Here is a 118,712-nt window from a genome sequence, read left to right as displayed (position 1 = left end):
CAAAGAGTAATTGGAATCCTTCTGCAAATACGTGACCTCCATATCACCAATGGAAAGACCCCAATAGTGATAATCCAAATCACAATGTTCATTTTCTTCAATTTCTACTTAAGATTGGCTGTCAAAATGCTAACATTCCAATTTTCAATAACAGTTAACAGCAAAACAATCTCACAATAACAGATAACAATAAAAATAATAGTCCTATAACAGATAACAAGGAATAAGACAAAAACAGCTAACAGTAAATATATTTTCAGAATAACAGATAACAAATAATTAAATTACCCCATAACAGCATAACAGTTAAACCCCTTGCCCCCTCTCATCTATATATAGAAAAGAGTAGTTAAAGAATCATGCTAGCTCCTTTACAAAAGGAGAATTACAGTTGCTTCCTATGGGAATTCTGACTGTTTGTTGAAAAAGTCTTAAAAACAAAACAAATTTTTTGTCAATCACTTGATAATGTCAGTTTCGGAGAATTGTTTGTGTGAATCAGAATGGTTTTGTACATATTTTGATTTGTCCTTCCCTAAGAAGAGATACTTGTATCTTCGTTAGGCAGACTTGGGGTAATTGTAATTGTAATCGTTAATCAGCTGTAATTGATTACAATTTTTCAAGTAATCATTGTAATCATTAATCAGCCACAAATCTGATTACATGTAATTTAATTTAATCAATTACTTTTCAAAATAACATGTAATCCTGATTACTTTTCGATTACATTCTGATTACAATGAAAAAAACTTGAAATGTGTTTATGGTCAATAAATGATCCTTTTTTTGTTATTCTTATTTAATAAATATTTAACATGTTAAAATAGTTTGGTTTTATTATAGCATAATACTTGATTGGTATACTTTAGTAAAAAAATAAACTGTTACAGTATTGAAAAGTCATCATTAATTAGCCTAAAGAAGACATAAAATACAATTTTATGTCTCTTGTCTTACTTAGTACATGTAGTAAAAGTTATTGTACATTTATTCATAATTTAAAGATGTTCATATGTATATTTGATAAAAATTGTTATATTTAAGTATTATTATACTTTTTTAACCCTGAAGTAAAATATTTTGTTTACATTGTGATTTTTGTCAACTTTGAATTGATAGGTAGGAAACCAATTAAGGTTTGTTTTTATTTCAATTTCTAATTGAGTATAGCTGTAGGACAATAGATATGATAAGAGATTAATCAGACATGAGAAAATTTATCTAATTAGCACAAACTTAATTAAAAGTTTGACAAATATCTTGTTTAGAAAAAGCAAATGTTTGTATGTACTTGGACTGGACATACATGCTTTGATTTATAGTACTTGTATTTTGTTTACAATTTGATAAAACAATTCTATCAAAATTTGACATAGTTGTCAACTGGTAACTTCATTTCATCCATTTTTAACTTCCAGAGGTCAGAAGACAAACAGCAAACTCTTTTTAAAGCTATATTCAATTGAAGTCTAAATAATTCAGAGATTAATGATGGTAAAGTGTAATGGGTCATGACCAGTGACACAATGTTCATGTATGTATGTAGTGAACTTTTGTGGTTTATTAAATAGATGAAGTTGTCATATATATATACCGGTATATATTTAACAAAATCCTTTCTAAAAAGTGCTATAGTTGTATTAAACGTTAATTCATTCACATCATTCAAATGGTTATATTTTTCAATTCATTGTAATCAGATGTAATCATGATTACTTTGGCAATGTAATCATTAATTTAATCAGACACTTTCAGAAATGATGTAATCATTAATTAAATTTAATCGTACAAATGACAAAGTAATTGTAATTTAATCAATTACATGGAAAGTAATCGGACCCATCTCTGTCGTTAGGTCATTCTTTTTCACAAAATAAAGCGGGACAAACTCTTTTAATTTGTCTGTTCGTTTAAAATGGGGAATTTTTGTGTAAAGTGTACAAAAGTCAAATTTTTTAAGACTATTGCAAGATTACAGAGTCTTAGATTGTATGTACTCTAATCAGCTGACTCTAATAGATCTTTGCAATTTTAAGTATTCACATCTGATCCATGCCCCCTCTAGAATATGTAGTTTCAAAATAACTTTGAAGCCCGTTTTTGATTGCTGATTGGTGTTAATAATTTCGAAAGATATTTTGTGGATCACTTGAAACGCTGTCTGTAAGGATACGCGTGTAACTGAGGTTTTCAATACAGTGAAAAACGATCCAGCTCTTCATCTTTGTTTGAAATTCTATTGGGACAGTGAACAGACCTATACATGATTATCCAGGATTTCCTCCTTGGTAAAGTGTCGTTGGGTTATATGTTGAGTTTCCAAGTCAATTGTCAATACTTAATGGGAAATTTATTTATCTAGTAGTTAATGTAATGCGGGTATAATAACATATTTGTCGTGGAGGAAGTACAGGTGCTTTGCAGCATTTCGGTCTTTTCAAGATTAATATAGCATGTGCATTTTTAGATCGACTTCGTCTTTTAACATTTGACTTTTCTACACTTTACACAATTATTCCACATTCCAAACTAAAAGACAAAATGTAAGAGTTGGTATTTCTTTGTTTCAATAAAAGAATGGCCAATGTAGATACAAGTATCTTGTCCTGGGGAGGGATTAATAGAATACTTTGTAAAGGATCACTCTAATCTAAACAAAAAATTCTCTGAAACTGACAGTATCAAGACGTTGATTTCTTGATTGACAACATATTTATTACGTTCGGAGAACGTGTTTTTCAACAGACTGTCGGCATTCCAATGGGAACCAATTGTGCCCCTCTTGTCAACTTGTTTCTTTATTATTATGAGGCTGACTTCATACAGGGACTTCTAAGGAAGAAAGATGAGAAGTTAGCAATATCCTTTAACTATACTTTCCGCTATATAGATGATGTTCTCTCGCTAAATAATTCAAAATTTGACTATGTTGAACGCATCTATCCCATCGAACTAGAGATAAAGGATGCAACAGATACAGTTAAGTCGGCTTCATATCTTGACTTATATCTAGAATTTGACAATAAGGGTCGGTTGAAAACAAAACTTTACGACAACAGAGATGATTTCAACTTTCCAATTGTGAACTTTTCATTTCTAAGTAGCAACATTCCAGCAGCACCTGCATACGAGGTATATATCTTTCAATTGATACGATATTACCGTGCTTGTATTTCCTTTCATGATTTTTTTGATAGAGGATTGCTGCTCACAAGGAAGCTTTTAAATAAAGAGTTCCAGATGGTGAAGTTGAAATCATCCCTTCGTAAATTTTCATCACGAGTTGGTTGCCCGTTATGAAATAACCGTTTCACAGATGATATCGGATATGTTCCTTACGTCGTAACGACAATCCCTTTTCCTTTCATGAATGTGACCTACCTAATTAGATTATTTACGGAGTTTTTTTTATAACATGAGCAACACGACGGGTGCCACATGTGGACTGTGGAGCATGTTATTACCCATGTGTTACCCTTCCGGAACACATGAGATCACCCCTTTTTTTGTTCGGGTTCGTGTTGCTTATTCTTTAGTTTTCTATGGTGTGTCATGTGTAATATTATTTGTCTGTTTGTCTTTTTCATTTTTAGCCATGGCGTTGTCAGTTTGTTTTCGATTTTGAGTTTGACTGTCCCTCTGGTATCTTTCGTCCCTCTTTAATTCTGATTTGTTTCAACGACCCCACATTCTTAACCATTGGAAAGACGATCTACGCCTCCGTTCTCGCGTGTTAGCCATTGCCTGACATGATCCTCGACTGAATCCACTAGCATTATGAAGTTTGTTACAGATCAACTTTTTTTTGTGTAAGATGTACATGTTTTTTTGGCTTCGAATATCTTACCTTGACCCCATTGGCATTGATCATTGATAATGTTAAGTTAATGTGATACTTATAGTCCAACTTAGTTTACTAGCATCAGTGAAGCATACAAAATATTTCAGCGTGAACACTATTGTATTGATGCCTTCTGACAACTCATTGTAAATAAGATGAAAAACCTTAAGGTGTCCTTTTTAGCCCATTAAAGCTACTGTGACCTTTAGGTTTTATAAGGTATTTAAAAAATCATACAAAGTTATACATGTCTCTGCAAAAAGTAAATTCACAAAAATACTGAACTCCAACGAAAATTCAAAGCGGAAGTCCTTAATCAAATGGCAAAATCAATAGCTCCAACACATCAAACGAATGGACTACACCTGGTTGTATAGCTAGCTGAACCTCTCACTTGTATGACCTTCGTATAAAATTCTTTTAGATTGATAACGATGTGTGAACATAACAAACAGACATAACAGGTAAAATGTCAATAAATAGGGGTACTGCAGTCAATTTCAATCACCATTAAGACACACATTTATCATGACACATAAACACAATTTGCCTTATGTTACGAAGACCATTGTCATTGACCTCATTTTCATGGTTCAGCGACTACTTGAAAAAAAAGTTGAGATTTTTTTTAATGTAAATTTCTCTCATTTTATGAGTGATATGATAACTATATTTGATATGTGCGTACCTTGCAAGGTCCTCATGCTCGTCAAACGGTTTTCACTTGACCTTGACCTCATTTCATGGATCAGTGAACAAGGTTAAGTTTTGGTGGTCAAGTCCATATCTCAGATACTATGAGCAATAGTTCTTGTATATATGGTGAATGAAAGGGTTATAAGGTGTACATGTCCAACTGGCAGGTGTCATCTGACCTGTACATCATTTTCATGGTTCAGTGGTTATAGTTAGGTTTTCGTGTTTTGGTCTAATTTTCTTATACTATAAGCAATGTGTCTTCTATATTTGGTGTATGGAATGATTGTAAGGTGTAAATGTCCAACTGACAGATGTCGTCTGACCTTGACTTCATTTTCATGGTTCAATGGTCAAAGTTAAGTTTTTGAGTTTTGGTCTTTTGTTCTAATACTTTATGCAATAGTTCTTGTATATTTGGTGAATGGAAGGATTATAAGGTGTACATGTCCAACTGGCAGGTGTCATCTGACCTGCACCTCATTTTCATGATTCAGTGGTTATAGTTAGGTTTTTGTGTTTTGGTCTGATTTTCTTATACTATAAGCAAAGTTTCTTCTATATTTGGTGTATGGAATGATTGTTAGGTGTAAATGTCCAACTGACAGATGTCGTCTGACCTTGACTTCATTTAGGTTCAATGGTCAAAGTTAAGTTTTTGAGTTTTGGTCTTTTGTTCTAATACTTTATGCAACAGTTCTTGTATATTTGGTGAATGGAAGGATAATAAGGTGTACATGTCCAACTAGCAGGTATCATCTGACCTGTACCTCATTTTCATGATTCAGTGGTTATAGTTAGGTTTTTGTGTTTTGGTCTGATTTTCTTATACTATAAGCAATGTGTCTTCTATATTTGGTGTATGGAATGATTGTAAGGTGTAAATGTCCAACTGACAGATGTCGTCTGACCTTGACTTCATTTTCATGGTTCAATGGTCTAAGTTAAGTTTTTGAGATTTGGTCTTTTGTTCTAATACTTTATGCAATAGGTCTAATTACTTGGTGTATGGAAATATTTTATGATGTACATGTCAGTCTCGCAGGTTTTATTTGACTTTGACCTCATTTTTACGGTTCATTGAGCAGTGTTAACTTTTTGTGCTTTGGTATCTTTTCCTGGAGTTTAAATTTAATATAAGTTGGTAAAAGATTGGACATATATGGTTTATTTGGGAACCAAAATCAGGACCAACTTTCTTCTATATCAATATCATTTATAGAGTTAAAACACTTATATATACGTCGTACATTTATCAAGTTGATATGAATAAGAGGCGAGTCAATGCAGGGTCATTTTGTATTCTTTTATCTCGACAACAGATATTATTAGTTATATATATAGTGTGCTAGTGACCTAATACGGTCCATATGGGGTCAGTAAATTCCATATGGGGTGAGAGCGAAGCTCGAGTCCCCATATGGAATTAACTGACCTAATATATACCGTATTACGTCACCAGCACACTATGTAACGAATTTATCTTACCGACTATCTTAACGTGTGAAATTTAGAATAGTGACCTATCAAAATGAGCAAGTCTACAATACACTTAGCATTAAGAAACTACTTTCATTGATCCTACAAAAACAGATGCCAGCAATAACAACTTGTTTGGTTTAAATGTGTTTTATGAATTTATTTCAATCTTAATCATCAATTTCTTCGTCTGTTGAAACCTTTAAGATTTTTCTCAGTACTATTTTGTTTTGATGAAGGGACGCAACACCACTACTAACCGTGTATGACATAAGCTCCGCCTTCTTTCTTACCTAATATGGAATATAAAGGGACGTAACTCCACTAATAACCGTGTATGAAATAAACCCCGCCTCCCTACTAACCTAATATGTAATATACACCGTCTCCACGCTGACGCTTTTAACCAATCATATTCCTAGAAATGTATAGGAGGTAAGATAAATCAAGTCATTTATTGTTCGATATACTTGACATATTTCACAATGACACCATTCATTACCCGTTTTTTTTTTAATTTCAACTTTTGAAGTTGATCTATAATTGGAAGTATTCAGATAATTTTTGGCTGTTCGTCTCCGAATAAGATTATCTTAAATCATATGCGGTTGAGTGTCTTTGATGTGAGTTTTGTTTCTGATAGTTTCTTCAAACAACATATTCGGATATATGCATTTCTAAACTGCAAATTCATCAATCCATATATGAGAGGGTTTATAGCGCTTCCTATACATACAGATAACTGGCAAAACATGTGAAATTGCTTCGATAAAATTGTATTCCAGTCCACAATACCAGTAATTGTACATGGAAAATAGGAAAGAGCAAACACTATAAAGATTATCAACATCATTCTAGTCATGCGCATTTCTAATCGCTGTTTATGAATACCAAGCGACGAAAGCTGTCGACTCTTTTGTTTTAAACGGTGATGACTTCTCAACGTGGTATGATATATTCTCACATAGTAATAGACAATAAGTACGCATGGAATCACCGCTCTGACAATCATAAGAAATATTTTAAAAAGTTGATTTTTGTGGTCCAGTAATAAATTACATGAGACCATCATGGCAACATAACCAAAATTCCCCCAAACGCCTGTGAGAGCTGGAACCAAACACAGGACTGGTACAAACCAAGATATTACTAACATTATAGTGATGTTCCGGTTGGTGTACAATGTCTTATAGCCACCTGGATCCAGTACAAGTTTACATCGATTGTATGCTATCAAGGTTATAGTTATAATTGTCGTTCCTAAAATATAGATAAATAATAAATTTATTAGTACAAACATAAAATTTATACTTTTATCTCAATTGTCTTCAATAATTACAGATCGTCTTAATCCTTAATCCATTTCAATAATGCAGCATCTACTTTGTTTTTATTACAGCTTACTATGACGTGCGAAACTACGTCATCTAGGAATACAAAATGACCCATTAGTCATGGAATTACTGTTTTTTCAATTATTTTGAGATATGAAACCATTACATGAAATTCTGCCAGGATAAATGTTTGTAGAAATGGATCTTAAGTAAAAAGTAACACCGTTAATATAGATTATGTAAAGAAAAAACATTCCGATAAGAAAAAAAAACATACGATTTAATCAAAATATATTGAACCAAAAATACGTTGACATCTATACATCACTTACATTAGGGAAAAAAACACTTTGGGAAATACTGTCTACATAGAATAATATAGTTTACACCAAAAATCAATTAAATTCTAAATCTACTGTTCTGTTTATCAAAGAAGTCCAAAAACACATTTAAGTCACATTTGTACGCCAGAATGGCATCACGTTAACATCAAACTCATCAGCGACGGCCGAATCAGTTAAATAGCCAAATCAACTATAAAGTGATGACATAAGCTATATAGAAGTTGGCATTTATATTTGAAACAAAAATAGATAGACTAATACTTTTTTCATACTGTTTAATATAAAGGTAATGAATAATGGGTCAGAAATCTGGAAATCATTTGATGTTTGCCATGGTGGAAATAACTGTACGTTAGATTATATTTAAGAAAAACACATATCAAAAGATTTCCTCTATTATAGCTGTGTGATAGCAAAATGTTACTTTTTTGATATTTTTTATTTTATTTAAGAAGTTCGTTTTGCCATTATAAATATTAAAAAAACGTTCTACGTCTTGTCTGTTTTCTGTTGTTTTATTGGTTGTCGCTTTTTGTTTTTTTATTTGGTGTTGGTTATTTCGTTATATTTTTTGTGTGTTTTTATTTATTTCGTGATATTTTAGTTAAATGCAACTAACCAGTTAATGTGTACCCTAGAAATCCTATAATTTTGCATAAAGACGTTGCTATAAACCATCCATCGGCTATGTATGTATATATATTGAAGGGTAGTACGCATAAAACACTGAGCAAATCACAGACCGACAGGTTCATCACAAACATATTTGACACTGTTTGTAGTTTCTTTACTTTCCTAACTGCTAACAAAACCATAACATTTCCTGAAATGTAAACATTAAAATCTGGATTTTTTTACAGGACTAACAACGTTTAAAAGATGACATTTTTATGAGAAGACCTGAAATTGACACAAGTATAAATAAGAATATACACACACTTACCAATCAAAAACAAATGCAATCTCTGACCAACAGTATAATATGTTTTGTGTCACCGTTAAGAAAAAAGGTAGATTTTTTCTAAAATAGTTTTGGTTCCGTACGAGAAGCGACTGTTGAAGTCAATTAAACTCGTTTGTGTCCTAAATATCCTTGCAGTTTGATGAGATACATGCAGTATATACGTTTTATAAATTATGGGCCATTACAATACACTAATCTGAACCTATTGTCGTTATAGATAAATCATTCTTCTCATGGCAATCGAATATGAATAAGAATCTGCGGACGTTTTACTTAAAATGTACATTAAGTCTGACTTATCTCTTTTTTGTCTTCTCTTGATAGGAACAATATTTATTATGCGTTATGAAATTGAACTCAAATATATGAATATTTTGTTGCTTATAATTTTTTTTTAAAGTATTATGATTTGTCAAACACATTAAATTTAGATCCAAATTAACATGATTAATACGATAACATCTTGCATGTAATTACATCAGACAATATTTTAACACGCGATAAAACTATTAAGTTTACTATGTCAACTGCTATGGGAGATGTTGCTATGTTTCATAATGCATTGAATCATTATTTGCAATTGTTATAGTGTCAATATCATTAAAAATGTCAGCACAAAATGAAGTATTCTTTTGCTTTTGGGTTTAGTAAGCATGGTAAGTATAGGGATGTTCTGTCATGGATTTATTCATCATATCCCTTATTCATTCCTCTAAATATACTATCCAAACATTGTCAATAGAACTACTAGTTCTGCTACCCACTTTGTCACGATGGAGCTTTCGGAAACCTTATATGTGTAACTGCTGACACAGCATTTTTGAATATACAAGTATGCAAATCTTCTTTCCTAGAGTCCTCCTCAGAAACCCCATTTCATAGAACCTAGAATTATGTCAAACTGGTATAACTACATCATATAACTAGTGTATAAAATAGGAGGTGGTTATCAGCAATATGGAAGTTGGCAGTTATATAGACAACTCATCGTATTAACCAGGATTACATTTTGCCTGACGCGCTTTTCGTCTATAAAAGACTCGTCGTCGACTTTTGAATAAAAACAGTTTAAAAGGTAAAATAAAGTAAAAGTGAGCGTTTAGTTTTATCGACTCGATTTAATTTGGAGGTAATTTGGGGGAATTAAACACCTTGCCATTAAGCCTGTTAAGATAACTAGTGGCATACTCATTCAAACCCTAGACCAACTAGAAATTGAAAGATACAAAAAGAACGATAACCTTCTGTGTTTGTCAAATAAAATTGTTCCGCCTAGTTCTCTTACTATCGTACTCCACATTGGCAATGCAAGATTGAAAAATAATTAGGTATTTGAAATAGACAAATAATGGATATTTAAAATGAGACAAGAATGATTGTATTTGTAAGTGTTTATTTAAACAAAATAGGATGTTTTATTAAAGAAAATTGATTGTGGCAAGATAACATCATACAAAGAATGGATATTTAAAATGAGACAAGAATGATTGTATTTGAAATTGTTTATTTAAACAAAATAGGATATGTTTTTATTTAAGATAACTTATTGTGGCACGATAAGATCATATGAAATCTTATTCAAGGAAGCGCAGCAGTTTATTCTAGGAAAATTGAGTCTGGTCATATGTAGATATAGAACTCGGTCATTTTCAAAGATATAATACAATTGAAGTACCCCATTTAAGGCGAGATAACCAAAAAGCTTTTCCAAAAGAGTTAGTATAATTTTTTCCTCTTGTTGTGATCTTAGTTGCTCAGGATAGATATGCAAAGTATCATAATTTCATTGTAAAATGCTACATAATAAAATAAACGGTATGTTTACGCCAGATGCGCATTTCGACAAGCAATATATCTTCAATGATGAACGGGGACAAAATATTCCGAGCTCCAAAAGCTAATTTAACCGTCGAAGAGCTTAGAAAATTAAATAGGAAAAAGTAGAGGCATACCCTGATAAGGAAGAAGGTCTATGCCGAAGGAAGATACATTTCTTAGCATTCGTGTTGCTATTGTAATTTATTTGTTTGTTGAGTACTGTTTGTCTTTTCTTCGTTGTCATTTTGTTGTTTTCACATTTTTTTTTTCGATATATGATATTGAATATTCCTTTGATATCCTCCCCTCTTTTTCAAATTATATAATTAAAGGCAACAATGTTAGATCTGTACCTTTATTCAAAAGTCATAAATCGATTAAGAGAAAACAAATCCAGTATACAAATTAAAACAAAAGGAAACAAATCAACTATAACAGGAAAACAGAAACAAACGCCAAGTTGAACAATACATAGAAACGGATAACAACTATAATTTTCCTGATTTGGTACATTACATTTATTATCGTGTATACGATTTCTGTTTTTAGGTCCAGTTAAAATTGTCAATCAATTTTGAATATAGACGATAACGGATACAAAATTTTTTAGACATTTTTCTAAAATTTGAATCTGCTGATTCTCATGCTAAACAACTGCTTAGTTGCTACAAAGATTAAAATGCTAATTTCTGAAAAAAGATGCTAGTTTTTAAAACATATGGCAAAGTTCACATACCTACACAACCAGCTGCGATGACAAGTGTGACTAGACCAACTGCAAGGTATACCCATTGATCCTCACGATTCAACAAGATCTCAGCTGTTTGTACGCCAATCTGGCCTCCATCTGACTCGTTCTTTACTGTCTCGTTCATCTTAGGTAAAGTTCATCTGTCATAAGCAAACAAAACAAACATACAAACATATAGAATTGGTTGTAATAAGAAAAACGTCATGACTCTTTAAATTTTAACTCAGTTGAATATCATACATTTAACAAAACTATTTATATTACGTTTTATGATCTTAGACTATAGTCTATAACTGGTTTTGGTAGGTTACGTGTTGCTTAGTCTTGATTTGAATGTAGTATTTTGTCTGTACTGTTAGTTGTCTCTTCGTCGTTTCCTCTTAACTGAAGAGTTTCTGGGTTTTTCTTATTATTTCATTGTATTTTGTCCATTTTTAACAAGCAATGAAGTTAAAGATATATCCATTACTATGTGATCCGGCGGTATCCACATTGAATTGTGATACTGGATAAACTTGTTGCTTGTCCATGATATATTCGACCAGGCTGAAAGGGATTGATACGTGCGAACATACTTCAAAATGTTTGTTTTACACTGGTGTTTTTTATAAACCCATTTATTTCTGGTTTACTACATTCCTAGAACTAGAAATTGACGTCATTATACCGTTGGAATAACAGTTAATAAAGAGATTAACATCAGGTTTTTTTCGATATAAATAACGTAACATTTACCGGCCAATCTATCAGAAAACTATTGTATCGTCCCTATGCCTCCAGTTTGAAGTAAAACGTGCAAAACGTCTTGGATGTACATTGGTGTTGTGACTCGTTTATGCAATTGTCTTGAGGATTACAAAGCGTTCAATCAAGAGACAAGAAATGGTTGTTGTTTTACGTTATGACGTGTATAGACTGTAATATATGATATCAAAATGAAGGGGAAAAAACACTTTATTGCGGGTTGATTGATTGTCAGTTTTATTCAAATCACATTTTCATAACATTTTTCTTGATGTTTCATTAACTACGTGTATGTTTTTGCTTACTTGTAATCACATGATGTCTCTGTATGTTAATATTTTGACAGTTGGTATAAATGATTTTTTCAACATGTGTGATAACTGAATTGTTCGGAGATATATATATATAACATCTTCCTATATCTATCTAATAACTGTATCATTGGATAAGACCATATATATGTAAAATATGTGAAAACATCAAATTGGAAAATAAGATCAATTTTGTCCTAAAAAAAATGTTTTTTTTTTTAAATCTCCAGCTTTTATAGTACATACAAGAAACACTTAAAAAGGACAGATAATACATACATTCAATAACATATTTCAAAAATATTGATATAAATAATTCATGTTAAACACTTGAACATCTACATTATTTGAGAATTTTCAAGAAATTTTTGTAGCGAGACGATATAAGTTTAGATTACTTTTATTTGATTATCTTATAAATTTTTAGAATGTAACAGAAGGTAATAAGGCATAACATCCTAAGATATTGATTGTTTCCTATTACCGAGTGTGACATCTTTAATGAGTTCTGCATTGAGGGTAATGTATGCATAGCAAGACAGGCTTACTCTTCAAAGAGGGGTGAAAGATACCAGAGGTACATTCAAACTTATAAATCTAAAATAGTCTGACAAATAATAGTACCGAGACACAACATTGAAAACTAAAAGACTAAGCTACAGGAACCTCACCATGCTTCGCATGTTGCATCCGTCGTGTTGCTTATATTATTACAAACCTAGTATATAGTCTAAGTCGGTATGTTAAATCGTGAAAAGGGAATGGGATTGTAGTTACGACATGAGGAACATATCCAAAATCATCTGTATAACGAATATTCCGTTACAGTCAACCAACTCGTGATGGCGTCCGTAAAATATTGGAACTCTTGGTTTAATAGCTTCCTTTAGAGCAGCAACTCTCTATCAAGGACATCATTATAGTAGTTATAAGCTCGGTAATATCGTATCAATTGGGAGATATATACTCCGTATGCAGGCGCTGTTGGAATGTTGCTACATAGAAATGGAAAGTTAACAATTGGGAAGCTGAAATCATCTCTTTTGTCGTAAAGTTTTCAAACGACCTATGTTGTCAATTTCTAGATGTAAGTCAAGATATTGCTACGGGACGGGGGTGTCCCAAAAGTAAAAGTATTTATATAAGGTTAACACCCTGGTTACTATACTCTTTGTAAATTCAAATATAGATCTGTCAACTCTGGTGTCGAGTTACAAACTAAGTAATACTGGTAGCGTAGCTGGCAAAATGGTTAATACTATGGTAGCTTAGCAGACAAAACAGTTAAGGCACTGGTCTAAATATGGTATCACAGAATCACATCAACATTGACTTACTTAATACATGTACAACAGATAACAAGATTAATTAAGCTTCACAATTTATTATATACAAAACATTCAATACTATTCCAAGTATAAATCACTTAAAAACCCAACAGAACACTTAATAAAATATACAGAGGCCCCCTTTTTTGGTATGTTAATCGTTTGTCAACATCGTAGTTAACGTAGTAAAACATCTAGGTCAATCATGGTTTGGTCCATCAATCCAACGGGGATGCATACAATCAAAGATACATGTCATTTACGGGTTGCGTCGACTGCAGCACTTTTGGTTTGCCTTGGTAAGTTTCCTTGGTATCAGGAGTGACTGCCCTGGTAGCGGGACGCAGTCTATCTGAAGACTGTTGTGCACTAGCTTTTATATCTCTGTCCCACCAACGTCTCGTGCCCCTATGGAGATGGTGGGCAAATTACGTTATGCTGATTGGATGCTGATCTCAGGTCATTAGGTCACCGACGTCAATAAACATAGTGATGCAAATGGCGGCGATCGGAATGTTGACATTCTGTCGAGTCGGGAAAAGGACAAACGGGACTTATCTAAGCTTACTCCTAGAATGTATGGGCCCCGGTTACAATATTCATGCCGTCATGGCCTTACGCTAATAAAATTACAAGGTAATAAAGCGGGAACGTTTGAAATAAGGGTAAACAGAAGGTGAGAACAGTCGTTCAGTCAGGGACCCCCCCCTCTCCCTCCATGGTCAAACAATGAAGACGAACTCTTATTATACTATTATTCCCAAAGACCTTACTAACAATATTTACATACAACAACAATACATAAGTATACACAATTTTCATCAAATGTTTTTGTATACGCGTTGGCTACCAGTAAACGACGAACGCGAAAATAGAATAGAGTGTTTACTGAGTAGCCTGAAACAGTCGTATATACAAACCTACAGCTTATACCCTAAACCGTAACAATATGAGGCAAACTTAACTGCATCTGTTGTATCCTTTAGCTCTAGTTCGATGTGATAGTTGCGTTCAACAAGTAACCAAATGTTGAATTATTAGTATCGACATCTGATTAACGCTACCTCTAGAATAGGCAGTTTCACAATAACTTTGAAGCCCGGTTTTGGTTGCTAATAAAATTGATGTTTAAAATTTAGAAAGTGGTTTCGTAGAGCACTTTGAATTTCCAGCCATATACCGTTGTTTGTAAGAACACTAATGTAGTTTAGTATCCAATACAGTGATGGCAGATCCAGTTCTTCACTTTGGTTGAAATTGCAAAGGAAAATAGAACAGACCTATCATTATCCCGGATTTCCTCTTTGGTAAGTGTTGTGAGGGTATATGTTGAGTTTCCTGTCAACTGTCAATACCTAATTCATTTATCAAGCAGTTTATGTAATGAGATTCCCAAAAACTATATTGTTTGGGGCTTTATCTGCGGGAACAACCACATATTTGTCTTGTCGTTTGTTGAAGTGTTTTGCAACATTTTGTATTTAACTATTGACATAACATGGGTCTATTTGTTACCTGGATTTGCTTCTCTTTTCTCGATTTATGTAATTTGAACACCATAATTAATGACTTTGTTTGGTTTTTTCCGCATTTCGTCGAGTTTGCCTTCTATTTATGAATTTGAATAAGCCTTTGGTATCTTCTGTCTCTCTTTTATTTTCGCGATATAAATTGTACCGAACGAATCAAATCATAAAACATTATTTAAAGTTTGAAAACATAAAAAAGACCAATTATGTTAAGTAAGACTGTACTTGTATATGATTTCTTGACTCGATGGAAAGACTAAACGACAGTAAACATTAAACTTCAAGCACATATGTGTTTGAGGTCAAATTAGACGAATGAATATGGATAAAATGCTAAGTTTAGAAATTTATAAACTAAATCCACACTGCTGAATACACGACACAACAAAAGTAAAAAAATAAAATGATGAACTATCACATACATATAGATTAATCACATAATGTGCTTTTGACATTTCAACAAATTTTCTCGGATAACTTAAAACTCTTGGTAATCTTTTTTACTGGCAATAATAATTTATTGTACTTTTGCAAAATAATATTCAGTTCACAACATGATTATAAACTTAATCTTAAAGTTTATACAGATCGTTATGTAAAAGATATACGTTGTAGACAGATGTAAAGCAGTGGGGATGTGAAATGAAGTGTACGATAAAAAGCAATATCATTATACGTAGTATGTGCGCTAGTCACGTCTGTTTCTGATCGACAATTAATTGAGTGTTGGTTGCTTAACTTCCAGTGACAAATATCTCATGCATGTTCAAGAAGAGCTCCTGATTTAGTTTCGTTTTCCTGACACTCAGAAGAAATTAGAATAATTAAATCATTATAGTGGAAATGCATGAGACGGCAACCCAACAGTATGTCAGACTCAACCACTTCGGTAATTGTACAGACACACAAACCTCGTAACAACAACAACAACACAACAACATTTTTTTATTTGTCAATCAAGACGCCCCGAGGAGCAGTACAATTACAGTTTAAATTAAAGTGTACACATAATTGTGGTCAATTTGTTTTCATTGAACTATTTGAAATTACAATATGACAAAGGCTATCAGTACCTGACACGAAACAGTCACATATAAATCATGTGGAATTGTGAGCATGTTTTGCCTCAAAAGTTTGAAACTAAGTTGAAATGGGAAATTAAAAAAATAATTGTCTCGGCCTTATTCATGTACAAAATTTAAAGAAAAATAAATATGTAACACAAATACAAACGACAACCACAGAGATAAATACTTGTCCTACGTGTAGGATCTGAAACACCCAATTAGGGTTTATGTTTGGGTGACCTTTTATGCATGCAAACGTAAATCCGTTAATCATTTCTAGTGACACGCTGATATTCTCATAACAAAGTTATTTGTTCTGTCTGCAAACGCTGATGAGTTTATTTGGATCATTTTTTCGCATTCATATTGATTAGATATTTCAAAGAAAAATACCGGACTCTACGGAAAATTCAAAACGGAAAGTCTTTTATCAAATAGCAAAATCAAAAGTTCAAACATATCAAACGAATGGGAAACAACTGTCATATTCCTGACTTGGAACAGGCATTTCTTAATGTAGACATTTGTGTGTTAGATCATCTTAAATTTATAACTAACATTGAGTTGAAAGTAGTGTATCGATGTTCAAATATCGCAAATCAATTAACAAAAGACAAATCAAGAAAACAAACAATAACTGGCGGAATCGTTGTAACTCTTAATTAAAGCGGCGATATTAAGTGCGTCGACAGAGTAACAACGCGTCACTTGCTATATAAACAGAAATGAAAATATTAACCTTCACAGTTTTGCTTTATTGATAAATATTTGCATATTGCATAAAATCGGAAACAGGTCAAGAAATTATTTAGTTATCCAAACACATTTGTTTCTTTATTGGCCTTTATTTTTCCATTGTTTGATATTAACCTTCACAGTTTTAATTAATTGATGAATATTTGCATATTGCATAAAATCGGAAACAGGTCAAGAAATTATTCAGTTATCCAAAGTTAACAGATTTGTTTCTTTATTGGCCTTTATTTTTCCATTGTTTGATATTAACCTTCACAGTTTTAATTAGTTGATGAATATTTGCATATTGCATAAAATCGGAAACAGGTCAAGAAATTTTTCAGTTATCCAAACACATTTGTTTCTTTATTGGCCTTTATTTTTCCATTGTTTGATATTAACCTTCACAGTTTTAATTAATTGATGAATATTTATATATTGCATAAAATCGGAAACAGGTCAAGAAATTATTCAGTTAGACCGTTTAATTTCAGAACTTTTTCATTTGTTGCTTACCTGATTTGTATTACAGTGTAATTATTTGGTTACCATGTTGTACGATAATTTATGATTGTTCTTTGATAATTTATGATTGTTCTTTTGAAATACAATACTCCTTAGGTAACTTATCAATTAATTCTTTTAGCTACTCGGTATTACAATGTTTTATTTTTGGTAACTGATTGGTACATATTCATTAACGATTCAAATTTTAATACACCATAACGATACATTTTGGAGACTTAAATAGTGTTATGAATTGTATAAAACTTTGAAGAACCGCTAAAACAGAAAACTCATAAAGAATATAAATAATCAATTAACATATCAGAAAAAGCAACTTAAATCTTCACATTTCTAGCTTACTGTAATAAGATTACATACCTTATGTTCGCTTTTTTATATATATTTTTTAATTAAAAGATCCAGGAATATACTCAGTGATGACACGTGCTTCTTAGAACTGAACAAAACCACCTTACATTTATCATCAGAATTTATATTTTTAAATTTCAGTAAAGAGTAAAATGTTGATTTTTATAAATATATTCCTTCTTCCATTAACACTTCTTAGCATGTGTATTTCTTTGTAGAGGAAATGGACAATAGTAGACTGTATCTAGAACTGAAATGTATAATATAAGACTGTAATCTAGAACTGAAATGTATAATGTATAATGACGTCAATTGCCGTCTTACATTGATTACACAACCCTCACAAGTTTATAATGTATCGGTATCCATTAACGATGTTCATGATGCTGAGAGAGTTGAAAAATGTTTACACTGTTAATGTACGACTTTTCAACAGGTTAAATAGATTTTTTTCTAAAGCCTTTTCTGTAATAGTTGGGTGGCTATAAAATCTGTTGAACCAAGTTTGAAAAAAAGGCTAATAACAAAAATAACGAACTCCAAGGGAAATTTAAACGGAAGTATTTTATAAGTACATGGTAAAATCAAAAGCTCACATGCATCAAACGAATGTAAACAAATGTCATATTCCTAAATTGGTACAGTCATGTCCGAAGGTAGACAATGGTGCATGTAACTGCATGGTTTCATGGCTAGGCAAACCTTTCACTTGTATGACAGTCGCATGAAATCCCATTATATTGACAACAGTGTGTGAGCAAAATAAACAGATAGTATAAGTTAACGTTTGAAAAAAATCAAGGTACAGCAGTCAACATTATTATATAATCTTAATCACTATAGGAAAATAACTATTTCAACATAGAAAAACAAAATTGGTTATATACACTCTATATACAAAGCACAAATTAAAAAACAAGTATACAAAATAATAACACAATGGTGGCATGTTTAAGTACTAATTTATCTACGCTAAAAGTGTATTTCTAAAAATGGATTAAACAGAAGGGTTTATAACAAAAACATCATTACATTTAATTAAAATGATAAACAATATCAGTATCTAGAATATATACTTTAAGTAAACTCATCATAGATACCAGGATTAAATTTTTTATTTACTGCAGACGCGCGTTTCGTCTACAAAAGAATGATCAGTGACTCTCGAATCAAAAAAAGTTTAAAAGTTCAAGTAAAGTACGAAGTTGAAGAGCACTGATGATCAAAATTCCTAATTGTTTTGCGAAATACAGCTAAGGGAGTTTATTTCTAAGGTAGAAAAGCCTTAGTAATTCGAAAAAAATCGAAAGTTTTGTAAACAGTTTATTTATAAAGATATCTGTACCAATTATAATTCATGTCAGCACATCAGTAATGACTACTGGGCTGGTGATACCCTCGGGGAATTAAAACTCCACACCAACATGATGTATTATTTGAAAAGTTTAAGATAATAACATTTCTGCAAAAAATCCGCATTTCAAGAATCATTGTCTCTTCAGTGATGCTCGAGGCCAAAATAGTTGAAAGTTCAAAGCTCATTGAAACTAGAGGCTACAAAGAACCTGTGTCGATCACCTTGGTCTATGTGCATATTAAACAAAAGACACACATGGATTCATGACAAAATTGTATTTTGGTCATGATGATGTGTATGTAGATCTTACTTCACTGAATATTTTTGCTGCTTACAATTATCTCTAACTATTATGAACTTGGCCCAGTAGTTTCGGAGGAAAATATTTTGTAAAAACTTACAAAATTTACTATAAAGGGCAATAACTCCTACACAGCTACTTTTGCATAGATACTATTTCTGTACTAAAAATTTGTAGTACTGGAAATTTACTTTTAAAATTCAGTACTATTTTGTTACTCTAAAATTATTGTAATATTTAGGTACCTGTATTTTACAGTACTTTATTTGTCTTGAAATTTAGGTACTACAGATTTTTGGTTACTACCGTTACATTTTCAGCATTTTGAAAGTTTTTCTATTTCAAATCTCTTAAAGTTATGATTTTCAAACATGGAATATTGTATTATTTCTGTAACAAAAAATTTAGTACAAATCAAGTACTGTAAATTACAAGTACCTAAATATTACAATAGTTTTAAAGTAAAGAAATAGTACTCAATATTAAAAGTAAATTTCTAGTACTGCAATTTTTTAGTACAGAAATAGTACCTATGGAAAAGTAGCTGTGTAAAGGGGTTTATTGACCATTTTGGTCATATTGGCTTATTTGTAGATCTTACTTTGCTGTACATTATTGCTGTTTGCAGGTTATCTCTATCTATAATAATATTGAAGATAACAACCAGAAACTGTAAAATTTTCTTAAAATTACCAATTTAGGGGTAGCGACCCAACAACAGGTTGCATCTTTGGTCTGAAAATTTCAGTGCAGACAGTTCTTGACCTATTATTTTTTTAACCTTCGTCAGATTTGCTCTAAATACTTTGGATTCAAAGATATGAGCCAAAACAAGCATTTTACCGCTATGTACTATTTTTAGCGATGTCGGCCATCTTGGTTGGCGGGTAGGGTCATCGGACACATTTTTTTAAACTAAATACCCTAATGATGATTGTGGTCAAGTTTGGTTTCATTTGGTCTAGAAGTTTCAGAGGAGAAGATTTTTGTAAAAGAGTACAAAACACTGTTAAAAATTGACTATAGAGGGCAATAACTCCTTAAGGGGTCATCTGACAATTTTGATTATGTTGACGTATTTGTAAATTTTACTTTCCTGAACATAATTACTGTTTACAGTTTATCTCTATCTATAATAATTCAAGATAATAACCTTAAACGGCAAATTTCCTTAAAAATACAAATTCAGGGGCAGCAATCAAACAACGAATTGCCCGATTCATCTGCAAATTTCAGGCCAGATAGATCTCAACCTGATCAACCTTTTAACCCAGTTAGGTTTACTCTAAATGCTTTGGTTTCAGAGATATAAGCCAATAAAATGCTCAACTAAGCGCAGCCTTATACGATCACAGAGGTTGAACCCTGAACAGTTTGGGCAAATTTGGACACAACATTCAAGCTTGATACTGTCTGATTTTTTATTGTGATCAAATTTTTAACATAAATTGGTAATACAGCTTTCTGACACAAAATGTGGTCAAGGATCTTAAAAATCTATAATACAGTGCAGTTTAATTGAAGATTTCACAGACGACAATGACATCATCATAGCATTATACGAACCCAAAATATGTGTTGGTCGTATAAAAATTGAGATAACAGCACTTTCCCTACATCTGAGGCCAATCATTTAACATCCACAATCAGATTTGGACTTGGCTGCATATTTAATTAATCCTGCACCGCCAACATACTCCAAACCTGGGCAAGAAAAGTTTAGGGAAGAAATTTTATTACAATAATGTAGTCGACCATTGGATATTATGAAATTGAAAGTAAATAAGAAGAAAAATTGTTATGTAGATACCTTTTAACTCTAACAAAATGATTTAGTTTGTAAAAACAATGTTACTTTCTATAATAAAGTACATGTTAAGATCAGAGCACTGTTTTTGGAATTCACCCAAGACATATAATTTATATGTTCATGGGCACAACTCCTGTAAAAATAATTGGTCAACTCTAATTTTTTTCAATTAAAAGTAATGCAAAACATCATGTCACAATTTTAAAGGCTAAATGTGTGTAAAAAAAGGCCTCCATGGCAGCTAGCTACAAAACAGCAGCCTATTAAACTTAATATGAAATCATTTATCAAAAACACTGAAGGACGGTAAATTAACATAAGTGTACATACAAAAGTGTTTTCAATATTTATCTATACTTTGAAACTTTGCCAAACTAGAAATGACTAAAACATTTAAACTTTTTTTTTAAATTAAAACTTATTTATAATAGAACATAAATTTAATTGAAAACAATAAGATATCAAATAATAAATGTTTCCCCTAATACAAACAATAATCAATTCTAACGAATTTTGAAAGTTATTTCATGTTTTTATGTCTACTATATGGGACTTCTGCACTCTTTGAAAGGTGAATGCAATATTTTTTTTAATTCTAATTCAACTTGAGTATTTAAACAAGCTACAAGGAAAACTATTGAGCTGTGTCGTTGGATGTCAACCCGTAAATGTTTTTAAAATGGATGACAATTTACACAAGAAATTTCAGATTATGTTGATTGTCTTTTAAAAAAGACTATTTTAAACATTCTACTGCTTTAAATACAAGTAAACGTTTATCTAGTTGTACTTATTATCTGTGCAAAAAAAGAAGGAAGTGAACTAAAGCATAAACCAAATATCCTTATTTCTAGAGCAGAGAGATATGAAACATATTACAAGTTCATTATATATCTGTAATTTCACCAAACATAAACTCAATCTTTTTCTCATTATACTAGTCTCACATACTAATAAACTGTTGACACAGAGATATGTCTTGCCTATTTGAATAAAATTCAGAACAAAGGCAATCAGATGGACAGAGACCATGACCAGGGCCTGAAAATGGTCAACAGAAATAGATGGTCAGAAAGTGTTACTCTATAGAAAATATTGTAAGTTCCTATCAATACAAACAGGAAAACTTGATATTGATAATTGCTTATTAATTCAAGGTCACTGAACCATGTCCTAGGAGTCAGGGCCTTAAAATAGTCTTCGAACTGATATGTACTGATACTAATACAACTTCATACAAAATAGCATTGATCTATCGAAAGTAGAATCTATCATGATAGTGATGATGATGAGGAAAACAACAATAAAAATGAGGAACGGAATATAGAGGAACAAGACCCTGTACAAAATGAAAATGATCATCAGCAAAATATACAGCTTCCTCAAAAAAAAATGATGAGAATGGACAAGTTAATCAAAATATTGCACCAGGAGCAGCATTTGATTACCATGAACAGCCTGTTCGGCCAAAAGAAACTTGAAATGTTAATGATCTATTCCATGTATTTAAAATATTTAAGAAAACAAAACAATTGCTAATTTTAACCTTGTCAACTATGATAAAAGTAAAATCACAAAACTACTGAACTCTCAGGAAAATTCAATCGGAGAGTTCCTAATCACATGACAAAATCAAATGACATAACACATCAAACGCATGGACAACAACTGTCATACTAGTATTCTTGACTTGGTACAGGCATTTGCAAATGTAGAAAATGGTGGATATTCCCTGGTTTTATAGCGCTAAACCTCTCACTTGTACAACAGTCTCATCAAATTCCATTATATTCACCGCGATGCGTGAACAAAACAGACATAATAAATAAAATAGTCAAAATATGGGTACAGCAGTCATCACTGTGTTACAATTTTAAAAGAAACAACTTTACAAAAAAGCACAAAAGCATCTATCAAACTAAAAACACAGTCATTGCTTCGCGTGTCTGACGTCAGAAACTTTATACGTCACATAGTACAGAACAAATTGATATTAAGTTCCATTCTATTGATTTTTGTCTAATCTTTGAAAATCTCTTGAAATTAACACTTAACTTCTACATGTTCACATATTGAGCTTAATTTTGTCTAGTCTGTGAAGAAGGCCTTGGTCAACAATTGTTAAGTTTTTTACTTGAAAGTTTTTTGATAGGATCTTCTTGTGATAGATCAATATTTTGTATAAAGTTGTATTACTATCAGTTCATATCAGTTTGGTTAAAATTTTGAAGTCATGTTCTAGTAACTTTGAATTAATTAGTATTTTTTTCTGATTAAGTCAGTTAGTTATAAGAACTACTTGTCATAGATCAATGATATTTTGTATGATGTTACATATTACTATCATATATACAGTCCGCCAAAAGTTAAGCACCACCGAAATATAACTGGCAATATTTTTTTAACTATTGCAAAAAAACTATTAATGTTTGGTGTTATGAATTACCTTTAACATACACTAAAAAAATTCATTACGACCAAAAAGATTGCACTCCGATAAAGCAGTCAACCAACCTTTTATCAAAGGTCATATGTGCGATTATAAATACACTGTTTCTCCAGGTGGTCGTGTAAGTGTTCGTACATTGGTCCGTCGACTTTATAGAGGCAAACGAAGAGCACGTCGTGGTGTATAACAGACCTATACCTTCAAGCAGGCACTCTACCGTCAGGTTTAAATGGGATAATGAACATCTATGCTTGAACATAAGAACCTGACAAAACACTCATTGGTCAGATGGGAGTCAGTTTCCTTTACTGCCAGAAGACGCCATAATACGAATTTCGCAGGGGGAAAAACGGCCTATGACCAAAAACAATATTTGCACAAGGACTGCATGCATTGCTGGTTGTGTTCCAGTACGGGGTTGCTTCTTATACCGTTATAAGCTGGGTATGCATATTCTGCAGGGTAACATAAACGGACAGACATACAGAGATTTGGTGCCTTAACATATTGTAGTCCGTCATTTTAGTAATCCCCCACTTGCGTCAACATTGTCAAGACACTTGTACCTGAATGACAACGCTATACCACGCAGGGCAAGAATTTTAACCGAGTCCAAAGAGCAACCAGCCATTTACACTAATTTCTGGCCTTCCTTGACTCCATGCATGAACCCTATCAAACATGTCTGAGATGCCATTGTCGGAAATCTCAATCGCAGAGATTCACCTTTACAAAAGTTTGTCGATTTAAAAGTGGCATTTGTTGTTTAATGCAACAGATTTCCTCAACTAAAGTTTTGAAGGCTTGTACCGAGAAAGATAGGTCGTGTTATGAAACTGTACCGGAAATGAGGTTGTTACACATGCTATTGACTCAAATATTGACATTAAATTTGCCAAACATACCAAAGATTATGTGTAGAAAATTTTAATGGTATTGGGTGATTAATTGTTGTAAAAAAATAAAATCACAGTGAAACTTAAATTCCATTTCTTAATTGTGTAATTTACACTATTTCTATGAACGAAAAACCTATATGCATAGAACCTTCATAAGTGACCAAAATTATATTTGTGGTTTGTTTATGGTATACATTAGCAAAATTGCTATATGATTGTTTTCTATTTTTCGAGGAACAATTGATTTTTTAAATTTGAAAAAAAATCGATGCAATAAAAGTAGGTGGTGCTTAACTTTTGGCGGACTGTATATATAAGAAGATATGGTATGAGCGCCAATGAGATAACTTTCCAATTTTCTGCTTAAAAGTTATTTTGATAGGATCTACTTGTGATTGATCAATGAAATTTTGTACGAAGCTACATATTACTATTATAGATATTTTGTTCCTCATTTGTATTGCTGTTTTCCTCATCATCATCACTATCATAGATTCCAGTTTGATGAATTTTCTGTCTTACGTGTTGTGCATTGTTTTTGTTTAGATTTAGTTGCCTATATATATATAACTTTTATATCATATTTTCAGATCATGGGATCGTCAACATCAATAGCCCAGTCTCAGGCTCAGATTCAAGCCCAGACTTGGTCACAGTGTTCAGTAGAGCCAGTTTAGCAAACACAAATTCCTATTGGCTGTAAGTATGGCAATCCTAAAGTAAATAGTTATCAAAGGTACCAGGAAGATAATTTAGTACGCCAGACGCACATTTCGTCTACATAAGATTCATCAGTGACGCTCATATCCAAATATTTATAAAGCCAAACAAGTACAAAGTTGAAGAGCATTGAGGATCCAAAATTCCAAAAAGTTGTGCCAAATACGGCTAAGGTAATCTATGCCTGGGATGAGAAAATCCTTAGTTTTTTTCGAAAATTCAAAGCTTTGTAAACAGGAAATTTAAAATGGAGGTGTGAAAACTGTGTGACCGATGTAAAGACAAAGATCATGCTGTGAAAAGACATCCTGTTATTGACATTACAACAATCCAAGTAAAGATTTAAGATGTAAAGGAATATCAGACTAATGATCATTACTACATGAATTTGACAGTAGCCACTAATAATTCTCTATGGATTGATGGAGAAGAGGTAAAAGGTTCCCATCCCTTTACATCACCACCAGCACAACATAATGTTAAACTCTCAAGAGATAAAGTAAAAGTCATATCAAGTTTTAACATCATTGTATTTTGTGTAGCTGTCACTCCTGGCAATGATATTCTACTGGCTACATTTGACCCAAGACTGAAGCAGATCAAGGCTGGATCTAATAAAGTGACTGATTATATATACTTCGGAGAAGCAAATGGTGTAGTCATAGTGCATGTGACAAAGGATGGCAGGGTGATAGTAGAAGCAGATTTTGTGGTCGTTGTTATGGATACAGATGGTACACATCTAACAAGGTATGAAAAGGATGAAGACAATGAACCTATATTCAGGCGTAGAATAACATACATTACCAGCACCAATAATGGGAATATATTTGTGGCAGGTGACAATAAAGTGATGGTGTTTGGGAAGACAGAAATCATCAATATCTATAGAGTAAATTCTACAGTTAACTAGTTGGAAAAGAAGATTCTCCCCAACGTCAGTAGTTACCACACCAATTGACAATGTAATTGTGGCTGACATGGAAATTCATACATTACACATACTGAATAACAGTGGTCATCTACTAACCACCTTCAATACCATGGACATAGAATTATACTTGCCAGAACAGCTAGCCATCACTACAGAAGGATCAGTCAATGTGTTATATATGCATTGCGTAAATAGCTCCACTAGCTTTTACAAGAAGGTCATTGCAAGGCATTAAAATATCATGTGTAATTCCTACAATAGTGTTTGACAATATTTTGTGAAGTAGACAAATACAGTTTCAAAGTGATCAAATTGACTTTTTTTAAATTTTGTTAAATAAGCAGCATTAGTTCATATTTTGATTGTCTGCAGACATTGTGTTTTCCATACAGCTGTATTAGGCTCAGTATTGCATGATGATTTGTATAATATCATGCTCTTCAAGAATTATAAATAATCATTATATGATACAATTTCTGTCTAACTTCATAAATGGGTTACACTTGAAACACAACAGATGCAATTTCTTTTTTATATATTATACTAAAGTTTTATAGTACAAACTAGTATCTGAGTACAATAGGAAGAAGATATTAACAGTATCTGGGGATAATTAGAAGATAACAGTATTGTATTTCATGCTTGGCCTACATGAAAATAAGGTTTTACTAAAAGTTGACAGGCTTAACCTACTATACATATCGGTACAGATTTCAAATAAAGAACCTTGCTCATTGAAATATCTGCTGTGTAAATTATCAGATTATATGTTCCAACCTTTTTTCTTTCCTATCACTGCTGACAAAAAACCCATGCATAACATCCATGTATATGTAAAACAATTATTAAACACAAGAATTTACTCCAGTTTTTATTTTTCTTTTCAAGCATGACTAAAGATGATGACATCTAACAAGATAAGATGAATATTTTCTTTTAAAAAGTCTTAATTATCAAATCTCATACATAATTTAAAGCTGTTATTTCACAATAAAATCTGATATTCACATTTAATACATTCTAATAATATGTAACTTTAAATGCAAACACAATATTGTCTACATTATCTACATTTTTTGTACACAGTAACAATTTCATTCAAGCATTATAAGTATAGGAGTCAAAAGAGAACAGTTTTTATTTATACAGAATACCAGGTTATCAATAACAAACATTTCAAACAAAAAACAACCTATATAAAATTGATGTATCCTATGCTTTATTAATGATGTCTTATCAATCATATATTGCCCTTTATTTAATTTTTTATACAACACTTCTTAAGGAATCTTTTTTTACAACTGACTTGAGAAATTGAAAAAAAAATATCATAATTAGTTCGATATAAAAAGATGTGACCCATTTAAAATCCTTTGAAAAGGACGAGGATGTTAATGTTGCCTATAACAATGTTTGAATGAGAGATGTATTAAAGCACCTATGCCCCAGGTATATATCATACAAAGCAGCCATGTATAACCATCACCAGATAGTCTGACAAAAATCTTTACCAAACTTTCCATCTTTTTCATGATGTGACGAGAATTACATTATAACTATGGCAAATTTACAAAAAAATCCAGTCAAAAACATTTACCTAAATAGAAATGGAGGAATATCATGCTTAATTATTTTTTTATGTTCAAGAGGTACATGGTAAAATATGTCAGTTGAATATTTATGAATAAACTTTTTAAAAAAAACCTCTAATAAACTGTCACCTTTTCAAAATCAAATTTTGCATCAAACTTGTCAAAAAAACATTTGAAATGAAATTCGAAATCATTGTTGTTCCATAAACTCTGAAATGGTTTAGGAGTCTGGATAAATGCCAAAACAAATCAAGTTAATTTAAATTTATAAATTTGTATACTAACAGAAAGGAGACCCGATGTAAATGTTAATGAGATAGCAACCCAGAAACAAAAATAGCAAAAATATTTAGAGGACAAAATGCAGCCTCTAACCATTTGCTAACAGCAGTGTCTTTACAGTTACAACATCTTAACCCTTAGTCCAAACTGAAAAATCATATGGCAATAACTGTTTCTTTACAAATCTGAGTTTTTTATTTTGTAAATTACAAAAAATGTTTTATGCAATTAGATTAGAAGCCCTATTTACCTTAAATAAAATGTTGACATATATATTAGGTCTCATTTCTGTTTAGTTTTGATACCATGCAAATGTTGAAATAAATTTGCATACATGTACTAAAAGATAATTAACAAAGTCAATGAAATGTGACTGAACATGCTGAAGTTTCAAGGCAATATATTCTCAATGGAAATGAGATGAGACAATGTCAATAAAGCTGCATACCCACCAACGTCATTGACTTATTATAAGTGTTTCCTCTTAAACTGATACATTGTTAACAACACATACTCAGATTAAATAATTCAAAGTTTCAGACCAAAACAAAAATCAACAAAAGTCAGCAGTAGTAAGTTGACAATTTTCTCGATTCAAAAAGATAATTTTGTACATGTATTTTCATTGATTTACTACAAAATAAACACATAAATGGAAAATTGCAATTTGTACATAGCTTTGAAGTATATACTGTTTGACACAAGTGGATAAAAAAGGAGGAGGATTAGTCTAAATTTAAGGACTGATTTTCAATGAATATATATGATGAATGATCACCTCTTTATGGCACAAATATTTAATGTTAATATAATAACTGTACATTTCATTGTGAAGTGGTATTAAACAATGGTCCGGTATTTTGTTTAGATTAAAAACCCAACCACTTAATCTAGTTTATACCATCTTGAATATCCATCAAAATCTTTGAAATGGCAATAAATAATTTGATTTGAATAGACTTTACAATGCAAATGATGATTCGTTTAAAAAAAATGTGAACAAACAGTCACATACCAACCACAACCTTGCAGCTGAGTAAAAGCACAGGGATACAGTCCAATATCAACTACAGCCATGCTGATGAGTGAGCTAACAGGGATAAATTGTCATTAGTTACTTGTACATGTTGTATATGAAAAATATAACCTCACACAAATTATGATACATGTGTTCACTAATTTTCTTTAATACAATCAAGTTAAATTTGATTTTTTACCTAAGCTTAAAATAATTGATATTTCTCAAGTCATGTTGCATGTTTAAGAAACATCAGAAGACTCAACCTTAACAACTTTGAGATTGACCCTAATTTCAAATTAAGATTTTCTTCAAAATGTGATATATTTTAAAACAGTTTCTGATCAAATTAAAATAGCAATGAACACTTGCAAGAAAGTTAGTAAATCATGTATGATTTCAGTTAAAATATCAAATATCAATTAAACGAATATACAATAATAATTGAACATTTATAATATTTAATGACTTCATATTCAACTGTGACAATGTTGTGATGTTTGCATGTAAAAAAAATAAATGATTACTTTCTGTATATAAAGTGAAAACCAATATAAAAAAATTCTTCCAACAAAACATTTGGTTTTAAGGCACTAACAATTTTAGAAACAAAATGCTGACTAAAATCATTTAAAATAATATAAAATGGCAACTGTTGACCTAATTTGGAATTTATCTCTTAAAACATCTGAATACAAATTGAATTTCTGTATATAAAAGTTATAAATTTTTCATTTACTGACATTTTCAGAAGAAGAAAAAAAAATTTGAGTAAAATATAATGAAATCATATAAAAGTGAAACTGCAAAAGTTAAACGACTCTCTCTGATATCTTAAATAATTGGCAAACAAAACAAAAAATATTATTAAAATTCTCCAACATCATGGAAAATCATAACCTTTAAATCGAGACATTTAAATCATTAAACAATGAGTTCTACACATATAAATCATAACCATAATTTGATGTCATGACACTGATAATGATTTATGTCTGTGGTTGATAAGTATGTTGTTGCTGTTGCTGTTGTTGCTGCTGTTGAATAATCTGTTGAGACACAGGTATCTGTATACGTTTTTGCATTTCATTTTGATGGCTCATATTAAGTGGGGCATTACCTGCATATGCTGATGACTGTATAGGAACCATTGTAGGAGGTCCCCCTTCTATCTGAGCTATAACACCACCTTGTGCAGTGGTCGGTAGATTCTCTAAAAATCTTAAAGTCTCCATGTATCCTAATAGTGTGGAAAATGTCTGAGACTGCTGTCTATTATCATTTGTCTGCACAACGGTTGGTCGATTGGTCTGGTCACGGTTCACTTGGTATTCAGCCGGTATGACACCATTTGTTCTTATCATATCTAAATTAACATCTTTGTTTATGATTTGTTGTTGTGCCGGTTGCTGTTGGTTTGTCAGATACATTGTGCCATGTGTCTGCACCTGATGTTGTCGGTACTCGTTAGTTTGAGCGTTAGGATCCATACCTTGCTGTTGGTGACGTATGGCACCCCCACTGACATCTATGTATCTCTGATCTGTTAGCTGCATCTGTGATCCAATTGAAGTAACCTGCATACTTTGCATTTGAGCAGGTATATGTTGTTGTTGATGAATATTCTGCATATTTGACATATTAATTACCGACTGAGCATTATTTTCATACAATTGAATGGGAACGGCTAATTCACGTCCGTCAGCTGTTTGCATGGTATGATAAATGCTGTTAATGTTTGGTTGTGATGTGACCAGCACTGTTGGATCTTCTCTAGGAATATTAAGAGCTTGAAACACTGCAGCACTAACTTTTTCATACTCCTTCAGTTTTTCTTTCCTCTCACCTCTAGGAGCTCTAGGAGGTTTATTAGCATTGTCACCGCTATGTGAGGATCTCAAATGACGAGTCAGGTGATCCTTACGTCCAAATCTTTGTGGACAGTATTGACATAAGAAGTCTTTTTTCTTTGTATGTGTAATCATGTGTCTTCTCACATCTTTCCTCGTATAAAACTTCTTTCCGCATTCGGGGCAAGCATGTATTTTTTCTGTACAGTTTTTCACTGAACGGGCACCACTGTGTACTTTCAAATGATACAATAGTTCTTCCCTAGTCTCGTGCTGCTTGTGACAGATTCCACACTCCGTAGACCTTCCTGCATCAGCATCGTGAAATGCCTTGTGAGTTCTGTAGGAAAAGTTGTAAGAATATTCCTTGCCACACTCTTCACACACCCATCTTTTCTTATTTGGGTCATGAGTAATCATGTGATTTTTCAGGTGATCTTTACGATTGAATGACTTGTCACAATAAGGACACTTGTGATGACGGGGACATGTATGAATCAAGCGATGTCTTTCTAATTTAAATTTAGACATAAATCCTTTAGAACATTCAGCTACTTCACAAATAAATGGTTTGACTCCAGTATGGTCGGACACATGAATTACAAACAAAGCTTCTTTTGTAAATGTTTCTGTGCAATGGGGACATTGCATTGGTTCCCGCCTAGATGCTCTTGGTCCACGGGGAATTCTTCCCTTTTTACGACCACGCCTTCGTGGCATAGGTTCAGGATAATCTTCGTCTGCTCCTAATATTTCATCTAACATTTCTGTAGTAGTCTTCTCCTCGTCTTCATCATCATCCATTACTTGTTCCATGTAGGCCTTATCTTCTGGTTCTCCATCTAGAACCTGATCATCAGGTGTCTCCTCCACTTGTAGGGGTGGGGGAATATCTAAGGCTGGTCGTTTGTTTTTAGGAGGTCTCCCTCTCCGTCTTGGTGGAAGAGGCTGAGACTGTGAAGGATCTACAACCTTAGCTTTTAACATTCTTGACTTTTCCAGTCTAGCTCTCCAAGTTTTGGACGGTTTGATATACTTTCTTGGCCTTCCTTTCCTGGGTCTCCCCCTCAATCTACGACTGTCGGGTGGAAGTCCTGGACACAAGTGGGCTTCTAAGTCAGCAAAAGCACTGAAACCATCATAGCAGACGGAACACACCCACTTCGCAGCTACACCTTTAATGTAAAAATGTTTTCTGTTAACAAAGATATCAATACTTTAACACATGTACCTTATTCATTTTAAACTATCTGAAGTATTTTGTGCCTTACTAAACAAATGTGGTCTAAATGTGATGCAACAACTGGAGTTAATCATTTTTCAAGGATGTATCTTGAGGTTTAATCTTTCATCTTTACTTTAAATTCATGTATGTTATATTTTGACGATGTTGACAAGTGTGTTTTTTTTTAGTTTACTAAGGAAGTATAGATATTCATGATCTTTTTCTGTGGTTCTTTTTATTTTGATTGCATATATAATTAAATATCCAAGTTAGGTTGCAATTCCAAATGAAATCTTTGATTTAATATCTGGCAACCTCTTTTCCACACAAATGTATAATGACTTTTGATGTGGTGACCTCAAAATCAATAGAAATTTGCATCTCATTATACGTGACCTTATGTTCAAGTAAACTTAAAATATCATCTGTAGCATTCTATTTTCAACCCAGAAATCACTGGTGATTTCAGTCTATTTTAGTAACTATGACCTTCACATTGAAAAAATTACCTCAAAATCAATATGAATCTTCTACTCATAATATGTGCATCAGGGATTTCCATGGATGAAAATTGAACCATGGAGGAACTTTAACCATTACAAACCGTGTCTACGCTGTACAGTGTAGCACGATCGGAAGTATTTTATCCCTCCATACAAGGAATGGTGAACATGCTAATTCATTGCTTATTTAAATTATATTTATTTGAATTTTCATTATAGAATTAGAAGTATCAGTATGTTCATTTATTGCCGTTTTTAACCATTCAAATGCCAAGTCTTCATGGTTCCCCCTTAATCGAGAATGACCAAAAGCTGTCATGAAGGTCCCCATGTAGATTCCTTGTATTTTTGGTAATTGTTATGGGGGTTAAAAATCATATGATGTGGAGATTATTTTTCATGGACACTGTCAAATTCAGAACCCATTACCGGTATGACTGATTTGCAGCAACAACAAAAAGATTCGTACGGGTTGTGTAAAAGGTTAAAGAGATTTGTAAAGCAAATGAAAAAGTTTTTAATGACTTTATCTGACAAATTGATGCTGTGCAACATGCATCTTTCGAGTCTGAATAGAAACCGGAAACGCGGATGTATCAATTTGATTGTAATATACGAAATGAATTCGAAATTACGATACGATATTTCTTTACAGGAAATATTTATAAGTTTTTACTTTTAAACTTTTAAAGTGATTCTAAATTATCGTTACAGCAGTACTCGAGTTATTTGCGATGAAATAATATTTACTGTTTTGCGTCTTATTTTGTACTTCTTAAAAAAGGGGGATGTTGATTGCGTAAGTCAAAATAAAGCACGTGTTCGACTTGTTAAACTGTTTTCTTTGTTACTTGATTATTAATTTATTTATTTAATCTCAATTATCATAATCATTTGCTGAAACTTAGTTGATTAATTCGACAAATGGATCGTCTATCCTTAGATAGTATTCTCCTGTCTGGTTTGTTGATCTACCTGTACAAGCTCAGGTACAAGTGATTAGCGATCTTAATCCGGATATCCCTCAGGCGTTAGAACTGTGTTGGATTATAACATAAAAAGCCTAAGGGTTATGCAATTACATGCATTTGATTATAATTGATTAAAAAAATGGCGTCGGGCTACAAAAAAAGATGAAGTTTTGAAAGATGGCGGAAGACAATTTAACGATGGCGCAAGACAATTTAACGATGGGGCGAGTCATTTGACGATGGCGCAAGACATTTGAACGATGGCGCCCCATGGCGGGGCGCCATCGTTAAACAGGCCATGGAGATCCCTGGTGCATTCCCTTTTGTAGTGTTTGATTAATAGTTGTAATCCAATATAAAGTATTGAAGCATAAACTAACAGACTAGTTCTTCAGGACTGATTGATTATAAACTACATACCAAGAACTACTATCTAGTAACTAGGTAGAGATTACTATTGGCCAACTTTACCTGTAGCTTCCTGGTCAGGTGTCTCTGTGACGATAGGTTCTGGATCAGGCAAAAGTGGTTTGTCCATCATCTCAGCATATTCCGCAGAATACCAAACTTTTATCTCAGTGTTAGAAGGAATTGGCTGTGTCAAAGAAAAATTCAATATTTAGAACTTAAAATACTGAAATTTTATTTCACATATCTATTAAATCACAGAGAAATATTCCCAAAAGTTCAAATATATACCATACTCCTTGTGCCCTGGAACATCATGATGTACTGCTTTTTTCAAAATTTTAATTTGTTTAACACCTGTGTATGAAAAAGACACCTGTATGTACATGTAGTATGAATGTTTGTTGCAAAATGCAATGACACAAGCTTAACTTACATGTATGATGTAGTCAATTAGTGGCACTTAAATTAATTAAGACAAACAAAACAAGTTGAGTGAGTGGTTTTTCCCTTGAAAGTTTCTCTACCATTGTATATTACAACCCTCTGTTGCAGGATGCATGTAGTCACGATGTAAAATCTGTGAATGGCCATAGTTTTGTTTTCATTGTTAAATATTCTGCATAGATATGGGAGAGTTGGTGGAGTTTTTGGTATGCATGTTGAGAATAAGAACTTTAGGTGTGTACTGTAATCTCAAATAGCCCTTCAGGGACAGGAAAACTAAAAATATTTTTATATATATATTTGAATTCAGTAAAAAAATTTGCATGTACCAACCTTTATAGAAACAAAGAAGATATGCTCATCTTGTTGATAGACAACAACATTTTGTTCTGCTGTATTTCTGGCTGGTCTAACAAACATCATCCAGTTACATTTATCTTCATCAGAGATATCAATATTGTCAACATAGCCATCATCCTTAAATATCTGTAATTGATAGGAAATTTGGTTAATTTCAACTGAAAAACTTATGTTGCTCAACAACATTAACAAAACTTTTATCACTACAAATTCCTGCATGTCATCATCATGATGATATAATTAAATCATATTTGTTAATCAACTTAACACTTTATAAAAATTTTTGAAGCTCTTTTTCTGGATTAACATTACAATTTAAGGTGGCTCGTGGGTACAAAAATTTTAGCAAAAAATTAAACCTCTATTTTTTCATTACAAATTTTATTTATTACACTATTAGTTGTTACTTTATGATATGGTACAAAAAACAACCCAAAAAAATGATTTGGTTTGGCCCCAGATGACTTTAAAAATTGAAAAAGCTCCAAATTATCTCCCTTTGGTGCAAAAATGCCATTTTTTGGCCTTAAATTTGAAATATCTTTTTTAACTCATCGGTGACCTATATTTTTTATTATTGTTTTCAAATAAGCTGTACATAAACTAAATAATTGTAAAATTTAAGCGATTTCTTATATTAGGTTATTTTTTTATTTCGATATTTCCTCTTTTTCTTCTATTAGTTCAACAGAAAAAAAGGACATTAACAAAAATGTATGCTTCTTCCAGAGGCAGATTTTAGCTTATATGAACGGTGACCCCATTTTTTTATTTCATTTTTCTTTTAAGTATATGATAAAGTTCATTCATGAAAAAATATAGCGAAATCCTATATTAGAAAAAAAAAATTATTTATACCCAGGAGCCCCCTTAATATTTAATTGATGATGAGTGGTTGTCGTTTGCTGCTGTTTAACATATTAGTTTTTGTAAACTGTTACACATTTTTTTCTTATGTTTTTCTATATGGCCTCATTCCTAGTTTAAGATGTACATAAATTTGTAGTAGACAGCACAATTTTAATATATAAATCTAAACAAAAGAGAGTCTAAGCACCATTGTTTCATCAGTGATGATTCATAATTGTTTACAAAGAAAAATGCAAGTTTTAAAATCCAACCTTAATCTCATAGGTATAATCTAGTTCTTTTTCTTCTGTTTCTTTTTCCTTTTCACTTGTCTGTTCTGTAACTTCTGTGGCAACTGGCTCATCAGTGGCATTAGTTTGTGGCCGTTGTTCTGCTTCACTAGTCAGTTCTGTAGGCAAAGGTTCAGTTGAGGCAAGCACAGCATTTTGTTGTAACGACTCAGTAGTATTATGTTGCATGTGATCAGTTGAAGGTAGAGTAGTATTCTCCAGTGAAGAGAGAGACATACTACTTGGTGGTAAGGTAGGTTGATCAGAAGTCATATTCTGAAGTTCCTGTGTGGCTACAGCTATCTGATGCTCTAAGAGCTGTGTTTCTGTTAATCCCTCATTGACGTAACTATCAGCTGGTGTTATTCCAGCCTCAATAGAAGCTTGTAATGTAAGGTCTTGTGACAGTTGTGGCTGTTCAAACTGACTGGCAGCTGTATCTCCAGACAACGTTGTCACTATGTCTAACGCCTGCTGTGGAGTATAGCCACCAGCTAGATGTTGTAGTCCGGCATCACCGTAAGGACCAGCATGTAAACAGTTCTGGATATTCATTATCTGTGTAGCCTTATCAATGTTCGGATGTTGAAGTGTAAAAGTATTGTTGTTTTGTTGTGAATATTGCTGAGATACTAACTGTTGTTGCATATTACCAGTATCAAACCCATCAATGTTTTGTAACAGTAAATGTCCATCGTCATTGTGTGGGATCATTTCAGAACTGTTAATATGTTGTTGTTGTTGTTGCTGGGTTTCAATGCTTAATTGTCTTTGAATGTCAGCTTCATGTTGCTGAGAATTTGGAGGAATATTTTGTGGAATTTGGTTAGTTATTGCCGGCTCAATAAGTTGAACACTAGGTGCTCCTTCCTCAGTGGTTTCCTTTGGTGGTTTTTCATCTCCACTAACATCTGTAGTCTCTTCCTTTGGAGAATGTTTTTCTGTAGATTTAACTTGTCCATAAAGAGGTCCAAACTGGGATCTGCATTGTATTATTCTTTTAGCAAAGATACCATAAGCTGTAAAACAAAAGTATTGAAATGAAAAATTAATCAAAACAAAAGTTCATCAATATGTATCAATGCAGTCAAATCTATGTATGAACTTTTTTTATTTACCAGATGTTCCCCGTATTAGCAACAAAAACCACAAACAATTTACAGAACTACTTTCAGACAGTGACCTGTATCTGCTAGTGTCTTTTCATTGTTTAGTCTCTGGTTGACAGCTCTTTTCTCATTGGCAATCCTACCACAACATTAAAATTTATAAAGGTGACAAATTTATTCAATTTCCTGTCGGTTCCTTGTAACTGTAAATACAAAACAAAATTTTCACTGAATTGTGTTATTAATTTAATAGTTACGATGGTTACTTTTAGGTGTATCTTTTCACGCACAATAACAATGATATACTTACATGTTTTACCATCTTCTGTCTTAACCTGCTTAATAACAAGACCAGCTGGGCATGTTAGTCTTGCCCTTGAGGGTATGGCATTATCAAAAACTTGTGTAAAACCACCATGTTTCTTACATATACCTGGTACACTCTTCCCACAGTCATGGCACCCTGTTCAAAAAAGGAAATAAGTATAAACAACTTCTCTTTACCTTGTCTTATTGTAACTGCATTAGTCCTTAAACATATAATGCATGGATATTTTAATGAATAGAGAAACTTTCAGATTGATCATATACTAGTCATACATGTATACTGGACTATTGTTGATTATTTTTGTTATTCTCTTATAATAATTAATGTCTTATTTTGTACTATATGCTCCATGTGATAAAACCTCTTCTTCTAAAGGTGTATTACTATAGTCATGATAGTGTAATGTTTAGATAAGTATTTTTCTAAATCATGAAATATTTAAAAAAAAAAAAATGTCATACTCAAGTCATTGTACATGATAGAATAGCTGAATAAAAATCTATATCAGTAGATTAATCAATACCTATATTGTACCTAGCTTCTCAAAATAGATTTTTTTAAATAAAATTTGAAAATTGTTGGCAAGTTGTGGGATGATTGTATCATGATAAAAAAAATATCTGTTTTAGGGTTGGGCTGTTTTTTTTTATTTAGATATATTCTACTTCTCAACTCTCAAGTCCATTTCATGTACAAATGTACATGTGCTGCTTCATATTTTTTTTTTACTTACACAACTCATCTTGTTTGTGGGATGACATGGCTAATTAGCCAATCCTATTTGTATGTTTTACTTACACAACTCATCTTGTTTGTGGGATGACATGGCTAGTTAGCCAATCCTATTTGTAGACACTAAAATGAAAGAAAAAAACAATATGATATGTACATATATATATAAGGATTTCCAGCCAACACAATGTGCTTATTAATATACAGGACATGTGTATGCATGTACAACAACAATGTGATCATATGATATAGAACTGTATATATATATATATGGTCGTGTGGTCTAGCGGGACGGCTGCAGTGCAGGCGATTTGGTGTCACGATATCACAGTAGCATGGGTTCGAATCCCGGCGAGGGAAGAACCAAAAATTTGCGAAAGCAAATTTACAGATCTAACATTGTTGGGTTGATGTTTAGACGAGTTGTATATATATATATATATATATATAACCTAGCTACTGATTAATATTTACCATGTGTACTGTATTAAAGCAGAAAAACTGATCATGTAATTGTCAAATTAAAACAATAAAGCAATAAAATTCACTTCTGCAACTACTGCTTGTTTATTTTAAGTTCCCTAGATATCTATTATCAAAAACTAACAACAATTTATTGTTAATTCTACTGAGAACCCAGTGTACATTGAACATGTATAAATAAGCATAATTTTTCGTAATCATGTTAATAACATGTGTATCTTATCTAAACCAAGTTCATGCATCATTGTTGCATAAACCTGCTGTATTAGGTTGAATGCAATAAGACTATTTCTGAAAAAGAGGGCAAAAAATTGGAAATTTTCACATTCAAGGGCAATAACTCTTATAAAGAGAGACTGACCATCTTGTCATTTTGATTTCTAGTTGCTTTGCCCTATCTTATGAAGTTTTCACTTTATCTATTATTTAAAAATGAAAAATAAATTGTGTAAAAATAGACCACAAAAATCAGCATGATCAGTATAGTCATGTTTAATAGTGTAAAAATAATTTTTTTTAGTAAAATTTCATTAAATTCTATAAAATATGAGATTTTTGTACTTTTCAAAAAAAAAATTGAGATACGGATTAAGGAAGATACGTAAATTACATTTTACTGTGGCAAAAATTTTGAGTTGAAAAAATACCAAAGTTGTACATATGCATATAATCTTCAGATATATGATGTAAAACTTCTTACTGTTTTTTTTTAATTTCTAAATTCATATCAGAGGTATGAATTTCCCTTAATGTTTAACGAATTAGCTCCATCATTTAATCTGTTACTTTGTTATAATTTGAAATATATAGTTGAATAAGTAACGGTACGTAAAATTTCTTTTGTTCACTTCACTTCAGCTATACTGTATACATCGTGTCGGAATCAGTGAATAAAAAAAAAATGAAGAGTGTTTTAACATAAACTTCTTTTATTCTATGTATGATTTATATCACAAGCAAATTAAGCATTTATTTTTTTTGGAATTTGTTTACAATGAAAGAATTTCAGTCTGTTCAAGAAATTGAAACCAGCATGACCAAGTACTGGTAAAAAATCATCTTCTTCCAAATACTGCCCACATTCTACAAATGAATATTCTGGCAAATACTTAATTTGCACATTATTAAAAACAAATTGTTCATTTGATTTAGTTTGTACATTTGTACATGGTGTATGTTAATTCCAATTCATGAAAAAAATCATTAAATATTCCCTACATGTATTCCAATACCCCATTTCTACCCTCTAAGTTTATTAAAACTATTTAACTTTTATTTTCATAATTTTGAATAATTGCATTATATATTTATGCATTATAAGTCTTTTTTTTTTTCTTTTTATACATATGCTTTCTCTTTTATGATCAGTTGCATTCATTGGTTTTATGTTATCTTGAGCAATCATTTAAACTTTTATTTGAAAGTTATCCATTTACATTAAATGTGTGTTCCCTTTAAATAATCATGATTATTAGGGGCCATAAGACCACACAGCATATTGATTGATATGTTCTAATGACCAATATGCTGACAAAGCCCAATTTCATCAAAGAAAATTCCATAACAGCTGTAGACTGAAATATACAAAACAAGACAAACGTTAATCCAATGATTATGGGAAATAATTTGTTGTTAATTCAAAGTATTTTATTCAGAATAATTTAGAAACCTTGAATCCACTCTCGAGCAACACAGTCGGTGGAGGTACCAGGGAGGGGTCAACCATTCAGAGGCATTTTCGGGTGCACGGGTTATTAGTTTCATTATTATCCGTTCCTTCAAAGCTGTTAAGCTTCAAGGAACCAAAGGACAGACTTTTTAATATGATTCTTACCCTTATTAACCAAAGCTTTGACGTTCTATTTTTGTTTTGTAGACAAAGAAGGGTTTTGTCCCAATGATGGCCATTATCGCATTGCATTATGGGATCGCCAACACAAAATTACGTCACTTTTCCAAGATGGCAGCGCCCATGTAGAATGTAAACAAACAACCGAATGAAGGACATTTACATAAGCAGTAGTAAAGATAACTAAAAATATGCCAGAAACGTCCTCAGATGATTTTGACCAAAAACATAAGAGTGCGAACGAGATAGTTGAAGAACGACGAAAAAAAACAATCGAAGAAAAGAGGAAGAGGGTGAATGAGATTGTAGAAGAAAATAGAAAGAGAGTGGTTAAAGAAAAATTAGAAGCTGTACAAAGACATCCATGCAATCGTGTAAGACAACTAACTAATTGCCCTTTCAGTAGTTGAGCACTCACATGGATAACAGAGGCCAAGACATTTTGTGTCTGGAACCTGTATTTAAGAGGTAGTAAAACACCTTATCGCTATTTGTCCCCCATGACTGGATATCATACATGTATATGTTCCTGTAAAAATTTTAAAGTCATAAAACAAAATATCTGACACCACAACAGAAAAGTGATTGTTGTATGCGTCAAAAGTTCAAGCGGCCGAGTCAACTGGGATTAGCGATAATGTGTATGCCTTTACCATCAGCCATTAATTGATCGTTAGCGTCAAATCAGTTAAAATTCACTGTAATTCGTCCAAATATCCTTATCATGAATCATTATATGTCTCAAATAATTATCCTTACCATCATCATGATCATTATTGGAAAAAAAATAATGTGATTCGTCAAACTCAGTCGATTTTTTTTATCATCTAAAAGAAAGTGCACTTTTTATCGTCATGCACCTAAAATTATTGTTAAAGTCATTTCATTTGGCATTTTTTTTTTTAACTTTTATTCGTCATGAAGGTCTCTGACATTACCACTCTCATTTATGGAATTCAAGTAAAAAAAAGCCCAAAAAAATAAGGGGTTTGTAAACATGGTCAAGAAATATTTACTTAAATGTATATAATGTAGTTTACATTTTTGGGGATTTCTGTATGATTTTTTTGGGGGAATGAATTGGGTATTTTTTATGCATATATTTTAACCAGTTGAGCATTTTTGCATTATTTTTGGTTTAATGCTTTTTAAACTTTTTCGAAATACCACTGTAATAACCCTTTTGCTGCCAATAATTTTTAAAGGTTGCATTTTGTGGGCCAAAAAATACAACAGCTAGACATCTATAATGTTACATGCCCAACATGCCCAATAATGACTATATACATTTGATATATGACCATTTGATGACATCACACCATAATAATTGTTACCTTTGGGACCCATTGAAGAAGGATATTACACTGTTTAATTCTGGGTCTTTTAATACACCTTATCGCTAATCCCGGCTGACCCGGCCGCTTGAACTTTTGATGCATACAACAATCACTTTTCCATTGTGGCGTCAGATATTTAGTTTTATGACGTCAAAATTTTACGGGAACCTGTATGATATCTACTAATTAATGGCGGACAAATAGCGATAAGGTGTATTTAAAGAGATACAGTAATGTAAGAAGCTTGCATAAGTTAAACCATGGATGTTTCCCGACGGCACAGCCAGTGTGGACACATGTGTCCCGCAGCAAGAGGGTTAACTGTTTAATTTGCATTCAAGTTTGATTAGTGAAAGTGATGAAAGTTTTTCATTACTTTGCTTTTAATTTTCTCTCAATTAAAAAATATCTTGAGTAATGGCTTCAAGATTTTGAATTGTATCATTTTATAGGGAGGGATAAATCCTACTTTGTAAAGGATCACTCTGATTCGAACAAAAAATTCTCTGAAACTGATATTATCAAGATGCTTGATTTCTTGATTGACAACATATTATTTGTTACGTTTGGAGGACATGTTTTTCAACAGACTGTCGGCATTCCAATGGGAACAAACTGTGCCCCTCTACTTGCCGACTTGTTTCTTTATTATTATGAGGCTGACTTCATGCAGGAACTTCTTAGGAAGAAAGATAAGAAGTTAGCACTATCCTTTAACTCTACTTTTCGCTATATAGATGATGTTCTTTCACTAAATAATTCAAAATTTGGTGACTATGTGTAACGCATCTATCCAATCGAGCTAGAGATAAAGGATACTACAGATACAGTTAAGTCAGCCTCATATCTTGATTTACATGTACATCTAGAAATTGACAATGAGGGTCGGTTGAAAACAAAACTTTACGACAAAAGAGATGATTTCAGCTTTCCAATTGTGAACTTTCCATTTCTAAGTACCGGTAGCAACATTCCAGCAGCACCTGCATACGGGGTATATATCTCCTAATTGATACGATATTCCCGTGCTTGCATTTCCTATCATGATTTTCTTGATAGAGGGTTGCTGCTCTCAAGGAAGCTATTAAACCAAGAGTTCCAAATGGTGAAGTTGAAATCATCCCTTCGTAAATTTTACAGACGCCATCACGAGTTGGTTGACCGTTATGGAATAACCGTATCACAAATGATATCGGATATGTTCCTTACGTCGTAACTACAATCCCCTTCCCTCATGAATGTGACCTACCAAATTAGACTTTTTACCGGATTTGTTATCATATAAGCAACACGACGGGTGCCGCATGTGGAGCAGGATCCGCTTACCCTTCCGGAGCACCTGAGATCACCCCTAGTTTTTTGGTGGGGTTTATTCTTCAGTTTTCTATGTTGTGTCGTGTGTGCTGTTGTTTGTTTGTCTTTTTCATTTTTAACCATGGCGTTGTCAGTTTGTTTTAGATTTATGAGTTTGACTGTCCCTTTGGTATCTTTCGTCCCTCTTTTTTAATCTTCACCTGTAAAGTTGTATTCTTTGATTGCGCTAGGGACACACATCCTTTGTTAGCAGTCTGTGATAGGATCTTATATGAAAATGTCCCTTCTTAGATCAAGACGAGTATGTCGAAAATTTCTCAAGCAATTTAAAGAATAATTTCAAACTTGGAACTACAAAAAAAATTGATGATAAGATAAAGTCTAAGATGCTTGAAATTCTAACAATAAAGGCATTATGCTGGTTACATGTACATGTATGACTTTAAAAATGTAGTTTGAAGAGGTTTTCTGAAATCCTTTGCACATCCTATAAAATAAAATACTGATTAGGACACTTTATGTTCATTTTAAATATGCTGCAGTCAAAGAGGTATATGACTATGAATACCATGTTGAATGACTGATTTAGAACTTGCTTGTCAGATGGGTCTTAGACTCTTTGCATATTAGTGATGTATATGCAGATGTCACATGTCACTTCTACTGTCTGTTTAGCTGTCAGAAAGAAGTCACACCTAATTAAAATTCTGAAGTTTGGTCACCTTGGATCAACCAATATTGAGATTACATGTATAAAACTATATTTTCAATCAATGTGATAAAGATAAGCGAATATCATTCTTTCTTAAAAAAAAATTAAAAAATTAATTTAATCCATACCTACATTTACCTATACAAAAGAAGATGTGCCAATGAGACAACTCTCCACAAGAGACCAAATGGCACAGAAATTAACAACTACAGTTCACCGTATGGATTTAACAATGAGCAAATATAAAAAAGAAGATGTGGTATGATTGCCAATGAGACAACTATCCACAAAAGACCAAAATAACACAAGACATTAACAACTATAGGTCACCGTACGGCCTTCAACAATGAGTAAAGCCCATACCCCATAGTCAGCTATAATAGGCCCCTTTAAGACAATGTAAAACAATTCAAACGAGAATACTAACGGCCTTATTTATGTAAAAAAATGAACGAAAAACAAATATATATGTAACACATAAACAAACGACAACCACTGAATTACAGGTTCCTGACTTGGGACAGGCACATACATAAATGATGTGGCGGGGTTAAACATGTTAGCGGCATCCCAACCCTTCCCCTAAGCTGTGACCTTTTATATTTAATAAAACCAGAACGACACATACTTTTTTATTTGATTTATGTTTTTAATGTTACCTCCATGATTTATTATATTTAAATAACTACATATTGCACATGAAGCTTTGGTGTTTTAATTTGTAAAGAACATGCAAACTAGTTAGCTTAGGTTTTTGGGCAAAAAGGATGAAAACCATATGGAAAATATTCCGCCTCTTTTTTGTCCATGAATTTCATCCTCATGCAAAGCTCTGATTCCTTTCAAGGATTTGGCTATACTTTTTGGACGTTTTGGATCATAGCTCTTCATCTTTTATATAAGCTTTGGATTTCAAATATTTTGGCCACGAGCATCACTGAAGAGACATGTATTGTCGAAATGCGCATCTGGTGCAAGAAAATTGGTACCGTTAATTTTATTACTACCACTGGGTCGATGCCTCTGCTGATGGACTATTAGTCCCCGAGGGTATCACCAGCCCAGTAGCCAACTTCGGTACTGGCATGAAAATACGGATTTTTTGTGTTATTAAAATTTGCTGTTACAAAATGATAGAAATTATTATAAATTAAGGAATGTATCTCCCTCATGCAAAGCTCTGATTCCTTTCACGAATTTGGCTATACTTTTTGGACGCTTTGGATTATAGCTCTTCATCTTTTATATAAGCTTTGGATTTCAAATATTTTGGCCACGAGCATCACTGAAGAGACATGTATTGTCGAAATGCGCATCTGGTGCAAGAAAATTGGTACCGTTAATTTCATTACTTCCACTGGGTCGATGCCTCTGCTGGTGGACTATTAGTCCCCGAGGGTATCACCAGCCCAGTAGCCAATACTTCCGTACTGGCATGAAAAAATGGATTTTTTGTGTTATTAATTTTGCTGTTACAAAATGATAGAAATTATTATAAATTAAGGAATGTATCTCCCTCATGCAAAGCTCTGATTCCTTTCACGGATTTGGCTATACTTTTTTCACATTTTGGATTATAGCTCTTCATCTTTTATATAAGCTTTGGATTTCAAATATTTTGGCCACGAGCATCACTGAAGAGACATGTATTGTCGAAATGTGCATCTGGTGCAAGAAAATTGGCACCGTGAATTTTATCACTGTCTCCCCCACTTTGAATGGTTGAATTTTTTATCTAAAATTAACTATTTTGAGTAATGAATTAATGTTACTGAACAGGTCCACAACAGAAGGAGAGTCTAGATATCAAAATCGCTTTTAGGAAAATTTAAAGACAAATTATTGAACTTTTATATTGATTTTTATCTGCCTCATGACTGCTATAATATGTATAATATAGAAATGTCAAATTAAATGTGAATATTCTTATCTTTTGCATTTTAGGAAAAAGAAATGTCATATCAATGTTTAGAAGATAATGGCTATGATAGAGGTAGATGTGAAATGTATTTTGAAAATTACAGAAACTGTTCCAAGTTTTGGGCAAGTATTTTAATCAAAATAGTTTTGTTTAAGTTAACTTATGCAATTTTGTTTTAAACTAAATGTCTATTAAATATTTAGCTTATTCAGTCTTATATACATCATCATGATCATTGTACGTGTACAGTTGATTTTTTATCAACCAAATTCTAACATGTTATATTGTTTTCAAGAATTATTGCACTTCGTTACTTATATGAAATGAGGAGATGTGGTATGATTGCAAAAGACACAACTACATGTATCCACTCAAGTCCAAATGATGTGGATTTACACATCTATCTATGTCATCATACACTGATACAGCTTTAAAAAGTAACCAAAAGCCATACTGTAAAGTCAACAATAAAAGGTTCTGACATTTGTTTGAACTATCACTGAGATCCCTTGATCTTGAAAAATATGTATCATCAGCTACATTAATGAGGAACATTGGTCAATTATTCCCCTTAAATGATAACACATTTGAGTACAACTGAGGTTTAGTTGTGTATTAATATGTTTGGTTGATAATAAATCCATTGAGACAATAAGTTGAACCAAAGTCTTGTCTTGTTTCTCTATCAGCATTAACACAATACTATTCCTAGACAAGATAATTTTCATTACTGTGAGGAGAAGTTGTTTCTGCCCCTGGTCCTAGCCAAGATGATTTCCTTTACTGTGAGTATAGGTTGTTTCCATATCTGCCACTGTTTCCAGCCAAAATGATTTCCTTTACTGTTAATAGAGTTTGTTTTCACCTCTGCCACTTTTCACAGCCAAAATGATTTACTTAACTTAGAATAGAGGTTGATCGATTTCACATCTGCCACTGTTCCAAGCCAAAATGATTTCCATTACTGTGAGAAGAGGTTGTTTTCTCATCTGACCCTGTACCTAGTAAAGACGATTTCTGTTACTGTGAGTAGAGGTTGATTTCACATCTGCCACTACTCCTTGTGTTGTTAAAGTGATTCCCATTACTGTGAGAAGAGGTTGTTTTCTCATCTGCCCCTGTACCTAGTAAAGATGATTTCTGTTTCTGTGAGAAGAGGTTGTTTCCTGTTATTGGGAGCAGAGGTTGTTTTTCATCTGCCACTGCTCCTTGTGTTGTTAAAATGATTCCCATTACTGTGAGAAGAGGTTGTTTTCTCGTCTGCCCCTGTACCTAGTAAAGACGATTTATGTTACTGTGAGTAGAGGTTGATTTCACATCTGCCTCTGTTCCTTGTGTTGTTAAACTGATTTCCATTACTGTAACTTTTTTAGTAGAAGTTGATTTCACATCTGCCTATGTTCCTTGTAAAGATGATTTTCATTACTGTGAGTAGAAGTTGATTTCACATCTGCCTATGTTCCTAGAAAAACGGTTTTCCGCTTATGTGAAAAGATGTATCCACAGTGACATTATCCACTAATTCCAGCCAAGAAGGTCTCCGTTTATGTGAGAACAGGTTGTTTCCATTTCTCTCACTATTCAAAGCCATGATGATGTCAACATTATATCAATTATTGAGAGTAGAGAATTTTAACACTTTTCCGAATGTTTCCAGCAAGGATGATTTCCATTATTGTTAGACGAAAAGTGAGGCGAAAGATTCCAAATGGAATTTAAACTCAAAGTCGAAAAACGCCTTGACAAAGAAAAAAACAAACAACAAAACATAAAATTGAGAAAGGAAATGGGGAATGTGTCAAAGCGACAACAACCCGACCAAAGAGCAGACAACAGCTGAAGGCCACCAATGGGTCTTCAATGTAGCGAGAAACTCCCACACCCGTAGGTGTCCTTCAGTAAACAAAACACAATGTTTATAAAAAACTAAAGACTGAGCAACACAAACACCTCTAGCCGGTAGTAATCTCCGTTGCTCCGGAAAGGTATTTTAAGCAGAACCTGCTGCACATGTAGCATCGGTCGTGGTCCTCGTGTAAGTACAAAATCGTGATGAGTCAAATGAGGTAGATCAAATTCAGGGAAGAAGAGGACATTATTACACAGTTGCGACGATTGTATATCCATCGTCATCTATGGAACATATATGACTCAACAGTCAACCAAATCTAGTAGGCGTACTTTAGGTTTTCGAAGGGATGTTTTCGACTTTATCACTTTGAAGACTTTGTAAAAAACGTTCTTGTGAACAGCAACCCTCTATCAACGAAATCATAATAGGAAATGCAAGCCATGGGATATCGTTTTAACTGGCAAATATGTATTCTCTATACGGATGCGCTGCTGGGATGTTGCTACATGGAAATTGAAAGTTCTCAATTCAGAAGCTGAAATCTCTTTAGTCGTTAAATTTTGTTCTCAACCGACTCACTTTGTCAATTTCTAGATGTAATCAAATGCAGACTAAACTGTGTCCATTAAATCCTTTGATTTCAGTTTTATTGGATAGATGCGTTCAACATAGTAACCACACTTATTTAGGGAGAGGACAGCATATATGAAGTTGAAAGTAAAGTTACAGGATATTGCTAGCTTCTTTTCATTCTTTGTAAAAATAAGTTCTTGTATAAAGTCAGCCTCATTTGAATAAAGGAAACAGTCGACAAGAAAAGGAACACAGTTGGTTTCCTTTGGAATGTTGATTGCTTGTTGAAAACACGTCCCCCTTTCCCGCCGCTTTTAGAATAGGTAGTTTCATAAAACTTTGAAGCTCGGTTTTGAATTGCCAATGAATCTTAGGTTGATGATTTAGAAACAGGTTTGTGAATTGATTGGTGTTAAACACTTATTTCAACACTTTTGTGCTATTTCGTTGCGTTCAGTTTTATAAGGGGAGGAAACCGGTGTGCTCGCAGAGAAGCACCGACCTAAAGTAAGAAAGCATAAAATCATGTGTCAAAGACCCATTGGTGTCATTGGACTGTTTTTGCTATTTGATCGGGTTTTTGTCTCTTTGACACATTCCCCATTTACATTTGCAATTTAATGTACATGATGTAGCATGTGTATTGATAGACTAATTCAGTTTTGAAATTCTTATTTGGATCAACGACCACACAGTCTTAATCCATTCGGAAAGAGCGTATACGCCGGAGTCTTTGCCTGGAATACTCCTTGACCGAATAATTTAGTATCTTGAAGTTATGTTTCCGATTGATGGATTAAGACTCATAATATTTAGGGCCTTTGGATAACACATTAAGAAGCCTAGACAATTTCCATTACCGTCAACATTGGTTGTTTAAACATCTCACACTGCTCCTAGTCAAAGGGATTTTTATTTCTATGAGCAGAGATTGGCGATTGTATCCACTTCTCCCACTGTTCTAAGCCAATATGAGTTGCTTTTAAACTCTGACCAGATATTGTTTCCACATACCCCACGGATCTTAGCCGAGATTATTTCCATTACCTGCACCAGAGGGTTTTTTCACTTCCCTATATTTGTGAACAATACGTTGTAAGTTATTTCGCTACCCTCCCCTACATTTGTATTCCCGTCCAAGATTATTTCCATTGCTGTAACCAGCTGTTGTTTCCACATCTACCAGTGTTTAAAGTTATCGTGATATCAATTACTGTTTCACCATTTCCAACGGTTCTCGGCCAAGATTTTTTTTTATTGCCGAGACTAGAGGTTGTTTCCACACCACCATTTTACCAGCAAAGGCGAATTTAATTATCATGAAGAGTGGTTGTTTCCACACCTCACTGTTCCTAGCAATGTTGATATCTATTACTGTGACCAGAGATTTTTTTTCACACCTCCCACTGTCCATAGCAAATATATCTATTATTGCGGCTAGAGATCGTTTTCCAACCAACCACTGCCCAAATCCAATGTAATGTCCATTTATACTGTGTGCAATTTTGTTTCTACATCTTTAACTGTTCCTAGTTAAGATGATTCCCAAAACTGTATTAGAAAAAGTTTAGCAATTTACACATACCCCCGTCCAAAAGTATTCCTATCGTTGTGTCCATAAGTTGTTAATGCCACTCCCTCTCTTTCTAGCCAAGGTAATTACTATTACTATGAACAGATGCTGATTCCATATATCCCACTGTTTCAAGCTAAGATGATTTCTATAAATGTGAGCAGTGGTTGTTCTAACATCGTCCTACTGTATCAAGCCGAAATGATTTCCGTTGCTGTGACCAAAAGTTGTCTTCTATTGCACATTTCCCATTGTTCCAAGCCAAAGCTATTTCGATAACTTTGAGTAAACGTTGTCCCCACTTCTTCCCCTGTTCACAGCGAAGATGATTTCTCTTACTGTAGATTAATACAACAAATGCAAATGTGGTATGCTTGCAATGTTATAACTCTCCATCAGAGACCAAATGTCATAGAATCTAACTGTAGGTCACCATACGGCCTTCAACAATGAGCAAAACCCATACCGTCATAGTCAGCTCTACAAACTATAATAGGCCAAACAATAACAAAATGTAAAACAATTCGAACCAGGAAAATTACTATCTGAATTATGAATAGAACAATGAACACAAAAACATATAGCAACAAAGACAACCAAAATCTATGTTCTAGCCAAGCTGATTCCCATTAACAATACCACAGTATTTTTTTTCATCTCCCAATATTTTTGGACAATTACCACCTATTCCTGTCCAAGACTTTTTTAGCTCACCTGTCCCGAAGGGACAAGTGAGCTTATGCCATCACTTGGCGTCCGTCGTCGTCCGTCGTCTGTCGTCCGTCGTCTGTCGTCGTCTGTCGTCGTAAACTATTTCAAGAATCTTCTCCTCTGAAACTACTGGGCCAAATACTTTCAAACTTTAACTGAATGTTCCTTAGGGTATCTAATTTATAAATTGTATCCGAAGTTTTGATCTATCAACAAACATGGTCGCCATTGCTAAAAATAGAACATAGGGGTCAAATGCAGTTTTTGGCTTATAACTCAAAAACCAAAGCATTTAGAGCAAATCTGACATGGGGTAATATTGTTTATCAGGTCAAGATCTATCTGCCCTGAAATTTTCAGATGAATCAGACAACCTGTTGTTGGGTTGCTGCCCCTGAATTGGTAATTTTAAGGAAATTTTGCTGTTTTTGGTTATTATCTTGAATATTATTATAGATAGAGATAAACTGTAAACAGCAATAATGTTCAGCAAAGTAAGATTTGCAAATAAGTCAACATGACGGAAATGGTCAGTTGACCCCTTTAGGAGTTATTGCCCTTTATAGTCAATTTTTAACCATTTTTCGTAAATCTTAGTAATCTTTTACAAAAATCTTCTCCTCTGAAACTACTGGGCCAAATACTTCCAAACTTTAACTGAATGTTCCTTAGGATATCTAGTTTGTAAATTGTATCCGAAGTTATGATCTATCAACAAACATGGTCGCCATTGCTAAAAATAGAACAAAGGGGTCAAATGCAGTTTTTGGCTTATAACTCAAAAACCAAAGCATTTAGAGCAAATCTGACGTTGGGTAATATTGTTTATCAGGTCAATTTCTATCTGCCCTGAAATTTTCAGATGAATCAGACAACCTGTTGTTGGGTTGCTGCTCCTGAATTGATAATTTTAAGGAAATTTTGCTGTTTTTGTTTATTATCTTTAATATAATTATAGATAGAAATAAACTGTAAACAGCAATAATGTTCAGCAAAGTAAGATCTTCAATTAAGTCAATTTGACCAAAATTGTCAATTGACCCCTTAAGGAGTTATTGCCCTTTAAAGACTTTTTTCACAATTTGTTCATCATGTTGACTTACTTTAAAAAATCTTCTCCTTTGAAACTGCTGTATCAATTTCAGCCAAACTTAGGCTAAATGAGTTTCAGAGTATCTAGTATAAATTTTATATTTTATTTCCTTGTATGTCAAGAAACATAGCTCCTATGGCTAAAATAGAACATAGGAGAAAATGATTATTTTTTTTGGCTTTTGAAGAAAATAGGACGATCCAAAAAACATTTAAATAAATTGAAAAGCCAAAATAATCATTGATGAGAGATTTAACCAAAAGAATTAAGGTGAGCGATTGAGGCTCTTGAGAGCCTCTTGTTTTTATTGCCGTGACCAGAGGTTGTCTCTTACTCTCAAACTGTTCAAAGCCGATGTGATATTCATTTCGACGAGTAAAGGTTGTTTTCCCAGCAAAGATGGTATCCATTACTGTTACAAATGTACCAGTTGTTGTTTCCACTTATCTACTGTTCCCCGTTAATTAATGAGTAGGCGTTGTTCCCACTTCTCCAATTGTACCCAACCATGATTTCTAATAATGTAAGAAGTTGTTGTTACCTTTTCTTCCACTGTCCTTTACCATTACTGTGAGTAGATTTAAAAAAGAAGATGTGGTATATAGCCAATATGACAACATTCCACAAGAGACCAAAAATGACTATGAAAGGCCCGGAAATGACAAATGTAAAACAATTTAAACGAGAAAACCCATCGCCCTAATTTATGTATAAAACAAATATGTAACACAGCAACAAAAGGCATCCACTGAAATGCAGGCTTCTGAGTCGGCAGAGGCACATACTGAACGTGGCGGGGTAAAAAACGTTAGCGAGCGCCCATTCTTCCCCTAACCTGGGACAGTGGTGAAACAGTACAAAATAAAAACAAACTATAAAATCAGTTGAAAAAAGCTGAACTCTTCCGATGGATACAATAGAAATACATAGATCTAACAAAAGTAAGATGACAAAATACAAGAACTCCAAGGAAAATTCTAAAAGGAAATATCCTAAGCAAATGGCAAAATCAAAAACTCAAACACATCAAACGAATGGATAACAACTAAATCAAACGAATGGATAACAACTGTCATATTCCTGAAAAAAATGGACGTTGACAGGTACTTGTACATCCTAACAACAAAATGACACCAAGTACATATTTGAATGATACTAACAACTAATAAAATAAAATCATGCATCCAAACCAAATTTCCACTTCTCGCACTGTTCCCTGTCAACATGATCCCGTAACTGTGACCAGTGGTTGATTTCACATCTGCCTCTGTTCCTAGTAAAGGTGGTTATGGTTACTATAAACAGAGGACGTTACACAAACGCTTTTGGCTTTGACACATTTGCTTAGGTTCAGATGGTTCATGTTAATGCCATTGTATGTGATTGGGTTAATACTAATGATAATTGATAGGTAGTTGTATTAACACATCTCTACTCATATCAATGGAGATTATAAGCCCCATCTCTATCAGTCATTTAAAATGAACTACTTTATATTTATTGTGTCTGTTTATTTAACGCATCAATGTAAAAATATCGGAAATTGATGAGACTGTCATTAAAGTGAGAGGGTTAGCGCTATAGAACCAGGTTTAATCCACCATTTTCTACATTTGAAAATGCCTGTACCAAGTCAGGAATATGACAGTTTTTGTCCATTCGTTTTTGATGCGTTTTGTTATTTGATTTTGCCATGTGATTATGGACTTTCCAAATTGATCTTCCTCTAAGTTCAGTATTTTTGTGATTTTACTTTTTAGTTCGAGATTGCTCTGAGTGGCGTCCAACGGGTGTTTTTTCAGACAATTTCCCACGGCCCAGCTTGTCTGGTTAAAATACGTTTGGACGTGACGTCAGAGCAATCTCGGACTAGAACTACTTTAATATGGTCCCACATTAGGTAAGAAGAAACGTATTTCGGAGATTATGAGTTGCAGGTGCTTTTACATTTTATAAGGCTTTATCCTCAATGCTCTTCAACTTTGTAATTGTTTGGCTTTATAAATATTTTGATATGAGCGTCACTGATGAGTCTTATGTAGACGAAACGCGCGTCTGGCGTACTAAATTATAATCCTGGTACCTTTGATAACTATTTATATATCATAGATGTCGTTTCTATGTATGTTAGCGTTTGTTTTTGTCGCACTTCAGTGTTCTTGTTCCATTGTTTTCTTCTTATAGTTGATGTGCTTCCCTCGGTTTTAGTTTGTTTTCTCATATTTGATTTGACTTTGAATACCGGTATACTAGTACTGTTGCCTTTATTTATAGAATGATCAATGTAAATGACAGTTTAATGATATAGTTTCTATTGATCTTTACAGAATCGTGTAAGCTGGGAAAGATTGTTCAGAGGCATTAAACCTTCAATTCCTCCTCCGGATGAAAGAGATGCTGTTAGAGAAGAATTTGCAAAAAGAAAAGGCTATAATTACTGAATCTATTTGTTTTGTGTATTTGGGGAAGCTAGTATCTGGGCAAAAATGTCCAAAGTGTGACCGTTTCCAATTGTTTTGATAAAGGGACATAAAGTATGTATGAATGAGTTGAACTGTTATATTTGAAACATGGATGCTTATATTGAAATTAGAGACGCTTGTATTTTAAACTCATCAATCAAATTAGTACAAATCCCACAAATTATATTTTTTTACATTTCTGAGGTGTGTTTCAATATTGTGCTTTGATAGCTGGTTATTTCCTGGACATCATTGATGTCAGTCTTTTAGTATAGATGTTGCGGATCTGTTCATGTATACACAATCAGACAGAGGAAAACATGTTTTATAGGAAATGATTACATTTATTTTGTCAAATGTTGTCCATAGGCTAAAATGATGTGTGTTTGATGAAATAAGTTTTTAAATATTAAATTATAGGGAAAACAATTTCTTCATAACATGTTGATATTGTTTTGTCAACATGTATGACATTAGGAGGATTATTATTATTTTCCACTTTTTATCCAACCTGAATTTTTAAATGATTATTTTCATAAATATTTGTTGATATTTTCTTTAATTGCAAAATACAGTTTATCATGAAAGTAGTGTCAAAGACTACACCATTTTGAACTGCATCATTGCGTTAAATATTTTCTCTCGGTAAGAAAGTTAATCTCTTAGTGTTGATAGGTTTAGCAAAGATGTACATATTTTAAAGAGGTTTAAAAGGAAATCTTGCCGTTTTTTATGAATAATGTACTTGGTTTGTATGTATTTATAAGTCTTTAAAATGTTTGTTTATGTGTAATGAATAAATGAGGAAAAAATGCTATAAATTGTGTTGACAATTTGTAGCCATTTAGCCAACCAGAATAGGATTGGTTTTTTTTCCTGTGCCTTGTATCGAGTTGAATAGGAATAAAGAGAGTGGCACCTTTGACATCTACTATCAATTCTTGGTGTACTATTAAAGTTGTGTTTTATACTCCAGCACAGTTTTCAGATACTGAGTGACATACACTCAAATAATTTGGTATTATGACTATTAAGGAATTAAACAGCCTTCTTCTAGGAAATGAAGATCAAGCTTACTTAGTGCTCTGCAAAACCATTTGCCATAGTTCAAGCTAACAACCAGTTAATTCTTAAATACCGTGGTGTAGTGGTTAGTGCATCGGACTACTAACACAAAGGTTCCTGGTTCGATTCTCGTCTGGGATTCAAATTTCAAGAACTGAATTTTCGACTCTTCCTTCACACCATTTGCGAATATGGTCTCGAGGAAACGATGATAGTCCGTGGGAAGGAGACGATAAATGGCTGTCCCGTGTAAAGAGTTATAAATAAATATCTTTAAACTAATGCTTAAATGCCTTAAGTTTAGTGTTATGTCTTTATTTAGTCGGACCTCTGACAGACATTTGGGACTTGCATGACCCAAGCAAGTTACAAATAAAGTTGTCAGACGTCAGAGCAATATTATATTGGATTTTCTTTTTGCATAGGAATAAACTAAATGAAGTATTGCTACCTGCACCCAGAAGTTGGTCAGCCTTTTGTTCAGCTTGTTTGACTCAATTTTTGAAAGTAGAAAGTTCAAAAAGGGTTTTATCTAGCTAAACTATATTTTCCTCCAAAGGTAAAGTGAATTAATTGACGGATGGTTATATCAGTGTCAAATTAAATGCATATTCAGGACGAAAACATAGTTTAAAAACGTGATATGAATGTAGACATTGCTTTGTATTCAACTGACAGATCGAGCTGAATTTTTAACTTTCTTATTCACACGGTAAAGTCCTCAGGAACACAAATCCTACCGGACACATTACTACCATTCCAAGCTGACCATTTTTGTTCTTACTCCCAAATACCAATTTTGAAGTGTTTGGTTTGACCTGGACTGAGATAAAACCCACGACATCCTGCATTAGAGGCGGTCATCTGATATTAACCACCTTTTCAGGGTTCATTTGGCATCTTAAACTTTTCATTGTTAGGTCCGTTTTTTCGTCACTATAAGTAACATGTCAACTATATACTTGATTTCGAACAAAAATCAATCTTAAAATCAGCATACATACTAATATGTATAAGAGAAGGACATATCACCAGTCTATACTCGAATTTACAAAGGAATATCCAAAAGCGAAAAGTATTCACAGATACCAAAGTGGAAGTAGTATGAGACACAGTGAAATCACTTCGGAGTATGACTAGCACTTATAACTGATTCTCTTTGAATTAATACCTCTAGATACATGATATTGAGTTGATTACATTTACATACTATTTTCTTGCAATAACATTTTAGCAAATTAAAACTATTCAAATTGACATTATAGTTCATCTTAATGATTTTCATTTTATTATTGAGTAGCACAACTTTTTGATTTCTATTTTAATGTCTCAATGCAAACATGTGTCTTTATATTTGATTGGCATTTTACTTTGAGACTGAGTAATAATCTTCATCATCTAATCCCTCATAAATATTCATGTCAGCCTTTGATTGCCTGTCGATAACTTCATTATAACTGGTGTTGACTGGATCTAGATAGTAGTCTTTATTGGGAGTTGGAGTGTAGTCATTTACTGCTTTTCTTGATGGTAGTTGCTTTTGTTTATTCTTTGTCTTAGGTGTGTCTGTACTGTTGCTTTGTTTCTTGCTCTTGAACACTGATAGAACCTTTTTCTTTTGCCCTATATAATATCAACAATTATTATATATAATTATTTTACTTGTTGGAATACTTAGTGGTCAAATCATGGATGTGGTTATAAAATATAAATGGGCTCTAATCCTGTAAAAAAAATTTGACGAAATGCCTTAGATATTCTTGTAAAAATAGGGATAATAACTGAAGATAAAAATTATTTGACCTAAAAATCTGAATTTTTCTATAGCACATGTTTATGATTGGTCGGAAAGATTTTGATATCAAACAGAATAGATTATACACCTCCACTTCATACTTGTCGACTTTGGTACCGAGTCGGTATAAGGAAATTGATGTGTTCAAATGTTGGTGGGAAATTCCTTATCCCAATTCATAACATAATATTTTAAATAAACTTTATTTTCCTCGTATTTAAAGCAGATATCATAAACACTGGAAAGTTTACTCGAGACGACATGGGAATATTTACTTATATTAATTATACCCCACGCAACGAAGTTGCGGAGGGTATAATGTTTTTGACTCGTCCGTCCGTCCGTCCATCCGTCAGTCCTGTTTCTTGTCATCGCAACTCCTCTCAAACCACACAACAGAATTTCACGAAACCTTTTCAGATGAAAAGGACATACTATGTAGTTGTGCATATCGACAGGAAATTACGATTCAATTTTTTTCTAGGAGTTGCCCCCCTTTGAACTTATTTACTTTATTGTACTACTGCAACAGTTTGTCATCGCAACTCCTCTGAAACTACACAACAGAATTTCATGAAACCTTTTAAGATAATAAGGACATACTATGTAGATGTGCATATCAACAGGAAATTACAATTCAATTTTTTTTCTAGGAGTTACATTTCTTTGAACTTATTTGCTTTAAGGTACTACTTCAACAGTTTGTCATCTCAACTCCTCTGAAACCACACAACAGAATTTCATGAACATTTGTAGATAATAAGGACATACTATGTAGATGTGCATATCGACAGGAAATTACGATTCAATTTTTTTTTCTAGGAGTTACGCCCCTTTGAACTTATTTGCTTCAATGTACTTCTGCAACAGTTTGTCATCTCAACTCCTCTGAAACCACACAACAGAATTTCATGAAATTTTGTAGATAATAAGGACATACTATGTTGATGTGTATATTGACAGGAAATTATTATGCAATATTTTTTCTTATACAATTTTTTTTTCTTACACTTATTTAATTTCTCCAATGACAATGTGGGGACGTGGGGTATGTGAGCGTGCTCACTAAGGTTCTTTAATTTTTGAAGTACTGTATACTATAGCAGATTTTGGTGTAGATATATTTGTTATATCAGAAATATATATGAAAATGATATAAAAAAGTCTTATAACCAGTAGTCGTTTCTTGTTTTACCTAGAACACTTTAAAGAAGTACCATTATTTCAGTTTTCTAATCGTTCTGAACATCCATGCAATATTTGCCACTGGGTCGCTCAAGCAACCATCAATCAATCAATCAATCAATCAATTTGACATGGTATTCCAAGCGTTCACGTTAATTTTTTTTCACACTACCCATCTTTTTGTGATATTTATAGACCTCTTTATACTCAGTCACTTAAAAATAGTAAATAAAAATTCGAAAAATAAAATATGATAAGAATAGAGCATATTGAAGGTTAAAATGATAAAGATACAAATTGGAAATGTATATGTATATGTGTGACAATTTGGTAAAAACAAATGTTAAAACTGTCATTGTAAGCCATACCTTTTATTCCTGGTAGTTTCTTAAATAACTTTAGTCTGGAAAATAAAAATAAACATCAAGGCGTCAATAACATTATTGTACATGTATTGTATTGTATTGTTCACAATATAGTTATTATGAATATGGATAACATTAAACATCTAAATCAATTTAAAAAGTCACCTAGCTTTATAACTTAAGAACTTTGATTCATTCCAGTAAATTTTACTTATATAGAGGTGATGTACTCCGTGTTAAAGATATCAAAAGAATTCAGGGTTGCCCTAGAAAGTGTATAAAAAATCAAATCAAGGTAGGTTTAAAGGTAATCATTGTAATATTTTATGAGAGAATCACACATCAAATGTATAGACAAGTTGTCCCTCTGGTGTCTTTCGCCACTCTTCTGTCGATTATTTAAAAGAAAAAAACTTGTCATACATGAATGCTTACCTGCATGCTAATTTGACCACTGTCCCAAGAAGTACAGCATTGGTGATAACAGCCACAGCAGTAACAGCATAAAATGTAGATGAGTTGACCATTCCCTCTGGCACACCATTGCCAGACTGTTGTAACGCTATTCTGCTACAAGTAGGTGGTTCCCAACCCTCTAAACACATACTATCTGGACAACTCCCATTCTGGCTGTCACAAGCACCGTGATCACAAAAACATCGCGTTTCACAGTTTTCTCCGTAAAACCCAGCTCCGCATTCTGTAATGTAAATGCTATACGTTAATTACTTGGAGGTAGTAATTAAAAGATTCTTTTAAATTATTTTCTTTTATTATAGACATTTGTTTATAATTGGAAGAACAGATTCGCAAGATTGAACTACCTGCTGCTGTCAACACAGTTCAGCGAGGCCAGTTTTAAAAGTATGGTTAAAAAATGTACTACAGTTTTCGTTGAAAACGTTCTGAAATATCGTGCAGGAATTACTATTAATTATAATGGCATACAATGAATTTGACAAGGAATAACATGTATTGTGCTTACGTGATGTGCAATCAGTGCCCTGCCAACCAGCTTGACAACCTTCCCGACATGCTCCAAATAAATCACAGGCTTGGGAGGCACAGTTTACTGGGCACACATCTATACATCCTGTGATATCATTCTCACAGTCTGAAATATAGAAAACAAGTTCTACTTCAATATGTTTTGATATTATATGTTAGTGTTATATATGATGTATATAAAATAAAATTGATAAGGGAAATGGGGAATATATATACGTGAAAGAGACAACAACCCGAGCAAAGAGCAGATAACATGTAGAGGATATGGCAGTACAGGGAACGTTAACATACTGATCAAAGATATGGAGTTGATGTACTAATATAATGCTATCTTTCATGATAAACTATATGTCAATGGTCTTTATTTAGAGCATATTTATATGCCATAAAGCAAATTCAAAATTCAAACTATCAAAAGTACAGAATATTACCTTGTTCACATTTGGGTCCAAAGTAACCATCTACGCAGCCATATCTACAATCTCCAGTTACCGGGTCACACTGACCATCCACACAATCTGTTGGACACTCACTAGTACACTCAGTTCCGTAAAATCCAACACCACAACCTTAATGTACAATATGTTAGTTAGTTTAGTATGACCAGTCACATGCCTTAGACATGTCCGTTTTACTGTTAAAATAATATTCTAACTCCGGAGCGTTATTTACAGCTTTTGAAATTCTTTTTTGTGTGTGAATATATCTTGTATAAAAGATAGCATCAACAGTTCCTTCTATCTATACCTAAAATGGGGTTTTGTTATGCTTTTACTTTTCTACATTGGCTAGAGATATAGGGGGAGGGCCGATGTTGAGATCTCATAAACATGTTTAACCCCGCCGCATTTTTTGCGCCTGTCCCAAGTCAGGAGCCTCTGACCTTTGTAAGTCTTGTTTTATTTTTAATTTTAGTTTCTTTTGTACAATTTGGAGTTTAGTATGGCGTTCATTATCACTGAACTAGTATATATATTTGTTAAGGGGCCAGCTGAAGGACGCCTCTGGGTGCGGGATTTCTCGCTGCATTGAAGACCAGTTGGTGATCTTCTGCTGTTGTCGGTTCTATGGTCGGGTTATTGTTTCTTTGACACATTCCACATTTCCATTCTCAATTTTATTTAAATATCTTGGTAGTGTAAACCAATGAACACCAGGTTTCTGGTTTAGGATAGGTGTGCATAAATATGTACGGGTTAAAATGGTTGGGAGCGCTCAGCCCTCACATTAACTTGAACCTTGGTGTAACCCTGTCTAGAAAAGGTCGAAGTATTAAATATGACCAACGTATGAATTTAACCTTTATACTTTTTTTCATAGAGGGGAGAGTAATAATTAAGGGAGAACCATTTTCACCCTCTTGTTAATATTTCACCATTGAAAAAAAATGTAATGCTCAAGGGTATACACCTCGACTTCAGTAATATGAAGCTCGTTATATAGACGATTGAGTTAATATATATTTCAGGTTTTGTCAATACGACATTACTTCTTTTGATCGAGGTATGTAAACCTATAAAAAAAAGAAGATGTGGTATAATTGTCAATGAGACAACTCGCCACAAGAGCCTTATGTATATACATCTATAAGTTTTAGAAATTGTCATTAGAGGTTTCTTTAATCATTACTATGCTGAAAATCTGTAAATACATTGAATAAAGGACTATCATGCAAAACGTAAAGTTTCCAAATGTTTATACCATTAGTAATTTCAAACTAAAACTGAACTTCTGTCGAAAGTATAGTAAACATTTTGTGCATATATAGTATTTAAACTCCAAACTCCACTTTATTTTACCAACTTTTCGATAGGGACTTTTTATGCTTTTAAAGATAAAGTTGTTCCATTTCTTCTTTTTCACCATTTCACCAAAAGCATGTTTAATCTAAGACTATTTAATGGCATTATACATACCATTAACCTCCACCTCACACAGTTCCAGAAGAGCATGATTAGAGACACAGAGAGAATTGGTGAAATCCTCTTCCGGTGGTCGTTGTATAATGATGGTGACAATTCTCCCTACAGCTTTACACTGGATTTCTTGGTTTAACTCTGGATATTTGTCTCCTCCGTGGTGATAACATCTCTCACCAGATGGAACTGTTGTACCATTGGAAACATAAACTGAAAATCCGGCGAATCGTCTCTTCTCTGTAAATATCGATAATAAAAATGAGTGAGGCGTTTAAGTTATTTGAACATTAATCCCAAAAGAAAACAAATATCACTAAACGATATCAAACTGCCAGACAACACGCAGTGTTCATCATTAGATGGGTGTCTAACTATTGCTCTATATCGCACCAATTCTACCTTAATTTTATAACAATCGTATTACCCAAGAACATATTGCTCCCAATATATATATTTCCCACGTAAATGTTATTTCTTATATCTAATCCCTATGAAATGTTATTTCCAGCATCTATTCCCCATGCAAATATGACTAATAATGATATCTATTCTCCATGCAATTGTCCCTCCATATCTATTCCCCATGACTCGGAATGTTAATACATGAACTTACGAACAAATGGTGTTTCGGTTTCCTTGTAAAATATGTGTAGAGTGTTTATAGCAGAAACTTCTCTAAGTCTAACTTGCCACCAAGCTTCAGCAACTTGTGTAGTCGTTTGAATACATTCCCCTTGATAGGTATCCCCGTCTACTACAATTTCAGGATTATATACCTGTTCAGGTTCACTCATATCTGTTGGTCTGTTAACGGCTAAATTTTCTGTAAATAATTTTTAATAGGTGTATATCATTAATCTACTCCAAGTTCTTAGCGTGCTAGCAAGGATTTCTTACTAACACACAGTATACTTAATTGGTGTTAACTCACAACAAAAAAGAACCACACAAGAAGAAAACAAACTTATAAGGAAACAGTATGACTCCGAGCCAACATGTCTTTACCCTAGAAAAACACGTGCTTTACTCAAAGGCAACATGTACCATTCAGAAGTCTGATTTTTACCCATCATTTGAAACCTTGACCTCCGTCAGTATTACATTAAATGATGGTACATCAGTGAGCACCGAGACAATAATATTGCTGAAGAGACCCATGAATGCACAAATTGCATTGTATATAGTAGCTCAGTGTCTGTTTGAAATATCGATTTAAAGAAAATAGTATCATGGTAAGTAATGAGTATACTTTTCAGTAAATAAAAATTTGTCGAAAATAAGTTGAAGCTGATTGTGTTGATTTAAAGACCAGAAAATTGTATTGGATTTAAAGTCACTGAAAATTGTATTGTATTTCGTTGTTTATTGTTATCTGAAGTGTTTATAAATTGATGAGGAGAGGAAACATTAATTTTTATAAGAGAGGGACAAAAGATACTAGAGGGACAGTCAAACACGTGTGTATACTATATATATGATATATTCTATTTTATACTGAAAGATTAGTAACTTGTATGATATGCCCCTTCATCTCCGTAACGTCACTATGTATTTAAAATGAATGAATAACATTGAATTTAAAAACAAGATTTAGAAGTTCTACGTCTACACGTATATAACATTTCAGGTTACGGAGTAAGACATTGTTTCCCGACAGTGACAAATGTTACAGTAAGTTGTCTTACCTGACCCATGAATTTCGTTTCCAAAGAGTAAAATCGCGACCAAAAATGTATACAAATACATTGTCGTATTTTGTAGTTTGAAATAATCAAATCCTGCATCAAACATATAGCTTTAAGAGGATTATCTTAGTGTGTATGTCATCATTTGTATGTCATTCGTTAGTCAACTTCTTATATCCTGATATCTATATTTGAACAATTACAAATTATTTTAATTGACTAATAATAGATTAGAAACATTACAGTTTTTGGTAGCTGTACATTTAATATTTGTAAATTTGGAACCTTGTTTAAAAAATGTCAATATCATGTATGTAGAAGTTATTTTGATCTATATTTTGGTAAAATAAAAAAAAACCATGAAACTATTAAAATTTGTTAAGATCTAATCACAGAATTAAGAATTCATCACACATCTATATTGTGAATTTTGGATTAAAAGGGCACTAGCTGTTAAATTACTGTTCATCGATTTGACTCAAATTCCGATATTTGATTTATTACTTAAAAACCTATATCCAAGTTACAATAAGTCTGAAATGAACAGTTGTGAAAGCATGTACTCGATTATATATATATATCAGAATTTCGTTTGTATTTTGGTCTAGACGCTATCTAATTAACTATCGAGATTACATCCGAATACTGCCGACGGTCACATAACCTGATGAAAACATAAACATAAATATAAATAGCATGATTGCGACCTCGTGCAATTTGATTTTTATAGGTCTGCTTGATTTCATGATATAGGTTAAACAATTAAGTTAATTAACGTTTTTACAGGTCTGCATAAGAATGATTTTTTGGGGGTGATAGGGATCGAGTCAGTCAACGAAATAGTTCACCTTTGTTTCACTTTCAATGTTGACGTTCTTTTCCTTTTAATGGCTGAACAGACTTATGCATGCGTAGCCAGGCTCTAGCTATAGGTAATGGGTTAAATTGGAGGTCAAACGAATATGGATTTAATGAGGGCGAATTATTCACTTGCGAGTGAATTATTCATCAGCTATATTGCTTATTAAGGCTTTGCTTCTTTTGACAAAATTGCAGCAAATTGGCTGATAAAAAGGAATTATTGTTATATTATTGCACTTTTATACTTTTGATTGAACCAAACGAAATCACATTCTTATTTTGTTCATATCTCGTAGCTATAGTGCCCCTTTAAACTCAAGTTTGATTTCGTCTGATGGTACCTGTCGTCAAATAGCTATTGTTTCGGTATAAAGATAACATGTTTGTTCGCTATACTGTAAACATACCTGACGCCTGACGCGTCCGGACGCGTTCAAAATCTGTACACCGAATGTTTAATATTTTAACGTCATATGTTAATGCTTAGAGACGTGTTCAAAGTTTTAACGTTTGTGTTAAAACTATTTACATGTGTGTTCAGACACAGTGAACACCAGTGTTCAAATTCTGATTAAAAAAAAAGAAGACAGTCGTTTGTCCGATTTTCTATCCTTCTAATTGGCAAATTCAAAAAGAAATTCTTTAAAATATATGAATGTATACGCAGGATGATGATCTTGTGAATTTTTTACTAATATTTAAGTAATTGGGAAATATTAAACTTCCAAGCTGGCATATACATGATATATGTATAGTTTATGAACTTATTTTATTATTATTACTAGTTTTACTTATAAGTGACAAAATAATGCATATCAATTAGGCCTGTTATGATAATATCGTAATTAAAATATGTCGATGTTTATCTTATTTCATGATCCGTTCAGTTTATTAACATTACATGTTCAATCAGTGTTCAAATCGCTCGAAATTTTGAACACATCGCGTTAAAAAAAAATATACCAGGGTACCAAATACCGGAAACAGATATCGGCTGGTGATTTAGGCGGTTTAACGAAGAATGGATACACATAAGGAAGAGAACTGGAGAAGGGACTTCTATCCCATATGAACATGAAAGAAGTGAGTAACAAGTTAGGATAATCTCCATAGGTAGTTCGATGGCTTCCTTGTTATTTTCTCATGTCAGATATATATTTGTCAAATATTCATAACTGTTATATCCAAATATTCAACAAAATAAAAGACGAATTAAAGAACAGGATTTAGATTAAACGTTCATAACAAATGATTTCCTAAACTGATGAATAACCAGTCTGTGATCGTCTGTCTGTTATACAGAATAAATGATGATTGTTGCCAAGTTATCCACGTATATTAGCTGAAGATCGCTGAACACTAAGTGTTAAGAACTCTAACATCAAGTGTTCAAAAATGAAACACAAAGGCATTAAAAACTGAACACCACACATTCATTTGATGAACACTAAGTGTTTAGAACTCTAACATGAAGTGTTCAAAAATGAAACACAAAGGCATTAAAAACTGAACACCACATATTCAAATGATGAACACTAAGTGTTAAATAACTCTAACATCAAGTGTTCAAAAGTGAAACACAAAGGCATTAAAAACTGAACACCACACATTCAATTGATGAACACTAGTGTAAACATTTGGAACACCATTTCAGTTGACTTAGAAAATGCATTCGTTTTTTTTTTTATTTGCAGGAATCGTTAGATTGAAATGTTTGAATTAGGAACTGGTAGCCAATAATCCCACGAAGGTCATTTCTGCATGCTATAAAGTGTTGGAAAAAAAAAGATATCAAAAAAGGTATGACAATATGTGTGTATTAATAGCTTATGTGGGTGTATCATTTCTATATCTGTATACCTTAGGTCAAGAAATCGACTTTTGTAATTTATAATGTCAAAACTTGCATTTCAGTGCCATAGAATATCAATTTGTACTCTAGTATATATCGAAATTAAAGCATAACAATCATTGCATAATTTGATGTTTTATAAAAAAAAAACTATCTTCTATTAATTTTAAATTTTATTTTGCAGGATATATAGGCTCATAGACATTACTTGTTGTGGATGACTTTGACATTTGGAAGGTGATAACAACACATAAAATGCCACTTAGTTGATAGCTTTAAGTGAAGATGCACTGAAAAGTGGAGCGTTCATTGTATGTGATCGCACAAGAACTCTTGGAATTTGCAAACTTTTAAACTTTCATTGTGACAAATATCTATATCATAAACTATCTACTTATCACTTTGACATGCTTTTTCGGTTAGGATACACATGATGTAGCAACTATCTTTTCATGTAGTGGTAAATACTTATTTGTGATATGAAGTCAATTTAAAAACATTATGTATGTGATTTCACTGACTGTTACTTGTGATATCATAAGGTATTCTTGTGTACTTTTTTTACATGTCTTACATATATGCTCATTTGATTATATAAAGAATTACTTGTCAAAATATGTTTTATTGTTATATTTTACCTGATTCAATATAGTTTTTATAACAGTTTAATTAAGTTTAGTATTTATGGAACATTATGTACGCTTGAAAATAGAACATGTTCTACATTTGAACGCCATCACTTTGAACACCTATGTCAACTGTTCTGAATGTTAACATCTGGTGTTCTGGATCTTAACATTTCTGGTTTTGAACATGTTCAGTGTGTTCAAAAAGTGTTACATGGCTGTTGAACGCGTCGACGTATTAAGATTTTGAACAATCGGACACGTTAAATCGTTGAACACTAATGTTAAGGTCTCTAACATCAAGTGTTCAAAAATGAAACACAAAGGCATTAAAAACTGAACACCACACATTCAATTAATGAACACTAGTGTAAACATTTGGAACACCATTACACGTTCAAAAAGTGTTACAAAAAAGCGTTCAAGCAGTGTTCTATTTATTAACACTTAGATTTACAGTGATATATCATGATGGAGATTCCGTATATCGTCAGGTTATCGGAATTCGAATGGTGACTAACTGTGCACCACTTATTGCGGACCTGTTTTTTTGTATTGTTAAGAGTTACAATTCATGACAAAAATCAGCAAAAACCCATCGATACAACATCTGATTCAAAAATTTAAAACACTTTTAGAATATTTAGATGATTGATGATATATTTGCTCTCAATAATCATGATAACAACGACTTCAGTATGTACAGTACGGGTACCAAAATTTATGATTTTCATTTCTTATTGTTAATTTACCATTTTAGATGGTGACGTTCCCTTGTCACCATCTTATATATATTATATGGTGTTTATATATCTTAACTTGTTCGATTCGCTCGTGGATGTAACAACGTATTTGATTTCAACGAAAGAAATTTCTGCAGTACTGAAAAATTATTACAGCAGGGTTTACGAAATCACAAACTAGTCAAAACATTAATAGTACAAGGAAATCATTCGTAAATTATAACCAAAATGCAGACATATTATACGTTCAGGTATTTCACTAGTCCGAGACCTCAGAAGCTAACCAAACCTTTAAACCAGACTTATTCGGAAAGGATATAGTTACTTGTCATTAAGGATTGCATATGTTGGTTTAATCATGGAAGTAATATTTAAATATTCAATATTACTTCCATGGTTTAATATTGATTCACTCATATCGTTTTTGCATTTATGATACGTACGTCATACGCAGTGGCGGATGCAGGAATTTTCGAAAGGGGGGGTGCTAGCCCAGGGCAAAGGGGGGGTGCAGGGGGGGTGCAAACATATGTCCCGATTCAAATGCATTGATCGGCCAAAATAAAGGGGGGGTGCGGACCCCCGGAACCCCCCCTCTGGATCCGCCACTGATACGGGTCATGTTCTTCTCATATATTTTATAATGGTATGATATTTTGTAATATTAAATATTATTTTTTTGATAATATATATATATAGACAATATTTTATTCGCACAAACACATTTACATTAAATGGTTATGGCATACAAAATTAATAAACTGCCAATAGTTAAATTGATTATAATTATATTAGAGTGACAGTGGTATTCACAGTGAAGAAGAAAAAGGGTATAAATATCAACAGTTAACACATTGTTAATGTTCATGAACAATTAAAAAAAAGAACACAAACAAAAATTAGGTTGCATATTAAAAAAAGTTATACAGATGTTCTTAATAAAAGACAATCATTAATATACTTTATGGTGATTTTTATAATGACTGGTAGACTGCTATTTAAAAGTACAGTCAAATGATTTAGTGTTATAGTGGACTGCAGTTTAATAAAATTGAAATTAAGATTTTTATTAATATTTTGTATATAAGTATCCCTCAATGATTTATAGCATGGACAGATTGAGTAGAAATGGTATTCATCCTCAATTTCTTGTCTGTTACAGGATCAGCAAATGCGTTTACTTCTTTCAATGTTGGTATAACGCCCTCTTTCAATTGCTAGGGAATGGGCACTTAGTTAAAATTTACTGAAAACTGATCGGTCGGTTTTGAATTTACATATATCAATATATGGGGGCCTTTTTCTAATTCTTTTAGTATGACAAAAGAAATTTAATTTTTCACATTTATTGATAGAACAATTCATAATTTGATAAGCCTGGTCATAGATTCTTTGTTGGATACTATTTATGTGATATTTTAAATTAAAAGTATTAAAAGTGAGATGACCAAAACCTAATTTATTTAACCAGTCTTTTACAATAACCCATTTACTTGTTTTCTCTACATTATTATATATTTTATGGACTAAAGTGTTAGGCGAGTTTACAATGTGGTTTAGAAATTTTATAGCTGAAAGGTGAATTTTAAAGTACAAAGGGATTCTGTTTGTCTCAGTTTAACAGGCTACATTTGTTGTTTTGCACTGTACTCCTAAAATTTCTTTAATAAATTTAATATGTAAATGTTCAAATGGATCTGAATCTTTGAACACTTGGCTTACACCCCAAACTTCACTTCCATAAAGAGTTATTGGAACAACTAAAGTATCAAATAATTTTTCAAGCATACTGCAGGAATTATCTAAAGAGACTGTTTTTTTAATTTTAAACCAAGCTTTTAATTCTTCCTTTTTCCATAAGATTTTTTTTTGAATGACTTAAACTTCCTGAACAATTTATAGTTATTCCAAGGTAACAAATATATTTAACAGTCTCAAGATGTTCTTTTTCTACTTTAAAATAATTACAATGAGATTTAAAAATGGTTCTCCACTTTATAGGAAAGCATTCGGCAAACTTCGGTAGCTCGGGTTAGCGGAATCTGCCGAAGTTCGTAGTTTATTTTAAAAGTTTCCACAACAAACCGAAAGTAGAAATATCCTGTGGTGTTTATTTAAAATAGCACTTCGATACACCCAATTACACGTGGAAGATGGGGACAAAAGTAAAGGTAAGGCAATATGAATGCGTTTTATATTTTAGTGGATACATTTCTAATTATTGCCTTGGCTTATGTAGAACTGAATGCAGGTTTAGAGTTAGAATAAATTGTCAGAAAATAATTTTAAGGTTTATCTAAATATTAAATTTAAAATGGCCACACATTAAATTACGTAACAATATACTCTTACTCTTAATAGAAGGGATAAATCTGCAGGGGCAGATTTAGGATTTTCGAAATATTATTATATATTGCAAATGATGAGTTTGTCCCATTACAATATTTGTATTTGTATTTTAATCCTTTCTCTAGCAAAGACATAAAAAGACCAGTTTTTAATTATCTGTTAATCTGTAAACATTTAATTTCAGGGGCGTAGCTACCCGGAGGCACGACAGCACGTGCATCCACGTCGTTTTCACAAAAAAAAAAAAAAAAAAAAAAAAAAAAAAAAAGCAGAAGAGACAGAGATGAGTTGGTCAATCGGAATCGGAGACTTTTGGTGTCTTTTTCGTCTATTCAGAAAAAGATCGTAGCTCCGAAGTTGCGTGCACATTGATTCGGCATGCCAAAAAAAAAATGGCAAAATAAAAATTTATAAATTGAATGTTAAAGGAAACAACTATGTTGTCACTTTTTTTAATTGATGAAATATCATTAAATAACGACATTTGGTTTCAAAATAATTGGTTTTTTTTTGGAGATCATGACAAAATTGGAAGGTTACTTGTATCTTTTACAAGATTACTTTTGAATTTGTAATACTCAGTCTAAGATATGTAGTTTTGGAGCACATTTTACAGTGTACAGTTCATCAGTTTGGATTGAGATGTACCAATCGGCATTAGAATTATCAGATCCCTTCGATATCGTTGAAAATATGCCGAGGCGATGTGGTTGACAGACTACCGGAGCCAATCACCTTGCAACCACGCCAAAACAGTATTGGAAAGTCTCATTATTTTTTGCGTTCATAGACCATATGATAAGGCAACTGGAGAGTGGAGTCTCGTCAAGTTATCAGAAAATCGCTTCTTTGTGCTGTATCTGCTTCATCGTGTTGTAGGAAATATCACAAAAGAACAAATCTCAATATTATCTGAAACATACGAAACTCACCTAGCATGTAATTTTGACGAATTCAATTGGGAGGTCGCTCGATGCCGAACACGTACACTGGTTTATAACATCTCGCGAGTGCTACCATGCCATGATGGCCCTGAGACCTATCAGTCACGGTACTACGTATGTAATTGAAAACAAATGTACAATCAACAATGAACAACGAAAGTTACATAGCATTACTGCATATTCATCAGGATTTTAGTGTGAATGTTGACAAAGTAATAGAGAAGTGTGTTTCTGCCCAGACCCGAAGAGCAGATTTTGGACAATTTTGAGTAAATTCTGTATCACAAATATGTGTTGTTTATGTATTACTATATTCAGAAGATTTATTAATAGTTTTACATTCATAAATTTTTATCTACAAATAGCTCCTCTTTTAACCGTCCTATGACCGAAAACCGAAAAAAAAAAAATTTGCTGCATAATAGGGTCCCAAAAATTTGTCGCCTCGCTCCGCTCGGCAGTAGTTGCTTCCACATCTTTTCTTTCCAGCAAGCCCCTCAATTTTCACCCCTTTTTCTCTAATCTTCAAACTTTAACCCCTTTTTTCTCTAATCTTTCAAAAAATTAGACCATGCATATTTCTAATCTTCATTTTTTTTTGCCCTTTAAACACCTTATCGCTATTTGTCCGCCATTACTGGATATCACACAGGTTCCCGTAAATTTTTGACGTCACAATACAAAATATCTGACGCCATAATGAAAAAGTGATTGTTGTATGCGTCACAAGTTCAAGCTGCTGGGTCAGCCGGGATTAGCGATAAGGTGTATTCTCTAATCTTCATTTTTTAAGGGCATTATTCTTTAATCATTTAACCCCATCCAAACCCTCATGTATTTAATATATTTGATTAACTTAAAACACTTCCAACTTCTTATGTCAGACAGAGGCGGATTTAGGGGGGGGCCCGGGCCCCCCTTTTTGGGAAAAAATTTGGTTGCTTATATAGGGAATCACTGAAGCCTGACTGGAGTGGCCCCCCCTTAGGCAGTCAGTGGGCCCCACTTATGAAAATTTCTAGATCCGCCAGTGTCAGATGCACATGTTGGTACTCATTCCTTTATTATGACTATAACATATTGGCAGTTGCAATTTCGAAATTTACATATTTGACCTAGATACGACAACTGTTCATGCTGGCTGTTAAAAACTCCACCCTCTGAAAAATCACATTGCCAGTCGTTTGCTTGTTTACAAACAAAAAAGGGAGGGTCATGAAAGAGCCTACACAAACGATCTACACTTGTACACATCGGACATCAAAATTACTTTAATTGTCCTAATCAGAATCGAAATAATTGATACAAGCTATACTTTATTGTAGTTTTAACATGGTGTAATAGTGACATTTTTAGTGGTCTTGTGATGTTTGTGAATATAATTTTATATAATATATATGTGTTTTATTTTATGAAATAAAAGTATTTAAAAAAATCAAAAAAATTTATTGTGAAACCATTGCTATAAAAATAATAAAACTCAGAAGATGAATAATAAAAAGATGGCAGTTAAATCTTTTAATAAATTGTTTGAATCATTTAATTAAAGTGTTGGAATTTATTGTATAGAAACTAGCTGGTCTCTTTATATTATGTGAATTACCTTTACATAATATTATGCAATGAGTTAAGTCCAGGTAGATTTCCCACTGGTCATGCACGCTTGGTTATTGTTTTCATTTTACGGGTAGATAGTTACATTGTGTATCTAGTTAGTTCGTTGCTGAAAGTTGACAGGGTTGGATGTTTTATTGTATTGAAGATTTGTCCAAAGTCATGTGGTTGTTATAATTGAAAATATCAGTAAATGCACATCCTTGACGCACAAGTATGAGTGGTTAGTGAGCCTAAAATCCACAATTTTGGGCATTTATTTCAATAGTGATATCACTCTATCGCTGGGGCAAAAATAATCACGAATATAATGCCTACCCATGTTAAAATTACAATAAAGTGTACATGTAGCTTGCTTCAATTATTTCTTAAACATTATTTTTGGGAAAAATTGGAGCTTGTTGGTGTAAAGTAGTTGTTGATTATGGTGTCCCTCAAAGTTTTAAGTCCAATTAATTAATGACTAACCAAAACATGTTACTAATAAATTAATGCAAGACTTTTTGTTGATGATTGTTAATTATACAGAGATGTAAACGACAGATCCAATATAGTATATTAGGACTGTAAAGCGGTTCAATATATTTTCTTGCATGGGAATTTCGTAACAAGGTTGCATACAATATAAAAGAAGGTCAAAATCACATACATTTTATGTCTGAGTGTCTCTTTGTGTATATAGATTCTGAATTTATAGAATTTACATCTCTTGTGTTTACATAGATTATAATTATATTTGCACTGTTTTGAATATAATTACAGATAGGCATCATTGGAGGATCTGGGTTATCTAAACCAGATATATTAAAAGGAGGAGAGGAGAAGGAAGTCAACACACCTTTTGGAAAGGTAGGATGTTTGACCTGTATGAGTTTCTCCTTTGAATTTGATAACTGTACACATTTATAAGTAACTCAGTGTTCATCATCATCGTCATGTCATTATTACCAAATTTGATTTGTCTACACAATATCAAAAAGATGTGATGTGATTGCCAATGAGACTTCACTCTTCGCAAGAAACCAAATGACACAGAAATTAACAACTATTGAGCAAAGCCCATAATGCATAGTCAGCTATAAAAGGCCCCTAAATGATAGATGTAAATCAATTCAAATGAAGAAAACTAACGGCCTAATTGGTGTACAAAAAAATTAGCGAGAAACAAATATCATGAATATGTAACACATCACCAAATGACAACCACTGAATTACAGGCTCCTGACTTAGGACAGGCTATCACTGATGGGTCATTATGTAGAGATCACTGATGAGTCTTACGTAGATGAATCACCTGTCTGGCATATTAAATTATAAGCCTAGTACCTTTGATAACTATTTACACCACTAGGTCGATGCCACTGTTGGTGGATGTTTCACATGTTTCATCCCCAAGGGTATCACCAGCCCAGTTGTCAGCTCTTGTGTTCACATGAATATCAATTATATGGTCAATTCTTTTTTTTTTTAAATTTCCTGTGTACAAAAGTATGAATTTGTCGAAATACTAAGGATTTTCTTATCCCAATCATAGATTACCTTAGCCCTATTTGGCACAACTTTTTGGAATGTTGGATCCCCAATGCTCTTCAACTTAAACAATAGTTTTATAGTCTTTTTTTCTGTACCTATTAAATCAATAATAATAACCTATAATGTTAGTAAAACATTTATTATGTATTTGTTTAGCCATCTGATGCTTTAATATGTGGTAGGATAGAGCATTTATGATAATAAAATATTTATTATATATTGTTTTAGCCATCTGATGCTTTGATATGTGGTGAGATAGAGGGAGTACCTTGTGTTTTATTATCCAGGTAAGCATAATTTGTTAGGTCAATGTCAGTTACCTGGGAGAACAAAGCTGAAGGACTACTTTCAGTTTTACATACAGGCCCTTGCTAACTACAAAAATCAGTTAGACTTTTTAGCTTACCTGCCTTTAAAATGAGCAAAACTGTTCAGTAAGCTTTCAAAGGTACTTCCATGTCAAAATGTGATACAATTCAAAATAGAAAACTAGTAACAAGACGTAAACTTATAAGACATTTATGCCAACCAATAAAAACCACTTGACTACTGGCACCTGACTTGGGATAGGATCATAAACAATGATCAGGAATCAAACGTGTTTGTCAGTATTGCTTCCTGTCTCTGTAATACAGAGCTTAATTTTAAGTAATATATAGATCAGTGGCGGATCCAATACTTTTTATGAGGTGAGGCCCACTGACTGCAATAAGAGGGGGCCAGCTACAATCATGTTTCAATGATTCCGTATATAATCAACCATGAAAAAAGGAGGGGACTGGGCCCCTCCCCATGGATCCCCCTTTGTAGATCATGTATACCCTTACTAAGATATCAAATAGTTCAGCTCTAAAATATTCTGAATAAAGACCTCATAAATAGTCATGACTTTGGCTAATGAAAATTAAAGGCAAAAAGTGGTCACTTGGATCATATTTTAGTTTTTAAATTAACAAAGCATTTTTGAATTGATTTTATTTATAAACATGTACAAATTACCAAAAACAATGCTGCTGTATTCGTGCTTTTATAAAGGTTTTCTTTTATATTATAGACATGGCAGAGGACACACAATTATGCCGACCAACGTAAACTTCCGGGCCAATATCTGGGCTATGAAGGAATTGGGCTGTACTCATTTATTAGTAACGACAGCATGTGGATCATTACAAGAAGGCATGCACCCTGGGGATATTGTAGTTATTGATCAGTTCATTGATAGGTAAAACATTCAGAAACAGAATTCCTTTCAAAGTTAATATAAAGATTAGCAATTTTGATTTAATTCACATTTTAAGGTTTGTCAAAGGAGAAGGTATGATAAATTATACTTTTGTTAGAATTCAAACATTTCATCATTTTTTTTATAAGTAATTAAATAAAACAGTTATTTTATACTTTCCTATCTGACAGAATATCAGTAATAAAATGTATTTCAAATTTGCTTTTAGACTTTTATAACTTCTTGTATTCGAGGAATAATTGCTTAAACTGCTGATATTGCCTCATTTTGTGGTCTCACACTTTGTTGACTTTGTTATGTTCTAAATTAAAGATATTAATTGTTTTATTTAGAACACAGAAAAGAATTCAGACCTTTTTTGACGGAGCACCCCTCTCTCCTTTAGGTATATGTCACATGTCAATGGCTGACCCATTCTGTTCTAGGACAAGTAAGGTAAGAACATTATTTGACGGAGCACCCCTTTCACCTTTAGGTATATGTCACATGTCAATGGCTGACCCTTTCTCTGTCAGGACAAGTAAGGTAAGAACATTATTTGATGGAGTACCCCTCTCACCTTTAGGTATATGTCACATGTCAATGGCTGACCCTTTCTGTTCTAGGACAAGTAAGGTAAGAACATTATTTGATGGAGCACCCCTCTCACCTTTAGGTATATGTCACATGTCAATGGCTGACCCATTCTGTTCTAGGACAAGTTAGGTAAGAACATTATTTGATGGAGCACCCCTCTCACCTTTAGGTATATGTCACATGTCAATGGCTGACCCTTTCTGTTCTAGGACAAGTAAGGTAAGAACATTATTTGATGGAGCACCCCTCTCACCTTTAGGTATATGTCACATGTCAATGGCTGACCCATTCTGTTCTAGGACAAGTTAGGTAAGAACATTATTTGACGGAGCACCCCTTTCACCTTTAGGTATATGTCACATGTCAATGGCTGACCCTTTCTCTGTCAGGACAAGTAAGGTAAGAACATTATTTGATGGAGCACCCCTCTCACCTTTAGGTATATGTCACATGTCAATGGCTGACCCTTTCTGTTCTAGGACAAGTAAGGTAAGAACATTATTTGATGGAGCACCCCTCTCACCTTTAGGTATATGTCACATGTCAATGGCTGACCCTTTCTGTTCTAGGACAAGTAAGGTAAGAGCAAATAGCTGTAGATGAAAGAAATATATATTGTGCTTCTAATAGTCAGTGTTTGTTTAACCAATTTTACCTTTATTTAAAAAATCATCAGTAAACTTTTACTTGCTCATCAAGACTTACTGTTAATAAGCTTTTCTTTGTCACCTTGTTTTTATGCTCCATTGAAAAAAAAATTCAAAATCCCTTTCTTGTTGCATTCCATCATCTGATTTATTAATTTAAAAAAAAAATTCATGTTTAACTTTCTTTTTTTATATCCTTTACAGATGTTGTATGAAAGTGGGAAGAATTTAGGTTTATCTATTAGAGAAACTGGTACTATGTTAACCATTGAAGGTCCCAGATTTTCATCTAGAGCTGAAAGTAAATTGTTTAATTCGTGGGGAGCACATTGTATTAACATGACAACGGTACCAGAGGTAAGCATGCATGCAAGTAGTATGGGGGAGGGATTATTTAGAAAAAGAAAAAAGTTGAGGTGTTCATATCCATAATACAAATATAATTTTAGAAAAGTTAAAAAAATGCTCATGATGAAATGAAATTCAACTTTTATACGACCGCAAAAAGTTTTTGGCATCGTATAATGCTATCATGTTGTTGTCGTCTGCGTTGTCGTCCAAAGACACATTAAGTTTCCGGACAATAATTTAAGTTTTAGTAAATGGATCTTTATAAATTTTTACCAGAAGGTTCAATACCACTAAAGGAAGGTTGCGATTGATTTTGGGGGTTATGGTCCCAATAGTTAAGTAATTAGGGGCCAAAAAGGGGCCCAAAATTAGCATTTTTGCAGTTTTCAAGTGTTTAAAGTGTATGAATCTCTCTGAAATTATTCCACAAGTTTCTATACTATGAAGGGATGGTTAGTTTTGACTTTTGGGGGTTATGGCTCAAAATGTTTTGGAATTAGGTGCAAAAAAGGGGGGAAAACAGGTTTTTCTGGTCAACTGACAATTTAGACAATTTAAAAGCAGTGTAAGGGAGGTAATTCAAAAGCATTTAACATACAATGTTGTGTATGTTCAGATATACCTCCCTTACACTTCTTGTAAATTATGTATAAAGGAATTTCAGGTTTTGGACTTATTGCCAAAAAAGGGGGATGGAAGTACTTTTTAGTTTTTTTTCTCCAAATTTCTCAAATTCCAAATTTTTGAAAAGTTTGAAGAAGAAATCTTTAATTGCACAGTATTGCACAAGAGATTTGTAATATCTTGACATTTGCTTAGTGTCAGAAACTCATATGTCAAAAACTTGATCACAATTCAAATTCAGGGCTGTATCAAGCTTGAATGTTGTGTCCACACTTGCTCCAATTGTTCAGGGTTCGACATCTGCGGTCATATAAAGCTGTGCCTTGCGGAGCACCTGGTTGACAATAGAAATTGAAGTTATTAAATGTTCTCAGATGACTGTATTAGGCCAACTAAAATTAATTAGTAGATTTTCATCCAAATTTTTGAAAAACATGGGGCAGGTGGGAGGATTTTATTTTTAAAATTTTATTTCATATGAAACCCTTGTCACAAATTCTTCATACCGCGGGGTATATGCTAGTGTAAAACAAGCTTGTATAATGTATATACATGTTGTATAAGGAATCTGACACTATTTTTTAAACTCTTAAATAAAAATCCCTGATTGGCAACCACTGTTATACATCTAATTGCCGCTTTAGAAACCTATTTATAGTATACATCAAAGGGAAGAGAAATGCTCTCTTCAGTTGGACTAGACTACACCAAATTTATTTTGCTTTCTAAGCAATGGTTTGTAGTCCACATAAAATCAATAAAATGTATTGGTACAATTGTATGCAACACAAGTATTATGAGTACAAAATAAAATGTAAACTCAGTGTGGAAAGTAATTATGTGATGTAAAACATGAACTTAACCAAAAAGTAGTTTTTTAATGACTAAATTGAGGGTATTGGGACAGTTACAGAGGGTGTTTGCTGTTTGTCAACAAAAACAACAGCCATGGGTAAATATAAGGGAATTAAAATGTGTGTTTGTCAACTTTTTTTTTCTCAATATACGGTCATAAATCAAACAAATTCGTGCTTGTATCAATTTCTTTAATCCAGTCATGTTTTTTGTACCAATTTGTTCTACGATTCTTGCGCTTTGGATATCATTTACAGTCCAAATTGCCTGACACAAAGTCATCGTATAAATAAAGAAAAAACATGGTTTTCGATTCACTTGTGACTACCGCAATTTGCGTTAAATGACAAGGCGTTTTACTCGTTACTCGAATAGTTCATGCCCTTCTCGTTATCAATCTCTATTCTCGGTAGATGTTGTCATAATAGAGCAGCAGAATATGTCGACTCAATCATATCATTATTAGATTACTTGGAGAAATACAAAAACGAAATTTGAAACAGGAAGTGTTGAATGAAACGAAATTATCGATGGTTCCCGGTAACAGACATGATAAAATCCGGAAATCGTATTTTTGTTAAATAAAAAAAATCAGGGCGGGACGATTTCAGAGGGGCGGGCGGGGATGAAAATCTAGCAATTAATTTTAATTGACCTTATGATCAAGACACTGGTTTACTTTTGCAATGTATAATAATGAATGTATTACATATGTAGATATTTTCATAGTTGGATATTTATCATGATTACAATGCATACACTTTTGCATAAGGTACGTAACATTGTGCATCAATTGGTAATTTCATCTTTAAATTCTTAATGTAATTACCACTGGTGTAAAGGATATTTCAAATATTTCAGGTTAACAATATGTAACTTACATCTGTTAACACATTTTGTAAGTTCAGTAATCTGTAGTCCCCTTTGATATTTTAGGTGATACTTGCAAAAGAAGTTGGTCTTTGCTATGCTGCCTTGGCGTTGGTTACAGACTATGACAGTTGGAGGGAAGGAGAAGAAGGGGTAAGGAAATCAACATAATATAATTAAACAGTCAACAATAAACACATCCCTACAAAAAACCTGAAGTGGATGTTCCTCTTTACATTTCATATCACTCAAATAAATTACTGTAGCAGTAACATGTCATTTTAGTAGAAATATTTCTTAGGCATGCTTTTTGAGAAATTTCAATTGAAAAGGATTTTGAAAAATGTTCATACCCTTCCTAGTTAGAATAATTATTTCAGGTCTGTGCATGCATCCATCTGTCAGTGCCATACCGGGTAACAAAGATTTGGTTTTATCAAAAAGTTCAAATATCAACACAAAACTTTGCACACTTGGTTATTATGTTTTAAAATATCTGAAAATAGGGTTTTGATCCAGAATTGGAGTTTATTAATAGGGTTTTGACCCAGAATTGGAGTTTATTAATAGGGTTTTGATCCAGAATTGGAGTTTATTAATAGGGTTTTGACCCAGAATTGGAGTTTATAAACAGGGTTTAGATCCAGAATAGGAATTCACTAAACATGGACATCTGATAGTGCAAGCTGGGGGAATGGTGTACATGTCTTTGGAGTTTGGACATGTATTCTGTACCTTTATACCTCTACTTTACCAATCAACTATATGTTAGGAAATTTAAAAGTAAATTTAGAAATGAACGCATACATGTCCAGATAGAAATCTATGATAATCATTGGCTTTTTATATGCATTGGCCTTTTTTCCATTTATTTTTTTATTATTTTAGGTTAATGTAGAAAATGTTATGAAGATATTTAAACAGAACTCCTCAAATGCACTGAAAGTTTTACTTGATGTAATACCAAAGATAGCAAAGGAAGACTGGACCAAGACTTTGGAGGACTACAAGGTATGCTCATATGTTTAAAGAATATTATAATAAGCAACAAAGTTATGATTAGGTGACATGACATTAGCTTTAACCTCACCATTCAGACCACATACAATCTATTTTTAGCTCTGATGATTTCCCTGATATGCTTTAGGTTCGAAAGCTCAAACAAGATTTCACATTCCTACATCAAGTAAAACTGACAGAAGGAATGAAACTAATTAAAAACTTCAAACTTTAGGTCTATAATTAACTCTTCACATGGTTAAAAATATTTGAGGGGCAATGATAAACCATTAAAGGTTAAAGATTGAGTTACACAAATTCCACCATACAGGGGAGTGGGGTGAATTCACATTCCCCCAAAAGTTCAGTTATTCCTGCTTTACTATTGACACCCACAATGTTACTCCTTTTAAAATATTTAAATGTCTTATCATCATAGAATAGCAGATTGGCGAATTTCACTTTCCTTACCTTTATATGACCAAATTAAAATATCATAAGTTATATTTTATTTATTTACAAGATGACATATGTATATACTAGTGAATCACTGTGAAATTATTAGATATAATTATATGTATATATACTGGTGGTTGCTTGGTGACATACACATAGTTTTAATCCACGTAAAATTCACCACATATTTTTTCTTTCAGAATGCTGTGACGATGAACACCCTACTGCCACATAGTTATTAACTTGGATATTTACGCAATATTTTACTTTTATACTGTTAACCTGGAGCTTCAACGCATAGAATACATGAACATTTGTATTACAATCTACTCAACAAAATTAAATGTCTGTGATCAAGTATAAGAAAAGAGCAGGGGTAGAAAATTTTAATTTTAAGTAGATTGTCTGCTTAATTTTGTATTATAGATGATTTTACTTCTCTGAATCAATGTGTCCTGCATATATTGCAGTTATGAACTTTTAGACTTTATTATGTCAATTTGACATGGATTTGTTATGTCATAAATGTTTAAAATTCAGATTCATTTTTGAAAACATTTTATTTAAATGTGTGTATGTGATAAGTTAGTTGTTAATTTCTGTGTAATTTTGGTCTCTTCTGGAGAGTTGTTTCATTGACAATCATACCACATCTTCTTTTTTTATAGTGTTGGAAACTCAACTGTAATTTCAATATATAATGTGAAATTAGAGATTATGCAAATTCTGCTGGTGTAAACAGTGAGTTGTATATTGAACCATTACAAAGATATAAACAATTACACATATTTCAATTTCATTCCAGATGACAAATGTGGTATATTTAATAAATAGAAATGATGCATAGTTTTATGATTATATTCATATGTGCTGCATTTATCTTTTGGTTTTCAATAAAAAAAATTAATCATTGTGCTGCTAGTTGTTTTGAATAATAACCATTTCTTATGCTTAAATCACTAAATATGGTTGAAAATGAATCTCTCTTACAACTCCTTATTTGAGGTATTGCCCTTTAATAATAATTTTTAACAATTTTCTTTAGTTTTGCCTTATATGATAAAAATTTAATTGATAAATGGACACATTAAATCACAAAAATGATCAACAAGTCGTGATCTACTTACATTTGAAATTTTGCCAATATAATAAGTAGACTCACTATTTATTGGAGTGATTGCCTTGTAATTGAAGATTTTGATTACCATCTTTTGTGTTTGAGTAAAAACTAAAGAAGATAGAGAGAAACTAAACAGGCTAAATGATCAGTAATACAAGATCAACAAAGCAGTGATTTTTGTTTTGAATTCTACTCTCGTTTAGGTTGAAAACTAAATGTTGACATTTTTTCAGGACTTCCTCCTTTTGATCTTACCTTGGAGTTCAGTATTTGTGTTGTACTTTTTTATAGCATGCTCACATGATCTCAAATTTGAGATCTGATTCTGAGATGCCTGCAATTGATTCTAATGTAGTTTCTGAGAAAAATATGAAAAATGTTTCATGCAACAGATTTAAAGCAGTATACCCCCTCCTTCGAGTGTTATCTGTATTTATTTTTTGACATTTGATTAACAGAGCCACTGATAGCTTACTTTTACTTTACCAGTCTTTGGTTATTGTTGAAAGCCAGATCTAGATTTAAGATGTTTAGATACTCATTAATCTTTTGCATTGTTAGTGAGTTTATTTATGCATAATTTTCCTTGGAATTTGTCATTTTGTGACCTTTTATAGCTTATTATATTGTAAAGGTTTTTCTCATTGTTGAAGACCCTGCAGTGTCCTTTAGTCATTTGATCGCTGGTAAATAGTTGTCTCACAGGCGATTGTACCAGTTCTTATTCTTATATTATTTTGAAACTTGTGAAAACATGCAGTTTAGATATTCAAATATGGTTTCATTGAATGGCTTTAATAATGTGAGACCATACGTATGACATCTAAAAGTAAGTTTTATTGGTTTGCTGTATCACAGATTTGTTCTGTAAAATAATTTCCATTTGAGACAAAGTTCTGTGACAAAATCCATGTTAATTCTGGACCTGACATGTCAGTTAACTGCTAGTAGTCTGTTGTTATTTATGTATTATTGTCATTTTGTTTATTTTCTTTGGTTACATCTTCTGACATCAGACTCGGACTTCTCTTCAACTGAATTTTAAAGTGCATATTGTTATGCGTTTACTTTTCTACATTGGCTAGAGGTATAGGGGGAGGGTTGAGATCTCATAAACATGTTTAACCCCGCTGCATTTTTGCACCTGTCCCAAGTCAGGAGCCTCTGACCTTTGTAAGTCTTGTATTATTTTTTTATTTTAGTTTCTTGTGTACAATTTGGAGTTAAGTATGGCGTTCATTATCACTGAACAAGTATATATATTTGTTTAGGGTCCAGCTGAAGGACGCCTCCAGTGCAGGAATTTCTAGATGCATTGAAGACCTGTTGGTGACCTTCTGCTGCTGTCTGTTCTATGGTTGGGTTGTTGTCTCTTTGACACATTCCCCATTTCCATTCTCAATTTTATTGAAGTAAAATCCAGAGTATCAGTTTCATTATTTTATTCAGACCTCTGTTAAAATATATACAGAAGGCAGTGTATAAATATATATCAAAGTAAACATAAAAACATTAAAATTGGTCTGGCAACATTGTGTGACATGATAACATTGTATAAAACAGTCATCCTCTAAGGATCATTAATTATATTGAAATACAGAACTCATTATTTTGGGGTATGTAACACAATTTGTTTTTAAGTTTATTTTTTACACAGAAAGCATTAAGAAAATGATATTTTATAACATTTTCTGATTTATCTTTATCAGGAAAGCTGAAATATTTGAAGGTCAAGGACGTATCATTACTAAAACATGTGAAAAAACTATATGACCAAAATGGACTTAAAATAAGAGTCAAATCAATTTAATGTCAATTTTGCTTGTCAGAGGTAGTTGAAAGCTTTAAGTCTCCTTATAATTTCTAAATTCATATAATTTATTATACAGATAATTTAAGAAAGATATGTTATAATTCACTGAAGATTAAAATGTTTCAAGCTTTAAATTTGAAGAACTTGATATGTGTAGAACTTTCTTGGTATTCCTAATTATTGGAAGAATTTTATACACATAAGCAGTATACCTAAAACGACAAAGTTATATTTCATTTACCTGTATATATTATTAAAACCGTTTTTTTCAAAAGTGATTTTTTTCGAAGGGTTTAATATTTCGCAGTGGTGTCTTGCCAAGGCTTTGTTTGGACTTGTTTCTTTGCTTTTTGGCCTTGAATGTTTGTCCCTAATATTTTATTAACTGTGCATTTGCATTCAGATATCGCAGATAAAATTTATTTGTTCATAGTGTGTTAATTTACGTTTTTTGATTGAGTTAAGCCTGCCAATTGATATTTTATTGTGTGTTTTTCTATGTTGTGATGTTATGCTACAAAAATGTATTGTTTCAAAAAAAAGGGAGAAGGTTTGGTACCATTAAAACGTTTAATCCCGCTGCAAATGTTTGCACCTGTCCTAAGTCAGGAATCTGATGTACAGTAGTTGTCGTTTGTTTATGTAATTTATATGTGTTTTTCGTTTCTCGTTTTTTATATAGATTAGACTGTTGGTTTTCCCGTTTGAATGGTTTTACACTAGTAATTTTGGGGCCCTTTATAGTTTGTTGTTGGGTGTGATCCTAGGCTCTGTGTTGAAGGCCGTACATTGACCTATAATGGTTTACTTTTATAAATTGTTATATGGATGGAGAGTTGTCTCATGGGGACTCGCACCACATCTTCCTATATCTATGTTGTGTTGAACAATTTAATGCAGTTGCAATGGGAATATAAGTCTTGAATCTTGATAGTCCTCAACTATTTTTCTTCAGTGTACAGTGATATAGAACAGTTTAAAACATTTATCTTTTACAAGATGATAAAATAGTGTTTGCTAAAACAAATTTGTTATATCAATGCTTAACTATTGTTTGTCAAAACCATAAAAAAATATATATAAAAAGCATAAAAAACATGAAAATGCTTTTGTAAGTTTTAATGAAATCTTATGTTTGATTCTTGATTATTATTTGTTGAGTTGAAAGAACCTTTAAATAACATATTGCAAGAGTCTTTAGAAATAAATATTGCAATAAGCCTTGAGGGTCTAAGAAGCTTTATAATGAGGCCAGTAAGTTAGTGTTATATCCTTTGGAACCCATTTTAATGTCAATTGAAGCAAATTAAAAACTTTACTAAAAGAGTTATTTCCCTTTCTGTATATCACATAAGAAGTCAGTGTAGCTTATAAAAACTTTAAGCCGTATAGGCAAATATCTTTTAAAGAATAAATGGCTGTTGAATTGAACATCTAATATTTTTTAGAAAAATAATCTGAGTCTAGTTCTACAATAAATGTACTTCTAATTCACTGCCATGTTGTATATCTCGCCACTGGTTTTTAAGTAACAGAACAAATTTGTCCATTTCTTTTACACTCTGAATGAACAACATTATTTCAATTTCTGGTGGAGATTGTCTCCCCTTGGAGTCACTGTCTAAACTAAAGTGATCAGCATCAACCACAATATCATCTGGTTCATCAGAGAAGATCAGTGTTGCTATCTTACTGTCTTCTTTGAACAATAATATTCTCTTCAGAAAATCTACTTTCCTGCATTCAGTCAAGACATATCTTGGCGTGTTGGGGATTCCCCTTACAAAGTCTGGCAATGGATAACTGACAACATCCTCATTTATAATACACAAGTACTGATTGGTTAAAACGATGGACTTAGACAATAGTTCAATCCCACTTGATTCAGATGACTTTATATAACCCTGTAGATACATCAAAATGTCTGCCTTTCTCTTAGCATTGAGAGGCAATCGTAAATGTTCAGTAATGACATACAGTAGGTCTGTGATGACATCCTCTCCTGGATAAACAAACTGTACACGACTCGGGTGAGTGTACTCCATGCCTTCAATAGTTGTCTTTGTACGCTTATCAAATGCTCTATAAAAATCTTGTTCTAAGTCACTGGAACTTTTCTCTAACATGGGTGAGGACTGGAAAATGGAAAGCATTGCATTGAGGTAGTGCAATACCTTTTCTGTGACCATAGAATCACGAGTAACAATTGTGTAAACAGAATTCTGATCTTTTCCAGTGATACGAACACATTGATCAAATAAGCCAATATTGACCTGTTTGAGGTCACGGTAATTAAAGACGTGATATGATCTGATGATTGTCCCTCTACTCTGTGAGCTATGAATTATCCCTGAACTGTGATGTTTGTCAAGGTGCTTCACCTGGAATCCAATTACAGAGTCAGATTTATTCCGGGAGTGAGTCATCCACGACGGACGTTCAACCACTGGGGACTTTACAAGCTGTTCAGAAATAAAGTACATGGATCTTGTACTAAACATGATCAGAGTAACAATTTCATGTTTGATATCTTGGTAGGGTACGACTGTTCCCCACATGACATGATGTAATTGCTCCTGTTCTGAACCAATCAGAGAAATATCTGAATGAAAGTAATGCACCAAGTCATTACCAGAGGCTTTAGCTAACATTTCCAGCTTGGAAGTTAATGGTTTTATTAAACTGTAGCTTTGTAGTGACTCTTGTAAGTGTGATCCTAATTCAGGAGTTAGATAAGGAACATCAAACATTTTATTTGACAGTCCTGACAGACCTAATTGTTCTGAGTGGACATTTGTACCGGCCACGGTAAATGACCTATCTTTACTGGTCATATTACTGCATGCGGGAGATACTCTGATGCTTATATCCCCGTCATCTTCAGAAGATATGTCCTGACTGTCAGAGGATTCATTGCCTCCTTCTGGTTCTTCCCTAATCGTGGGGGACATCTGGTGAGCATGTTCAGACCTAAGGTTAGTTAATCTGTCAAGAAATGCATCTCTAGATTTCACTGAGAAAAAAGACACATGAAAGCCTACAGGGCCAATCAGTTCATGAAATATCATTGAAAATCCATATTTTTCATATTTGATATGATTTTGATGTGGTAATGTTTTATGTTTCTCTTTGAATGTTATGTTGATTGTGATATCACTTATTTTAGTGCCAATGGAATGATTCTGAAGGAATGTGAAGTTAGGAGATTTAATATCCTCTAATATTGTGATGTATGATGGCTTTGGCCAGAACAGACAATCTAAATCAATTAAATATACACCGTTCTCTGATAACAGTAACATTGCCATTTGCTCTATACCAGCTATGGTTACACACATGGCAAATGCTAATCGTCCAGTACTTAAGCCTTGTTCATCCTCCAGCTTAAAGATATGCTTAGCAAGGTCTCCATACTGAGAATGATTGGTGAATGGTGATATTCCAGCCACAGCTTGATCCTGCTTTAAGCAGTTTTCTACTCCATCAGCAAAAGATTTTCCAGCATCTGCATCAGTAACAACTAATGCAAATGTTCCACTAGAGGAAACAAACGACTCTTCCAATCGTATAAATGAGTAGCAGGCACCAATCAAAACCTCATGTATATTTGACAATGGCATTATGTAAAATGTCTCCATTTCTGGAATGTTCATAGATGTAGATTTTCCCTTTTTCAGTCGTAGAATAAAGATTCTTCTTTCAGTTAACACCACACAACTGGGTTCTATCACCTGTTGATTTGAATATTGAACGACCATGCACCATAAAATGTCTATGATTTTTTCTGCCACTGGCTCAGAGTCGGTTAATGTTCCAAACAATCTATTCTGCATCCAGGTAGCAAAATCTGTGTTGTGCATTGTAGGTAATTTACTACAGTTAATTGCTGAACTGTCTTTGGATGATTTCACCATTTTTCCAGTCATTTTATGTCCTCTAAAATAAAAAAAAAACCCAACATTTTAACCATTTTGAATGATATAGGTGTATGTATATAGAGTAACACAACATGTTTACTATATATGGCCTGATTTTAGTTCAAAACAATAAAATAATTAAAAGTGGAAACTACTGTCTCTTGTAGATTTGTTTTTACTTTTTTCTTCCTCCCACGGCAGGTCCGTGAAGAAGTATTTGTGCTGAGTGTTTGTGATATACGTTTTCAAAAATAATTTGACTTCATTTTTTTGGTGAACATTGTCCTTTTCTATTCAAGCTGTAAGCTTATAAAAAGTAGTAACTCAAAATTTCAAAAGCATCTTACTTGAATTAGTTTTCATTATCTAGAAGTTCACCCTTCCAATAGTAAGATAGTCTATCTACCTTCCTGATTGAGGCTTATGCCATAGGAAAATTTATTGCTATAGCAAGCAATAGCAAAGTTTTCAAAAACAAATATGATACACAACATCTAATATCTTTTGAACCGCATGGGACAAGCACACAAAGAATGTGGCTGTGTAAATCAAATGTGTGAATGTTAAACCTTTCCAATCTTCATTTTATAGTTCTGCAAGATTGGTTAGAATTTTTATGATATAAAGTCTGCCAAACCATCTATACCTTTTACTTACATCATTGTTTGTTCTTCTAGATGATCCTGTTTCAGCTGAAAATAACAGAATCATTTATTACTCCATATGTGTGTGTGTTTGTATTTGAAGAAGGGGAATTTTTTCTGCTATATAGAATCACTTTGTCTTAATCCTGGAAAGGCTTCTTATGGTTTGTGTGTCTTCATGATTTTGTTTTTGACAGTTTGCTCTGAATGCAAGATATAGTAAGTCGAAATGTGTTGACTGTTCATTCTATAGAAGATCATTTGATATATTATTCATTATACACAATGCACTGTATAAAACTTAACAACTCAATAATTTGTAGTAAAAGTATCTATTATTTTCTACAAGAAAGAACTACAGAATAAATTATAATCCATTTCTTTATACCCTAACATTTTCCCCCATAATCGGTGCCAGTAAATAAATAAAAAAGATCTGTAATAAAACTATAAAACTAACCTCTGAAGATGAAGTTAGGGAAGCCATGCTTGAAGTGCTAGATGTTCTGTTCTGGCCAATATCTGATGAAGTGCTAGATGTTCTGTTCTGGCCAATATCTGATGATTTTATGTTAGATGATTCTTGGTTACTTGCTGATGAAAGACTAGTGGGACGAACGGTACTCCAACCTAATTCTACAAAGTCAACATATACATCAATATTTACTGCTGGTTTATAGGACTCCAACCTAATTCTACAAAGTCAACATATACATCAATATTTACTGCTGGTTTATAGGACTCCAACCTAATTCTACAAAGTCAACATATACATCAATATTTACTGCTGGTTTATAGGACTCCAACCTAATTCTACAAAGTCAACATATACATCAATATTTACTGCTGGTTTATATGACTGTTTGATTTTTATTTTATCAACACCAAAGGGAAACAAATCAATACTGTAAATTCAGAAAATTTTCAGAAGTTTTTAGTGTTGCAAAATATTGCAACTGAATAGATTTTGAAAAAATATAACTGACATTCTAAATTTAGATAATATTATTAGATATCATTAATCAAAATAATTTTGAGGATTGATAAAACAATTGTAACCTTTGGTTGAGGTCAATAGGATTATATATCGACCTAGAGAAGCATATCAACCTCAGACTTCATCCTCAGTCAAAATAGTTCTCTTAGGTTGATATAAACTTTGTATCGACCTCATACAAAGGCTATAATCATGATAATTGTATAATGATAAACTCTTGATAATACTGACATGACTGATAGGTAAACTAGGAAATTTGTGTGTGCATTAATTTTAAATGTTGAACAATGGACAAAAATGTGAGAATAATTATTAGGATATCTGGAAATGCTACATATACAAATACTTATAAAACTTGAAGAGGATATCATATATTATATACTGTACATGATTATTTTAAGCATTGATAACAAATATTCATTGTGATTTTATTTGAATGACGGTCATAAAAGGAGATGGATATTGACTGGTAATGGTATAATTGGATGAGGCCATGGTGTAAGCTGGTGATTTATACAGCAGAAAGCATGAATATGATAATTATTTATCTTACAACATGAACTGTCAGTTTATTCTATGATATTTTACAGAAATTGAGAGCAATGTTGAATAGATCAAACAGTTTAAATAAGATATAAAGTTCACCAAGTTATCATTTTACAATAAGGAAAAGAAAATAATGATAAATCTATCAATTCTATTACTGTGAAATAAACAATTCCTTATGCCTTAAAAATATATAGTTTCATATTTTAACTCAAATATTCTGCCTTAACACAGTGATAGGGTACATGTATGTAGACGACAGTAAACAAGGTTTGAAGGAAGGAAGATACATACTTCATTACCTGAAGTTTGACTGCACTCAGATTCTCTTCTCAAACTTGTATAGGATGTCTGAAATGCACAATAAATGTATTAAATATAGAAAAGATAATGGATTACTGGGTCCTTAAAATATAAGACGTGAATTCAGAACAAAAACATACACATTTAAAATGAATATAAACCAAAGTCTGAGTTATAATGTCCTAACTCACAAGATAACACTCTGTTGGAAGGCTCATTACCTACCAAATAAACCTTGAGGTCTGGGTTTTGCACATGGTTGAAGGACATACAGAAACTTTAAGTTGTTTACATCTTTGTCCTTTAGATGTACCTTTGTTATTCAATCATTTCTATTGAAATATCTTATCAATATATCCATGTATTCATTCTTCAATAGAACACTACCAGTGTATCCTATCAATATTTTTATTTTACATAGTGTATCTGCATACCCATAATGCAACAATCTATCATATTTTTTTCTACCATGAGAATCCATAAATAAACATACTGTTTTTTCTTTCTCTCTCTCTTCTTTCTTCTCTTTAGATTTCTGTATTGCTTGAACAACTCTGACAGTATCTAGTTCTTTCTCTGTTGGTTTTTCTTGATCCAATGTAGCCTGTAAGTTAAGTTAAATCTTACATTTTCCAATTCTTAAAAACTTATGACTCTTAACCTAAAATGATGTAAATTTTACCCGTAAAACATATATTTTATCATAAACATGGCCTTATTCAAACAAGCAATTCTTTTATTTATAGATTCTTACACCTGTACTGACAAACAGGACATGTTGTTTAAAGCTACAAAATATTTTACATGTGAAAATATGAAAGCAGCTGAGCCAAAAGCCCTCAATATGCCTTGTCTCTTGCATAATGAAATTGTTGCCAGAATGAAAAGGACTATTTAGAAGGCTTTTCATCAGGAGTTGGTAAAATAGTTCTGAAACGAAGTTGTCTGAGGATATCATTTAGTGCATGAAAGTATGAATATTACCTTACATATGACTGTTAAAAATACAAATAATTGTGGAAACCAGCATCTAACATACCTCAACAACCCTGTCACCAAACATAGCTAAGACCTTCGTTCTATAGTCCAATACGGCGGTCACTGGGTTACCCGTCAAATATAGACATTCTAAGCATGGAAGTCCACACACATACTTAACTTCTGGTATCTGAAATGCAAATTATGGCAAATTATGAATTAGAAAGACATCTATAATTACAAATTTTGTCAAAATATTTTTTTTCCTCTATTTTTTTTAATGAGGTCAGCATTAGACTTACAAAGAGTCCAATTACACTATTAAACTTGTAGGTAACAGGATAATAAGTATGTTAGAATAAAAAGTTAAAAAATAAAAGTTAAGATCTGGTAATGAGTGAAAGGTTTATAATAGGTTAACATCTATTTAATATCAAACACATGTATTTAAATCAGTATACAAAAACAAAACAATATTACAAACTAACCTGTGAGATATTGTTATCCATAACATCTAAATTCTCCAATGAAAATAATTTTGACAAACCTGCAATAGAATATCAGAAAATTAATAACAATTTTTACTTATGTCATCTGTCCAATTAAAGAACTAAACAAGAAGGTGTCCAAAGTACACAGATGCCCCACTCGCACTTTCATTTTCCATGTTCAATGGACCGTGAAATTGGGTAAACAAGAATGTGTCCATAGTACACGGATGCCCCACTCGCACTATCATTTTCAATGTTCAGTGGACCGTGAAATGGGGATCAAAATTCTAATTTGGCATTTAAATTAGAACAAGAATGTGTCCATAGTACACGGATGCCCCACTCCCATTATCATTTTCTATGTTCAGTGGACAGTGAAATTGGGATGAAAAATATAATTTTGCAATTAAATTAGAAAGATCATATCATAGGGAACGTGTGTACTAAGTTTGAAGTTGATTGGACTTCAACTTCATCAAAAACTACCATGACCAAAAACTTTAACCTGAAACTCCCACTTTTATTTTCTATGTTCAGTGGACCATGAAATTGGGGTCAAAAGTGTAATTGGGCTTTAAAATTAGAAAGATCATATCATAAGCAACAAGTGTACTAAGTTTCTATTTGATTGGACTTCAGCTTCATCAAAAACTACCTTGACCAAAAACTTTAACCTGAAACTCCCATTTTCATTGTCTATGTTCAGTGGACCATAAAAATTGGTGTCAAAAGTGTTATTGGGCTTTAAAATTAGAAAGATCATATCATAAGCAACTAGTGTACTAAGTTTCAAGTTGATTAGACTTCAGCTTCTTCAAAAACTACCTTGACCAAAAACTTTAACCTGAAACTCCCACTTTCATTTTCTATGTTCAGTGGACCATGAAATTGGGGTCAAAAGTCTAATTTGTCTTTAAAATTAGAAAGATCATATCATAAGCAACAAGTGTACTGAGTTTCAAGTTGATTGGACTTCAGCTTCATCAAAAACTACCTTGACCAAAAACTTTAACCTGAAGTCGGACGAACGAACGAACGAACAAACAAACGGACGAACGAAGCCACAGACCAGAAAACATAATGCCCCTCTACTATTGTAGGTGGGGCATAAAAATCATATCATAGGGAACATGTGTACTAAGTTTCAAGTTCATCAAAAACTACCTTGACCAAAAACTTTAACCTGAAGCGGAACAGACTGACGGACGAACAGACAAACGAACAGACGAACGAACGAACGGACAGACACACAGACCAGAAAACATAATGGCCCTCTACTATCGTAGGTAGATGGTAGGTGGGGCATAAAAAACTTACAAAGAAAATAAAGTGAAATGTTTTATGACTTTCTCAAAAGTGGAATGTGTTATCATGGATAAATGATATTTTTATTGGGAACCGAATGCAACTTTCTCTCAGAATCAGTTGTAGTTTATCTTGTGATTTAATTTTTTGCTATGTGAATTGTCCCATTAAATTCACACAATAGATTTTGTTCTCTGTTCCTCATGTACTTTCAAACAATAGTTAGTGCATTTACTCAATAAGACATTTCAATGTGCAAACATTTTTAAAAATGGCCCTATAACCTCCAAGTGATTCTTGGGAAGGTTGTATTTCCTTCACAATGACATTTTTTTGTATCAGTATCCATAGATCAGCAAAATTTTCTGCTGATACAGTTAGATGATTTGTGAGTGAAACAATTGCACAAAATTAAACTAATACGTTAAAACAAATTCTTTGTTAAATAAGACAAATACAAAAACCAACTGCTTTTTCAGGAACCCTTCCATTTCTATAAAACACCTGACATTTTTTAACAAAGTTTACTGTGGATTACTTGGTAAACAATTGTCATTGACTTCAGGGTATAGGGAATTTAAATGAGTAACAAAAACTGTTACCTACAAAAATAAAGGAAAGCATATAATATATATATCAAGGTCTACCTTATAAAGCATCTTTAATCAAGTCATAAAATAATGTGGCACCTACCACTGAGACTACCGAGTTTATTGCCGGCTAGATTGAGTTTCTTGAGATTTCCTAGCTTTGTATGTAGTGAGTCAAGGCATGAAACAATGTTCTACCTATTACTGAGACTACTGAGTTTATTGCCAGCTAGATTGAGTTTCTTGAGATTTCCTAGCTTTGTATGTAGTGAGTCAAGGTATGTAATAATGTTCTACCTATTACTGAGACTACTGAGTGTATTGCCAGCTAGGCTGAGTTTCTTTAGATTTCCTAGTTTTGTATGTAGTGAGTCCAGATGACTGATGTTATTGTATGACAGATTAAGTACCTACCACTGAGACTACTGAGTTTATTGCCAGCTAGATTAAGTTTCTTGTGTATGTAGTGAGTCTAGATGACTGATGTTATTGTATGACAGATTAAGTACCTACCACTGAGACTACTGAGTTTATTGCCAGCTAGATTGAGTTTCTTGTGTATGTAGTGAGTCCAGATGACTGATGTTATTGTATGACAGATTAAGTACCTACCAGTTAGACTACTGAGTTTATTGCCAGCTAGATTGAGTTTCTTGTGTATGTAGTGAGTCGAGATGAGTGATTTTATTGTATGACAGATTAAGTACCTACCACTGAGACTACTGAGTTTATTGCCAGCTAGATTGAGTTTCTTGTGTATGTAGTGAGTCCAGATGACTGATGTTATTGTATGACAGATTAAGTACCTACCAGTTAGACTACTGAGTTTATTGCCAGCTAGATTGAGTTTCTTGTGTATGTAGTGAGTCCAGATGACTGATGTTATTGTATGACAGATTAAGTACCTACCACTGAGACTACTGAGTTTATTGCCAGCTAGATTGAGTTTCTTGAGGTTTCCTAACTTTGTATGTAGTGAGTCGAGATGACTGATGTTATTGTATGACAGATTAAGTATGGTCAGCTGACTCAGCCAATTCAGATGCTCTATTGATTCCAGTTTGTTGTAACTCAAGTCTAGTACTTCTACACGGGGTAATAATTGCTGCAAATTTAAAACAGAAAATTCTGATAACGTGTTTGTCCATTATACTTGTTAGTATTAAAATACAATCAATGGCAATAGACCACTTTCGAGTTTGTCCTTCATCGGAAAAACTTGTCAATTAAGCGGGCCTTTATGACTTCAATTACCAGATAGAGGGGATCGCTGGTATCCCTGCACTATTAACGTTCACCAAGCGTCTTAGAGATCCTCAGTGATAAACTAGAAAATAATGTTTGTTCTGTAGGTACTTAATCACCATTCCCTAATGACAGCAGTGCTGATTGTTAATTATGAGGATTCCATTTGCTGAATAATTCATGCAATATAGCATCATAATTTCCCAACCACTTGCTCAATATGGGAACGGAAGTAATGATGCCCCTAAGCTCACAAATGATGTTCAGTAAATGCATCGAACTCGAAAGTTGTCTATTGTTCTGCTTGATATCAAATCAGTCCAAATTCACAAGCTTTATCAAATCAAAACAGACCAGGTGCTCCGCAGGGTGCAGCTTTATACGACCGCAGAAGTTGACCCCTGAACAGTATTGACAAGTATGGACACAACATTCAAGCTTGATACAGCTCTAAATTTGGATTGCGATCAAATTTTTGACATAATATGAGTTTTTGACACAAAACAAATCTCAATATCTTACAAATCTATTGCACAATATTGTGCAATTAAAGATTTCTTCTTTTTACTTTTCAAAAATTTGGAATTTGAGAAATTTGAAAGAAAAAAAACATATCTTTATGCATAATATACAAGTAGTGTAAGGGAGGTAAATCTGAACATACCCAACGTTTTAGAATTACCTCCCTTACCCTGCTTTTAAATTGTCTTAATTGTCCTTTGACCAGAAATACCTAATTTTTCCCCTTTTCTGATCCTAATTCTGATTATCTTGAGTCATAACCCCTCAAAGTCAATACTAACCATCCCTTCATGGTATGGAAACTTGTGGTTTAATTTCAGAGAGATTCATACATTTAAGAGCCAGTCTGCCATAAAACCATGCAAAATCTCAATTTTCGTCCAAATTGGTAGTTATAACTGGGCAACATTATATATATTTCCAAAATCTTTGGGTGTTTAGGAGTTAAGATAAAAAATTTTTTTTTGTAAATTCACACTATTTTTCATTTAACAGCCTTATTTGCATATTTGTGAATTATAAAAAAAAAAATGCCAAAAAAAATCCCCATATTTAGGTACTTTTAAAGGTCTGGATAATTGATATATCTCTTAAATATAGCATTATCTTGTTATATTTTGCAAAGAACATTATAAAAAAAAAGAAAAAATGCATTTTGACATTTTTTTTACCTTTTGGCAGGTTGCCAGAGAGGTTCGTGCAACAGATGTATTAGATAACTTGCATGTAGTACATGTACTCAGTAGGTGTTTTCTCTCAAGATCATATTTATTTTTTTCAACTTTTAGGATTTTTTTAAAGGTGCATATCAGTTCTAAGACAAGTAAAAAAATTTAGCCTGGCAAACATTGGGAAATTGGTAAAAAAATGCTCCCAAATATCTATAAAATGCACTAATTGTAATAGTTTTTGCCCCTTAATATTTTAACTAAAACTGATCAAAGTAGACTTATATTCCGGACAATAACTTAAGTTTAAGTATATAGATCTTTATGATTTTTTTTCAGAAGGTTCAATACCACAAAAGGAAGGTTGGTTTGGATCGATTTTGGGGATGATGGTCCCAACCGTTTAGGAATTAAGGGCCCCAAAACAAGCATTTTATAGTTTAAGGATAATAACTTGTGTATAAGTATTTCAATTGCTCTGATATTGTATCACAATGTTTAAAACCACACGTAAAAGGTTTGGATTCATTTAAATGGGTCATGGATTCAAAGTTAGGAATTAAGGGCCAAAAAGGGACCAAAAAAACCAAGCATTTTTCTAGTTTCAAGACAATAACTTGTGTGTAATTGTATGGATCTCTCTCAAATTGTACCACAATGCTCCATATAACAAAGGGGAGGCTGGGATTTAGTTTTGGATTAATTGTCCAAAATATGTAGGAATAAGGGGCCAAAAAAGGGCCAAAAAGAAGCATGTTTCTAGTTTCCAAACAATAACTTGGGTTTAAGTAATGGATCTCTCTGTAATTGTACTACAAGGTTCTATACTTAAAAGGAAAGGATGGGATTGTGTTTAAGGGTTATTCCTTAAAGGGGGTTTCAATAAATGGGGGGGGGGGGGGGGGTATTTGTAAACAATTTTTTAAGGGATTTCTGTTTTTTTTTTCAAAATCTTTCAAATTTCAAATTTTGAAAATTTTCAAGAAGAAATCTTCAATTGCACAGTATTGTGCAATAGATTTGTTGATCTTTGACCACATTTATTTTGTAACAAAAACCTTTATTTTGTCAAAAATGCAATCACAATACAAATTCAGACAGCATCAAGCTTGAACATTGTGACCAACTTTAATTTGCCCCAACTGTTCAGGGTACAAACACTGCGGTTGTATAAAGCTGCGCCCTGCGGAGCACCTGATTTTCACATACTTTCAATTGATGACAGTCTTTTAAAAAGCTTGTTATATGAAACAGAGTTGTGAACATACTTGTACTTCAAAAAATCTTCCTCTTTGAAACTTTTGATTGAAATGCAACCAATTATAGGGGCAATCACTCATTGAGTGTCTAGATTCGAAATCTGTGTCTATTGGAGCGTATGTAAAAAATGTGGCCATTTTTTTATATACGAAAAAAGTTTATATGTGCATAGATAATGTGCCATATAAAAGTTTTTGATTTATATCTCAGATTAAATCAAGATAAAAGAAAGACATTTGAGGTGACCCTACTACTCAAAAATCGAACGCTTTTCCAAAATTATCTTGAATGTTCCCTCTCCAAAGAACATCTCTTTCCTGTTTGTTGATACTTTGAGATTTTGATTTAAAGTCCCCTAACGGCTAACGTCTAAGTGGACTTAGGTTTGCACTGCGTTTGTCTGTCTGTCAGTCTGTCTATCTGTCATTTTGGCAAATCAAGACTTTTTGTGCTTGTAGATTTTGATTTGATATTTGGTTTATTGATTTATCATGACAAGTTACAGGTCAACTTCATTATTCATGCTTTAAGCTTTTCTCTTTGTTCAGTTGAAGCCCTTTCTCTAGAATTAAATTTTTGATGACATACTTATTCATTAGAAAATTTCTGTTGAAACGGTAATAACTCATTTTTTTTTAAGACAAAATGACATTTTGAATGTTTTTCCTTTTCTTTGGTATTTAGTGATTCAGTTTTGTTCCAGTCTGATATTTGTGTGCAGAGTTGTGGTCTTTGGATATAGGAAATTCACTTAGATAGTCAGAATTCAACAAGTTTTTTTGTTTTGCTTGAAGATTTTGTCTCAATATTTTTATGTAGTTTACACCATGACAAATTATAGATCAAGTTAAAATTTTGTTCCATTACAATGAATTTGTAACGGGTTTGGGACTATGTATTGCCATGTATTACTCACAGAATGCTTGTTTTTATCCAAAAAAATTCTGATGCTACAAAATTGTTTAATATTTAGTTAAAATAGATATTGATGACTTTATTATGTTAATTTTTTTCAGATCTATCAAACTTTTACTTTTTTTGGCTAATACCGTCATCGTGTTCATTCATGACTAAAAACTTGTATTTAGACCATTTTGCACGTTTTTCTTTATGGTAGACCACCATAATATTACATGTATATAAACAGTAAAATCTTACCATTTTAATGACAATATAAAAAAGAAGATGTGGTATGATTGCCAATGAGACAACTGTCCACAAGAGATCAAAATGACACAGACATTAACAACTAAAGGTCACCGTACGGCCTTAAACAATGAGCAAAGCCCATACCGCATAGTCAGCTATAAAAGGCCCCGATAAGACAATGTAAAACAATTCAAATGAGAAAACTAAAGGCCTTATGTATATTAAAAATGAATGAAAAACAAATATGTTACACATAAACAAACGACTACCACTGAATTACAGGCTCCTGACTTGGGACAGGCACATACATAAATAATGTAGCGGGGTTAAACATGTTAGCAGGGGATACCAATCATCCCCCTAACCTAGGACAGTGGTATAACAGTAAAACATAAGAACGAATTATAACCAGATGCTCCGCAGGGCGCAGCTTTATACGACCGCAGAGGTTGAACCCTGAACGGTTGGGGCAAGTATGGACACAACTTTCAAGCTGGATTCAGCTCTAAATTTGGACTGTGATTAAATAGTAATGACACAGCATAGGTTTCTGACACAGAATGAATGTGGTCTAATGAAATTAAAATGTTTGTTTTGCCTTTGAGCAATTCACTATGCTGTTGAATATTAATCCTCTCAAAAAAATTGAAGAAATAGCAATAACTACTCATTTAAATACATCATAAAATATTAAAATGTAAAACAAGTGCTTGTTATCACTGAATGGTAAAGATTGTTTTAATTTATCAGTTGGTAGTAAAAGTAAATATACATCGATATTGTATAAAACAATGATTTAAGTTGATTCAACTACTATTCTGGACAAAGAAAGATAACTCCAATCAATTGAAAATTTCTTGCTATTGCACAATATTGTGCAATTAGATATTTCTTGCTATTGTGCAATACTGTGCAATTGAAAATATTTGCTATTGCACAATACTGTGCAATTAAAGATTTCTTGCTATTGCTCAATACTGTGTAATTGAAAATTTCTTGCTATTGCACAATACTGTGCAATTGAAGATTTCTTGCTATTGCTGAATACTCTGCAATTTAAAATTTCTTGCTATTGCACAATACTTAATATAATAATTTTGGATCCTGATTTGGACCAACTTGAAAACTGGGCCCATAATCAAATATCTAAGTACATGTTTAGATTCAGCATATAAATCAAAGAAGCCCAAGAATTCAATTTTTGTTAAAATCAAGCTTAGTTTAATTTTGGATCCTTTGGACCTTTATGTTGACCAATTTGAAAACGAAACCAAAAATTAAGAATCTACATACACAGTTAGTATCGGCATATCAAAGAACCCCAATTATTCAATTTTTGATGAAATCAAACAAAGTTTAATTTTGAACCCCGATTTGGACCAACTTGAAAACTGGGCCAAGAATCAAAAATCTAAGTACATTTTTAGATTCAGCATATCAAAGAACCCCAAGGATTCAATTTTTGTCAAAATCAAACAAAGTTTAATTTTGGACCCTTTGAACCTTAATGTAGACCAATTTGAAAACTGGACCAAAAATTTTATGGTCATAAACCTTGTGTTTAAATTTCATAGATTTCTATTTACTTATACTAAAGTTATGGTGCAAAAACCAAGAAAAATGCTTATTTGGGCCCCTTTTTGGCCCCTAATTCCTAAACTGTTCGGACCTCAACTCCCAAAATCAATCCCAACCTTCCTTTTGTGGTCATAAACCTTGTGTTTAAATTTCGTTGATTTCTATTTACTTATACTAAAGTTATTGTGTGAAAACCAAGAATAATGCTTATTTGGGCCCTTTTTGGCCCCTAATTCCTAAAATGTTGGGACCAAAACTCCCAAAATCAATCCCAACCTTCCTTTTGTGGTCATAAACCTTGTGTTTAAATTTCGTTGATTTCTATTCACTTTTACTAAAGTTAGAGTGCGAAAACTAAAAGTATTCGGACGACGACGACGACGACGCAGACGACGACGCCAACGTGATAGCAATATACGACCAAAAAATTAAAATTTTTGCGGTCGTATAAAAATCAGTTGAAAAAGACTTAACTCATCAGATGGACAAAAATACAAGTGGACGTGGCCGGGTAATTGTATGTCTGCTCAACAGTTTAACCATTTATCTGTGTATATTTGTTTTTATACAACCGCAAAAAATGAAATATTTTGGTCGTATATTGGTATGACGTTGCCGTTGTCATCGTCGTCGTCATCCAAAGATATTGGGTTTTCGCACTATAACTTTAGTATAAGTAAATAGAAATCTATGAAATTTACACACAAGGTTTATGACCATAAACGAAAGGTTGTGATTGATTTTGGGAGTTTTGGTCCTAACAGTTTAGGAATTAGGGGCCAAAAAGGGTCCAAAATTAAACTGTTTGATTTCATCAAAAAATGAATTATTGGGGTTCTTTGATATGCCAAATCTAACAGTGAATTTAGATTCTTAATTTTTGGTCCTGTTTTCAAATTGGTTTACATTAAGGTCCAAAGGGTCCAACATTAAACTTATTTTGATTTTAACAAAAAATTAATTCTTGGGGTTCTTTGATATGCTGAATCTAACCATGTATTTAGATTTTTAATATTTGGGCCCGGTTATCAAATTGGTCCACATTGAAGTCTAATGGGGTCTAAAATTGAACATTATTTGATTGCATCAAAAATTGAATACTGAATCTAACCATGTATTTATATTTTGGATATTGGACCATAATCATACCTGTCAACTGACCCGTATTCTGCGGGTGTGACCCGAGATTTTCACAATTCTGAGGGATCACCCGGAACACCCGCCGGGTCATTGAAATAACCCGGGATCCCCGAAAATGACCCGATTTCACCCGTATTTCTTAGCCTTATAATATTCCTTTGAAATACCGGCAAATTCGTAATTCTTCCATGAACAGAAAGTTCATCTAGCTATGTAAACTGTCAAATTAAGTGACCCATTAAGTGCATGGCTTCACTTGACAGCTTTGGTGTCAAACACACTTTTAATTAACACCAATTACCTTAGCTTTAGGTCGTAAATAAATTGCACCATCGGTTTACAAACTGAACTAGAGTTACTTCCCCTTATTTGTCACCATTCAAAATTATTCCTTATATTTACGTTTTATGGGTGAAAAAGATTAAATCATACAAATATAAAATTCAAATACATATTGAAAGATAACTTTTCATTATTTTTATACCTTTATACAATTTTTTTTTAAAAGTTGAAAATTATTTTTAACATTTATACTTCCTTTAACTGTATTACTATATTTTATCATTGTCTAATTTCCTTGTTGGAACATACAGGCTTCATAGTCAATAGTCTCAAACTTAAGAATTAAAATAAATTCTAGTGTTTGAAGATTGCAGTATTTTTTCTCAAAAAGTAAAGCACATAAAACTAAGTTACACAAATTTATAAAAATCTTTAAAAGTGCAATCAAATAATTTTAAATAAAATTTAAAATGACTTAACAAAGTGAACATGCATTGATGTTTTGGTATCTTTGATATACATTATAATAAAATGTACCATAAATACTGAAATTCAGCTCAAAAAAGTTCGTACGAGTTATGACCTGAGATTTGATTCTTCAATGGTTGACAGGTTTGCCATAATAGGTAAATGTCAAATTAAATTTTTTTAAGTTTATAAGTTTAAGTTCTTAGACCACACTCATTCTGTTGTGTCAACTTTTTAATCACAATCCAAATTCAGAGCAGTGGCGGATCCAGAAATTTTCATAAGTGGGGGCCCACTGACTGACCTAAGAGGGGGCCCGCTCCAGTCACGCTTCAATGATTCCCTATATAAGCAACCATTTTTTTCCCAAAAAGGGGGGTCCGGGCCCCCTGCCCCCCCCCCTAAATCCGCCTCTGCAGAGCTATATCAAGTTTAAATGTTGTGTCCATACTTGCCCCAACTGTTCAGGGTTCGACCTCTGCGGTCGTATAAAGCTGCACCCTGCGGAGTATCTGGTTATTACATGTGGTTATGAAATACATTTTATTGCAATTTGAAATATTTGTGTTTGTCTCAGCTGGTAGCAATAGGCCATCTGTATTTTACATGTCTTATTCCCAAGCCTTAAATCGCTAGAGATTACATTCTAGGAGGAAACTTAACATTACTGTTATGTCCACTGTTCTCCCAGAATTGACATAGGGATAACTAACTGGTTAATGTCAGCGTCACAAAATTTCAGTTCCAGTTTTATCAGGAACTACTAGGAGAAGTCTCTTTATATTTGACATAAAGCTTTATCACAATATACAAAATATAGCACTTTTCTAGGTAAGAGGCACAATTCTATGAAATTCACAAAACTATTAAATCTTCCTCTTTTCTGGAAATAGATAACATGGATGTACAAGGCTGCGCAGTTTGTACAATTTTGTCTACATTTTCATACTATTTTAGAAAAGAAAATACCCCGATTTAATCTGAAGGAGACGTGCTTAGAATTTTTAGTTCTTTTATGATAGTATTTTTGTCTAAATTGCAAGGGGTTGCATTCATGTTGAGTCTCTATCTCTTATATGTTAAACAGTTTTATGAATCATTATCAAATACAACATGTTTTAAAAATTTAAGACTGAACTTAATTGTGGCCACTTTGAATTTAGACAAAAAAGCGTCTAAAAACTAGACTATTATAAAATGCTAAAATTGTGAAGAGCTCATGATGATATTACCTGATGAGTGTGCATAGTATTGTAAATAAAACAGCCCATTTTAAGTTACTAAAGTAATTTACTTTTGAATAAGTTAAGATTTCAAACATATGCTAAAAATGCTCAGTTTAGGGGCAAAAAATGCAAAAAAGCGGTTTTCCCGGGTTTACTCCTTTAGTATATTTTATAATTTAAACTAAGTTAAACTTGGTTTATTCAATTAATATGACCAGTAAACATTAGTTCAGTCATTATTTTTCTGATATTTTGACTATCACATACTTTTAAAAAGTTTCTTATGAAACAGATAAAAAAATTAAAAAATCGGCAAAATGACCATCACGCCTATCTTTAATTATTACAAATGTATTTTCTCGTAAGAAGGTATCATTTGCCGAGCACCATTTTCTTGCATTTTGTAGATAAATATATAAGCTTCATGAAATATTACATTTTATTGAAAATAAAACATGATCTTACAAGATTCAAGCCTTTAAAAATATACAAATTTTGCTGAATCGGCACTTTTTCAAAACCATGAAATTTCAACCTGTTAGTAGGGGTATTGAGAAATCTCACAACTTTTTGAATTATCATAATTTCCTTTCATTTTAAGTTGTTAGTTAAGATATTTGTTATCATTAAGCTGTATTTTTTCTATAAAACAAAAAAAAATCAGGTCAAAATACCCTAAAATAGGCTTGAAATGGCCATTTGTCAGTACAGAAATAGACAATTATCGAATGTTGGGCATACACAAATAATGGCTGAATATTTTTTCAAAATATTTTGAACAAATAGTTATTACATATAAGGTATCTAAAATACAAAATATCAGTCTGATTGGAATATTTTGGATTTGGACTATTTTGCATGGTTTTATCACAGACTGGCTCTTAAACATAAGTTATTGTTTGAAAACTACAAAAATTATTATTTTGGGCCCCCTTTTTGGCCCCTAATTCCTAAACTATTGGGACAATAACCCCCAAAATCAATCCCAATCTTCCTTTAGTGATATTGAACCTTCTTGTAAAAATTTGTAGAGATCCATGCAGCCTTCCCTGTGTTATATGGAAACTTGTGGTACAATGTCAGAGAGATCCATACAGTTACACACAAGTTATTATCTTGAAACTAGAAAAATGCTTGTGTTGGCCCTAAAATCATAGACTATTTGCCCAATACCCCTTAAAATAAATCTCAACCTCCTACTTATGGTATTAAACATTGTGGTACATTTTCAGAACAATTGAAATACTAATACACAACTTTTTGTCCTGAAACTAGATAAATGCTGTTTTTGGCCCCTTTAGGCCCCTAATTCCCAAACCGTTGAGACCATAACCCCAAAATCAATCCAAAGCTTCCTTTTGTGGTAATAAACATTGTTTTAAAATTTTATTTATTTATTTTTACTTATTCAAAAGTTATTATCCGGAAACAATCCATCTTCGGACGACGCTGACGACGACGACATGATACCAATATACGACCAAAATTTTTAATTTTTGCGGTCGTATAAAAATGTTAGTCTGAAGTATATAAAATCAACTAGTATTATCCCCTAAAGGTAAGGTGAACTTCTATTCGGGAGAATGTTTAAGGGAGATTATTCCAAAGTTAGCGATTGTGAGGGGTTACCAAGGGTTAATTGCAAATGTTTTTCAGACAGGTAAGTACAGTTTTTTATATAAACTATACACCTGTTAACAAAAATTATTATATAAATAAAAAATAACAAAGTAAAATACAGTATCTAATGCAATATTTAGGTTTTGTTTTTGAATTTCAAGCTCTCTTTTACATCATACTGGTAATTAATGTATTTTGGAAATCTTGAAAACTACTGTACAAAACGTACCACACTATCATCTATGTGTAATATAGAGTTGTGACTAAAATCCACTTCTATCAAATTCTCCCAATGTGATACAACCATAGTACCATCCTCAGCTTTCCAATGGGGAATATCTTGTAACATTATATCCTACAATCAACAAAACAGTCAACTAATTCAACAATCAACAAAACAGTCAACTACTTCAACAATCAAAAAAACAGTCAACTACTTCACATAAATGTGATACAATATTGCAATAGTGTACATGCATTAACAACTGAGTCAAAAGTCATAACACTCAGTTTTTTTCTAACAGACCTTTCATATTAAGGAAAATAACATTAAATAGGTTGTGATTTCTAATCTAACTATCAATAAGACGTCAGAAATATTTAAAAGCAGCAAAAACATCTGATAACAATGATTTAGTTAGAATGACACATTATATGAAATAATGAAGACATGTATATTGAAACATATGTAAACACTCAATTAGATAATGAAAGCATAACAAAAATGACTTCTTCTTGACTTCAATGACAAACTTACCCGTATTGAATTTAAAGAATAATGTATAAACAAATGTTCTATTGACTGCTTGTTCGTCTCTAAACCAGATATCAAGAATGGATCACAATGCTCTAACTGGAAAATATCAAGTATAACACATACAGTATTGAATATAATTTATATTATTTTAACTGGGGTTTATACATAACTATAATACCATTCTAGTTGTGGTCTGGTGTAGTATAAATGACACTCAATTGTGATGCTAATAAAGGAAAATTACAATTCTTTAAAATGACTGTTGAATGGTATAATATACATGACGTAGAATTACGCTGCTAATTAATACATCATCATGATAATGTTATTATTGTTACTGGTGTTATTTGTGACCTGAATTCATTTTCCCACCATGCAGTTACACTTTGTATAAGTGTCCAGATTTTTACTGATGGAGAGTAAGATTATTTTGCATGTATTATTCTTAAATCGGATACATTGCTTTTATATTTTATCTCAGATGGGGTATATGAAAAAAATATCTCTATTTTACCCTCTTTGCTGTGGTATAAGCATGTAGCATCTGTTCAAAATGTAATTTACCACTTGAATCAAAAAAAGTATTCATGAATAAACCAGATGCTCCGCAGGGCGTAGCTTTATACGACCGCAGAGGTTGAACCCTGAACGGTTGGGGCAAGTATGGACACAACATTCAAGCTGGATTCAGCTCTAAATTTGGATTGTGATTAAATAGTTGACACAGCATAGATTTCTGACACAGAATGAATGTGTTCTAATGAACTTAAAATTTTTGTTTTCTCTTAGAGCAATTCACTATGCTGTTGAATATTAATCCTCTCAAAACAAGAATGTGTCCTCAGTACACAAATGCCCCACTCGCACTATCATTTTCCATGTTCAGTGGACCGTGAAATTGGGGTAAAAACTCTAATTTGGCATTAAAATTAGAAAGATCATATCATAGGGGACATGTGTACTAAGTTTGAAGTCGATTGGACTTAAACTTCATCAAAAACTACCTTGACCAAAAACTTTAACCTGAAGCGGGACAGACGGACGGACGAACGAACGGACAGACGGACGGACGGACGCACAGACCAGAAAACATAATGCCCCTCTACTATCGTAGGTGGGGCATAAAAATGTTTGAAGAAATTTTCTTTTTTATTTATGAAATTTCAAATGAGAAAAATTGAACCCAATTTTTTTAATCACATCCCCCTTTCCCTTATTCCAAAACTAATCTCAATTAAAATTTCTAATGGAGTTTGCAACAATAACTACTCATTTAAATACATCATAAAATATTAAGATGTAAAAAAAACTGCTTGTTATCACTGAATGTTATTTATTATAATTTATCAGTTGGAAGTAAAAAGTGAATATACATTGTATATTGTATATAACAAAGATTTAAGTTGATTCTGGACAAAGAAAGATAACTCCAATTAAAAAAAAAATCTTGCTATTGCACAATATTTTGCAATTAGATATTTCTTGCTTACTATTCTGGACAAAGAAAGATAACTCTAATTAAAAAAAAATTTGCTATTTCACAATATTGTGCAATTAGATATTTCTTGCCATTGCGCAATACTGTGCAATTGAAAAGACTTGCTATTGCACAACACTTAATATAATAATTTTAGATCCTGATTTGGACCAACTTGAAAACTGGGCCCATAATAAAACCAGATGCTCCGCAGGGCGTAGCTTTATACGACCGCAGAGGTTGAACCCTGAACGGTTGGGGCAAGTATGGACACAACATTCAAGCTGGATTCAGCTCTAAATTTGGATTGTGATTAAATAGTTGACACAGCATAGGTTTCTGACACAGAATGAATGTGTTCTAATGAACTTAAAATTTTTGTTTTCTCTTAGAGCAATTCACTATGCTGTTGAATATTAATCCTCTCAAAACAAGAATGTGTCCTCAGTACACGAATGCCCCACTCGCACTATCATTTTCCATGTTCAGTGGACCGTGAAATTGGGGTAAAAACTCTAATTTGGCATTAAAATTAGAAAGATCATATCATAGGGGACATGTGTACTAAGTTTGAAGTCGATTGGACTTAAACTTCATCAAAAACTACCTTGACCAAAAACTTTAACCTGAAGCGGGACAGACGGACGAACGAACGGACAGACGGACGGACGGACCGACGCACAGACCAGAAAACATAATGCCCCTCTACTATCGTAGGTGGGGCATAAAAATGTTTGAAGAAATTTTCTTTTTTATTTATGAAATTTCAAATGAGAAAAATTGAACCCAATTTTTTTAATCACATCCCCCTTTCCCTTATTCCAAAACTAATCTCAATTAAAATTTCTAATGGAGTTTGCAACAATAACTACTCATTTAAATACATCATAAAATATTAAGATGTAAAAAAAACTGCTTGTTATCACTGAATGTTATTTATTATAATTTATCAGTTGGTAGTAAAAAGTGAATATACATTGTATATTGTATATAACAAAGATTTAAGTTGATTCTGGACAAAGAAAGATAACTCCAATTAAAAAAAAATCTTGCTATTGCACAATATTTTGCAATTAGATATTTCTTGCTTACTATTCTGGACAAAGAAAGATAACTCTAATTTAAAAAAAATTTGCTATTTCACAATATTGTGCAATTAGATATTTCTTGCCATTGCGCAATACTGTGCAATTGAAAAGACTTGCTATTGCACAATACTTAATATAATAATTTTAGATCCTGATTTGGACCAACTTGAAAACTGGGACCATAATAAAAAATCTAAGTACATTTTTGGATTCAGCATATCAAAGAACCCCAAGATTTCAATTTTTGATGAAATCAAACAAAGTTTAATTTTGGACCCCGATTTGGACCAACTTGAAAACTGGGCCAATAATCAAGAATCTAAGTACATTTTTAGATTCAGCATATCAAAGAACCTAACTGATTCATTTTTTGTCAAAATGAAACTAAGTTTAATTTTGGACCCTTTGGACCTTAATGTAGACCAATTTGAAAACGGGACCAAAAGTTAAGAATCTACATACACAGTCATGACAGTTAGATTCGGCATATCAAAGAACCCCAATTATTCAACTTTGATGAAATCAAACAAAGTTTAATTTTGGACCCTTTGGGCCCCTTATTCTGTTGGGACCAAAACTCCCAAAATCAATACCAACCTTCCTTTTATGGTCATAAACCTTGTGTTTAAATTTCATAGATTTCTATTTACTTATACTAACGTTATGGTGCGAAAACCAAGATAAATGCTTATTTGGGTCCCTTTTTGGCCCCTAATTCCTAAACTGTTGGGACCTAAACTCCCAAAATCTATACCAACCTTCCTTTTGTAGTCATTAACATTGTGTTTAAATTTCATTGATTTCTATTCACTTAAACTAAAGTTATTGTGCGAAAACCAAGAATAATGCTTATTTGGGCCCTTTTTTGGCCCCTAATTCCTAAACTGTTGAAACCTAAACTCCCAAAATCAATCCCAACCGTTCTTTTGTGGTCATAAACCTTGTGTCAAAATTTCATAGATTTCTATTTACTTAAACTAAAGTTATAGTGCGAAAACCAAGAAAATGCTTATTTGGGCCCTTTTTGGCCCCTAATTCCTAAAATGTTGGGACCAAAACTCCCAAAATCAATACCAACCTTCCTTTTGTGGTCATAAACCTTGTGTTAAAATTTCATAGATTTCCATTCACTTTTACTAAAGTTAGAGTGCGAAAACTAAAAGTATTCGGACGCCGGACGACGACGACGACGACAACGACGACGACGACGCCGACGCCAACGTGATAGCAATATACGACGAAAAATTTTTCAAATTTTGCGGTCGTATAAAAATAAGAAAAAAATGTATTTGTCTTGTATATACAAGAAATCGCTGTAACTATTGCAGAAATAAATAAAATCCTTCTCCATACTTCTAAACATTCCAATGATTTGTACAGAGTCAAATCAAACTTTAACTTTGACATTAGTATATTACTGCTTCCTACTTTGTGTTGTTGACCTTTGACCTAAAAATATAAATAATATCAATTAGATGAACTGTTTAAAGTGCAAAATTTTCATAACATCATTCCCCTAAAAAATCTGAATCAGATATGAATGCATCATTTGATATTAATTTTACCATTCATTCAACTTTTTTAAATGCACAAAATAATATGGTCATGTATCTGGTCTAATCAAGAGAAGAGTTGAGACTATCAAAATTGCATTGCAAAAATTTCAAGCATATCGCTCACATAGCACTTTTGTCACAACGTTCTAAATATGTCACAGTTACATATTGCAATTACTATACTTCTATACTAACATGTAAACATTTCACTCTGGTTATAAAATCCAAAATATGTCCTATGTCTTTCTTTGTATCTCCACTATCTGTAAAACATAGGTTTTAAAGTACAAATATCCATTTTTATATTACAGATATCTATTTTTCTGTTGCTATATGATCATTCTATTACAAATATCTTTTTTTTTCACATTTTCTGTAGTTTAAACTTCCGCTGTCTTTTAAGTAAAAGTAAAGAAATCCTAAAGATAATTCATTAACCTGTAAATGATCACTGGCCACAAAAGAAACATTAATTTTAACATTGATTTGTCAAATCAGAAAATACAATATTTTTTCAAAAGACACTTCATATTTCAAAATAAACTTTCAAGCTTATCATTTTAATCTTAATTAATTATTTTAAACTTGCAGTGTTTTAAAGTATTAAATGAGCTGTACATTGTAATTGATATTAAGAAAGGTATCTTTTGTTTCACTAAAGCTTGATAATTGTAATTTTCCTGATAATAATAATGGTTTATGAACAACTTAATATAAAGTACTGTTGATTGAATATTATGTGTAGGATACCAATTGGATTTGGTGGGTGAGGTTTATCTGGAATTAAATGCTCACCATAGAACACTTTTTTTTATATGCTTGTATGCAGACTTTCGGGAAACCACTTATTCAAATATCCACAAAAATTGGTTTCCACAAAAATAGATGATTCCACAGTAATATTAGTTAAATATCACTTAGAATTAACATTGTTGAAAGGAGGTGATTTGTGTCTTGGAAGGAAGGGTTTCTGAGTGAAAAACATCAATTAACCAGTTATATAAAGTTTAATTTAATAAAAGTACAATGTCAAAATTATAAATTGCAGAATTCCAACCCTGTAAAAAAAGAGCCATTTGATGTGTCACTTGATAAATCAAATACATTTATTAATAAAATTGAGAATGGAAATGGGTATGTGTCAAAGCGACAACAACCCGACCAAAGAGCAGACAACAGCCGAAGGCCACCAATGGGTCTTCAATGTAATGAGAAACTCCCTCACCCAGAGGCGTCCTTCAGCTGGCCCCTATTAAAAGAAATATGTATACTAGTTTAGAGATAACTATTGTATATAACCATGGAATGATTTATCTAAGTTTGAATCTGATTCAAAATAAATGAAATAATCTTGGGAGATTCAACCTCACAGCTACAAGCGATTTTAGTACCTCAAATTAACCCCTTAAGTCAATGGCAAGAAATTTTAAAGTATCAAAGGGAAGGTCCCTGTTATTTTCTTTGGTTAAAAAATCCTAACTCTTTATCATTTTATTTTATAACACACACTTAAAACTTTTACTATTAGAAATTATGAAAAGTGATTGAATTGACAGAAGAAAATACACACAATAAAAAAACCTCTGATTAAATGCAAGTAAGGGTTAAAGTGTCAAAGCAGTGTTCTAAACAAACTAGCACTTGAAAAACATACCTTGCACTAAAATGTAAAAAAGATATATTTAAATGAAGCTAGAGTGCTTGTCTTTCACAACCCTAAGATGTACATCTATATTGATCTCTGTCTGAAGGTTGAAGGATTGTATTTAGGTTATACAATTAATACAATCAGGGTTTTTTTACTTAGAAAATTGAATAAAAGAAAAAAGCAAATATCATTAGTCTAAACAATTTTGTCTTGAATAATTGGTATTGACTCAAATGAAACTGATATTTAGTTGTCAAACATTAAATATTATCAATTTGCTCTTTCATTCTTGTCCAGCAAAACTTAAATACTATCCATTTGCTGTCTTATTTCTTGTCCAGCAAACAAATATTTCAAAGGTGCTTGATATTCCAACGGTACATATTTTGTAAAAAGAATATATTATCTGACCACTTAAGTGTAAAAATGTAAATTATGATGTCACAACTGAAAAAATAGTAATATGTAAAACTAGAGGCTCTAAAGAGCCTGTGTCGCTCACCTTGGTCTATGTGCATATTAAACAAAGGACACAAATGGATTCATGACAAAATTGTATTTTGGTGATGGTGATGTGTTTGAAGTTCTTTCTTTACTGAACGATTTTGCTTCTTACAATTATATCTATAATGAACTTTGCCCATTAGTAACAGAGAACTATATTTGGTAAAAATTTACATAAATTTACCAAATTAATGAAAATTGTTAAAAATTGACTATAAAGGGCAATAACTCCTTAAGGGGTCAACTGACCATTTTGGTCATGTTGACTTATTTGTAGATCTTACTTTGCTGAACATTATTGCTGTTTACAATTTATCTCTATCTATAATAATATTCAAGATAATAACCAAAAACAGCAAAATTTCCTCAAAATTACCAACTCAGGGGCAGCAACCCAACAACCGATTGACCGATTCATCTGAAAATTTCAGGGCAGATAGATCTTGACCTGATAAACATTTTTATTCCATGTCAGATTTCCTCAAAATGCTTTGGTTTTTGAGTTATAAGCCAAAAACTGCATTTTACCCCTATGTTCTATTTTTAGCGGTGGCGGCCATCTTGGTTGGTTGACCAGGTCATGCCACACATTTTTTAAACTAGATACCCCAAAGATGATTGTGGCCAAGTTTGGTTTGATTTGGCCCAGTAGTTTCAGAGGAGAAGATTTTTGTAAAAGATTACTTTAATTTACGAAAAATGGTTAAAAATTGACTATAAAGGGCAATAACTCCTAAACGGGTCAACTGACCATTTTGGTCATGTTGACTTATTTGTAGATCTTACTTTGCTGAACATTATTGCTGTTTACAGTTTATCTCTATCTATAATAATATTCAAGATAATAACCAAAAACAGCAAAATTTCCTCAAAATTACCAATTCAGGGGCAGCAACCCAACAACTGATTGACCGATTCATCTGAAAATTTCAGGGCAGATAGATCTTGACCTGATAAACATTTTATCCCATGTCAGATTTCCTCAAAATGCTTTGGTTTTTGAGTTATAAGCCAAAAACTGCATTTTACCCCTTTGTTCTATTTTTAGCCGTGGCGGCCATCTTGGTTGGTTGACCAATTCATGCCACACATTTTTTAAACTAGATACCCCAAAGATGATTGTGGCCAAGTTTGGATTAATTTGGCCCAGTAGTTTCAGAGGAGAAGATTTTTGTAAAAGATTACTTTAATTAACGAAAAATGGTTAAAAATTGACTATAAAGAGCAATAACTCCTAAACGGATCAACTGACCATTTTGGTCATGTTGACTTATTTGTAGATCTTACTTTGCTGAACATTATTGCTGTTTACAGTTTACCTCTATCTATAATAATATTCAAGATAATAACCAAAAACAGCAAAATTTCCTCAAAATTACCAATTCAGGGGCAGCAACCCAACAACCGATTGACCGATTCATCTGAAAATTTCAGGGCAGATAGATCTTGACCTGATAAACATTTTTACCCCATGTCAGATTTGCTCTAAATGCTTTGGTTTTTGAGTTATAAGCCAAAAACTGCATTTTACCCCTATGTTCTATTTTTAGCCGTGGCGGCCATCTTGGTTGGTTGACCGGGTCACGCCACACATTTTTTAAACTAGATACCCCAATGATGATTGTGGCCAAGTTTGGTTTGATTTGGCCCAGTAGTTTCAGAGGAGAAGATTTTTGTAAAAGTTAACGACGACGGACGACGGACGACGACGGACGACGGACGACGACGGACGACGACGACGGACGCCGGACGCAAAGTGATGGGAATAGCTCACTTGGCCCTTCGGGCCAGGTGAGCTAAAAAGATAAATTTAAAGAAAGTGTTTGAATTTGTCCCTAAAACACAATAAAATAACATACTTAGTTAAGAATTAAGATGTTTTATCAAACAAAATTTTGATCAAAAGGACGCATGCTAGAAATGCATAGTAATAAATATATAAATAAATTTTTGAATAAAATGTTTCACTTTATTTTGCATAAGAAAATTAAAGAGTTTGCAGTATTTAAGTGATATTAAATGACAACAGTTTTTTCTTTATATACAATATTTACCACATGTAGGCTCTGGTAGTTTAAGTCTTTCTGTCAAACAGTGTAACTGTAATGGTGTAACAGAATAAACCTCCTTTAACTGCAGTAGAACATCACCTGAAGAATAAAATATAACTTAGGATTTAATAACAACATATATTACTCAGGACTGAATAACAAATATATATCTTAGGATTTAGTAAAAAAAAATCACTTAACTGTTAACTAATTTATACTTTCCCCTTATTTTTAATTATTATTTTTAGACAAGTATTTGTATGTTTGATCTCAATTTTCATTGGTTAAAATTCAATGTTTTTCCTTTGACTTTGCTATTGGTGACATCACATGAAAAGAACACACTTTTTCAAAGATAATTTTGCAGATCATAGGATAGAAAGATAGTGGGTTTTTTTCTAAAAATCTTTGTTGAAGTTTATGTAGTTGGGGACCTTACCTTTATTGTAAAGATATTCTGCCATTGTTTGTGTAATGCCATGAATTCTTACCTTTATTGTATAGGTCTTCTGCCATTGTCTGTGTAATACCATGAATCTCCTGTTCAATACATAAAGGAATATATGAATTTACTTGCTTATTAAAATCCAAAACAATTCAATATTCACATCAAAACATACATTTTATACACAGTGATTGATTATTTTATGATTAAGACAATTCTTATCAGATACTCTATTACATGTATAACTAACAAGTCCATAGGTACAGGCCCATATGATTAAGACAATTCTTATCAGATATTCTATTATAACTAACAAGTCCATAGGTACAGGCCCATATGATTAAGACAATTCTTATCAGATACTCTATTATAACTAACAAGTCCATAGGTACAGGCCCATATGATTAAGACAATTCTTATCAGATATTCTATTATAACTAACAAGTCCATAGGTACAGGCCCATATGATTAAGACAATTCTTATCAGATATTCCATTATAACTAACAAGGCCATAGGTACAGGCCCAGCAGTATAATTGTAGTTAAATGATCAGCATTTGTGTTGCCTTCTTTTATTTCCCAATCTAAGCTGCATCTAGCAAGTTAGTTTGAATTCATAAGATATTTTTCTAAAAACTAAACTCCAGTATATTTATTGTGACTTTATTTTGTTTCAACTACCCCAAAAATTTTAAAAGGGAAAGTTTTAGAACAAGAATAGATACATTTGTATTGGAAAAAGAATTATGTGTGATTTATTAGATCAAAATATGATGTTCATTGAAATAAACATGTAGATGTATGTTTGTATCCCAGCATTTATAACATTAAAATGTTTTCAACAAGAGAGCAAACATTTACTTATTTATGAAACTTACATAGTTATGAAACTCCAAAAAAGCAGCCAAGGGTGGTGCAATTTTGTGTGTCATGTAAAATAATACTGTCTGTAGATAAATCTCTAACTCGGTTTGTCTCTTCTTGATAAAAGTCTCATTCTGGTTTCCAAACAACTTCTTTGGTGGAAGCAACGTCTTATCTATCTTGCATTGTGAAACAAGCTGAAACAGTTAAAACTTTATATATACACATGTTGACTTCTTTAAGATATATATACATGTCTATACGTTTTTTGATTGAGTTAAGCCTGCCAATTGATATTTTATCGTGTGTTTTTCTATGTTGTGATGTTATGCTATTGTTTCAGAAAAAGGGAGAAGGTTTGGAACCATTAAAACGTTTAATCCCGCTGCTAATGTTTGCACCTGTCCTAAGTCAGGAATCTGATGTACAGTAGTTGTAGTTTGTTTTTGTAATTTATACGTGTTTCTCGTTTCTCGTTTTTTTATTTTATAGAGATTAGACCGCTGGTTTTCCCGTTTGAATGGTTTTTACACTAGTAATTTTTGGGCCCTTTATAGCTTGTTGTTCGGTGTGAGCCATGTCTCCGTGTTGAAGACCGTACATTGACCTATAATGGTTTACTTTTTTAAAATTGTTATTTTGATGGAGAGTTGTCTCATTGGCACTCACACCACATCTTCCTATATCTATATATGTCAAATGTGACACTTTTCTGGCTATTTTTTTTTTTGCTGAATAGGTAATTAGTATGTCAAATTTTATATGTTTCACTTTAAAGTCAAAGTGTATTCAAACCTTCTCATGGAGTTCATAGAAATCACTGTATCTGTGCTTGACAGTCCATGTATATGTACCAACTGTAACCTCTATCAAATATTCCTGAAATAAACACAAACTTTGATGATTTAAAGGAGATCTGGGATAATCATGATGAAATTAAAGGTGAACAACTAAAATCATATTGGAATATTAACACATTCCAAGCACTAGTAAAGGAAATCCAATCCACACAGATAATTAACACATTCCAAGCACGAGTAAAGGAAATCCAATCCACACAGATAATTAACACATTCCAAGCACGAGTAAAGGAAATCCAATCCACACAGATAATTAACACATTCCAAGCACGAGTAAAGGAAATCCAATACACACAGATAATTAACACATTCCAAGCACGAGTAAAGGAAATCTAATCCACACAGATAATTAACACATTCCAAGCACGAGTAAAGGAAATCCAATCCACACAGATAATTAACACATTCCAAGCACGAGTAAAGGAAATCCAATCCACACAAACTACTGCATAATTACATGATTCTACAACCTGACAATATATGTATTATCAAATTAGACATGGTCATTCTTTCCTAGACGTACAACCTGACAATACATGTACTTATTGGACATGGTCATTCTTTCCTAGACGTACAACCTGACAATACATGTATTATCAAATTAGACATGGTCATTCTTTCCTAGACGTACAACCTGACAATACATGTATTATCAAATTGGACATGGTCATTCTTTCCTAGACGTACAACCTGACAATACATGTATTATCAAATTGGACATGGTCATTCTTTCCTAGACATACAACCTGACAATACATGTATTATCAAATTGGACATGGTAATTCTTTCCTAGACGTACAACCTGACAATACATGTATTATCAAATTGGACATGGTCGTTCTTTCCATGATTGTCGTTTCTTGGTGTGGTTCATAAGTGTTCTCATTTTCGTTTTTTAAAAGATTTAACAGCTGGTTTTCCCGTTTGAATGGTTTTATAAGTACACTTGTCATTTATTGAGCCCTTTATCATGTTTATAGCTTGCTGAAGTTGTTGTTCGATGTGAGCCAAGGTTCTATGCTGCACTTTAACCTACCTGTATTCATGGTATTTGTTACTTATTTCAAGTACAAATGTATAATAACTTGTTGATTTTGCGCATTTTTTTCATAAAAATCTTCATTATATATTTGCCTTTCATGAACTTTTAACTTTCAGTGACATTCAGTTCTTGTGAAATTCGACATCTCTTATATAAACATCACAAATGTCTTTTTACATTTAAGGGGGCTCACGGGTCTAAATCAATTTTTTAATTTAATATAAGATTTCTCTATATTTTTCTATAAATGAACTTTATCTTTTACTTAATAGAAAAATGAAATAAAAAAATGGGGTCACCGTTCAATTACGCTCACAATCTGTCTTCGAAAGAAGCATACATTTTTGTTAATATCCTTTTTTTCTGTTGAACTAATAAGAGAAATAGCGGTAATATCGAAATAAAAAAAGAACTACATTACAGAAATTGCCTAAATTTTACAATTATTTAGTTTATGTACAGCTTATTTGAAAACATCAATAAAAAATATAGGTCACCGATGAGTTAAAAAAGATATTTCAATTTTAATGCCAAAAAATGGCATTTTTGCACCAAAGGGAGATAATTTGGCGCTCTTTCAATGATATCTACATTTTAAAAGTCACCTGGGGCCAATACGAATCGAATTTTTGGAATGATTTTTGTACCATATGATAAAGTAACAACTACATAATGTAATAAATAAAATATGCAATGAAAAATTAATGTTTAATTTTTTTCTGCAAATCTTATACCCGCGAGCCTCCTTAATCACCTTTTTTATGTTTACAGAAGAAATTGTCACATGGAAATGTCTTGGGCAAATTAAAAAGGATAAGTAACTCTGCTAGGAAGCAGTTCCAGTCATTTGTAGGAACAGGACTGTGATGAATAGAACTTTAATATAAACTGAATCAAAATATGGAATTTAGGCAGACATGTTTTTGTAATTTTCATTTATTTTTCATACTTTCAAGTTATTACATTCTTCAGTGGCGGATCCAGCCAAAAGCCCATTTTTCAAAGGGGTTTCCCAACCAAGGATAAAGGAGGGGTTTCAATCATGTCTTTCATTTTTAAATTGTTAATTTCCACTACAAAAATTTTTAAAAAAATAAGCCAAAGATAAAAAATCAGTCATAAAAAAATATCATTTTGAAATTCATGTAAAACGTATGTAAAACATGTATTTTACATGAGTTTGTATTAACACATGTTTTACACATGTGAAATATTTCATGCATTTTGTAACGCATATTTAATATATGTTTTTGCACGCCTGTTATACGCATGTTGTAAAAAACATGCGTTAAACGCACAAAAAACATACGTTTTACACACGTTTTCTTTACCATGCGTGAAACATGCGTGGCACTTTTTGCTGTGTATAATGGTTTACTTTTAAAAATTGTAACTTGAATTGAGAGTTGTCTCATTGGCACTCATACCACATCCTCTGACATTATGTCTGATGCTATAAATAAGAGAAAGGATTATAGTAGAAAGTGTCTGTATTGTTTATTTTCATTGTTTTACTGTAGTATAGATGTATATCATGTTTAATGTTTGTAAGCCATTGACCCATGTGTGCGTAAAGTGCATGCTTTTTCAATAAAGTACAAATGTATTATCTCAAATTTTCTTGATGCAGTAACACTTTCAGAAGATATTTTATAGTTATGAATTTTGAATGAAATCTTAACAAGTGAAACTGCGAGCTACTGCTCACTGAAGAAACCCCCGCCGCAAGTGGATAATATTAATAGTGTAAAAATATGCAAGTGTTCGGTAAACAGGAAGTTGTCTAGTGATGAATCTGAAAAAGCATCACACGGTATAGCTGACTTATAAAAATCCTGAAACCAAATTTCAGAAATCCTTGTATTGTAGTTCCTGAGAAAAATGTGACGAAAATTTTTAACTTGATTATCATGTGTAAAATCATACAAGTGTTCGGTAAACAGGAAGTAGTCGAGTGATGAATCTGAAAACGCATCACACCGTATAGCTGACTTATATAAATCCTGAAACCAAATTTCAGAAATCCTTGTATTGTAGTTCCTGAGAAAAATGTGACGAAAATTTTCAACTTGGCTATCATGTGTAAAATCATACAAGTGTTCGGTAAACAGGAAGTTGTCGAGTGATGAATCTGAAAACGCATCACACGGTATAGCTGACTTATATAAATCCTGAAACCAAATTTCAGAAATCCTTGTATTGTAGTTCCTGAGAAAAATGTGACGAAAAAATGTGACGAAAAAATGTGACGAAAAAATG

General features: G+C 32.7%; 6 protein-coding genes across 10 annotated transcripts in view; 2 read left to right on the top strand and 4 right to left on the bottom strand.

Annotated features, from left to right (window-relative positions):
* Positions 1-6,495: 6,495 nt before the first annotated feature.
* LOC139519061 (G-protein coupled receptor moody-like) lies at positions 6,496-18,114 on the bottom strand. The gene is made up of 4 exons (XM_071310835.1): positions 17,830-18,114; positions 11,216-11,370; positions 8,317-8,520; positions 6,496-7,279 (listed from the first exon to the last, which is right to left on the bottom strand). The coding sequence occupies exons 2-4, from the start codon at positions 11,352-11,354 to the stop codon at positions 6,618-6,620; spliced, it is 1,005 nt and encodes a 334-aa protein (XP_071166936.1). The 5' UTR covers positions 11,355-11,370; positions 17,830-18,114; the 3' UTR covers positions 6,496-6,617.
* A 9,034-nt stretch (positions 18,115-27,148) lies between these two features.
* LOC139521759 (uncharacterized) lies at positions 27,149-40,686 on the bottom strand. 3 transcript variants are annotated; one of them, XM_071315346.1, is made up of 7 exons: positions 40,572-40,686; positions 38,321-38,377; positions 37,505-37,657; positions 36,068-37,104; positions 34,920-35,072; positions 34,203-34,326; positions 27,149-32,207 (listed from the first exon to the last, which is right to left on the bottom strand). In XM_071315346.1, exons 2-7 carry the CDS (start codon positions 38,346-38,348, stop codon positions 30,172-30,174), a joined length of 3,531 nt encoding a protein of 1,176 aa, XP_071171447.1. In that variant the 5' UTR covers positions 38,349-38,377; positions 40,572-40,686; the 3' UTR covers positions 27,149-30,171. The 3 variants fall into 3 exon arrangements, with proteins under 3 accessions (XP_071171447.1, XP_071171464.1, XP_071171454.1); XM_071315363.1 differs by having other exon boundaries at positions 38,256-38,377; positions 40,572-40,661; XM_071315353.1 differs by lacking the exon at positions 40,572-40,686 and adding an exon at positions 40,407-40,428.
* Positions 40,670-54,955, top strand: LOC139521793 (coiled-coil-helix-coiled-coil-helix domain-containing protein 7-like). The gene is made up of 3 exons (XM_071315427.1): positions 40,670-40,960; positions 45,894-45,992; positions 54,000-54,955. The coding sequence occupies exons 1-3, from the start codon at positions 40,778-40,780 to the stop codon at positions 54,111-54,113; spliced, it is 396 nt and encodes a 131-aa protein (XP_071171528.1). The 5' UTR covers positions 40,670-40,777; the 3' UTR covers positions 54,114-54,955.
* Positions 54,956-56,452: 1,497 nt separating this feature from the next.
* LOC139521779 (uncharacterized) lies at positions 56,453-63,293 on the bottom strand. The gene is made up of 8 exons (XM_071315400.1): positions 63,157-63,293; positions 62,085-62,294; positions 61,469-61,708; positions 59,984-60,121; positions 59,530-59,658; positions 58,980-59,244; positions 58,548-58,582; positions 56,453-56,822 (listed from the first exon to the last, which is right to left on the bottom strand). The coding sequence occupies exons 1-8, from the start codon at positions 63,260-63,262 to the stop codon at positions 56,566-56,568; spliced, it is 1,380 nt and encodes a 459-aa protein (XP_071171501.1). The 5' UTR covers positions 63,263-63,293; the 3' UTR covers positions 56,453-56,565.
* A 5,962-nt stretch (positions 63,294-69,255) lies between these two features.
* Positions 69,256-81,212, top strand: LOC139521748 (S-methyl-5'-thioadenosine phosphorylase-like). Of its 2 annotated transcripts, XM_071315335.1 has the most exons (10): positions 69,256-69,409; positions 72,908-72,994; positions 73,907-73,965; positions 74,733-74,900; positions 75,254-75,306; positions 75,487-75,536; positions 76,349-76,501; positions 78,911-78,997; positions 79,733-79,855; positions 80,500-81,212. In XM_071315335.1, the coding sequence occupies exons 1-10, from the start codon at positions 69,392-69,394 to the stop codon at positions 80,539-80,541; spliced, it is 840 nt and encodes a 279-aa protein (XP_071171436.1). In that variant the 5' UTR covers positions 69,256-69,391; the 3' UTR covers positions 80,542-81,212. The 2 variants fall into 2 exon arrangements, with proteins under 2 accessions (XP_071171436.1, XP_071171427.1); XM_071315326.1 differs by lacking the exon at positions 75,487-75,536 and having other exon boundaries at positions 75,254-75,356.
* Positions 81,213-82,846: 1,634 nt separating this feature from the next.
* The window catches only part of LOC139521736 (nischarin-like), a 42,111-nt gene continuing 6,245 nt past the window's right edge, over positions 82,847-118,712 (bottom strand). The window contains exons 2-18 of one of the 2 annotated variants that reach the window (XM_071315312.1): positions 115,347-115,430; positions 114,566-114,748; positions 113,734-113,782; positions 113,246-113,341; positions 109,235-109,302; positions 108,837-108,932; positions 104,919-105,014; positions 104,391-104,516; positions 93,913-94,108; positions 91,106-91,164; positions 90,679-90,807; positions 90,133-90,243; positions 89,639-89,687; positions 88,359-88,429; positions 88,254-88,322; positions 87,807-87,841; positions 82,847-87,168 (exon numbers count right to left, since the gene is read on the bottom strand). In XM_071315312.1, coding sequence (XP_071171413.1) covers positions 84,702-87,168; positions 87,807-87,841; positions 88,254-88,322; positions 88,359-88,429; positions 89,639-89,687; positions 90,133-90,243; positions 90,679-90,807; positions 91,106-91,164; positions 93,913-94,108; positions 104,391-104,516; positions 104,919-105,014; positions 108,837-108,932; positions 109,235-109,302; positions 113,246-113,341; positions 113,734-113,782; positions 114,566-114,748; positions 115,347-115,430 — 3,984 coding nt within the window. In that variant the 3' untranslated portion in view covers positions 82,847-84,701. Of the gene's footprint in view, positions 87,169-87,806; positions 87,842-88,253; positions 88,430-89,638; positions 89,688-90,132; positions 90,244-90,678; positions 90,808-91,105; positions 91,165-93,912; positions 94,109-104,390; positions 104,517-104,918; positions 105,015-108,836; positions 108,933-109,234; positions 109,303-113,245; positions 113,342-113,733; positions 113,783-114,565; positions 114,749-115,346; positions 115,431-118,712 lie in introns of both variants that reach the window. The other variant, XM_071315304.1, reaches the window with a different exon arrangement.

Source organism: Mytilus edulis, chromosome 1, assembly GCF_963676685.1.
Source record: "Mytilus edulis chromosome 1, xbMytEdul2.2, whole genome shotgun sequence".
In the NCBI taxonomy this organism is placed as follows: domain Eukaryota; kingdom Metazoa; phylum Mollusca; class Bivalvia; order Mytilida; family Mytilidae; genus Mytilus; species Mytilus edulis.
This window is presented reverse-complemented; position numbering and strand designations above follow the sequence as displayed.

Bases quoted from the DNA above. Each gene is read 5' to 3' on its own strand.
- LOC139519061 (XM_071310835.1), bottom strand. From the start codon at position 11,354: ATGAACGAGACAGTAAAGAACGAGTCAGATGGAGGCCAGATTGGCGTA. The intron at 8,521-11,215 runs GTATGTGAACTT...TTTACATTTCAG, and splicing joins CATCGCAGCTGGTTGTGTAG to GAAATGTTATGGTTTTGTTA. The intron at 7,280-8,316 runs GTTAGTTGCATT...TCTATATTTTAG, and splicing joins TCTAGGGTACACATTAACTG to GAACGACAATTATAACTATA.
- LOC139521759 (XM_071315346.1), bottom strand. From the start codon at position 38,348: ATGTCATCCCACAAACAAGATGAGTTGT. The intron at 37,658-38,320 runs GTAAGTAAAACA...TTTTTTGAACAG, and splicing joins CCACAAACAAGATGAGTTGT to GGTGCCATGACTGTGGGAAG. The intron at 35,073-36,067 runs GTTGGATTTTAA...TATCAATTACAG, and splicing joins ATTATACCTATGAGATTAAG to ATATTTAAGGATGATGGCTA.
- LOC139521793 (XM_071315427.1), top strand. From the start codon at position 40,778: ATGCCAGAAACGTCCTCAGATGATTTTGACCAAAAACATAAGAGTGCG. The intron at 40,961-45,893 runs GTAAGACAACTA...TTTGCATTTTAG, and splicing joins AAAGACATCCATGCAATCGT to GAAAAAGAAATGTCATATCA. The intron at 45,993-53,999 runs GCAAGTATTTTA...TGATCTTTACAG, and splicing joins GAAACTGTTCCAAGTTTTGG to AATCGTGTAAGCTGGGAAAG.
- LOC139521779 (XM_071315400.1), bottom strand. From the start codon at position 63,262: ATGTTTGATGCAGGATTTGATTATTTCAAACTACAAAATACGACAATG. The intron at 62,295-63,156 runs GTAAGACAACTT...AATTATTTACAG, and splicing joins AAACGAAATTCATGGGTCAG to AAAATTTAGCCGTTAACAGA. The intron at 60,122-61,468 runs GTATGTATAATG...TTGTACATTAAG, and splicing joins GTGTGAGGTGGAGGTTAATG to GTTGTGGTGTTGGATTTTAC.
- LOC139521748 (XM_071315335.1), top strand. The intron at 73,966-74,732 runs GTAAGCATAATT...TTTATATTATAG, and splicing joins CCTTGTGTTTTATTATCCAG to ACATGGCAGAGGACACACAA. The intron at 79,856-80,499 runs GTATGCTCATAT...TTTTTCTTTCAG, and splicing joins AGACTTTGGAGGACTACAAG to AATGCTGTGACGATGAACAC.